This window comes from Peromyscus leucopus, chromosome 5 (assembly GCF_004664715.2).
Source record: "Peromyscus leucopus breed LL Stock chromosome 5, UCI_PerLeu_2.1, whole genome shotgun sequence".
Classification (NCBI taxonomy): Eukaryota; Metazoa; Chordata; class Mammalia; order Rodentia; family Cricetidae; genus Peromyscus; species Peromyscus leucopus.
In genome coordinates this window covers 8,249,647-8,390,047 of record NC_051067.1, presented here as the reverse complement: position 1 = coordinate 8,390,047, position 140,401 = coordinate 8,249,647, and the positions used below count along the sequence as shown (strand labels likewise).

General features: G+C 45.9%; 4 protein-coding genes across 6 annotated transcripts; all 4 read left to right on the top strand.

Annotated features, from left to right (window-relative positions):
* The first annotated feature begins 12,748 nt into the window (after positions 1–12,748).
* Positions 12,749–23,137, top strand: C5H5orf24 (chromosome 5 C5orf24 homolog). The gene is made up of 2 exons (XM_028863447.2): positions 12,749–12,978; positions 18,799–23,137. Exon 2 carries the CDS (start codon positions 18,802–18,804, stop codon positions 19,366–19,368), a length of 567 nt encoding a protein of 188 aa, XP_028719280.1. The 5' UTR covers positions 12,749–12,978; positions 18,799–18,801; the 3' UTR covers positions 19,369–23,137.
* A 15,139-nt stretch (positions 23,138–38,276) lies between these two features.
* On the top strand, positions 38,277–51,230 carry Txndc15 (thioredoxin domain containing 15). 3 transcript variants are annotated; one of them, XM_028863434.2, is made up of 5 exons: positions 38,277–38,667; positions 42,454–42,929; positions 46,391–46,554; positions 49,798–49,928; positions 50,686–51,230. In XM_028863434.2, the coding sequence occupies exons 1-5, from the start codon at positions 38,292–38,294 to the stop codon at positions 50,880–50,882; spliced, it is 1,344 nt and encodes a 447-aa protein (XP_028719267.1). In that variant the 5' UTR covers positions 38,277–38,291; the 3' UTR covers positions 50,883–51,230. The 3 variants fall into 3 exon arrangements, with proteins under 3 accessions (XP_028719267.1, XP_028719265.1, XP_028719271.1); XM_028863432.2 differs by having other exon boundaries at positions 42,448–42,929; XM_028863438.2 differs by lacking the exon at positions 38,277–38,667 and adding an exon at positions 38,769–39,057 and having other exon boundaries at positions 42,448–42,929.
* Positions 51,231–58,154: 6,924 nt separating this feature from the next.
* On the top strand, positions 58,155–107,894 carry Pcbd2 (pterin-4 alpha-carbinolamine dehydratase 2). Its single transcript, XM_028863419.2, has 4 exons — positions 58,155–58,273; positions 62,006–62,137; positions 106,341–106,421; positions 107,642–107,894. The coding sequence occupies exons 1-4, from the start codon at positions 58,187–58,189 to the stop codon at positions 107,735–107,737; spliced, it is 396 nt and encodes a 131-aa protein (XP_028719252.2). The 5' UTR covers positions 58,155–58,186; the 3' UTR covers positions 107,738–107,894.
* Positions 107,895–113,139: 5,245 nt separating this feature from the next.
* Positions 113,140–137,797, top strand: Catsper3 (cation channel sperm associated 3). The gene is made up of 8 exons (XM_028863849.2): positions 113,140–113,790; positions 119,853–120,006; positions 128,448–128,687; positions 134,050–134,232; positions 134,948–135,088; positions 135,612–135,731; positions 136,515–136,669; positions 137,616–137,797. Exons 1-8 carry the CDS (start codon positions 113,693–113,695, stop codon positions 137,716–137,718), a joined length of 1,194 nt encoding a protein of 397 aa, XP_028719682.1. The 5' UTR covers positions 113,140–113,692; the 3' UTR covers positions 137,719–137,797.
* Positions 137,798–140,401: the final 2,604 nt, after the last annotated feature.

The window sequence follows — 140,401 nt, the reverse complement described above, 5'->3', positions numbered from 1 at the left end:
GCCGCTGTTGCTGGTATAACAATGGCGCACACCGCTGCTACTGTTTCTGGGATTACCATTTCATAATTGCTTACTACAGCGAGCACAGTGGAGACCCTGGCAACAAAAGTAGCTACCACAGTTAGTTAATCTTTCATTCTATTGGGCATGATAAATTTAATTCAGTAGTTATATACATCTCGATTGGCTTTGAAAATTATAAATTTATAAACTCAAGTTCCAGTTGCTTTTGGGATACTATCTTACAAGGACTCCAACGTACAGTATGGCTCGATAAGGAAGGGAATGGCTCAGTTGCCTTTAGCCTACTGGCTATGGGTGAGATAGGACCTCTGTTGGTCTTTTCTGTATTGAGCACACAGATTGCAAGCCCAGTGCCACTTTGAGATCTTTGGCAGCAATTAACCATGCAGCTCACACATGATTGAGCTGGTATGATAATGATTATTCAGAGATGGGTAATGCCTGGGGGGCACTCACCAACCTAAGACAGAGCACCTGTGTGGCCTGGGCAGGCGTCTCCATGACAGGTAAGGTGACCTGCTGACGTCTCACGCAACCCAAGTCAGAAGCTCATTTTTTAATAAAAGGGGGACCTGCAGGTCCCTGGCCCCTGTTTTGGGTAACTGTTGCCTTGCTTGTGGGCCTTGACCTTGATATCTTCCCAATGCTAATTTCCTGCCAGGTTCCACCCTCCTGAATGCTTAAGGAAAGTTCCTTGTCTGTGTGTCCTGAATAATGGGTGTTAACAGCTTAGATGCAAGATTGTAAAACATCAGTAGCGAACTTCTGCCCTCCAGGGTTCTCCCATTGTGCTGTGAGCCTGTATGTAAGACCTCCTACCCCCTTCAAGAAATGACATTCGACATTTAAAATTAAATATATATATTGAATATAGATAAATACATATATATATATATAATTGAATGAATACTGCGAATGTAATCTATGAATACCACAAATGTGATTAATATCATGAGTGTAATTTAAAAAATTAATTAATTAATTAAAAAAAGAAAAAAATGTTTTAATAGTGCTGGGCAGTGGTGGTGAATGCCTTTAGGCCCAGCACTCAGGAGGCAGAGACAGGAGGATCTCTGTGAGTTTGAGGCTGGCCTGAGCTACAGAGTGAGTTCTGGGGAAAACTCCAAAGCTACATAGAGTAACCTGTCCGGGGGGGAAAAATGTTTTAATAGCATAAGGCTTTTCATGTCAGCGAGGCACATCTGCTCCTGGCAGCATCAGTTTACTTCAGAGAAGATTATGGGCATTAGAGAACTCTCATATGGAGTTTGCTTTCATTGTGACAAAGTTAGACACTGGGCAAGAAACTGCCCTTGCCTTGGCTGCTGACAGTATGCTGTCCAAATTGGACAAGCAGAAAACAAAGGAACTTTGCCAAGACATGCTTCACAGGAAAGTCTGTCAGACATTCTAGATTTTTAAGGCTGAAGATGGATCCCCCCAATGTTGCAGAGGAACCCTGGTTGGACTGTCCAGGCACTCAGATGTCTCTGTCATTTCTATTGTTGCATGAATCCTAAATGTTCTTATAATAAAAACCCAGAGCCAGATATCTGGGTAAATGCTGAAAGATCAGAGGAAACAAGCCACAGCCACTTCTCACCTTGCCAACTCCTCAGCCAATCCTGTCTCCACGAATCCTCAGACTGAATGCCTCTGAGTCCTCAGCCTAAAGGCCCTATTTCCTGTTTCCTCCCACTTTATATTCTTTTCTCAGCCCAGCCATATCACTTCCTGTCTCAACCTTCCTAGTGCTTGGATTAAAGGTGTGTCACTCCCAAGTGCTAGATTTAAAGGTGTGTGCCACCACTGCCTGACCTCTATGGCTAACTCTGTGGCTGTCTCTGTCCTCTGATCTTCAGGCAAGCTTTATTTCTTAGATTACAAATATATCACCACAGCTGGGCGGTGGTGGCGCATGCCTTTAATCCCAGCACTCGGGAGGCAGAGCCAGGCGGATCTTTGTGAGTTCGAGGCCAGCCTGGTCTACAGAGCGAGATCCAGGAAAGGCACAAAGCTACACAGAGAAACCCTGTCTTGAAAAACCAAAATATATATATATATATATCACCACATCTATAGTTTTGCAAGTTGTGGTGATATATTGTGTACCCTAATAAACTTGCCTGAGGATCAGAGCACAGAGCCAGCCACTAGATTAGATATAGAGGTCAGGCAGTGGTGACACACACCTTTAATACCAGCACTTGAGATCTCATGCCTTTGTTTAGGAAGCACACATGCCTTTAATCCCAGGAAGAAATATGGCAGAGCAGAGAAAGGTATATAAGGTGTGAGGAAACAGAACACACTCTCTTTAGTGGAAGGTTTCGTAGAGGTAAGAACTGGAGGTTGGCCGGGCAGTGGTGGCTCATACCTTTAATCCCAGTACTTGGGAAGCAGAGGCAGTCAGATCTCTGTGTGTTCAAGGCCAGCATGAGCTACAGTGTGAGTTCCAGAAAGGCACCAAAGCTACATAGAGAAACCCTGTCTCGAAAAAAAACCAAAACCAAAAAAAACAAAACAAAACAAAAAAACCCAAAACTAGAGGCTGACTGCACTTCTCTGATCTTTCAGCTTTCACCTTGATATCTGGCTCTGATTTTTTTTTTAATTAAAAGACCATCTATTAATCAAACAACAGGAAGTTGCTTACTCCCTGTTTACTCAGGTAGTAGTTTATCATTTTTGGGTCTCTGAGGGGGATTGAAGACTAGCTACAGAGTTTTCTTTGTTAGCTAATTCAGAAAAGAAACTTACAAAAGAGATGTAAATTTTATAAGGTTGAGAAACAAAAGCTTAAGTTATGTATCTAGGAAAATATTTTAAGGTCTAAAAGGATATTTTTAGACTGGTGATAGAAGTTATGATAAAAAGTGGTTTAGATACAATATATAAAATTTTTGACTCACCAAGATAGGATAGATTGTAGAGTATTTTCTACAAATTTGCCAAATACAAATGGACTAGACATTGTGACTATAATTCTTACCTGATATTTGTTCTTATTGTATATAGTTTTTCTGTGTTTGAGTTAAAACCTATAGTCAGACATTTCTTTCCTGCCCACCAGTTTCCAAATAACTCACTCAGAGGTTGAATATAAATTATAAATGCTCGGCCAATAGCTCAGGCTTGTTTCTTTTTCTTCTTTTTTTTTTCAGGCTTGTTTCTAACTCTTACACTTAAATTAACACACAATTCTTATCTACGCTTAGCCACGTGGCTTGGTATCTTTTCTCAGTACAACATTTTCATCTTGCTTCTCTGTGTTTGCAGGTGACTCTCTGACTCTACCCTTCCTCTTCCCAGAATTCTCCTACTCTGGTTCTCGAGCTCTATCTTTTCCAGCCAAGCTATTGACCATTCACCTTTTTTTTTTTTTTTTTTTTTTTTTTTTTGTTTTTCGAGACAGGGTTTCTCTGTGTAGCTTTGCGCCTTTCCTGGAACTCACTTGGTAGCCCAGGCTGGCCTTGAACTCACAGAGATCCGCCTGCCTCTGCCTCCCGAGTGCTGGGATTAAAGGCGTGCGCCACCACCGCCTGGCGACCATTCACCTTTTTATTAGGCAATGAGAATAATACATATTCATAGTGTACAAAAAGATTGTTCCCCAGCAAAAGCTTTTCCTTTTTATTTAGACAAAAAGGGGAAATTTTTTCAGGATATTTGATCACACTGTGACATTCCAAGACTGTGTTAATAAAATCAACCTTGTGTTAAGGGGTGGAGCCTGTGATCACTTGAGAGGAATTAGCCATAGAGAGTACAGAGGAGCCAGGAATATGGATAGTGGGATGCATGGGAAGTGGGAAGGGGTAGGGAGGGATTTGGAGATTGGTGGTCTTTTTTTGGTTTGTGATAAATGGAGAGATGCTCTCTTCTGGGTTACTGGCAAAAAGAAAGGTTAGCTGGTAGCTTCTTGGTGTTAGAATTCTGCTCTCACTCCAGCTGCATGACTACACATGCACAGTTCAGGAGTTAAGCAAAGAGTCATGCATCTTACGTCATCAGTGTGCTCTGGTGATCACATATGCACAGCATGGTCGCAAAATCTGCACATATGTGGCGTGGCTCTGTAAGCCCATCCGGGCCTTAAAGAGCTGTGACTCAGACCCCATCCCACCCCATCTCTGTTCTGCTCTCCCCCCACCATTTTTCTCTCTCTCCTCTGCATGTGCTCTTTCCCAGGCCTGTTTCTTCTCTCCCTCCTTCCTTCTAATAAGGCTCTCTGCTACCAGGTAGCGTGGCTGTGGCTTCACGAGGTAACCAGCACTGTTTATCATTCATTTCAACTGGCCCCTCTGAGATGGCAGGTTTTCACCCTGTAGCTGACTCCTGGGTCTTTATTGGTAAATAGAAGACTGAGACTGAGTTAAAAATTACATTTGGTGGCAGCATCAGGGTCAGTGCTGGTGGGAGCAGAGTGGCACTGACTGCAGGGCCCAGGGACCACAGATGGTATTTAAAACATCAGTACATTCAGGTGCAGCCACTGTGCCACAGATGAAACAACAGTTTAAGCTGGTTTGCAACCCCTGATCCTCTTGCTTCCCGAGTGCTAGGATTACAGAGGAGTGCTGGCACAGCCAGGTAAACAGGGTCCTTTATCTATTGTCTACCTCAGAGAATGTAAGCTTCCTGGGTTTAGAGACCAAGATTGTCCTGCATTATCAATATCTTATAGTCATAAATATTTAACTTTATAGCCTGAGTCATTTGCCCAAGGTTACACAAAGAGCAAGTGGCAAGCCTAGGACCTGAGTGTAGTTTATCCCTCTATAGTCATGCCTGTTGATTACAGCATGTTTAGTAAATGTAGTACATGCACAATGTTACAGCCTGTTTCACTTTGACTCACTAGTAAGATATGTCACTACAGAGATGGGAATACGGGTCTGTAGTAAAGCATTTCCTAGCACTTGTGACGTGCTGGGTTCAATTACCATCATCTTTGGGGGGCAAAAATGTTAATAGTACTTTTTATTGTCTGTGTTCTGCTGCTGAAGGGACTGGGAAGACAACAGACCAGCTTGGTGGGTCAGAGGTGATTGAGGCTATTTAAAGGAGCTATGCTACTGAGGTGTCCTCTCCTCTTACATGATCTCAGCCAAGGGAGGATCTTCTTGAGGATCTCCTGAAGGCCTGTGAGTCCTCCTTCCCTTTACAAAGGAATGTTAGCAGGCATAATCATAGATTGTCCCCTGTAGGAAATCAGAGCTGCTCTTGAGGAAGAAAAAAAAATGAGAGGGAAAAGGGGTGGATGAAAGCAAAGTATCAGCTGAGTGGTGCTGCTGCATGCCTTTGATCCCAGCACTAGGGAGGCAGAGGCTGGCAGACCTCTTTGAGTTCGAGGCCAGCCTCGTCTACAAAGTGAGTTTCAGGATATTGTAGTGGCACTTGCTGGTAGGATTTGCTGAAGAAGGGCAGAGTCAGGAGAGACGCCAGTGAGCCACCAAGGAAGCAGGAGGTATATAGAACATGAGATAACAATCCATGAGCCATGTGGCAAAGCATAGATAAGAAATATGGGTTAATTTAAGTGTAAGAGTTAGCTAGTAACAAGCCTGAGCTATTGGCCAAGAATTTATAAGTAATATTAAGCCTTTGAACCGGTTATTTGGGAACTGACACGTGGGAAAGAAAAGTTCAGCTACACTCAGGAGTCAGATGTTGGCAGACCTCTATGAGTTTGAGGCCAGCCTGGTTTAACAAAAACAAACAAACAAACAAACAAACAAAAACCTTAAAAAAGAAAAGGAAAGCAAAGTATTTCCCAGTGCTTGGGAGGCAGAGTCAGGCACATTTGTGAGTTGGAGGCCATCCTGGTCTACAGAGTGAGTTCCAGGACAGTCAGGCTACATAGAGAAACTCTGTCTGGAAAAACAACAACAGAAAAGCAAAGTATCTTGCCCTGTCACCCTGAAGTCTCACTGAAGTCTTTAGCTGAGAGCAGAGAATTCTAGTACACAACATTTTCTGTGAAGACTGCTTGTAGGGATGATTGCGTGGGATGTTCTCTATGCTGTGAATGTGTTGCTCTGATTGGTTAATAAAGTGCTGATTGGCCAGTAGCCAGGCAGGAAGTGTAGGCAGGACAAAGAGAGAGGAGAATGCTGGGAACAGGAAGGCTGAGTCAGGAGATGCTGCCAGCTGCAGCTGCTGTGAGAAGATGTAAAGTACCGGTGAGCCACAAGTCACGTGGCAACTTATAGATTAATAGAAATGGGTTAATTTAAGATATAAGAACTAGATAGCAAGAAGCCTGAGCCATTAGGCCATACAGTTTATAAATAATATAAGCATCTGTGTATTTATTTGGGTCTGAGCAGCTGTGTGACTGGCGGGTGAGAGATTTGGCCTGACTGTGGGCCAGGCAGGACCAGGAGATAACCCCCGCTACAGATGATGCTCCATTTATGTGGAGATTTTCCAGGTATAGGACTGGAGAGTTGGCTCAGTGGGTAAAGGCACTCATTGCCAAATCTGAAGACCTCAATAAGGTCCCCAAGACACACATTGTGAAAGGAGAGAACCTGGTCCCATACATTGTCTTCTAACCTTCACACAAACTCCATGACAAGGGCACCCCATCCCCCCCCAAATTAAGATGGAATAAAATTAGAATGGCATATATCCAGCTCAGAATCTCCTCATAAATTTTTTCATCCTGACTTGTACTGAAAGAATCTTGTCTTTACCTCAGTGGAGCTCTCTGAAAGAACATGCTATGGTGGCAGTGTGGGGCTACATCTCTGTCTCATTCTTGTGCTACTCTGATGTTCTGATCATGTCCAGCCTAGAGGAAACAGCTATCCAACACTGGCTGAATCTTTTTATCAGTGGTAGGGGATTTATCAGAGTAATAAGTCACTTATTTTGTTTTTTGTTTTATTTTGAGACAGAGTTTCTCTTTGTAGCCCTGGCTGTCCTGGAACTCACTTTGTAGACCATAGATATGCCTACCTCTGCCTCCCGAGGACAGGGATTAAAGGCATTCAACACCACTGCCTGGCCAAGAGTGTGATTTCTAATCCTTTTCTTCATCACTGTTTTTTTTTTTGGGGGGGGGTGGTATATGAATAAGTGTGAGTTGAGTGAGTCTTTCTCTGTCCCTCCTGCCAGCTTCCAAGTAAACAACATGGAAACTTACTATTAATTAATAAAGATCAGCAGATAGCTTAGGCTTGTTTCTAACTAGCTCTTATAACTTAACCCCTATTTTTTTTTTTTTTTTTTTTTTGGTTTTCAAGATAGGGTTTCTCTGTGTAGTTTTGGTGTCTGTCCTGGATCTTGCACTGTAGACCAGGCTGGCCTTGAACTCACAGAGATCCACCTGCCTCTGCCTCCCAAGTGCTGGGATTAAAGGCATGCACCACCACTCAGCCTAACCCCTATCTTTTAATCTAATGTTCTTTTACATGACTCAGTTAGCTTTATTCTGTAATGTCCATGCTGATTACTCTCCATCTGGCTGGCCATTTCCCCCTTCTTCTTCCCAGTGTCCTCTGTGCCTGGAAGTCCTGCCTAGCTGATAGCCATTTAGTTTTTTATTAAACCAATTATGGTGACATATATTTATACAGCATAATCAAATATCTCACAACAGTGGGTTACAATAAAGAGTAGCCATGATTGTGAATCTTTTTTTTTTTTAAGATTTATTTATTATGTATACAGTATTCTGGCTGCATGTATGCCTGCAGCCAGAAGAGGGCACCAGATCCCATTATGGCTGGGAACCACCATGTAGTTGCTGAAAATTGAACTCAGGACCTCTAGAAGAGCATCCAGTGCTCTTAACCTCTGAGCCATCTCTCCAGCCTGATTGTGAATCTTCATGTTCAACTTAATTGGGTTTAGAATCAACTAAGGGAGACACCTCTGGATGGGTCTTTGAGGGCATGTCCAAAAATGTTAACTTGGGAAGTGGGAAGTACTACTGTCTGCACAGTAGGTGGTGTTTTCCAGAGGCATTGGGAGCCTGGAAAGATGCAGTGTTGCCCGCTTGCCTTTGCTTCTTGCTCAGTGAGTGCATCTGTCTTGCTGCTGCTACCACCACCACATCACTTCTGTGCCAGCGTGGGATTGCTGAGGCATCCATCCTCATGGACCAAACAGCTGCCAGGTTCCTAGCCTTTCCAGGATGTAGACAGCCATTGTGCATCCCTGCCAGTATTGTATAAACCAATCTAGTAAATTACACACATGTGCATGCATATGTTGACACACATGTATCATTTATGTTCCTTTAGAAAACTCCATCCAAGACATCAGCTACAATCAGTATGGTCCTACCCTACTCCTTTCTGTAGCGTGATGTGATGAAACCAGAATGTTTTTTCACTATAGTAGACTTTCCTGAAATGGTCTCTTGAATCGATTAAGAATGGACAGGGTGATAGCTCAGTTGGTAGAGTGCTTGCCTTGGAAGCATGAAGACAGGAGTTCTATCCTCCCCAGAACCAGTCAGGGGACGTTTGAATAACAGCCCCCACAATCTCACATTTGAATGCTTACGGAGTGGCATTAGGAGGTGTGGCCTTATTGGAGGAAGTGTGTCACTGATGGGTTTTGGGGTTTCCAAGCCAGGCCCAGTGGCTGGCGCTGGCTCTCTCTCTCTCTCTCTCTCTCTCTCTCTCTCTCTCTCTCTCTCTCTCTCTCTCTCTCTCTCTTTCCGTGCTGCCTGTGAATCCGGATGTAGAACTGTTAGCTAACCTCTCCATCGCCATGTCTGCCTGTGTGCCGCCATGCTTCCTGCTATGAGGATAATGGACTAAACCTCTTAAACTGTAAGCAAGTCCCAATTCAATGCTTTCTTTTATATGAGTTGCCATGGTCATAGTGTCTCTTCACAGCAATGGAACACTAAGACATCATGTAAAAAATATGGTAAATATGGTGCACATTTGTAATCCCAGTGCTGAGAAGGCAGAGGTAATCCTTGGTTGTCGCTGGTCAGGCAGCCTGGTCTACTTAGCCAATAAGTGACCTGTCTCAAACAGTAAGGGAGACGGCAATGGAGAACAGCGGCCAGCACTGTCCTCTGCCCTCCACTTGCATGCTCAGAAAAGGAATTTTTAAAAAGATTATGTATTTATCATGTATACAATGTCTTGCCTGCAGTTATTCCTGCATGCCTGAAGAGGGCGCCAGATCTCATTACAGATGGTTGTGAGCACCATGTGGTGCTGGGAATTGAACTTGGAACAACAGCCAGTGCTCTTAACCTCTGAGTTGTCTCTCCAGCCCTCAAAAAGGAGTTCTTATGAAAGATCTAAAATTAAATTTGAGACCTTATTTCCTCTTAAAAATTCACCATTTTCATGTTTCTTACAGATTCTGGCACTTGCCCTAAACTCTTGGCTGTGAAGGTGGAATACCCCCTGCCAGTCTGTCCTGACACCCATTGGGAGTTCAGGGTTCCCCAAGACAAACCCTCAGTCCTATCAGTGGTGCCCTCCAGAGATCACTGAGAGCTGTTGCTTGCATGTGGCTTCTCACAGAGAACCGATAGTAAGCCAAGCACAGCTGGCCCCTGGGACGGAGCCCCTTGTGGGCCTGAGTCTGAGGAGAGATCTTCCAGCATTGCTGTCCTGCTAGACAGCCCCTTCTTTTTCAGCCTTTGTTCAGGTTTGTTTTTTCTGAGACAGGGTCTCTCTCTCTCTCTCTCTCTCTCTCTCTCTCTCTCTCTCTCTCTGTGGGTCACGACCCCTTGACAAGCTTCTGTCTCCAGAGAGATTTACATTATGATTCACAACAGTAGTAAAGTTGCAGTTATGAAGTAGCAATGAAGATAATTTTATGGCGAGGGTTCACCACAACATGAGGAACTATTAAAGAGTTGTAGCATTAGGAAGGTTGAGAACCACTGCTCTATGTAGTTCTGGCTGTCCTGGGGCTTGCTATGTAGACCAGGCTGGCTTTGAACTCATAGAGATCCTCTGTTCTCTACCTTTGCAGTGCTGGGATTACAGGAATGTTCTGCCATGCTGGGCTTTTGTTCAGAATTTTTACCAGACGTCATGTAGAAGGATCACTGTCCATGTGGCTAATCTGTCTCCAGTTCCTTTGGACGTGGTACTGATACCATGCAATTCAGCAGTCCTGTGCTGAACCACTGTGATAGACAGACATGACTCAAAGTCCCAGGCCAATAAATACACCATGAAGCATGGCACAGAAATCACCTCCAAGCTTCATTGTAGTATGAAATCTAGTAGAGTCACTGTATCAAGGTAAACATCAGAATAAAGTAGTTGTTTTCTGGAAGTACTTAGACCTTGAAGAAATCATTGTAGAAAACAGTGTGAAGTTTTCTGTGATTTATAGAGTCCTTTTTGTGAAGGAGCTTTACAGCACGACTTTAGTTACCAGATGGTCCTGGCACACCTGGAATGTCTTGCATTACTGAGTACTGCAAACAGGGCACAGTAAGGACTAAAACCGCAAGGGTGAGATGCTCCTTCAAGAAACATGTACATCAGGTCTGGGGTTCGGTGTGAGCAACTTGTTTTACTCTAAAAACTTCTGTGACAATCTATAAATACAATTCTGCATGGGTTTTTGGGGCTCAGTCCAACAGAAATTGTTCCTCTTTGCTGCCCCAGAGCCTGATTACATTCTGGAGTGACCCTGTTTCTTTGATGGTCCAACATCACTCAGAATACTGACACTTCATCAGGAGCCGAAGGTCCTTTTGCTCTATTCAAATGGAAACTCACTTAGAGTCAGCAACACCAAATGCAGCGCCAGGCCGCTCCTTTCAAGTGTGGCCTTCAAGTGCCAATGGCCTAGTTTCCAGCCTCTAAGTACAGCTCCTCAGTAACCAGAGCTAGCAATGTAGTGCCTTCCTCTTACCCGTGCCAGGGCTGACGGCTCCTCCAGTCTCACTTCTCAGCCCTCTAATCCCTGATCTCTGCCGTCTAGCCACCTCCTAGTTGTTTCTGGGCTGCCTGGGGCTGGTCGTTCCAACTCACCTGCTTTTCCTCCTTGGCCGCTCTGCTAGCAGTCAGACATCACCAGTAGGCACTGTGACTACAGGGACTAGTCTTCTCTGAGGCCTGCGTCGCAGCGGAGAAGCCTTGCCAGGAAGGAAGTTTCCCCAGCTGCCTTCAGAAACATGAAGGGAGTGCTGTTTATAAAGCCAAGTCACTGTGTGCACTGGCTGTCATGGGTTAGGGAAATCTTCCTGTCTGACCAGATTGAAGGCCGCTGTAGTAAGACCCAGTGTATCTGTGAGCGGGGTCATCTGGGGTGGCTGTAGGCTGTCTCATGCAAGGGACATCTTGAGCTGTGGCCAAAGCAAGGCCCATGGAGCAGCTGTGAGGACTGCTGCAGTGCTTTTCCTGCCACACAGGATTCTCCTCGGGCAGCTCTGGGATTTGTGGCTGTTACCACAAAAATACCAAAACTATGTTGTTGCTGACAGCTCAGGGATCTTTGAAGGGAGGGCTGTTTGAGTAACAGCTCCTCAAGTTCCTGAGAGGAAGATGGAATTGTGGCCTTTAAGACAGGCTTTTTGTCACTCTCCTGCTGGACATGTTTCCTTTCTTTTTTAGAAGTGTATGTGGGTTTGGAGCATGGGAAGACTGTTTATTTCATGTTGTGTATTTGTAGTAAGGACTCTACCGAATCCAAGAGAATATACAACCAAGTGACTCAGAAGGAAACTATAGTCGGACCCCTTTTTAGGCTGCCAGCTCACAAATAATGGAGACTTATTAATTATGAACGCTTGGCCTTGGCTTAGGCTTTTCTTTAACTAGCTCTTATTACTTAACCTGATTTTATTAGCCTGCATTCACGTGGCTCGGTTACCTGTCCTCCATGTATGTCCTACTCGCCACACCTAGATTCATCCCCACCCCAGTCCGCCTCTCCTCTCCTGCCTAGCTATTGGCCATTCAGCTCTTTATTAAACCAATCAAACGATCAGAAGGCACCTTAGGCAAATACGCATCTCACAGTGGACAAAAAGTTTATCTCACAACACAAACAGTTATGGTCAAAATGGAATTAGGCTAGGGGTTCGGCCTCTTTCAGCATGAAGGCTATAACACATTTCTAAAGATGTCAGGGATTAAAAAAAAAAAACCAAAAACAACCAACCTAAATACTACAGGGTGTCCCACAAAATCCTTTTATTACATGTCAGAAGGCTCTAACACCATTATCATCTGAATATTCCCATGCTGTTTCGAGGTCTGGAATCTCACCCTAACCACCCATGAGAAACTGAAGGGCAGACGATGTCTTTTATTTGTTGGTTGGTTTTTCAAAACAGGGATTTCTCTGTATAGCCCTGGCTGTCCTGGATCTCGCTCTGTAGCCCAGGCTGGCCTCGAACTCACCGAGATCCGCCTGCCTCTGCCTCCCGAGTGCTGGGATTAAAGGCGTGCACCACCGCCGCCGACAATGAGGCCAATGTTGACAATGGTCAAACCTCTTTCACCAACAGCGGTGAAAAGCGGCTTCTGGAACACAACCGCGGTTTTCAAACCCTGACTGCACCATTGAGAAGTCCTGTGTCCTGAGAAATTTAGTGAGTGGACGTTCTGACACGGGAGCGTTGGGCAGCGAGAAGCTCCTCGGCTGGCCGAACTCCCCTGCCGGGCGCCCAGATCAGCACAGGCGCGGCCACTCCGCGCAAGCGCGCTCTGGCCACTCGCCAATCGACCGGTCTCGCGATAGCTAAGCGTGCGTGCGTGCGTGCGTGCGTGCGTGCGCGCGCGCGCGGCGCTCACGTTCCGGGGCTGTGGCGGCCTCTTCTTCCAGCGTCCCGGGCCCGCTGTGAGGGCTCCTGGGAGTCGGGCGCTGGCGTGGGCCTCCCCGCCGCCGCCGGCCCTCTGCCGGGGACTGGACTGGGCCGGCCGGAGCGAGGGAACCGGCGGGAGCTTTCCTGCCTATGGTCGACCCCTGGGCACGCTGAGGGCCGGGCTCCGAGCGGCCGAGGTAGGGCGCGGGGCGGCGGCGGCGGGCGCGGGGCCCGGCGAACGAGGCGCGGGATGCGGCGGCGGGCGCGGGCACCTCCTTCCTCCCGAGCGTCAGCGGCCCCGCGGTACTTCCGCCCGGGCGCCCGCCGGCCTCGGGGGAGGCGGAAGTCACGGCGCGGGCCGCACAGCCAGGGCTGCAGGGAGGGCGCGGGGCTGCGAACTTGTCTGGCGCTGCGGTAATCGCGGCTTCCCGGCACGTCCCGGCCACACGGCGGTGAACGCCTCGGGACCAGTGAGGATGCTGGCTTGGGGAACTGCCGCGGGCCACAGTTGGGTCGTGCAGAAAAGACAAAGGGGACCGTTATTTATGTTGTGTCCTAGTATGCAAACTTGCCCTGGCGAGGCCTGGAGCGGAGCAGCACCCCCAGTTCTTGCCACGGCCTCCCACACACTTATTTAACATTATAAATTCATGTTATTATATATAGTAGAGAGCAAAATTGTAACAAAAAGCCGAGGATTTTGTGATACTTGATTTTTGGAGAACAGACTGAGCTTTTGAAGCTTTGCCGTATTTACAAAGCTTCATAGGTGCCTTGTGAAGTTACTAAAAATAGTCTTGTTGATCGTAATGTCTGCCGTATTCAAGATGCGATTGTTTCATTTGAGGAGAGCAGGATTAAAACTCCACAGGAAACCTCCAGGGAGAACAAATCTGAGCACACCTTCAGAACTACTAATTTGGTCACAGTCCAACTCTTCATTGGCTTCCTTAAACTTTCAGTGAATCATTTAAAAAGATGTTTGGTATGTGCAAGGCTCTGTGTTCCACCCCAGTTCCACAAACAAAACAAACCACACTGTAACCTTTGCTAGACAACACAGTTTGTTCTATAACTTCTAGCTTGCGTTCCACCCATATCTTAGAGAAATTCTTTCGACTTTCTTAGCTGTAGTGAACTTTGTATGGAAGGAGTTCAAGACGTTCAAGTTAGCTGGAAAAAAGCAGTTGAGCGTGTGTACCAGTCTTGAGAACTAGAGATTGGTTCCCCGCACCTAATCACTGCACAGCTGGAAACTTAACGGTGACTCCATCTGCTGCAGTTCCAAGGTTGCCCGCACCCACAGACATCATTTTAAAAAAAGTAGCTGACCAAGCATGTTGGTTAACACCTTTACACGGATCACTTGCCTGGTGAGGCAGGAGGATTGCGGTGAGTTTGTGGTCAGCCTAGACAAAGAATGAGACCAGTTCTCAAAAAACAACACAATCATTAGCAGGTAAGTTTTGGAGTTGAATGCTGAGGTGTTGCCGAATGCTGAAGTTTATCGTGCATGTAAATGCATGCACATATATAATCACAAAGGGGTTCGCAGTGCTGAAGTGGTTGTAAGCATATTTTCCCTTTGTCTGGCAGCCCCATGTGTGGGAGGACGAACTCCCACTTACTGCCATCATCTCTTGCTGTCTGTGAAGCTTGGGGCTGGCCTTGAATCTGGGGTTCTCTGACGTCAGCCTTCCCAGTGATAGGACTTAAAGGCACGTGTGTGCCTCTGCATGTTTGCACACGTGTCAAGAAGTCACTGCCACGTGTCTTCCTTGAGGGGTGCGCTCTTACTTTTGAGACAGGGTCTCCCACCTTGAGCCTGGAGCTCTCATGTTTGGCTAGATTGGCCGACCACTGGGTTGTAGGGATCTGCTGGCAGTCTCTACTACCTCCCCCATGGGGGTTACTTATACAGGGTGCTGTGCTTACCTTTTTTATGTATGCTGGGGATCCAAGCCCAGGCCCTTGTGTCTGTACAGCAGGAGGCACTTTACCAACAACCGAGCCAGTACTGAGGTTCTTTTTTTTTTTTTTTTTTTTTAAAGGAAGGGGCTTTTCTTATGTAGCCTTCACTGTCCTGGAGTTTGCCATGTAGATCAGGCTGACCTTGAACTCACAGAGTTTCAGTGAACTCTATCTCAGATTAAAGGCACGTGCCACCACAAGTGGCTCCAGGTTTTGTTTTGTTTTGTTTTTTTTTTGGTGAGAGCTTTCTAAATAATCATGACTGAAGAGGGCTGTTTTCTCACAGATGTGTGTGTTTCTAGCTTGCATACAGTTTCTAGTCCAAATTCATTGTCTATAAACAGCTCTTTAGATTCCTGCTTAATTCACACGCATATATATGTGAATATGTATATTTAGTGGTGCATCTCAGATACATTTATTAATGCCACATTATAAAGTGTACAGCAGTGTTCCATGTCCCATCTAATACAATTTGCTTACATTTACAGGCCAACAGGTTCATCTTGAGTGAAATCTGGAGTTGGTTAAAGAGGTTCATGAGCAGGACTGGAGTCTTTCCAAGCTTATTATAAGCACTACTGATTTTATAAACAATGAAGGTCATCATCCCTATTCCTACCCAAACTTCCTGATAAATCTGGGCATAGTAGGGTTTCATGAGGACCTAGACATTTAACGAGTATAAAACATGAAGAGAAAGTGTGATTGTTTCACAAAGCACAGTACTAGCTTTTCTTCCATTTTGATGATTAATTTATTTGCCTTTTATATTTGCAACAGAAATATTTTGTGGATATTTATAAAGTTAAGGGCTAAAGAGAGTCTGTTTGGTGTGATGAGGGATTGAACCCAGGGCTCCGCACATGCGCTATGTCCCTAGCCCCAAAGAGGTGACTGGTAGAGTGACTCCTATGGTAGGAGATGAGTTTGCCTATTAGGGCAACGTTTGGAGAAAATTTTGGTTGTCATAAATTTGGGGGGAAAGCTGTATTCCTAACATCTAGTGGGATGCTGCTAAACACTGTCAGTGTAGAGAAGACGGATCTCAGCATGGCTGTATGCTAGCTGTAACACAAACGGTTGACTCTCTATTCAGATTAACTAAATTCCTGTTTGGCTTTGCCATCTCTTAAAAAATGTCCCTGATAGGTGGCTGAAAGTCAATTCCCATTTCTTAAAAAAACAAAAGAAAAAAGGTGTGTGATTTTATCTATTTGTGCTGATGCAGAGGCCAGGGGGATTGAGTGTCCTCTGTCACTGTCTATTTTTTTGAGGCAGGGTGTCAATGGACCTGGGACTTGTGTTTCCTTAGCTAGGCTGGAAGCCAGCAAGTCCACTGGTCTTCTGTTTCTACTCGAGTCAGCAGGCTGGGGTTGCAGGCAGGACTGATCTGTAAGGAGGTGCTGACGTCCAAACTCCAGTCCTCAGTTGTGCAGAAGTGCTGTTAACTGCTGAGCCCTTCTCCAGCCCTGTTCCCATTTCTTTAACAGCATGCACTGAGGATTATGTGCAAAGGCCTGGCACATAGAAAATGCTCAAAAACTAACTTGAGGCCAACATTACACTAAAACTTAACTTGAAGGCCTCTATTTCTAATCTGAAATTAGAATTGTAGCTAATGAAGTAAGTATTAATAGCTCATAGCTTTGGGAAGTAAGTAAAAATTATCCCCTTTTAATATTCTGTTTTGTTTTGACTTGCAATTCAACTCTGTGTTGGCTGCCCTGACCATAAACAAGTGGCTTCTTGATGTATATTTTTACTCCACTGTGCAGACTTTAGACCACCTGGGCAACAACTCTACTTACTGATTCTTGGCAAGTCCTTAGTTCATAGCATGTGCCTCTCGGGCATGAGTCCTATTTCCTTGTGCTTTTAGGAACTAAGTTCCTTATTTGTCATTTCTGGGAGGGGTTGCAGTTTTAGGATGTGAAGGACGACACTTGAGGAGGGACCTTAGTCTGAATTGGAGCACATAGCTTTGTCTTCTTGTGTTACAGTGCTGCAGCCTAAAATCTAAATGCTCGGGTGAGATACAGCCTTATGTAGAAGAGGAGAAATCATAGCAAGAGCCTCAGACAGAACAGTGACTTTGGACTTTTCAGGGCCCTGTAAACAAGAAGGTGGCATTCCCTGTATGTGACCTCTTTGACATTCAGCTTTTGCCTTTGGAGTTGATGGTATTTGATTGTTGCCCATATTTTTGTAGTTCCAGTCTTCACTGTTTGTATTTGTGCTCATCTGTTTTAGCTAATAGAAACCTTTGTTTATCTTCTGCTTGGATACAGGCCATTGGAAGGGCCAAGACATTGTGTTCCTTGCTTGACACTATCTGGCTCTTGAAAAGTGTAACACACACTCAGCGTTCTACATAAATAATAAATTACCATAATGACTGAGTATCCATCTTGTGGAAACTGATCAGGTTAAGAGTATACATGTGAGAATGAGCTGTAAGAACCAGCAAAGGCATTCTAAGGTTAGGCATGGGAATTCATTTTAATAAGAGTTCTGGGTTATTTTTGTTTAATTTTTAACATTTGTGTGTGTGTGTGGATGCACGCGCGGGCGCGCGCGAAGGCATGCACACGAGTGTGTATGTGGGTTTCAGGACAATGTGGAAGTTGACTCCTACCTCTTGGGTCATTGGAATTGAAATTAGGATATCAAGCTTGGTGGCAGGTGTCTTTACCTGCTGAACATCTCTTTGGCTCTTGTGGTTTTTACTGTTGTCTTTCTAGGGTTAATAACTTAAAAGGGAAAAAAGCCTACAAAGTACTCATTTTTCTACTTCAGCTTTAATCAGACTACTATAGCTATTAAATTAGTGGTTGGAGTTTTTTTTTTTTTTTATTTAGATTTTTAAGAAATTTTATGTATCCCAGTGCTCGGGAGGCAGAGCCAGGCAGATCTCTGAGTTCAAGACCAGCCTGGTCTAGAGAGCGAGATCCAGGACAGGCACCAAAACTACACAGAGAAACCTTGTCTCGAAAAAACCAAAAGGGGAAAAAGAGAAAGAAAGAAAGAAAGAAAGAAAGAAAGAAAGAAAGAAAGAAAGAAAGAAATTTTATGTGGTGATGGTGCATGCCTTTAATCCCAGCACTGGGGAGGCAGAGGCAGGTGGATCTTTGAGTTTAAAACCAGCCTGGTCTACAGAGTGAGTTCCGGGACAGACAGGGCTGTTACACAGAGAAACCCTATTTGGGGGTGATTATGTATATGACTATTTTGCCTACATGTATGTATGTTTCTCATATGTATGCCTGGTGTCCAAGGAGGTCAGAAGAGGGTGTCAGTGCCCTGGAACTGGAATTGTAGATGGTGTAAGCCACCATATGGGTGCTGGGACCCGAACCTGGGCCCACTGCAAGATGAGCAAATCCTGTCTTAACTGCTCAGCCATAGTTCCAGCCTCTAATTGAGTGATTTCATATGACATCTGTTCCATCTCTAATTGAGGGAACCATGACTCTTGTGCTGTTTGTTTTGTGACTTTTTTTGGGGTGGAGGCATGGACACCATTCTCTGTTTACCCTGGATAGGGCACCAGCAAAGAATTCCAAGCAAGGCTAGCATAGTGAGCCAGTGAGCTTATTAGATTATGGACAGATGTATAGGTAACTCAAAGGCAGCTGTATGGCTGAACAGACTCCCTAGCATGGTCAGAGCTTGTAAAAGCCACATCCCTAGAACTCCCTGCCCACTGGAGAGATTTTCTCTCCCTAGCAGCTCCTTCCTGCTTTTATAAACTTGCAGGGAGATGGGGAGTGAATCTCCTAACTTTGTGGAGCTTTCTGAGCATTGTGCATTTCATTTACTTATTGAATCTTCTGGACCTTCGTCCTCTGGAAAAGAATGTTTCAGTTGGGTAGGGGTGGGGAGGCTGTCACGGAATACTACTCAGATGGGTTGGTTTATGAGTATTCTGGAGTATACCCTATTGCCCTAATTTTGGGTAGTCTGCATAGTTGTTGAAAGGATTTTCCCATTGAATGCTGTCATACAGATAGGTATTTATGCATATTTGTTTTTGTTTTTGGTAGAAAATGATGCATCCTGTTGCCGGCAGTAATCCAGTATTCTGTGGGCCTGGCAAGCCTTCCTGCCTCAGTGAAGATGCCATGAGAGCTGCTGACCAGTTCGATATATACTCCTCCCAACAAAGCAAATACGGCCACACAGTCGGCCACAAACCAATGGTTTGTCAAAGGCAAGACCCGTTAAACGAAACACACTTGCAGCCTACCAGTGGCAGAAACATAGAGATAAAAGATGAACTAAAGAAAAAGAAAAACCTCAATCGATCTGGTAAGCGCGGCCGGCCTTCGGGAACCACCAAGTCAGCAGGATACCGGACCAGCACAGGCAGACCCCTGGGAACTACCAAAGCAGCTGGATTTAAGACAAGTCCAGGCAGACCTTTGGGTACAACTAAAGCTGCAGGGTACAAGGTCAGCCCAGGGAGACCTCCAGGTAGCATTAAAGCTCTGTCCCGGCTTGCAGATCTTGGCTATGGCTGTGGTACTGCTGCCTTTCCTTACCCTATGATGCATAGCAGGGCGGTTCACGGGGTTCAGGAACCCGGCGGCGAAGTCAAGCCACCCAGTGAATGAGCCAGGCAGGACAGCACCTGTTAGGAGCAGACTGAGGCATCCCAAACAAAGCTGCTTGGTTTAATTTGACTTTACCACCTGGACTTCCCAGTTTTGTTCTTCTGTTTGATCTCCCTCATTCCCACTTCTTTTTCTTTCTTTTTTGCTCAGAAGTCACCACATGTTGACAGATACACTTTGAACAGGAGTAGTGCATGGTTTCTATATGTACAAGGCTCAGTCAGCACTCAGCTAAGTCATTTTTGCTTTCCCTTTGGGCCTTTCTTAGTGGACACTTCAGGCTGATCAGTTGCCTCAGTTGACTTTCCATTGCGAGCAAACCAGTGTGTAAGGTTTACCTGAGGCATTGTAACTGATGGGGCAGAACAGCAACTAGTCAACAGACCAAAGGGCGTGGCTGTGTGAGTTAGAACTTCATGGAACAAGACAGCTGTTTGGAGACTTTGAAATTTAAAACAGCTTCTTATTTATTGATTCACATGACATTAGTTGACCATTGTTCCTAATGCATTGTTTAGTAATTGCTTTGCAGAGATTATAGTTACAGGTTATATGTTTTTCAGTTGCTTAAGCTCACATATACCAGACACTGCAAACAATTCAGACTTACAGCAAAACCCTTAAATACTTCCTAAACCTGCACATTATATTAATATTCAAGAAAAAGAAACCTTAAGGTCTGCATGTAACTATAGTCCTCCTATTTTGTCTTTTATATATTTAGTGAATTTCAAAGTATTATATTTAAAACATTTATTTCTATTGCTCATTTATTTAGAATGGCTTTTTAGTTTTTTTGAGTAATTGTTATTATATTGCATTAGTACTTAACTGCATTTTCAGGTTTTTATCTACCAAAGGACACAAATTAAGTGGTAGACTGCAAACTGGTCTAAGAAAGCAGTTTTCTGGCTGTCAAGACCCAAATACCAAGAACTGTAAAAGGAGTGCTGGTTAGTTTATAATGGCATTGTGGCTCCAGGAAGACCACTTTTCTAAAAGAAATCTGTTCTCCCGAGTGAGGCTTGCTTTAAAAGCAGTACAGAAAACAGAAAAGTATTGGGCTCATAGGTATAGTTACAGAGGGAAATCTTCATTTCTGAAATATTTCTTGTTGATATACATTTTATTTATTCTGAGTTTATTCTAAATAAAGTTTTATGAACTTTAGAATTGAAAAGCTTCACTGGGCAGTGGTGGCGCACACCTTTAATCCCAGTACTCAGGAGGCAGAGGCAGGTGGATCTCTGAGTTTGAGAGGTGTACATAGTGATTTCCAAGATGGCTAAATAGAAACCCTCTCTTCACAAAACAGAACAAAAAAGAAAGAAAAGCTTTCAAAAATTATGTTTTTTACTTGCATTTTAAAATGCCTGTGATATTAAAATGTAGATTTACAGGACTCAAAAAAACGTTAAAAATAATCATTAATTTAAAAGGACACATACCTGATGGTTAGGCTTGCTCTCAGTCCATGCAAATTGACTGCACGTAAATGCCATGTTTTAGACCTTTATCAGGAGACAAGCAGCAAACCTCAGGTGCCCCAGGATAGCTGACACAGTAGCTGGGCGTCTGCTCCAACAGTAAGAGGTGTTGCATTGCATGCATGTGAGGACAGGGACCTCAACAGTACTAGCTTTGCACAAAGCATAGGGAACAGTGGACAGTGCTGGGTGATTACACAGCCAGCTGTATCATTCAGGCAGCTAAAGTGCTTCAAGAGTTTCTTCTTGCAGAAGCTTAGAATATAAAACCTTTAATAATTTACTCAGAACAGTATAACTTCTGACACACACAAATGCTTGCATCTTCATTCATATGTTCGTCTGGTCACTTGAGTATCTGTCACTTAACTATTTCTGAAGATATTCAGCAGTTGGCTGCTTAGAAATCCTTGCACGGCTAGTCCCTGAAGACAGTTGAGCTATTCTACTATAGAGTAATGCGCACCACTGTCTAGGATTTGGGTGCATGTTGTGTTTCATAGTAAGTCCACTTAACAGCCTTCCAGTTTGATTTCATTCCTGGTTTTGTACCCTTCCGTTTCTTCCTTGCCCTTCCCATACCCACCTCCTTTCTCCAGCTCTCCAGCACATCTACGCAGTGGTGCTGTGCTGTGTGTCAGAAGACAGAGTGGGTGGATTATTGTATAATGAGTTTTGTATACATGTTCATGAAATGGGGCATCAGTTTAAGGAGAGATGTTCATACCAGTGTTATTATCGGGAGCTCTGTCTATCCCAGGAAAGGGAGATGAGTGGCTACACTTGTGAGTGGCATCAGTTAGGAAACTGAATGTACTGTTCCTGTGAGCAGTTAGCTGGAACAGTAAATGCGTGCTCTGGTGAACATCTGGGTCTGCTTGCTTCTCTCCTTGTGGACAGTTCAGTAGGCCACACGGGAGAGACACAGAAGTGATGACATGAAGTCCTCACATAGAAGCTATTTTTATTTCTACCTGATCTAAAGACTGCATTCTGCATCTTTTGTAACATGGTCTTTTGTCACGACAGACACTGAAATAGCATGTTAATCAGTTGCCTAGATGTCAGTGTATTCAGTTGGGGAAAACTGCCCCCCCCCACTGTATAATTGTTCCTTGAAAGGTAAATTGCTAATTTTATACTGCGTGATTCTATTCTTCATAAAATAGGTTTCACTATTCTATATTAAAACTGTTTGTCAGAAAATGATCTATTCCAGTAAGTTGGTTTTACTTTTTTCTGAAAAGGATATTATAACATGCCTTATTTATTATTGTTATAACAAGTAAGGAGTCAATCAATACAGATGAAATTCTCATTTTCCACAGGTATCACCTTGCTTAACTAATCTTTAAAAGGGGTGATTTTTGATACTATCTTAGGAGTTTTGCACTGGATATAAAAAATATTGGCACAATATATTGAAAAATTAAATAGTAGTTGGTTTAATTTTTAATATTTGGGAACTTTTTTAAAAATCAGTGTTTAAATCAAACAATGGTTCTTTGTATTTTTAATTTACTTTTTAAAAAGAAACATCAGTCAACATGTATTTATTGATTCCAAACTGCTGTTTGTGTGAATTTACATATATATTTTCATGAAATAAGGATACTGAATTTCTTTGAGGTAAAATCTGGATCCATTTAATATGAGGTTAAGGGCGCTTCATCCAGTGTAAGAATGACCATAGTGAATTTAGACAGTGAAATTCTTTATACTTTAAAAAGCTTTGAAAGAACAGTTCAGGGGTATTGATAATAATTCTCTCCGTTCCTTAGCTATATGCTGTAAGCTTTTATGATCCGTTACAGTAAAATAATAATTCAGAACAGTCTTGGGCATAAAAAGTTTTGATGCTCTTTTGTTCTGTCTATTATAATGTCATTGGCTTCACTCAAACTCTAAGATGTATCTGAATCTTTGCTCTTCTCCGTTTTCCTTCCAAGTAGACAGATTTATGCTCTCACATACAGTGTATTTAAGTTTTTGAGAATTAATGCTCTAGCAAGTCAGTTGTGTGATTTAATCAGGCTACTCTGATTCTTTGATTCACAATTTCCTTTTTCCACAGACAATTATGAAGCAAATAATAACCGTTTAAATAAGCACGTTGTCCTCTGCTGTAAAAAGTCTGAATAGATACTGTGTATGTTTTAATGTCCATGAACTTGAGCTACTCATGTGCAATTATGTGTATGGGAATGGAGTAGTGTTCATGATTTGTATCTACATCATCATATGGATGTATATTTATTAATAAAGTCATCACTTTAAGACCATTTACTGCTTTATTTTTTTCCATTTATTTATTTTGTATATGGTGGTGTGGGATCATGTTTATGCCATAGCATGCATGGAAATTGGTTCCCTCCACTCTGGTCCAGAGAACAAGCTTAGGTGGTAAGGCTCTGTGGTACCTCACCCACTGAGCCTTCTCTCATTCATTGCTGTCTCTTAGCACAGTAGAGAAGCATACATGTTAAACCTGACCATGATTTGTTGGTATATATATATTTTTTGAATTTTGCATTCTAATCTGCCTCTCTTGACTTACTTTTTTTATATATAGTATACATTTGTATTTCATTGGTTTTCCATTATTTGGGCTGGAGAGAGACGACTTAGTGATTAAAAGTAATTACTGTCCATTAAAAATAAGTTTAAAAATATATGTATAAATGTAGTTGATATATTGTGCATGCCAATAAACTTACTGGGGGTCAGAGAACAGAACAGCCACTATATTAAACAGAGGTCAGGCAATGGTAACACATGCCTTTAATCCTAACATTCTGGAGGCAGAGATCCACTTGGATCTCTGAGTTCAAGGTCACACTGGAAACAGCCAGGCATGGTGACACACACCTTTAATCCCAGGAAGTGATGGCAGGAAGCAGAAAGGTATATAAGAACTGAGGACCAGGAACTAGAGGCTTTTAAGCTTTGAGGCTTTTAACAGCAGTTCAGCTGAGCTCCATTCAGCTGAGGACTCAGAAGCTTTCAGGCTAAGGATTTGTGGAAACAGAATCGGATGAGAAGCTGTCAAGGTGAGGTTAGCTGTGGCTTGTTCTGCTTCTCTGACCTTTTAGAATTCACTCTAATACCTGGCTTCTGGGTTTGTTTTTGTTTTTATAATAAGACTGTTTAGCAATTTGTCTACCTATATATTTGGTTTTTCTTTTTTTCTTTTGGTTTTTCAAGACAGGGTTTCTTTGTGTTACAGCTCTGGCTATTCACTCTGTAGACGAGGCTGGAACTCAGAGCTACCCATGCAGGAATTAAAGGCGAGCGCCATCACTGCCTGGCTATTGTTGCATTTGTATTTATTGTGCTTGTTCTCGTGTGTGTGTGTGTGTGTGTGTGTGTGTGTGTGTGTGTGTGTGTGTGAGAGAGAGAGAGAGAGAGAGAGAGAGAGAGAGCGAGCGAGCATGTGTAAGGTCAGAGAACACCTTGTGGAAATTGGTTCTGCTGTGGGATGGTTTTTCTGTGTGCTGTGTATATATGTTGCTACCATTGGTTAATAAAGGAGCTGCCTTTGCTTATGGGAAGACAGGTTATAGCCAGGCACGAAATCCAAGCAAAGATACAGGAAGAAGAAAGGCGGAGTCTGGAGCTGCTGGGAGCTACCAGAGGAGCAAGATATAATAGAACTCAGGTAAAGCTACGATACATGTGGTGATACATAGATTAATAGAAATGGACTGATTTAAGATGTTAGAGCTAGCTAGCAATAAGCTTGAGCCAGAGACCAAACAGTAATCAATATTAAGCCTCTGAATGATTATTTTATAAGCTGCTGCAGGGCAGGGCGGATCACAGAAAAGCTGCTGGTTACATAGTTCCACTGGGTGGGTTCTGGAGATCCCAATCAGGTGGCCAGGCCTGGCAGCATCTTCCTCCATGAGCTATCTCGCCAGTCTTGTTTTATACATGCTGATCCTGCAGTCTTGCAAAATTCATATATTGACTGTTGTACTTTTTGCTGGTGTGTTTTTAATCCTAAGAATTTTCCTTAATTGCTTTTATTAACATACATTAGTTATACATATTTAGACTGTATTTTGGTTATATACACCCATCATCCTTTTGTGGCCCCCTCCCATTCCCTTCCTCTTCTGAAGCAGCTCCCTTCTATATGTCTGATTTTGGTTATCCAAGAGTTTCAGTCGAGTTACTTGTGAGCATAGGCACCCTACCATTGGTTCACGGCTGTGGAAGACCAGCCCCCACACTTATTTACCCCAGGAACTCTTGAGGATTGAGGGATAAGAGACTTAGTTAGAAATAGAGAATAAAGAGACAGAGAAAACACAAAATAGACTCGAGTGGGCCTGGATCCTTATCCACCAGCCCAGAACTTTGTTCCAAGGTCTTTTTATAACAATGCCAAGGGGTGGAGCAAAAGACCTCCCTCTTGCGGGTTAGACCCTTAGAAACACCTGGTACCCAGGCTCGTGGCCCAGTCAACCTCTTATGCAGTCCTGTTGGGTACAGCCACTAGGAAACCTAGTGGGTTCCAACACACAGCTAAAGAAGATGTCTCTTCCTTCTCCAGCAACCATTGAATGCCTTAAGTTCTCAGGGAGGAGCAGGGCTTCATGAGCCCTTTCCCGTACATGTTAACAGGCTCAGTTTAGTACAGGGAGCTGCAGTTGCTTCAAGTTCAGTGGCAATGTCATGCGTGGTACTGTGTCCCACAACATTCCACCCCATCCTCTGGTCCTTACATTCTCTCTGCCCCCCCTTCCACCATGTTCTTTGACCCTTAGAGGGGGTGATAGATATGCCCTTGTCTTAGGGTTTCTGAGGAGGAAAATATTTATTTGGTTTACACTGTTCATCACAGGCAGTCAGGCTGGAACATGGAGACAGAAGCTGCTGCACGTTTCTGTTGCTGTGATGAATGTCCTGATGAAATCAAGTTCAGCGGAGATGGAGTCCACAGTGGTAGGGCAGCACAGCAGCAGGAGTGTGAGGCCAGCCTGGCAGTGGAGAGTGAGCAGGAAGGGGGTGGGGCCAGGCTCTCCAACTTCAAAGCCTGCCTCCCGTTTCATAACCTATGAATCTGTCATCAGCTAGGGACCAGGTGTTCACACACGAGCCTTGGAGGAGACTTTATATTCAAACCACAACAGCATCGAAGAGTCACTTCTTTTCCTATCTTAGACCAGTTATGAATCGCAGTGTGCTGCCTGCTGCAGAGCAGCCTCGTTGACCATATAAACGTTCCTTGATTTACAGTGAGGTAGCTTTGAAAGGGCAAAGCATTGTAAGTTGAAAGGTCACTTAACACACCTAATCTAACAAGTGTCCCAGAAACACAGCATGCCATGATAATGTTGGTTCTTTACCTCGATAATCAAATAGATGACTGAGTGTGGTGGTATTCTAATTGTACTGAAATGTGATTTTGATTGTATGTTAATAAATAAAGTTGCCCGGGGGTCAGAGCTATTAGAGCCATAGACAGAGTGTGGCGGTGGTGGCACACACCTTTAATCCCAGCACTTGATAGGAGAGCTAGGTAGATCTCTGTGTTCAGGGATACAGCCAGCATTGGAGACATACGCCGTTAAGACCTGGGGGGCTGTACATACAGGCAGTGACGAGGCAGTCATGTGTTTGGGTTTACAACCAATGAGAAGGCAGAACAGAAAGACTATGAAAAGACATACACACAGGAAGTAGCTCTCTTTCGGAGAGCTAGGACCACCGCAGGAGGAAGGGTAAGGTTTTAGCTCTGAGCTCTGACCTCTTGTCTTTCTCTTTTACGTTGGTTCTGTGTTTCTTATTTAATAAGACGGTTGGTTACATCTACAACTGAGGGTCCGTGAGATACTAAAGAGGTGAAGCATGGGCTCCACAACCCTGACGACTTGAGTTCTGTTCCCAGAAACCACATAATGGCTCATGGAGAAAACTGCCTCCACAAAGTTGTCCTTGAACCTCCACATACACACCATGTCATGTGTGTTTACACACACACACACACACACACACATACACACACACACACACAATGATACATTTTTAGATTTTAGTTTATGAATGTTTCCTGAGTATATGTATGTGCACCATGACTGTGCCTGTTGCCCTTGGAGACCAAAAGAGGGCGCCAGGTCCCCTGGAACTGGAATTATGAATGATTGCTAGACACCATGTGGGTGCTGAGAACCAAACCTGAGTCTTTTGCAAAAGCAACAAGTGCTTTTTCCTGCCTAGCCATTTCTCTAGCTCCTAATAATAAAGTTTTAAAAACTTGAATAAAATAGTGTGACTGGGAACTTTGCCTTGTGGTCACTGCCCCACACCACTAACGTGGAGGGTCACATTACATAACACCAGCCCGGGAAGATCAAAACTCAAAAATACAGCTAATTATATTGAATGTAAGTTAGGGATTGTCATATAAGATCATGTTATCTGTACATGCATGTCCTTCTCCCTGCCCGCCCCCCCACAGGGTTTCTCTGTGTAACCCTGGCTGTCCTGGAACCTGATCTGTAGACCAGGCTGGTCTCAAAACTCACAAACATCTGCCTGCCTGTCTCCTGAGTGTGGGATTAAAGACATGCACCACCACTGCCCAGCTGTACATATGGTTTTACCACACAGCTCTAATGTCTTTTGTGTGATTTTTTTTCCTATTGCACTTGTTAAAATGTCAAGTGTTGGATAAATAGCGAGGATAGACATTCACTGTCATGCTCCTGACAGAAGGAAACATTCAGTCTCACCATTCAGTGTTATGTTAGCTTTATGTTTTTGTGGTAGATGTCTTAACAGATTGAGGATCTGATCTTCTATCTTGCAAGTATTAGGATTACAGGCTTGTGCCATCATGCCGCTTCTAGCCCAAATACAAAGAAACATTCCCCCAATCAAGTCTTTGTTACCCTAAATACATTTATGTAATAGAGGTGGGGGAGAGGAGAGAGGAGATATTGGATTCTTTTTACCTCCTGGTTTTACTTATTTTTAAAAGAAGATTTATTTATTTTTACAGAGCAAGTTTTAGGACAGCCAAGGCTAGCTACACAGAGAAACACTATCTTGAAAAAAAAAAAGAAAGAAAGAAAAGATCTTTGAGATAGCAAGAAAATTTAGGTAATAAATAAAATGTTTAAAGGGAAACTTGACACTAATTTTTGTTTCTTTTTCCTGGAATGACCTCAGATTCACTATGTAGCAGAATGTGGGCTTGAACTCATGATCCTGCTGCTGCACCTCCCAAGTCCTGGGATTAATTACGGGATATGTTTTAGTGCTTGGCCAACAAGACCATATTTAAATTTTTTTCTTATATACAATAAGTTAAGGAAGGGTAGGTTAGATGGCTGGAGATGTAATTCGGTTGAGTGCTGACTTAGTATAGATGAAGCCCTGGGTTGGATCCCCAGGGCAGCATAAGACTAGGTGTACTGCACATGCCTGGAACGCCTGCAGTCCTGCACTTGGTTGGTATAGGCAGGAGGATCAGAAATTCAGGGTCATCCTCCACTATATATAGCCTGAGTATTAGGCCAGTCAGTGATGCATGAGTCTTGCCTGTTTTTGTTTTGTTTTGTTTTGAGACAGGGTTTTTCTGTGTAGCCCTAGCCATCCTGGACCTCTCTTAGTAGACAAGGCTGGTGTTGAATTCAGAAGTCCACCTGTTTCTGCCTCCCAAGTGCTGGGATTAAAGGCATGTGCCACCACGCCCAGCTAAGACTCTTGTCAAAAAAAAAAAAAAAAAAAAAAAAAAAAAAAAAAAAAAAAAAAAAAAGGAAGAAAGAAAGAAAGAAATTAGGTAAGAAAGAAATTAAGGGGGCTGGAGAGATGGCTCAGAGGTTAAGAGCACAGACTGCTCTTCCAAAGGTCCTGAGTTCAATCCCCAGCAACCACATGGTGGCTCACAACCATCTGTAATGAGATCTGGCGCCCTCTTCTGGCCCGCAGGGATATGTGCAGACAGAATACTGTATACATAATAAATAAATAAATCTTAAAAAAAAAAAAAAAAGAAAATTAGATAAGAAAAGAAAGCAGTACCCCTAAGGGCTCCAGTTTGAAGTGATGGATTTGTTTAAGAAGTAGTTCTAGTTCACATCTGATTCCAGGCTGTCCCTTTATAGATAGATATTAGAGTTGTGAAATCCACCAAGCCTCAAGCAGGTAAATGCAGGGAATAGTTCAGTAGTCTGGGACTCCACTTGGTTTAGACTCTGCATCCACCCCTCTTCCAGTACGGCACTTGGCAACCTGGGATCCTCTCCTGCATATACTACGCACACATACATCCCTCTCTTAGCAATGGATCTAGCAACCTGTTAACAAACTAGGACCCCTGCCTGCATTGAGCTGCATGCACATGCCACTCTGAACAGTGGAATAAATTTCCCATCCCCATAATGACTGTCACATTTGGACAGAGTCTATTGAGTTTTATTTAGCTTTATGTCCCAATAAGAAGGCAGAAAAGCCAATCCTTCCTACCTGAGCTTTGTATTTACAATAAAGCAAACAGTCTTGAAGCTGATTTTCAGAGAGAATTCCCTTTTGCCATCTTATGCCTGTGCATAATTGGGCATGCATATGATTAAAGCCAGATGCGTGTGGGAAGTAGAGAAATGGCTATAGAATAATCTGTCAGTCAACATAGAAAACTACCCAAACACCACGTTTAGGAACCAGCCGTTCCCTCCTTTAAGCTCCATAAAAAGAAGCCCCGGGAATAATCTTTCTAATCTGTACTGTTGCTTTGAATAAAGTGATTTTACTACTGCACAATCTGTACCTTTCATTCTTAAGTAAGATACCCTGGAAACCCTGTCCAGACCACCCCAGACCCCACCACTAGTAACAAGGCTGTTCCTTTTCAGATTACAGCCCTAGACCTCTTATTGGAAGGAGTACGTCAGTGGGCGCTGGGCTTTTAGAGTGTGTGCTATGTCTCATTTCCCAGTTTGATCACCCTGCTTCATGTTTGTGCTTGAAGATGTGACCTCTCAGCCTCCTACGCTGGCTGCCTGTTGCCATTATGGACTTTCCCTCTGAACCTATAAACCAAAAGGAACTCTTTCTTCCAAGCTTTTGACCACTGTGTTTTGTTACAAAAAGTAACCAGTACACACTCTTAAGAAGTGTTGTTTTGTTTTTCATTTGTTGATACAAACTTACTGTGTACACTACCTTGAATTTGAGTTTATCCTGCCTCTGGGCCGGGATTTGCAGGCATGAGGACCATCCTGCCATGGCCACTTTCTCTGCAAAGAAAACAGCTTGTCTGCTCTCACTCATTCTGGTAACGGGAGGGGTACTCACCTTACCTTCTCACATTTATCCTTCTCTAGATTTAATCTTCTTAGAGATTATCTTCTCCAGTAATCTTAAACCCCTCCTTATAGGCTCCTCATTAGTGTATAAGTTAAACCAATTTATTTATTTTGTGACAAGTTCTAACTTCACTGGTGTCAAATTCCCAGGCTTAAGTGATCTTTTAAAAAAAAAATTGGTTTTTGGTTTTTTGAGACAGGGTTTCTCTGTGTAACTGCCCTGACTGTCCTGGGACTCACTCTGTATACCAGGCTGGCCTTCAACTCAGAGATCCACCTGCCTCTGCCTTCCAAGTGCTGGGATTAAAGGTATGCGCCACCACCACCCAGTTTAAGTGGTCTTTTTAAAGCTGGGACTATAGGTATGTACCAGTGTTCAAATCTGAAATTAGCTCATTTGAATGTGGTGTTTATAAAAGCAATTATTTATAATTATTAACATATGTTAACTTTCTTCCACTGTGCCAGCTACCCCAGATGACGAGCTTCTAATGTAGAAAGGTTCCCTTTGGCTCACGGATTTGGAGGCTTCAGTCCATAATCAATTGGCTCCATTGCTTTTGGGCCTATGCTGAGGTAGCATCTCTTGCAGGGATTATTTGATAGAGCTAAATTGCTCACATGTGGCCAGGAAGAGAAAGGGGAAAAAGACAGGGCCCTGGAGTACCCCCTGAGGGCACACCTCCACTAAACTAAAGACCTCCCAGGAGACCTCTTTCATCATTCTTCCGTCTCAACAATGCCAGCTGGGGACCAAGCTCTTACCACAAAGGACTTTGGAGGACAATCCAGATGTGTGCATAGCACTGAAGTGAGATGGTGATTCACATGGCATGCTACAAAAGGTTTTGAGTTCAGGTTAGTATTCTAGCCTTAGCTTTGTTGAAATCCTCTCTGTGACCTAAACAGGAAGTTTTGTTTCCTAGTGTGTCACATTGGAGTAACATGTTGTGAGACAAAGTCTCATCAAGTAGCCATAGTGCTGGCCAAGTGCCGGCCAACCTGGAGCTCACTGTGTAGTCTCATAGTAACTAACTTGTGCAAATAAATTATTGAAGGAGTTCATTTTAATCTTCGTTGTAACTGTGAGGGCAACATCAAGGGACTCACTACTGCCTGTAACTCCAGTTCTAGGGGGTCTTAAGCCCTCCACGGTCAACTACATATATCTAGTCCACATAAATTCACAAAGGCACACATCAGTACACATAAACTAAAATCCAAAATGAGAACACTGAGTCAGTCTTATCAAAACAGAAAGTGATAAAGTTGGAAAAAAATTGCTGGACATATTCCCCCACATTTATGAAATGAATTCAGATCATCTTTAAGGATCTTCCATTGTAGCAGGAATCTTAGAAAGTCTTATTAATTAAATCAAACCCAAGGCCAGTTATTGGGGTCAATGCTGGTAGGTCAGAGAGACAGAACAAGCCACAGCTATCTCACCTCGCCGGATCCTCATCTGGTCTTGTCTCCTCAGACTGGAGGCCTCTGAGTCCTCATCCGGAATGGGTCTCAGCTGAATTACTGCTCAAAAGCCTGAAGCTTAACCAGGCCAAATGCTTAACCAGCCAAAAGCTTCTAGTTTCTGGTCCTCACGCTTTATATATCTTTCTGCTTTCTACCACCACTCCCTGGGATTAAAGGCTGGCTTTCTGGTATTAAAGGCATGTGTCACCATGCTTGGCTATTTACAATGTGCCCTTGAACTCACAGAGATCCAGAGGGATTTCTATCTCTGGAATGCTAGGATTAAAGGTGTGAGTGCCACCTTTTTCTAGCCTTTGTATCTAGTGGCTGTCTGTTCTCTGACCCCAGATAAATTTATTAGAGTACACAATATTTTGGGGAACACAATACCACCACATTCCATTGCAAAGTGAAATGATTATCAAACAGAAGGTGGTGACTTCACATCTCTGTGCTTGGTTCTGCTGTGCACTGCTAGGTAAGTGCTCCGCCACTGGAGCTGGAAACCCAGCCCAATACTATTTATTGTCAGTTTCTGTTTCTGGTGGGTGTGTTTCTCACATTGTCAGTCACAACACATGAGAAGCCACGGCCAGGAGGAGCAACAGTTCGAAGCCCACTGGTTACACAGAGAGAACTTGTCTGAAGAAAGCAAACGGGGCTGGAGAGGCGGTTCCACATTCAAGAGCATGTACTGCTGTTGTTGCATCCATCATAGGTTCAGTTCCTGACACCCACATCAAGTAGCTCACAACTGCCTATGACTTCAGTTCCAGAGGATTCAATACTATCTGGCCTCCCTCAGGCACCTATATGCATGTGGTGCTCTTAAATTAATGATAGCATATGTAAGTTCACATAAAAATAAACCTAAAACAAATTCTATGAATCAGGTATTTGGGAAGAACTTACCGAAATGCCTATTGCAAGGTCTCTCGGTGGGGCTGGGACAGGCTGGCAGTGCTGGGGAGCTGCTTTATTTATTATTATTATTATATTTTGTTTTTTCAACACAGGGTTTCTTTATATAGCCTGACTGGACTGGAACTCAGTCTGTAGATCAGGCTGGTCTGTAACTCAGAGATCCTCCTGCCTCTGCCACCAGAGTTCTTAGATTAAGGTTATATTTTTAAGATTAGTGAGTAGACAATTTATTAAGAAAGAGTGCAGTTCCAATCAAGTAAGTGCACCAGAAGTTGGAGAAAGGTTAGAAGTTCAATGACACCCCATGTCTTGAAGATTGAGTCTTTATAAGTTGTCTTAGGGTTTCTATTGCTGTGAAGAGACGCCATAACCACAGTGACTTTTACAAAGAAAAACATTTAGTTAAGGTAAAGGCTTACACAGTCCATTATCATCATGGCAGGGAGCATGATGGTGTGCAGGCAGACATAGTGCTGGCTACATCTTGATCAGAAGGCAACAGGAAGTAGACTGAGACACTGAGCAGAATCCTGAGCATAGGAAACCTCAAAGCCAGCCCTCACAGTGACACACTCACTCCAACAAGGCCACACCCACTCTAACAAGGCCACACCTTCTAATAGTGCCACTTCCTATGAGATTATGGGGGCCAGTTACATTCAAACTATCACCTAGGTCATCTGTGTAGTATACACTTTTCTACCCATACTTGAGGAGTGGTGGCCCAGCCTTGCTCACTGCCAATGGCTTCTTTTACTCCCTTCCCTGCGGCTGCTGTATTAGGGTTTCTCCGTGTGAGCTCCTCCAAAGTATGGCAAACTCAGGAGAGTCTGAATGCTCAGTTTGTGGCATGGGCTCCTGTGCATATCCTCCAGCAAAAGAGGATGAGGCTATGTAGCCTTAACTATTATGAGTCTTAAGGCCATGTAAGACTTCTGTGGAGGGATCATGGACCAGCAGCCCACACAGATTCAAAGAGGGGAGCTTGATTCTACCTGTGACCAGGTTGTAGCAAAACGACACCATCAAACAGCACTGGGATGCTGAATTGTGACTGGGAAATAATTTACTACAGTGCCCTAAAGCACAGTGCTTGTCTAGGTGTTGTCTGTATGTTAGGAGGGGTGGGAAGGAAGATCTTACAATTCCTTGGACTAAAAAAATCTAAGCAGGCTTTAAACAGAAAGCCTACCTTGAGAAGAAAGAAAGAAAATCCAAGTGGGTTTATCAAGGGCGAGCTAGGACTCTAATAGGTGCAGGTGTGTGGCTGTATGTAACACTTGTAATTAGTGTCAACATTTTATATGACTAATCCTAGGCCATGTGTATTGTTGACACAGATTTAACTCCAGCAAAACCCGGGACGGACCTGAAGGTTTTAATCATGTCACTGGAATTGGGCAGGTGCCCCACCTGTTGGTGACAGAGATAGTCTAATTAGGGTTTATCCTGCTGCCTTCCTGAATTGACATTAGAGGGTGTGTGTACATTATGTCTTAGGGTTTCTATTGTTGTGATAAACACCATGACCAAAAGCAAGTTGTGGAGGAAAGGGTTTATTTGGCTTATGCTTCCATATCATAGTCCATCACTGAAGGAAAGCAAGGCAGGACTCAAATGGGGCAGGAACCTGGAGGCAGGCGCTGATGCAGAGGCCATGGAGGAGTGCTGCTTACTGGCTTGATCCCCATGGCTTGCTCAGCCTGCTTTCTTATAGAACCCAGAATCAACAGCCCAGAGATGGCCCCACCCACAATGGGTTGACCCCCCCCATTGCTACTGTTATGAGTCACAATGTAAATATTTTGTATTTTCTGATGGTCTTAGGTGTCCCCTGTGAAAGGGTTGTTTGGCCCCCAAGGGAGTCATGTCCCATATGTTGAGAAACACTGTTTTAGAGGCTTGCCTATAACTCAATCTTATGGAAGCATTTTCTCAACCGAGGTTCCCTCCCCTGAGATGATTATAACCCGTGTCAAGTTGACACACACCAGCACAACATCATACCTGTTAAACATTTACAGCACCTGTAACACAGAACACACAGTAAAACTGGAGGGGGAAGGACACAGTAAACAGGAGGTCACAGTGACACTGGTGTGCACAGGCTGGAATGCACACCTGAGTGGAACCATCCCCATCTCCTGAATTCACATTCCCTCCAGTGCTCTGTCCTATTTGCTTGCCACACTCTTCAGATAAAATGGGGGAAGTGTGGGAGACAGTAAGGATGTATGAACTGATTGTAGATAAACTCCAGAACTCAAGTCTCTTGGTTCATCTGTTCTTTGTTGTAGATTCCCCTGAACACACTTGAGGACTTACCATGGTAAAAGCATGGCTATAAGACTCATCCCTGGGGTCAGATTAGTGGTGCATTTGTCTGATCTGACATTCTGTCTGATGGGCAAAAGGAGAGTTTAGTTGTACTAGAACTGCATGATCCAATTAGCAACAGCTCCTACTTTGCTGTGCTTCCTGTGCACCAGGCCCTGTGCTCATCAGTTTACAGAGCCACGGGATACTATGTATCTCACCCCCGTTTTATAGATGAAATAATTTTTTACAATGTTTTTTTGTTATTTTTTTAAAGATTTATCTATTCATATATTTTATATATACAGCAGAATAAGGAATCTGATCCCATTACAGATGGTTGTGAGCCACCATGTAGTTGCTGGGAATTGAGCTTAGGACCTCTGGAAGAGCAATCAATGCTCTTAACCGCTAAGCCATCTCTCCAGCCTGCTAGATGAAATAGTTTTAAAGAAAATGTTACTACAGATAGGGCTTGGTAGGAAAGAGCATGAGGACCCAGCTTGTGCCCCTAGCACCCACAGCAAAAGCTATGCATGCCATGAATGGCTATAACCCTGTATTGTGGCTGGAGACAGATGAATTCTGGAAAGCTCACTGGCCTGCCAGCCTAGCAAATATTATTTAAGGTGTATTACTTTTGCTTATGTTGCATTTGTTTAACTCTGTGAAGCTGTGTTACTGTGCCTCTCTAAACACCTGATGGTCTAATAAAGAACTGAACAGCCAATAGCAAGGCAGGAGAAAGGACAGGTGGGGCTGGGAGGCAGAGAGGATAAATAGGAGAAATCTGGGAGGAAAAAAAGAAAGGGAGAAAGTAGCCAGAGGAGGATGACTCCAGGGGCCAGCCACCCAGTTACACAGCAAGCTACGGAGTAAGAGTAAGATTTACAGAAGTAAGAGAATGGGAAAAGGTAGATGAGATAATTTAAAGTTAAGAAAAGCTGGCTAGAAACCAAGCCAAGCTAAGGCCAGGCATTCCTAAGTAATAAGAAGCCTCTGTGTGTGAATTTATTTGGGAGCTGGGTGGTGGGCCCCCCAAAGAGCAAAAACAAACAATAGTTCAGAGGTTAAGGGCACTTCCCACTCTTGCAGAGGATTGAGGTTCAATTCCCAGCACCCACATCAGGTAGCTCATGACTGCTTGTAACTCCAGTTCCATAACCTCTTATGGCCTCCCCAGACATCAAGCACACTTGTGGTATGCATATGCACATGCAGGCAAAACATTCATACAAGATAAAAATAAATCTTTTAAAAAAGAGGCTGGCCATGGTGGTGTATATCTCTAATCCCATTGGAGGCAGAGGCAGGCAGATGGATGAGTTCATAAACCAAACTGGCCTATGTAGTGAACTCCAGGGTTACATAGTGTTGTTGTTTTCACTCTTTTTGCTCTTTGGCTCTTTTGGGGAGTCTGCCACCCAGCCCCCAAATAAATACACACAGATGCTTATTATTACTTATAAATGCCCAACCTTAGCTTGGCTTGTTTCTTGCCAGCTTTTAACTTAAATCATCCTGTCTACCTTTTACCTCTGGGCTTTTACCTTTCTCTATTTCTGTATTTCTTTTCTTTCCTTCTTATTCTGTGTCTGGCTATGTGGCTGACCTCTTCTTTTCTTGCTCCTTGATCTCCCAGATTTCTCCTTCTATTTGTTTTCTCTTCTAGCCCCGCCTATCCTTTCTCCTGCCTTGCTACTGGCTGTTCAGCTCTTTATTTGACCAGTCAGGTGTTTTAGACAGGCACAGTAACACAGCTTCACAGAGTCAAACAAATGCAACATAAAAAGAATACAACACATCCCTGCATCATTAAAACAAATGTTCTGGCCGGGCAGTGGTGGCACATGCCTTTAATCCCAGCACTGGGGAGGCAGAGGCAGGCGGATCTCTGTGAGTTTGAGGCCAGCCTGGTCTCCAAAGTGAGTTCCAGGAAAGGCGCAAAGCTACACAGAGAAACCCCGTCTCAAAAAAACAAAACAAAACAAACAAACAAAAAAACAACAAAAACCCAAATGTTCCACAGCATAAACAAATGTAACATATCTTTTTTTCTTGTTTTTTTTTTTTTTTTTCCGATTTCTCTGTGTAGTTTTGGTGCCTGTCCTGGATCTCACTCTGTAGACCAGGCTGGCCTCAAACTCACAGTTTCGACTGGCTCTGCCTCCTGAGTGCTGAGATTAAAGGCGTGTGCCACCACCGCCCAGCTGTAACATATCTTAATGTTTTATAACAACATAGTGAGACCTTGTCTCAAAAAAAAAAAGTTATAAGCTGGGCAATGGTGACACGCACCTTTAATCCCAGCACTTGGAAGGCAGAGGCAAGCAGATCTCTGTGAGTTCGAGGTCAGCCTGGTCTACAGGGTGAGTTCCAGGACAGTGAGGGCTACACAGAGAAACCCTGTCTTGAAAAATCAAAATAATTATTTATTTACATTTCATGTTTATAGGTTTTTTGCCTGCATGTGTGTGTGTGTGTGTGTGTGTGTGTGTGTGTGTGTGTGTGTGTGTGTGTGTGTGATAGTGCCTGGTACTGATGGAGGCCAGAGGCAGTGTTGCATCTCTGGAGTTGGAGTTATAGATGGTTGTGAGCTGCCATGTGGGTGCTGGGAATCAAACCTTGGTCCTTTGTTCTTAACAGGTGAGCCATTGCTCCAGGTCTGGCTCCATGACTTAACACCTGAGACCTGTAGCTCTTAAGTCCTCAGGCCAGAGGCTTATTGCCTTGGTCTTTGAGTGACAGTAGCTGGCACCAAGCTAAGTATTACTGCTTCTTGACTCAGAGTGCCAAGGCCTGGGCTTGTAACCCCTGGCCTTCTGCAAGAGCAACATGTGCTCCTCACCACAAAGCCATCTTTCCCTCCTTCTCCCATCCCCTTCCCTCCCTTTCTCTCCCCTCCCCTCCCTCTCTCATTTTTTTGAGACAGGGTCTCACTTTAGACTAGGATGGTCTGGAATTCATGTAGGTTTGAAGGGCTTGGAATCCACAGTAATTCTCCTGCCTCACAGGTTTCCTAGTGCTGAGTCATGAACCACCACGCCTCTTGGCTCTGAAGGTGCTTCTAAAGAGGCCTTCCACTGCCCTTTAGTTCAAAGTACTCAGCATGCTAAAGTGTCATACTCTTAGTATTATCCTCCGAGCCCCAGCGTTAAAACCAACTAATCAATTAAACCTTACTTGCCAGATGTAGTAAACGATAGGCTGTTCAGTTACAAGAAGTGTATATTGTAGAAACTTAGCAGTTATATGAAATTCACACTTAACTTCATTTATCCTCTGTCTGGCAACACAAGCTAGTGTAGCATGGTGAAGTAATAGATCGGACAAACTGCCCTCCTCCACTGTGCACCTACAAGCTTCTGGGCTGGCAGGTGCAGTATGTGCTGCAAGCAGCCAGGAGATGACATGGGAGGGGACTATCGACATCTGCTGGAGCCCTGCTTTGACCTCGAATATACCCAAGCCTTTGGTAGGTGTTTCCCACAGCGGCTTCCAGTACAGGTCGTCCACATCTGGCCAGAAGCTAACCGCCCGACTCCAAGATGGCGTCTGCGGCGGCCGCCAGGAGTCAAGATGGCGACCCGCAGCCACGCCTGCGCTCTCAGGTCTCCTCCCCCAGCCTCGCTGGGGTGGGGGGCGCGACTCCCGTTGCCGTGCGCCGGTTGTCCTCCACCGCGGTGGCTGTCGCCGCGGCTCCATGTCACGCGCCATGCACCTCCTCTGCTGGTGGCAAGTACTGCTGTGGGTGCTGGGCCTTCCGGCCCGCGGCCTGGACGGTGAGTGCGGACCCGGCCGGCAGGGCGAAGGCGGCTGCGTGGGGCGACGCGCTGCTCCCCGGCCGGCGGTGCGGGGCGGCGCGGGGCGCTGCGGGGCGGCGGGGGAGGAGGCGAGCCTGCTCAGCCCCCCAGCCCGCCTGACCCGAGGGAGTGTTAGGCGCTTGCCGAGGCCCACCCTTTTGTGATGAGCACTTTATTAACAGCCTCTTCGTAACAAATACCTGACTTTCATTATGGCCTGAGAATCCCAGAGCTCTGCGTGATGCTCGACATCATCACGTCCTTCTTCCACCAGCGCCGGGAGACAGCTTCTGTTAATACTGTCGTCTCGCATGCTGGACATACCGTGGCTCAGAGGCGAGAAACAATTTGTCAATTCGTACTTAACTGGTAAATATCAGAGCCTGAAGTCTCTCTGACTTCAAAGTCCATGCTGGAGTCTATCTTGCTGGACCACTTTTTGAAGATGGCATATAGGGACCCACTTAAGTGAGGAAGGGAATCCATTCTGTGGACCTGGAGTGGAAAGCAGAGTTCTTGCATGCTCTTTTATCCACCCGTATTAAAGTCCATTTCTTAACAGAAAAAGGTTTTTCCTTCCCTGGGGAGGCAATGCTGAGCACAGAGAAAGATGATTCATAGTAACAGCAATTGTTATTGTTTGGTGTTTTTTTTTTTTTTTTTTGTTTTTCGAGACAGGGTTTCTCTGTGTAGCTTTGCGCCTTTCCTGGAGCTCACTTGGTAGCCCAGGCTGGCCTCGAACTCACAGAGATCCGCCTGGCTCTGCCTCCCGAGTGCTGGGATTAAAGGCGTGCGCCACCAACGCCCGGCTTGTTTTTTTTTTTGTTTTTGTTTTTTTTTGTTTGGTGTTTTTGAGACAGGATTTCTTGTAACTCTAGCCGGCTTTTTTTTTCTTTTCTTTTTTCTTTTGTGCATGTGTTTTGCCTACATAAGGGTGTCGGGACCCTGGAACTGGAGTTACAGACAGTTGTGAGCTAACATGTGGGTCCTCTGGAAGAACAGCCAGTGCTCTTAACCGCTGAGCCATCTCTCCAGCCCCCCGCCCCCCAAGTGTTGTGATCACCAAGCATTTTTTTTTTTGTTGTTGTTGCTGTTTTATTTTGAGACAGCCCAGACTGGCCCCAGACTGGTGAGCTTTCTGCTTGCCCAGTGCCGGGACTACAGACCTCATCGTTCCCACTTTCTGTATGTCTAACCTGAAACTGAGATTTAGAACCAGAAAACCGCATGTCAGTGTTACAGGGCCAAGGTGTAAGCCATGTCTACCAGATCTCACAGCCAGAATTTTGTATTTTTATTCCATTTAATCACTGACCTTAAAAGTGAGAGAGGTGTATAGGATAATAGGCTCTCTTGACTTTGGAAGGCACTGGGACAAGGGATAAATGGGTGAGTGTTGGTTCTCCTGGCTCACTTTCCTAGGCCTTATTACAGGACTGTTCCGTTCCTCACCAGAAAGCCGCAACACTGGACAACTGCTCTCTTTGGCCTGTGTATTTGTCCTAAGGCTCTACACTGTTTCTGCTGCAGCAGCCATGAGATATGGGAGTGGTACCTGGCTTTCCCTCTGCCACCCTGATCTTGGAGTTCTTTACTATTGCTTTAAAAGCTAGATGTGGCAGCACAGGCCTGTGATCCCAATACTGCATAGGTGGAGGCAGGATCAGGAGCTAGCCTCTGCTATACAAGACCCTTTGACAAAGGAAAAGAAACAAAACAATGTTACTTTTAGTTTCTTTACATTCAGTGCACACATTGATAGTCCCTCATTACATTCTCAGATTTTCCAGGGTTGGTAGTCATTGTGAGCTCATTGCAAAATATATATTCATACATTCATGCAGACCCTGAGGATAGTCCCAACTGAGTAGGGCATTGGTCATGTGGCTAGGATATAGGCAGAGGATAAAGGAACCATCCCAGCTGGTTCCTTCTCAGAGTGGCTGAAAATATGAAGCCTTTTTCCCCCAGCAGACACTACTGATCGATTGATTAGCACCTGGGGCTCCGGGTGCTGCCCAGGTGCCTAGGAATGGGAGTGAACACTTGCTCTTGAGATCCAGGATCCTATGCTAGTCTTTACTAGGCGGTCAGATAGCAGATTGTTATTTATTTATTTATTTATTTATTTTTTACTTGTTTGTTTGAGAGCTGCCTCACAAACTAGGATGCAGCCCATCCTAGTTTGAAGTCAGAGAAATCCCCCTGCCTCAGATTCCCTATTACTGATTGCAGGTGTGATTCACCACATCTGGCCCATTGTCAGAGTCTTCCCATGCATTGTGCTACTGGGTACTGGCCAGCAGGGAGGGTTAGACGAAGTAGAGAGCCTGCCTTTCTATCTGGAGGGCAAGGCAGACATCAAATGAATACAAATTATTAAGTGAATTATAAGGGTGGAAAATACATCATGGAAAGCCCCAGGACATTATTGGGTGCCATCTAGGGACTGCTTACCCTAGTCTAAAGTTTAGGATAGATGCCCTTGTAGAAGAGAAGTTTAGTGCCGCCATCTGAAGGATATTGGATCCACCTGTAGGTGAAGAGGCGCGGTAGAGGACTTTCTTAGCTGAGAAACCATCAGGAATGGTCCAAGGCCAGTCGGGGACAGTGAGAGTGACCAGAAACCGGGCAGTATAGAGTATAAATCACACAGGGCAGGGAAAATCACTGAAAATGTTTTCTATTGGAGAGAAGCAAGAAGAGGTTTGGCCAACTTCTAGTTCCACTTGGGCTGCAGTGAGGAGCAGCGTTATGCGCTGAGGAGATCTGGGAGATGGGTCAGCACAGCAGTTGTACAGTGGGAGGTGGCTGTAGCTGGGTCAGAGCAGGGTTAGCGGAGTCGGGGAAAGTGGATGGATTCTGCTTGTGTTTACCGGGGACTCGAACTCGGTTGTGGTACTTCTACATCTCTCTGAACTGTAAGTACCCCCAGCTACCATCCCTGGCTTTCATGTGCTAGGACCCAGTGCATCTTTTCTCATTGCTCCTCACAGCATCCTGTATATTCCCCGCACATTGGTGGCATCTTCTCATTTGTTACCAAAGCATGCTAAGGCTTGCCTTTAAGAAGTTCAAGTTTGCTGCCCCCTCAGCCCCAGCCTGTTTTGGCTTCTCCTCTGTAGGCTTTCTTTCTTGCATCAGAGAGCCTCCTGAGAAAGGCTGAATGGTGGCAAGGGGCAGACTCTGGGTGGTGCTTCCTGGAAGGATGGGCCCAGTGCCCTCCATCTTAATCTTATTTCCCAAGCAATTTACTTGAAACTAGTGATACAATTGTCATTTTATGCATGGCTCAAGCTGCAGTCATTCTGTCAGGTTAAAGAAGAAATTCCTCCTCCCCTCTTTTGACAGGGTATCACTGTGTAGCCCTGGCTGGCCTGGAACTCACAGAGATCTGCTTGCCTCTGCCTACCACATACTGGGTTGAGAGATGTGGGCCAGCATCCATTATTTTCTTAGTGTCTCTGTTATCTTTTCCTAACTGGTGGTCTTCACTGAAGGTTTTTTATTTGTTTGTTTATTTTTTAATTGTACGTCATGTGGCAAATTGCAGGTTTCTAGTATGTTCTGTGGTTATCTTCTTACTTGGCATCTATCAATGCAGCATCCCTGACTATGGTCTTGATAAGTGGAGAAAGTGAGTGTCTCTCTGATAGGAAAATGGAAACTTCTCCACCAGGGTATTTTGGAAGATAATTGTAAGTCTTTGGAGTTCATTTGCTTCCGAATCAGATATGACAGTATGCTGCCCTGCTTCAGTTGCAGAGGAGAGTGGCCGTGCGTGGCGGGAAGAGCAGCCTGGCCCAGCTCTCCAGGGCGGGGCCCTGTACCTGCACAAAGAGGAGGCTGTGCAGGGCCGTCGGGACCAGGCGAGGGTGGCAGAGCCTGCTGAGGCCTCGCCGGGTCCGGGTCCTCGAGGAGATCCCGTGGTGGTGCTGTCGGTGATTCCGGGTGCAGCTGAGGACCAACGGAGCGCTGAGGTCAGAGATGGCACCTGCAGTGCCCTGGGAGAGGAGGACCCACGCTGTGGCCAGGAGAGCCTCTTCGCACTGCACGGTGCGGGCGGCTTCTCGGAGCGGGAGGAGGAGTACTACCCTGAGCCTGGAGCGGCGGAGGCTGAGCCGGTAGCCACCGAGGATGCCAACAGCACCGACAGCCTCAAGTCCCCCAAAGTGAACTGTGAGGAGAGGAATGTGACTGGGCTAGAAAATTTCACCTTGAAGATTTTGAACATGTCCCAGGTAGGAAGCCTGCGTTAATAACGTCTGTCTGTCTGTCTTTCTGTCTGTCTCTGTGTCACTCCTTCGTCTCTCCAGACTCACCTTATGATTGAACACTCCAGTACTCATTAACTTTCAGATGGACATAGCCTAGCTGCTCTCCGCCTGGGCTTAGGTGGGTGCCACCAGAGGGTGCCGCCACCCTCGGCCTTGTCTCTGTCCACTGCGCATGCGGACGGTGTTGAATGACGCTGCAGTGGGAGTGACTAGCTCTCAGCGGTGTGCAGAGGAAAAAGAAGAATATTACCGCAGTCTGTTATTCGACACTGGGTTGATTGGTGGTGCAGACCTGTAACCCCAGTTCTGGGAGCGCTGAGTTCTGCGTGCAGCTAGCTGCTGCTCTTTTTGACAGGTCTCAGAAAAGACAGGTATTTTGACAAGTATCCCAGGATGGCCTTGGATTTGCTATAGCAAAGGATGACCTATGTATGACCTTAGACTTTGATTCTCCTGCCTCCACCTCTGGAGTGCTGGGGTCACAGGCCTGATCTATGACACTTAATTTTATGTGGTGCTGGGGATCGAACCCAGGGCTTTGTCCATGTAAACACTCTCTCAGTTGTGCTGTGTTCCAGCCTGCTGTCTTAAAAAGGACAGATTTTTTAAAATTAATTAATTAATTAAATATGCACTGGTATTCTGCCTGTATATACTCTGTGTGAGGGTGTTGGATCCCCTGGACTGGAGTTACAGACAGTTGTGAGCTGCAATGTTGGTGCTGGGAACCAAACCTGGGTCCTCTGGAAGAACAGTCCTCTTAACTGCTAGCCATCTCTCCAGTCCTGAAAAGATGTTTTACAGGTGACCAGAAGCTAGTCCTTCTTGTGATAATTTACCACTAAGTCTCAAAAGCATCCTACTGGACAGATAGGTGCTTGGGATCACAATCACATTTTTCTCTTTCTAGAGCTGAGACTAGCTGAGTGATAGACACTTGCCTAGCATGTATAAGGCCCTGGGTTCAATCCCCAATACCACCAAAAAATAAATGTTCTTCAAAAGTCTGAATGAGGGACTAGAGGGATGACTCAGCAGTGAAGAGAGAGCATTCTGCTCTTCCAGAGCATTCAAGTTCACCTGCCAGCACCCACATTGGATTGCTCACAGTCACGTGTAACTCCAGCTCCAGGGGATCCAATGCCCTCTTCTGGCCTCCTTGAGTGCCTGTGCTCAGGTGCGCATACCCACACTCAGATACACACACATGATTAAAAAATGATAAAAATAAATCTTTTTATAAGAAAAGAAAATCCGAATGACCAAAACTACAGTTGCGTATCTATGCTGGAACATGTGTTACAGTGACGAAGTTCTCTTCCTCTAAAGAATGTGAGTCTAAGCCGGGCGTTGGTGGCGCACGCCTTTAATCCCAGCACTCGGGAGGCAGAGCCAGGCGGATCTCTGTGAGTTCGAGGCCAGCCTGGGCTACCAAGTGAGCTCCAGGAAAGGCGCAAAGCTACACAGAGAAACCCTGTCTCAAAAAACCAAAAAAAAAAAAAAAAAAAAAAAAAGAATGTGAGTCCAGTGTTTGTTCTGCAGTGAGTGAGACCATTGTCCCAACCCAGCCACGTTTCCAGATACTTAGATAAATGATGATTCCCCAAGGGTATTCTGGAATGATGGCTGACAGTTTCTGTAGATGGTTAAGAAGCCAGAAGAGCAGGCTGCAATCAGCCTGCTTACATGAGAGAAACAAATGTTAGCTCTGGGAGCCATGGTGGCTCAGTGTCATAGAGGGCATAGTATATTTAATTCATGAAGCTTCTCTATGGGCTGGGGTCAGCCTGGCTCACATTCCCTCCAGAGTCTCTCCTAATCACTGTCCTCAGGCCATGCAGGACTGTTTTGCTCTGTCCCACATATGACCAAGCAGGCTGGGTTATAGCTTCAACAGCTGTGGTGGACACAGTGCTCCCTTGAATGGCACTGACCTTTGGCCGTACACAGCAAGCTTAGCTCTGCCAGGATGACGGCTGGGAACTGTCCGATGTGTTATCTTTCTCCTACTGAAACAACTACCTGAGGTAATCAACTTCAAGAGAGGAAGCTTCTCTTGGCTCACAGTTTTGGAGCCATCACTTGGCTCCATTGTTTTTGTGCCTGTGGTGAGGCAGCATACCATGGTGGGAGCACGTGTTGGAAAAATACCTCACCTCCTGGGGATGGGGAAGTAAAAAGAGAATGACGAGATCGAGGTGCGTGGTGGCGCACACCTTTAATCCCAGCACTGGGGAGGAAGAGGCAGGTGGATCTCTCAGAGTTTGAAGTCAGCCTGGTCTGTAGAGTGAGTTCCAAGTTAGCCAGAGCTACACAATGAGACCCTGTGACTGAAACAGAACAAAAGAGATCAAGGTCCAACAATCCCCTTCAAGGGCATGCTCCAGGGGCAAGAAAGATGGCTCAGAGGACCTGGGTTCAATTCCCCGCACCCACATGGCAGCTCACAACCATCCGTAACTCTGGTTCCAGAGGGTCTGATGCCCACTTCTGTTTACCACAAGCACCAGGCACACAGACAAGCAGCAGAGCCTCAGAACAGTATCAAAGGCATGCTCCAGTGACCTATGACCTCCCACTAGAGCTTACCTTCTGATGTTGGAGCTGTTTTCCAATACTCCACAGACTGAGGAGTAATCCTCCAACAAGAATGCCTGCGGCTTTTCCAGAGGACCCAAGTTCAGTTCCCAACACCCATGATGGACATCTCACACTGCCTATAATTCCAGCTCCAGGAGATCTGATGCGTTCTTCTGGCTTCCATGGGCATCTGTGTGCACATATACATATATTGCACACACTCACAAACACACGAATAAAAAGAAATCATTTTTTGTTTTGTTTTTGAAGAGAGGATTTCTCTGTGTAGCTCTGGCTGTCCTGGAACTCATTCTGTAGACCAGGCTGGCCTCAAACTCACAGAGATCCATCTGCCTCTGCCTTCCAAGTGCTGGGATTAAAGGTGTGCACCACTACCACGTAGCAAAATAAATCTTAAAAGATCCACACCATAGCGTTTGTGATGTACAATTCTGTGGCCTGGGCCTGGGCCATGTTCTGTATATGCTGTGAGTACTTAGTACTGAGTTGACTAGTTAAGAAAGCACTGCGATGACTGTACCTTGGCATTCATAGTGCTCTTCTGCTAATTCCTGTGTTCTCTGGTTCCAAGTCCTGACAGTGGTCAAGGGCGTCCTCTCCACCCAGCGAGGCGTCCTTCTTGGGTATCCTTTCATAAGCATATAGATGTACTTTGTTTTGCTTTGCTTTGTGTTTGAGACAGGGTCTCCATGTATCCCTGACTGCCCTGGAACTTGCTATGGAGACCACGCTTTCCTTTAACCTAACGAGTTCCTTCCTCCTTCCTTGTCTAGGCCGCACATGTACATTTAATGCTCACTTCTAACTGTTCTCTTTCTCTACAGGACCTTATGGATTTTCTAAACCCAAATGGTAGTGACTGTACACTGGTCCTCTTCTACACTCCGTGGTGCCGGTTTTCTGCCAGCCTGGCCCCCCATTTTAACTCTCTGCCTCGGGCATTCCCAACTCTTGGCTTTTTGGCACTGGATGCGTCTCAGCACAGCAGGTATCTTTGGTGGGCTTGTGGCTTGTCCTTTCAGCTGATGGCTGTAGTCACATGAGGCCCTTGTTGGTTAAGTTACAAGTAGGGAGCTGGGCAGTGGTGGCGCACGCCTTTAATCCCAGCACTCGGGACGCAGAGGCAGGCGGATCTCGGTGAGTTCGAGGCCAGCCTGGTCTACAGAGCGAGATCCAGGACAGTCAAGGATGCACAGAGAAACCCTGTCTGGAAACAAAACCCAAACAGCAACAACAAAAAGCTACAAGTAGGGAAGGGCAACAGGGCTTTGGGAAGGGTGGAAGAGAAAAGTGAGCGTGAGCGCTGCTGGTTCTCGGGTTCCTCTGAGCGCTGGCGGTGCCGGTTTCTACACGCCCTAATGAAATAGTCCTGTTATGGGGTGTGTGTGTGTGTGTGTGTGTGTGTGTGTAAGAGTGGCAGGTATGGCATTTGCTGGCAGGGACATTGCTGGAGGACCTTGTTTAGTCTTGACCAGACTAAATAGTAGCACAAGTGGTGTGACGGTCGGGTGTCTCTGTGACAGTGGCCTTTGGTGTCGTTTCCAGCACTCTGCTGTGCTGTGTCTAGTCTTTTTTGTTGTTTTGTTTTTTGTTTTTAAACTGTCCTCTTTTAAAAATGCTTTTATTTATTTATTTTTAATTACATATATGGCTGTGTACTACGTGCCCATGGAGGCCGGAAGAGGCTGCTGGATACGCAGGAACTGGAGTTATGTGAGCCACTATATGGGTGCAGAGAATCAAGCTCAGGTTCTCTGAAAGAGCAACCTGTGCTCTTGACCACAGAGCCATTTCTGTGACCCCCTTTTTTCTTTTTTAAAGATTTATTTATTTATTATGTATATGAAAGAGGGTGCCAGATCTCATTGCAGATGGTTGTGAGCCACCATGTGGGTGCTGGGAATTGAACTCAAGACTTCTGGAGGAGCAGTCGGTGCTCTTAACCTCTGAGCCATCTCTCCAGCACCCCCCCTTTTTATATTAAAAAAATTATTTGTCTTTGTGCATGTGCCCATGTATATGGGTACCTAAAGAAGCTAGGAAAGGGTTTCAGATCCCCAGAGAGAGAGAGTTACAGGAGGTGGTGAGCACTGGATGTGGTGAGCACTGGAGGTGGTGAGCACTGGAGGTGGTGAGCACTGGAGGTGGTGAGCACTGGAGGTGGTGAGCACTGGAGGTGGTGAGCACTGGACGTGGGTGCGGGGAACCAAACTCTGGTTCTCTTCAACAACAGTGTGCACACTTGATCACCGAGCCATCTCTCCAGCCCCTTTATTTTCTTCTCTTTTTCTTTTCCTGTTTTTTCTTTCTTTATACCTATTTACATTTACTTTTTTTCTTTTCTTTTTTGAGACAGAGGCTCACTCTGTACCCCAGACTGGCCCTGAATTCTCAGCAATCCTCCTGCCTCAGCCTCCCAAGTGCTGAGGTCACAGGTGTGAGCCACCACACTTATATTTACTCTTGCATGCATATTACAAATTATGCATCAATATATTATAATAATTATACACTTAATATATTAATAAGTAAATGTATCCCTTTACAGTTACATTATCGTTGTTTTTATTTCTTTACTGCTGTTCACAGGGCTTTTAATCGCTTTTCTCTTGGGCGCAGCAGTGGGAGGTTACAACTGTCGCTTGTTCGTCACTGTGCCTGGCTTCTCCTTTATTTTCTTACATTGACTGATTGATTGATTGATTTAGTATATATGTGTTTTTACTGTTTATGAAGAAATAAATTGTTCCTCAAATTAGCAATTATCACTTTTTTAAAGATCTATTTTGCTTTTTAATTTATAGTGTGTTAGGGTCCTCTAGAGGAACAGAACTGACAGGATGCATCTACATATATAAAACAGGGATTTATTAGAGTGACTTACAGGCTGTGGTCCAGCTAGTCCAACAATGGCTGTCTTCTAAGAATCTAATAGTTGTTCAATGCACAAGGCTGGATATCTTAGCTGGCCTTCAGTCTATGTTGGAATTCCAAAGAAGTAGGTTCTAATATCAGTGAAGGAATGGATGCCTCCACAGCAGGATGGATGAACTTGCCAGCTAGAGTGAGGGCAAGCAGGCAAAAAGCAAAAGCCTCTTTCTTCCATGTCCTTTTATGTAGGCTGCCACCAGAAGGTGATGCCCAGATTTAGGGTGGGTCTTCTTAACTCAAATTATACATATTTAGGGTGGATCTTCTTACTTCAAATAATCCAATCAGGGAAATCCCTCACAGATGTGCCCAGCTACTTGAGTTTTAGTTGATTCCAGATGTGGTCAAGTTGACAACCAAGATTAGCCGTCACATATGGTATGTGAGTGTGTCTGCATGTGTGTGGAGGCAGAAGAGAGTGTCAGCTCCCTGGGGCTGAAGTTGCAGGCAGTTGTGAGCTGCCCCACCCGGGTCCTCCCCACCCGGGTCCTCTAGGAGAGCAGTGTGTGCTCTTATCCACTGTCATCTCTTCAGCCTTAGCTTCTGTCTGCTCCAGGAAACTGTCGACAGGGCCTGGCCTAGGGCTAGCAATGGTGATCAGGCCCGAAAGCGTACACTAGACTCCGGGACTTAGGTCTGGCTGCTTCCCTGTGCTCCCTTCCCAGAGGCTGTTGGAGTCTGCCCGTTTATGGAAGACACTTATCTTCATTACGGGGCCCAGAATGTGTTTGATTCATATGCCAGTGTCTGAATGACAAACCTGACATTGCTCACCCAACAGTGATCGTTCAGTGACAGGAGAAGATGAGGCTTAGTGGGGTTCAATAATTTCCCCAAAGGTTATAGCTGGTTCTGTCGTCAGACCACTGCCAGAGGCTGGACTGCTCCGTGTGAGGGCGAAGCAATCCTGCAGACTGGTGTGCCGCTTGAGTCATGGATTCCTTTGCACCAGTTTGCCAAAGAATTGCTTACTGTATGCTGATCTTTTTTGAGGGAGGGATGGCCATTCTAAAGTTTGAATTTTTTTTTCTGTCAAAATTGACACTATGTTTTATCCATGAATTAGAATTTTCTGGTCTGAGTTGTTTTGACATCTGGATTTAAATAGTGGAATCATTGGGTCATGGCTAGAACCATGGGCTAATAGCAATTGCATTGGATGGCAGTGTAGGAGCGCCCTACCCCTGACCCATAAGGAAGTGGCGAGGAACAGGCCAAAAGTCAAAAGTTGGATACAGAGTAGTCATGTGAGAAAGCGTGTTTTTGGGCTTTCTAACTTAACTGCCTCCTTCTCTTGCAGCCTTTCTACCAGATTTGGCACTGTAGCTGTCCCCAACATTTTATTATTCCAAGGAGCTAAACCAATGGCAAGGTTTAATCATACAGACCGAACTCTGGAAACACTGAAGATCTTCATTTTCAATCAGACAGGTATGTAGAAAGAACACCCTGAGGAGGAAGTCTTTTTTTAAGACAGGGTTTCTCTGTGTTGCCCTGGCTGTCCTGGAACTCACTCTGTAGACCAGGCTGGCCTGGAACTCACAGAGATCTGCCTGCCTCTGCCTCCCGAATGCTGGGATTAAAGGCGTGTGCCACCACCGCCTGGCTTCAGTTTCCTTCTAAGAGAGCAGAGATCCTTGTTAGCTCAGAGGCGAGAGTACGGCAAGGTCACTGGGAATCTGGACCTGAGCCGGACCCCTGACTGGTGTGGGGAGAGAAAGGCGTTGTGTTTGGTGGTTGTAGATGAAGTCCAGGTGCCCAGCGTCTGTAGTGATCACTGACCCAGTGCGGGTAATTGTCGGAACAGTTCTTTCAATAACTCATTTAAAGGCATCTTGGATTTAACTTAAACCAACCTGTGGAAACATTTGCGAGTGGTCTGACTCGTTGAGCTTTAGTCTTAAGAGAACAAAAGGCACTGTAACAGGACATTGACTAGAAAAGCTCTGAGGAGTTGCAGAAATTCCGGAGCTTTAGCTTTGAACTGCTGGAGGGATTCCTGGTCCTTTGATGTCCTGGGAAGAAAGGCAAGGGACACATGACTCTGACTGCAGGTGAAACCCTTCCAAGATACGCTTGTGCGGTATTTATTTCAGGGTCCCTTGTCAGTTTGCATGTCACGCTTATACTTCAGACAAGCCTTGGATATGTTTTCTCTCTAATTTGAAACAATTGATTTGTCTTTCAGGTATAGAAGCCAAGAAAAACGTGGTGGTGACTCAGGCTGACCGAATGGGCCCTCTCCCCAGCACATTGGTAAAGACAGTGGATTGGCTGCTTGTATTTTCCTTATTCTTTTTAATTAGTTTTATTATGTATGCTACCATCCGGACCGAGAGCATTCGGTGGCTGATTCCAGGACAAGAGCAGGAGCATGTGGAGTAGAGACACAACTCAAGAGAGAGGAGGCATCCACTGGACTTACAGTCATGGGCATTTCCTCCCCTGAAGCGCTGACTTGCAGCGGAAGTCAGAGTCAAGAATCATGTTCTTGTTGAACTACTGAAAGTCTAAAAAGATGACATTTAAATGTGTTTTTACTGTGACAATTTGAAGATGAAAAAGTATTCACTAGAATTGACTGTTCCTGTTTTCAATACTTGAACACAATGAATTTCTCTTCTGGTTTCCCTAAGCAGGAAAGTGTTTTGGGAGAGGAGTAACTAGGGTGGCTGTGGGCCTAGAAGTAGCACCTGATGAAAAATAAAGAGTCACGTGCCCCTTGTTTTGTGAGCTCTGCGTTCTCTGAAAGAATTCAAGGAGGTTTCACTTGTTTCTAAATGGCAGATTTTAGGAAAAAAAACCCCAAACATTCTAATTTAAACATGTTAACTTTGTGCTGGAGCATAAGCCTTAGTCAGTTATATAACCAGTGTGCATTATTTGAGCCTTAAAATTCTGAATACTGAGCCGGGGGGTAGTTGTGCACGCCTTTGATCCCAGCACTTAGGAGTCAGAGGCAGGGGGATCTCTGATTTCAAGGCCAGCCTGGTCTACACAGTGAGTTCCATGGTGGCCAGGGCTACAGAGAAACTCGATTGAAAAACCTAAACAAACAAATAAATCTCTGAACACTGAGCTGGGTTGAGATCCAAAGGAAGTATAACACTTCTTGCCTGAAGGCTGAGTCTAGTCTAGTTTAGGATGCATTTAGAACAGAGACAGCGCAGCTTCTGAGATGGCTTAGCACATAGAGATGCTTGCCACCAAATGTGAGGAAGACCTGAGCTGAACACCTGTTCCACATGGTAGGAGGAGAGACCTGAGCTCCTCCTGTACACCATAGCATGCACCCCTCATACACTTACAAAAGATAAAAATTTTTATAGAGACAACACATTGTTATGATATTGCTCATGGGGGACCCCCAGCTGGCCAGACAAGGGAGTCCCACGCGTGAGGGAAAACCTGCTGGGCAGATGTAGTGGCGGCCGGCCAGTGGTGGGCAGTGGCACTTCATTCACAATCCAGGCGCTGCATCCGCGTGGAAATGAGTTTATTATAATAGAGAGATGAAGAGAAAGAGGGAAAGACAGAAAGAAGGGGGGAGTCAAGGGTACATACCTCGTGGGAATGGAGAGAGAGAGTGGAAGAGAGAGAAGGGAGGGATTTTTCCTTAAATCAGGCATTTACATCAGGACGCAGGGCTGCCCCAAGGGGCGGGTCAGAATATTAACACATATAATTTATACAAACCTTTTTATTATCATTATTATTGTTACTGTTATTGGTTCTTAGAGACAGGGTTTCTCTGTGTAGCCCTGGCTGTCCTGGAACTTGCTCTGTAGATCAGGCTGGCCTCAAACTCAGAGATCCACCTGCCTCTGTACTTTGTGTTTTCTGAGACAGTGTCTCATGCAGCCTTGGCTGGCCTGGAGCTTGCTATGTAGGCAAAGCTGGGCTGGAACTCATGGAGATCCTCCTGCCTCTGCCTCCGAAGTGCTAGAATTAAAGGCATGTGCACCATGCCTTAATAAATTACTTTTAAAGGCGTGTGCACCATGCCTTAATAAATTGCTTTTGTACCAATTGCTTCCAGTGTCAGACATTAGCTCAGTATGTATAAAACACTCCTCTTTCTATAGAAATAGAGCGTCATATCGAGAGCTTACAACTTTATGGTGTATGTAATGTCACGAACAGCCCTGCTGGGTGTCCACTGGAGAAGGACTATGACTCCGATACCATTATGTCTGTTTACAGATGAGCAAACTGAGGCTGAGAATGGTTACCTAACTTGTCCAGCTTATAAAGACAGTCAGTTGAGAGCCTTGGCCTATGATTACAAATCTGAGAGAGAAAAACAAACAAACTAAAAACCTTAGTGATCCCAGTAAGTCTACTTCCTCTCTCACAGTAACATCTGAACCATTACTATGTGAATACCAGCTACTGTTTAAAATTCTCTGCCATACTGACTCAGTTATATGGATAACTCTGAGATTACTGCTATCAAATGTCTTCATTTCAAATGTAACCTGAAGCTTGGAATAACTCACTATTGGCTGCATAGCTTTCGGACCTTTGTTGTAGGATTTTGTTCTTTGGAATCTTGAGATGTAGCTCAGGCTGGCCTTGGACTCTGGCTCCGCCTGCCTCTGGCTCTGACTATGAGATTCCAGGTGTGTGCCACCACACTTGGCTCCAAGCCTAGAGGAATGGTTCTGCCGTATTCTATGGCACAGCCCGGGTGACCTTCGAATGTGTTTACCTCTGGCCTTTCTCCAGTGTGCTGTAGTGATAATAGAATGCAGCATCGTTTCAGGTACTTTTTGTCGTGATAAAACAACCAAAAGTGAGATATGGAAGAAAGTTTATTTTAGTTTATGGTTCCAGATAGAGTGAGGAATGTTGGGAAAAGCACAGAATAGGGAGTTAAGAGATGGCTGTTTTAGCCGCAAACAGGAAGCAGAGAGAGTGAACTGGATGTGAGCAAGGCTGCAAACTCTCAAAACCTGTCTCCACTGGCACTTCCTCCAGCAAGGCTCTCCCAACTGGGGAGCAGGTGTTTAAATACCCTAGCCAGTGGGGGACGTCCCTCATTCAAACCACAAGCACCTTTAATCTTTGTTATTTTTTGAGACCTTCTGTGTAAGCTAAGCTGGCCTCAAACTCACCAGCTGCCTCAGCCCCGAGTGCTTCTCAGTGCTACAGGTATGTGCTACCACACACATCTGGCCTAACACCTTTATTTATTTTGCTTATCAGATGATTAGTATTTTACTGTTGCTAATAGTTTAAGTCCTTTTGATTTAGTGTGTATGTGTGCAGGCACATGTGTCACGACTGATATGAGGAGGTCGGAGGACAGCTTGTAGAAGTCAGTTCTCACCGTCCACAGCGTGGTTCCCAGGGACTGGGTTCCCAGGGACTGGATTCAGGTGGTCGAGCTTTGGTGGCAAGCGCTTCTTCCTGCTGAGCCATCCTCCCCATCCCAGTAGTTTTCTTTACCTTAGGCACAGAATAGGTTTGTAAGTAAATTTAACATACTTGTCTATTTATCTGAATATTATCATAGCATTCTCATTTCCTTTGGAGTAGCTTCTGGAGTGAGAATTATTCTTTCAAAAGTGAGATTTTAGGCCAGGCAGTGTTAGCATATGCCTTTAATCCCAGCATTTGGGAAGCAGAGGCAGGCTGATCTCTGTGAGTTCAAGGCCAGCCTGGTCTACAGTGCTAGTTACAAGATGGCCAGGGCTACACAGAGAAACCCTGTCTCAAAAACAAAAACAAAAAAACCCATCCAACCAACCAACCAAAAAACCCAAACAAACAAAAAGAAATATATGTATATATATTCCTTTTTTTTATATAAAGTCTTTTTTTTTGTTTTGTTTTGTTTTTGAGCCCAGTGCCTCTAGAAGAGCAGCCAGTGAATGTTCTTTCTTTTTTTTTGGGCAGTAGGGGGGTTTGAGACAGGGTTTTTCTGTGTAGTTTTGGTGCCTGTCCTGGAACTCTCTCTGTAGACCAGGCTAGCCTCGAACTCACAGAGATCCTCCTGGCTCTGCTGGGATTAAAGGCATGCGCCACCACCGGCCCAGCTCAATGAATGTTCTTAACTGCTATCTCTCCAGCCCCAGAGAGAGGTGTTGTAGTCAGTGTTCTATTGCCATGACCATGGCAATTCTTATAAACGAAAGCATTTAGTTGGGGTTGGCTTAAGTTCAAAGGTTTAGCCCATTATTGTCATGGCGGGAAGCATGTCAGCACACAAGCGGACATGGAGAAGAGGCGGCTCCATTTGAAGCCCCAAAGCACACCCTCAGTGACATACTTCTGTAGACTTTCCTTTGGGCTGCCAACACGCAGACTTCTTATTAATTGTACAGGCTTGGCCTGTAGCTTAGGCTTGTCTCAACTAGCTCTTATAACTAGATTAACCCATGTTTTTTCATATGTGTTCTGCCATGTGGGTCACCTCTCTTCATCTTACACTTCCTGTCTCCTCTCCCTGTCTGACTGGTGACTCTGCCTTTCTTCTTGAGTCCTCTGTCCCTGGAAGTCTCACCTAACCTTTTCCTGCCTAGTTATTGGCCGTTCAGCTTTAGCTCACCAATTACAGCAATACATTTTCATACAGTGTACAAATATCCCACAGTGACACACTTCCTCCACCAAGGCCACACCCATTCCGACAAGGCCCCACGTCCTAATAGTGCCCTCCCTGGTGACCAAGCATTCCAATCTGTGAGCCCATGGAGGCCATTGTTATTCAAGGCACCACAATAGGATTTTTTAAGAATGCTTTTTACTACCCGGTGAGGCTCTATTCTAAAGTCCAGGGAGTGAGAGAGGGTGATGAGGATTCCTAGCAGACCAATGGCTTTGCTTCTTACACTTGACTAAAACTACCTACATGGGTTCCCCTGGAGGGAATTCAGAACAAGGGTGCTGCCTGGAGAGGAGGACTAGACATTAGTCAGAAAACTGAGGGTGAGGGGTGGCATGAGGGAGCAGCTCAGCCTGATCTCATCGGCACAAGCCAAGCATGGTGTCCATCACAGAGAAGCACCTGGTAAATCTTTGCAAAGGGGCTTAAATCTCATTAATCTAGGTGCTTTTTAAAATAATGAAGTTTTTGAACTTTATGGGTGTCTTACTTGTGTGTATATGCATCATGTGTACGCCTGGTCTTCCGGAGGCTAGAAGAGGGTATCAGGTCTCCTGGAACTGGAGTTACAGACAGTTGTGAGCTGCCATATGAGTGCTGGGAATCGAACCCAGGTTGTCTGTAAGAGCAGCAAAGTGCTCCTAACCTCTGGCCATCTCTTCAGACCTGAGAGTCTTTTTTTTTAAAAACAATTGAAAGTGTGTGTGGTGTGTGTGTGTGTGTGTGTGTGTGTGTGTGTGTGTGTGGTGTGTATGTGTATGTGTGTGTGTGTGGTGTGTATGTGTGTGTGTGTGTGGTGTGTGTGTGTGGTGTGTGTGTGTGGTGTGTGTGTGTATGTGTGTGTGGTGTGAGTGTGTGTGTGTGTATGTGTGTGTGGTGTGTGTGTGTGGTGTGAGTGTGTGTAGTGTATGTGTGTGTGGTGTGTGTGTGTGTGTGTGCACGCAGCTCAGAGGACAACTTGTGAAGACAGCTGTCTTTCACCAGTGGGACCTGGGGACCAAACTTAGGTCAGCTTCATGGCACATCTGGGAACTTCTTGGGTGAACTCAACACTCACGAGCCTCTGGTGGATGATGATGTCACTCCCTAGGCCCTAACACCCTTCTCCTGCGGCTTTGGAAGGAGGTGTGCGTTGCCCTGGTGTCAGACGGCGGTTAAGGAGGGAAAGAATGCAGCACTTCTGCGCTAACACACCTTCCACATCCTTTTCAGTTCTCAGCTCTTCTTCCTCTTCCAGAGTACACAGGCTGGTGTCAAACGTCAAACCCTCCTGCCTGTGCTCCGGAATGCTGATTCCAGAGCACGTGATACCACAGGCCCTGGAGGGACCCTCACCTTAATATGCAACCTTCAAGAATATTTTCCACGATCATAAACACTCGGTGAAAATACTAGAAACAAGACTTTTAGTTTTGTTTCTCCTCCTCCTCCTGTTTTTGTTCCTTGTTCCTCCTTCCTCCCTCCCTTCCTCCTTCTCTTCTTCTTTTCAAGACAGGGTTTCTCTGTGTAGCTTTGGAGCCTGTCCTGGATCTCACTCTGTATAGCCCAGGCTGGCCTCGAACTCACAGAGATCCGCCTGCCTCTGCCTCCTGAGTGCTGGGATTAAAGGCGTGCACCACCACTGCCCAGAAATAAGACTTTTAATTCTATCCCTGGCATCTCATCTTTAGACATGAACCTAAAGAAACCCACACTGTCACCCAAGTTACTTCAAGTCAGTTCTGCTGGACCAGGGCCCTCAGAGTACTTTTAAGTCAGTGCCACCTGACCAGCGCCCTCAGACTAAAGAGTTTTTCTTTTCCAGATTGTTACATCTTGTCAATCAGGCAAAAACAGGGTCAAGACTGAAGTCTAAATTTTAGGCTATTTTGAGGCTTTATTTTTTTCTAAGTCCATTTGGGATATAAGACTGCTAACAATTGTGCAATCAGTCTTAAATGAACTCTTTAGTAATATATCTTTTTGCCAAATTCTCTGTAAAACTGATAAAAATAAGAAAATATGCATTTTTGAGAAGGGGTCTTACTATGTAGTAACTCTGGCTGGCCTACAACTCTGTAGCCCAGTGTGGCCTCTAATTTCCAGCGATCCATCTCTCTCCACCTCCAGAGTTCTGGGATTGAAGGTGTGTGCCACCATGCCTGGCAAACTGATAATGTGCTAATTTAGAAAAAATAATGGAGCCAGGTTTGGTGGCGCACATCCATAATCCCCAGCTCCTGGAAGGTGGAGGCAGGTGTTCAAGGCCAGCCTCTGCAACTTTGTACTTGGGCTATGTGGAACTGTTACAAGAAAGGAATACAATAAAGTTACTTAGTAAAAAGATCAAAAGGATGGCCAGGCGGTGGTGGCACATGTCTTTAATCTCAGCACTCAGGAGACAGAGGACGCAGATCTCTGAGTTCACGGCTAACCGGGTCTACAGCGTGAGTTCCAGGACAGTTGGGTCTATACAGAAACCCTATCTCAACTAAAACCAAAACCAAACCAAACAAAAAAGATTAAAGCTGAACTAAAAGCCGCAGCAACATTTTAATCAAAACTCATCACAGCCGGGCGGTGGTGGTGGTACACACCTTTAATCCTAGCACTCGGGACGCAGAGGCAGGCGGATCTCTGTGAGTTCGAGGCCAGCTTGGTCTACAGAGTGAGATCCAGGACAGACACCAAAGCTACACAGAGAAACCCTGTTTCGAAAAACCAAAAACAACAACAACAAAAAAAACCCCAAAAACAAAAACCCTCACCACAATGTTAAAACCCTGGCCCCACACCATTTTAAAGGGCAAATTTTATTGTCAATTACATCTGAAGAAAAAAAATGGCAAAAGAATAATAAAGATTAATACACACACATATGGCATATAAAAGAACAACACATGGGAGGCAATTTGTCTGCACCGGTCCTCGCCGGTCTCGGGTCTCTCAGGGATGGTGTCCTGTGCAAGCAGGACAGTCGATGCCGGAGCAAGCTCAGTTTCCAAAACCACCGAGCACCCGCGGGCGCGGCGGCCATCCCGCTCCGGGGGGCCTTCGGAGCCTGGGCCGCGTCAGGCAGCGCGCCGGGCAGCCCGGGGCCATGGCGGCGGCGGTGGCGGCGGGAGCGCGCGGCGCCCTCCGGGGGTTGGCGGCGCTGCGCGGCCGGGGTGCGAGCCGGGCGGCCATGGTGAGTGCGGCCGGGGCGGAGAGCGGGCCTTCGGCTGGGTGGGGGCGGCTGCGCGCGCAGACCCGCGGCTCCCACGCTCCCACTCGGCGGAGCGCCGTGCACACGCCCTCGCCCCTGCGCCGGGCAGGCAGAGGCCGGAGGACGCGTGGGAGTTCGAGGCCAGCCACGGCTACGTGGGGGCACCTGCTACAAAACACAACACCCCAAGCAACTTCCGTCGTAGTTTATGAGCTTGCGCACCGGAAACAATCTCGTGTAAAAAAAAATCTAAATGCGAAGATTAGTGATGGGCCGTGGTCATCCTGTGTGCTGCGGCAGTCCCGGGGAGGCTCCTAAAGTGGCCGCTCCGCTGGGTAGGCTTGGTCGTGAGCTTTAGGAAGAAAGTAGTAAACTGCCTTTCTCCCCACGTTTTTGAACGGTACATCTGTTTTTCTCACCACTTCTATAGAGGATATTTTAGTTTTCTTACTTCAGACATTAGTATTTTGACCGTGCGTTGTGGCCTGTCATTTCTGTGCCTTGCGAGGCTGAGGCAGGAGGATTACTGCGAAGCCAGCGAGGAGCGCGGCGAGACCTTCTGGGAGGGGGTTTGGAGGGATGGGTTAGAGGGAGAGCAAATCGAGGGGAAGTTTTAACAGGCAGCTCCACCTAGTGGAGAATGTAGCATGAAGCGCACCGTTTCTTTTACAAGCGCTTATTAGACCCCTTGGAAAATTACGAATAAGTCAGAGACACGATTTATATTCCTGTAAATTTTCTATGGTGAATTTCCTAAAACAAATTTTCTTATATTACACAGTAGAATTGTTGAAGTCAGAAGATTATTGCTGATAACATCCATTGTTTTTGACTAATGACTTAGAGAATTTTTTTTTTCTGGTGTAATCCAGGACCAGTTATTGCATTTGGTTAACATTTTTTTTTATTATTAATTTAGTTAAGATAATTTTCATACAGGTGTCTATGTGTGTGTTCAGGTACACAGTCTCCTGCGCCCTGCCCCTTGTTTTCTTCCAATAAAAGAAGGAAGGAAATTTCATTTTGTTTGTTTTTCATGAGCTAGGTCTCATGTAGCTGAGGCTGACCTTGAACTCTGGATACAGTTCTGTTGTGGAATATTACTTTAACTATGTAAAGATATGTTACATTTGTTTTTGTTGTGGAATAGTACTTTAACTATGTAAAGGCGTGTTACATTTGTTTATGTTGTGGAATGTTACTTTAACTATGTAAAGGTATGTTACATTTGTTTATGTTGTGGAATGTTACTTTAACTATGTAAAGGTGTGTTGCATTTGTTTATGCTGCATTTTTTTTTTTCCGAGACAAGGTTTCTCTGTAGTTTTGGTGTCTGTCCTGGATCTCGATTTGTAGACCAGGCTGGCCTCAAACTCACAGAGATCCGCCTGGCTCTGCCTCCCACGTGCTGGGATTAAAGGCGTGGGCCACTGCCCGGCTGCATTTGTTTAATTGTGTAAAGATGTGTTGCTTTGCCTGCCTAAGGCACCTGCCTGGTCTAATAAAAAGCTGAACAGCCAGTAGCTGGGCAGTGGAAGGACATGCGGGGCTGTTGGGCAGGGAGAATAAGTAGAAGAGAAAGAGAGGGGGAGAAGGAGAAAGAGAGGGAGACGCTGGGAGCCAGCCAGCAGCCAGCCATGGAGGAAGCAGGAAAGTAGGACATACCCTCAGCAGAACCATCTGTTTGGAGGTTTTTTATTGTTGTTTTATTTTATAAAGATTTATTTACCTTTTTGTTTTGTTTTTCGAGATAGGGTTTCTCTGTATAGCCCTAGCTGTCCTGGAACTCGCTTTGTAGACCAGGCTGGCCTTGAACGCACAAAGATCTGCCTGCCTCTGCCTCCCCAGTTCTGGCATTATTTATTTACTTTTATTTTATGTAAGTGTTTTGCCTTTATGTATGTATGTTTTGAGTTCCCTGAAGTGAGCTACAGTTGTGAACTGCCATGTTGGTGCTGGGAGTTGAACCCAGGTCCTCTGGAAGAGCAATCAGTGCTCTTAACCACTGAGCCATCTCTCCAGCCCCCTTCCCTCAATGCCTGCTATCAATTCTTAACATTAAGTGCTAGTTTTGAATTACTTGGTTTTTTTTTTTCCCCTTCTTTTTGAGATAGGGTTTCTCTGAGTAATCCTGGCTATCTTGGAACTTACTCTGTAGACTAGGCTGGTCTCAAACTCAGATCCACCTATCTCTGCCTCCTGCATGCTGGGAATCCTTATTTTGAATGACAAGACTTAAAATGTTTTTGCTTAAGATATATTGTCATTCCCCCTTTTGTAGTGGGAGAAAGTAGCTGCTTTTTCAGGGAGAAAAAGCTAGAAAATGATCTCATTAACATCCCTTCCCCTTCATAGGACAAGTTGCCAAAAGGTAAAAATGTGTGTACCTTTTTTTTTTTGACACAGTGTTTCTCTGTGCAGCCTTGGCTGTCCTGGAACTTGCTGTCTCTAGACCAGGCTGGCCTTAAACTCACAGAGATCGGCCTGCCTCTGCCTCCCAAGTGCTGGGATTAAAGGTGTATACCACTATTGTCTGGTGTTTGTACCTTCTTAACTGTATTCATGTCTGTGATAGCAAGTGTGAGGATTTCAGAAGCAGGAATGAGTTGCAGCTTCATGTTTAGAGTCCAGAGCCTGCAGCTTCACCCCTCCCCCTGCGCCTTCAACATTAGCTCAGTCTAGGTCTCACCAGAGCCTACAGTCACCCTGCAAGGAGGTGAGGTGGCCGTAGGTGCTTACGCTGGAGTGAGAAGCTGTGTTCGTAGTTTACAGTAATGTGTCTACAGTGTTTACTGTTTAGTTAGCAGAGGAAGGTACAGGATGAAGGACAGTTGCTACTGTCACTGGAGAGCAGGAATGAATGAGGTGGACAGCGCCGGCAGGTGCCGTGCATGTTCTGGATGCTCCAGCAAGACAAGAAGGGAGTTGGTTTCTCTGGTGCTCTTGTTATCAAGGCAAGGACTTTTTGGCTGTGGTAGAGGGGCTGTGGACCCCCAGAGGTGGTTATAGGAAATTCCATGGAAATGTACACTTGGTTCCACACTCTCTAGAGGGGTTTTCATCATATATGAAAGGGAATAGACACCCTCAGTAGTTCAACCCACTTAATGAGCTGCAGACAGGAGGTTCTGGAAGTCCATCCAAAGGACAGCAGACCAGGGTTAGAGCCCTGAGTTCCGGTCCTGGGCCTCCCAGCAGCTTCCCTAGAGAGTTGGCTTTGCCTCAGTGGCACATCCTGGAACTCTGTAGCATCTGAGGAGGCCAGTGGCAATAGTAGGGCTTAGTTGTAGCTGTTAGAAACCAGAGTTGCTGAACTGTGGCGTCTGAGGCAGCACTCGGGTGGAGACAGGACAGCAGCCATTTTCTTTTGAATAGCCCACACAGAGTTTGCCTATCTTTAAAAAAAATTTTTTTTTTTCAAGACAGAGTTTCTTTGTGTTCCTCTGGCTGTCCTGGAACTCACCCTGTAGCCCAGGCTGGCCTCAAACACACAGAGATCTACCTGTCTCAGCCTCCTGAGTGCTGGGATTAAAGACGTGCGCCACCACCGCCCAGCTGAGTTTGCCTGTCTTTTGAGAGTAAAGGATGAGAGATGGCTGGAATTTGTTACCCTGGAGACTTTCTTTTATATTGCTTCCTAAAGAGGCATAAGTTTGTGGAAAGAGTTTAGATAAATGCTGGCCCTTTCAGACAAGGAATATGTTTTCTTCCCAGTCTTCAGGTGCACAGTGGCTGACAGCCGAGGAGAGGAACCAACTCATTCCTGGCTTGAAAGCGGCAGGATGGTCGGAGTTAAGTGAGAGAGATGCCATCTACAAAGAGTTCATCTTCAAAAATTTTAATCAGGTAATTCCTGGGAATGACTGATGTGCCAGGTTCTGTTTTTGTCAACAGCCCTGTTAGGTTTCTGTGACTACTGCTTGTCTGGTCCTATGTGGACTAGGAGTCACACCCTCTCTTCCTTATGAGTTCAGTGACAGAGACCATCCCTGCTGACTCAGGCAGGCCTAGCTCTGGGGGAAGGGTTGACTCTGTGGTACTTAGAAATCAGCACTGTGTGGTAGTACACACCTGTAATCCTAGTGTTTGGGAAGTGAGACAGGATTGTGAATTCAGGGTTAGCCTGGATTACAGGTGAGTTCCAGCCTGACCTAAATCGCAAGACCTTGTCCAACGCGTGCACACACTATAGCTTTAATTTGGGGTTGGGTAAACTATTTAGTCTTTTTTTGTATTTTAAATAACACTAAATGAGGATGTGAGCATTTTCCTGTAGATAGAAGGGTGTGTGGAGAGGCCAGCTGAGAAACACAACCTGCTTGCTTTCTCTACTTTTTCAGGGCACTTAAAAAAAATCTCATAGTTGTATTTTTGCCTCTCCGCCCTCTCCTAAGCTGTATCTCTCCCCAGTTCCTGCCCCACTCCTAGCCTGGTATCCAGCCCTTGAACATTTTCTCCAAATCTGACCTCCCCCTGGAGACTCAGCCTTCCCAGGTAACCGTTCCTTCCATTCGGGCCCCACCCTGTTCAGAGAGTCATCTCCCATGACTTAGCCTTCAGGGTTACTCCACTGCGCTTGGGTCAGGTCAGTGCTTCTGACTAGCTCGTGTTTGCTCAGTTACTTTAGTAATCCTTTGGACGGATTTATTGTTTTTATTTATGTTAGGTGTTGGCATCTAGGAGTCAGGGAGCATGTTTGCTTAACTCCCATTGTACCCAGCATGGTTCTGAGTTCAAACAGGCATCGATTACAGTGTAGACATTGATTACAGTGTTTGCTGGTTTCCACAAGGGTGTGCAAGCACCGGATTCCCACCGAAGGAACCCTTGGCATGTTTTCCTGGTAAATGCCATTGGCTCTGCTTCGCTGCCTGCCCTGGTCTGTTTGTCATCTGGCTGTCAGCCATTTGCTGTAAGTCCCCAACTCCTGAGAAAACCTGGACCAAACCGACTCCCTGTTCCTGCTGCGTCGCGTGCTCCGCAGCCCTTGTCAGGGACTCAGCACTCCGTGGCTGGCGGCAGGGCATCTCGCGGGTGCAGTGAGCTGTGCGTAGCTCCAGGTAGCCTTTTCCAAGCTTATTAAAATTCTTACTGTGTACAGCTTGACTTCTTTAAGCCTGGGCTAATTTATTGGGCTTGAACATGTGGCTTAAAGTGCTAGAGCGGTGTTGCCTCAGGCTGTGTCCTGAGTTGGTCCTCCAGCACTGCTGCGGCCTGGGTGGGGGGCAGCTCTGCAAAAGGCACCCTGGAGCACCCGTGCCGCTGCTCACCATGACGTTTCCCTCCAGTTTTTAGGAAGGGGAACCAGCATCAACATGACATCCTGGTCTCACTTCTCAGCAGGCCCTGTGACTTCTACCTGGATAGTGGCCTGTGCTGGCACTGGTGTCATGACCAGCCATCACTGCCCACACACAACCAGAACACACCCGTAACTAACAAGTTGGGCGCCATTGCTCATTGCAGAGAGGGAGGACACATTGTGCCGATCAATCTCAGGAGGACAGCGTGGAAGACCTGGTGGTGAAATTCTGCTTGCACTAACTAGCAGATTTGGAATGTTCTGAGGAGCCAGCTTTGCCCTTGATGGGGTATTGTCAGAAAAGAGGGCAGGTCTGTGATTCAGCACTTTATGAATCTCGCCTTTAGGGCGATTAGACAGAGAAGGAGCCAGGGCTAAACAGAGAAAGAAGAGGAAGAAGCATTAGCCAGTAAGCAGTGGCGTTCAGTGTGCGGCACTGAGCCCGCACGCCTGTCTGTGTGCAGAGATCAGAGATCGTCATAGAGTTCACTGCTTTTCCTAATTCATGGTGGTTGTAGGACGGCCCTGTTGTTGATGCTGTGTTCAAGAGGGGAGTACCTGCTGGTGTGGTGCTGCATCTGTAGTCCTAGCACTAAGGACACTGAGGCAGGAAGACCACAGTGTGAGGTCAGCTTGGGCTATGACGAGGGTCTCTGACCCAAAGAATAAACCAGACCATGGGCTGGCGAGATGGCTCAGCAGGTAAAGGCACTTGCTGCTAACGCTGATGACCTGAGTTCAGTCCCCAGGAATCACATGGTGGAAGAAGAGAACACTCCCTAAAGTTGTTACCGCGCACACACACACACATACACACACACACACACACACACACACAATAAATACAATAACAACAACATCAAAACCGTAAAAAAAGAATACACCAAGGCAAGAAAGAGGAGAACCCCAGCTCCCAGGCACAGCAGCTGCCTGCCTTCTGCTTCAGCCCAAGAGCAAGCCAGCGATGCTGACGGCCTCACTCACCTTCATCATTTTTTTTCAACAGGGTTTCTCTGTGTAGTTTTGGTGCCTGTCCTGGAACTCACTCTGTAGCCCAGGCTGGCCTCAAACTTGCAGAGATCCTCCTGCCTCTGCCTCCCAAGTGCTGGGATTAAAGGCATGCACCACTGCCTGGCCAATCTTTGAGTTTTACAAGTAGCACTCCTTAATTCTCTGTGTACTTAAGCACTGTCTCTGTGGTTGGCATTACTCTAAGCTTGGGAATCTCCCAGTCCAGTGGAGAAAACAGATGCTAAGCAGAGGAGTAGGAGATGTGGTCTGAACTCATGGAGGGCTCTGGGAAAAACTAGACCGGATGTTGAATAAAGGGCAAAGACCAAGGCATTGCTTTTTTTTCTGCTGGGGTTTGAACCTAGGACCCTGAATGTGGAGGGCTTATGCTCTGCCACTGAACTACCCTACCAGCCCAGGAGGGGAGGCCATCTTTAAGATCACATAGTCTCTCTGGGGAGAGAACACAGGGAGATTGATTGACATGCAAGGGCTTAGTATGTGAGGATCCATGGAAAGAACATTCCAGGTGGAGAAGACAGATTTCCTCATGCAAAATAATCTCCAATGATGGGATGAGAACCAGAAGGTTAGTGTTCTAGAGTGGACAGAGAGAAGACAGAGCTCTGGGACCTTGTTGGCTTTGTTCTACAAAGGACAGATGACAGAGGATTGCAAGTACAGAGATTTGGCTTTCGTTCTAAAACAAACAAACAATAACAACAACAACAACACTTGCTCCAGTGCCTCTGCAAGGATCAGTGGAAAGAGGGAAAGTGGAAGCAGGCTAACTGCCTGGACTCGGGAGGAATGGTCCAAGCCAGAGGCAGAGAGTGGACGCAGCAGTGGAGCTGGAGAGAAGTGGGCAGGGCAATTTCCTGTAGGTTTGAAGATGGATATCAAGACTGTGTGAAGAGCTGGGACTGTAGCCAGTGGTCCAGTTGCCTGCCTGGCATGCACAAGGCCCTGGGGTCCATCCCAGCACCACACACATATAGGAAAGAGAGAGAGAGACTTGTAGATGGATTTGATGTGGGGTGAGGGTGAGAAGGTGGCTTACATCTTTCAAGATGTAAGATGGAGGAGGATGTGACTGGTGCCTCAGGCTGAGCTGCAAAGTCTGGGTATGGCGGAGCGGGGGAAGGGACTAAGAGCCTGTTGTGTTGTGTACACATCAGGGGTGAGACACTGTCGTTCAGTTGGAGAAACCAGTCATGAGGTCAGAACTCAGCCGAGATGACAGTTTGAGAATTACCAGAGGGTTAGTGGTGAAAGCAGGTCCAGGTTAGCAAGAGGGATAGGATCGGAGTGGCCATGCAGGCACAGGGCCACTTTGTTGTTGCATTAGGAAAGACATTCATCCTAAGAAGACACAGCTCTCTTCTGATTGTGTCTGTTCTTTTGGTGAGGCCTTTGACTGCTAGCAAGAGGCATTGGAGGTCTAGGGAGAGAACAAAAGGAAGAGTCACCGTGGAGTTTAAGGTAATGAACTAACTAAGGAGAGGTGGCTGATGCTGGGACATTTGTAGTGCCATTAAAGATTATGGTGTGTAGCCAGACACTTTTCTCTGTCCTACCCCAGTCTCACGGTCCTGAGGTCCTGCAGCTGCTTTTAAAATAATCACTTAGAGGCTTAATATTAATTACAAACTGTTTGGTCTATGGTTCAGGCTTATTGGTAGATAGCTCTTACATCTTAAATTAGCCCATTTCTATTAGTCTATATTTTGCCACATGGCTGTGTCATTATTGGCCTGCTGGCATCTTGTTCCTTGGGCAGCAGGATGGCATTTCCTTGACTCCGCCCTATTCTCCCTGTATGTCTGCTTGGATTTCCCACTGGCTCTATTCTGCCTTGCCATAGGCCAAAGCAGCTTTATTTATTGACCAATGGGAACAACACATATTCATAGTACAGAAAGACACCCCACAGCAATGGTGCATCTTTCAAAGTGAAGATTTTGTTTTATCCAGCTGTGTTCAGCTGCATGGACACAGGCTTGGAGTAGATACTGGGTTGGGCTGAAAAAAAAAAAAAGACAGCTGAATTTTGTGCAAACAAGTGCCATGGAGTAATAGAAGGGTAAGGGAAATAAAGGTGGGTATAAACTGTTGGCCCTTGCAGTCCAGGCTGCTGAGACTTGCAGTAGTGAAGAGGAGATGGATGCAAAGAGCTGGGAGCTGAGAGAATCTTTCTGGAGCATATGGTAGTTAACCTTGTCAGTTTTTAAAATTATATTCTATTTAGTGTGTGTGTGAAGGGGTGGGCATGCATATACTATGAGACGTGTGTGTCCCTCAAAGCTTTGTGGGCCTGTACTGTTTTTGCTGTTCTCAGGTATGTGTGTATGTGTTTGTTGCATGTATGAGGTGTGAGTGTATCCATGTACCGCACAGGCAAAGGCTAAATTAGGAAGTGATGTCTTTCTCTTTTTCTGTCTTGTCTGAGACAGGGTCTCTCACTGAACTGGAAGTCTGGCATTTGGACTAGGCTGGCTGGGGCCAGAGAGTTCTTGGGAGCCGCCTGTCATCCCATCTGTCTCAGTGCTGGAGTCACAGGCATCAGCAGGCACGCCCTGCCTCTCAGCTTCCATGAGACTCTGTCTCGGGAAGTGAGGGGGAGAGAGAGAGAGAGAGAGAGAGAGAGAGAGAGAGAGAGAGAGAGAGAGAGAGAGAGAGAGAGATAGAGATAGAGATATTGAGATTGGAATCCTTGCTTTAACTTTGTATGTGTGTTCATGGACGCACCCACATCACACACCACACACATACACCATACATACATGCTCACACACTCCCCTCAGGTTTTGATGCTTGCCTAGTACGTGCTCTTATCCACTGAGACATCTCCCTAGCCTCCTCCATTTTTCAACGTTTATATTTTAACAAACATTTTATTCGTTATTATTATTTTTTTAGGCAGGATCTCACCAGGTAGCTTAGGCTAGCCCCAGACTTTTAATCTTTCTGTCTTAGATGCCTGATGCCCAGGTTCTAGGATTTTGCAGGTGTGCAACACTTATGTCCAGCCATTTATTTTGTTCTTTAAATAGTCTTTTCATTTTTATTATGTAAAGTCTTTTTTTAAGAAGATTTATTTTTATTTTCTATGTATGAGTGTTTTGGCTGCATGTATGTCTGTGCACCACACGTGTGTGCGGTCACATGTGTGTGCAGTCACATGTCTGTGCACCACATGTGTGTGCGGTCTGGCCTGCAGAGGCCAGAGGAGGACGATGGATCTCCTGGAACTGGCGTTACAGATGATTGTGAGCCGCCATGTAGGTGCTGAGAATCGAACCCGGGTTCTCTGGAGGAAGAGCCAGTGCTCTTAACTGCTGACTGCCTGGCGCCCCAGGAGGTCTTTCACCAGGTGCAGCCTGTAATCCCAGTAAGCGGGGAGCTGGAAGCAGAAGGATCAAGACCAGCCTGGGCCACATGGGGCTGTCTCAAAACAATAAATAAAACAAAGCCTTTCAGGATTACACTTGCTTGAATGTTACAGTTTTTAAGTGGCTTGCTTATTAGTGTGTGTCAAGTGGTATCACAAGCTTTATTCTTTGCTTTATTTGTTGCTGTAGAAAAGGAGCTATACGCTCTTAGAGTGTCTTCAGTGATTTTGCCTTGGATGAAAACCTGTTCTAAGCTCAGGGCTCTTTCAGGCTTTGTTAGAGTAATAAGTAGCCAGCAGAATACATTTGATCTTATTTTCCCAAAGGGGTTTTATTCTAAAATGTGGTTAGTTCCATATAATATAAATTCATTTGATATTTTAAATGGGTATAAATACTTGCTAATCGTAAATGTGAAAATTCCTGGATTCTCTGGTACAGATTGGTGAAGTGGCCGTAGGTGTCCGTCATTGTAGCCTCTGCCCTTAGTGGTGGCCTGTCAGCTCTGCAGTGCCTGTGGGTGGGCAGTGTGATGGCGCTAGATAGCCACACTTGGAGGCTTTGGTCTCAAGATGCTCAGAGTGCTTGGACTCAGCCAGGGCAGGGCTGGCATTTGCAAAGGAGTTTTGCTTTCCTGCTCACATAGACACGAGGAGGGGGAGGCTGTAACGGACGTGACCTTACTGTCGGGCATTTGTCTCCTGCAGGGTCTGAAAGAAGAAAAATGTCACTTAGAAATGTAGGTGTGTGTTCCATGGTGAGAAACTGTGGTATGAATGAATGGGGTGAGCAGGAAGCTTCCAAAGGGAGGACATTTTAAGTTTCAGAAGTCAGTCCATGAGGTTCTAGAGCCCAGGAAGCAGCTTCCCCAGGGCCAGCAGGCAGAGTTGACCGGGAAGGACCCAGACTGGCCCTGGGAAGACTGGCCGTTCTCTTACTCTTGGGTGTCTGGGGCCAGCCACCCTGTAGGTTGGAACACACTCAGGGCTGGGCGTGGGTAAGCAGCGTGGCTAGGCACTGCACCTGTCTTGGTGCCTTTGGGCATGTGAGGGCTTCTAGGTGGAGGCCATGAGGGGTTTCCTTTTGGTAAAAGTGGGGCCCTGATGTGATTAAATCGCTAGCAACCCCTGGAGTCAGCTTAATGATCAAAGGAATTTAGGGGTAAACTCATAACCACGGGAGATTTATCATAGGGTCCAGGGAAAGCTGAGCTATGTCCCACGCTGAACAGCTTGGTCCAAGATCCAAACCGTGAGGTAGCCAGGAGAGAGCTGCTTACGTGCATCCCAGGTCTTAAGGGTCCCCCAGTAGCCACACCCCAGGGGCATGTACCTCAAGGTCATAGGCAGGTGTAACTGTTACTAGGGGCGGTGCTTCAGGGCATGGCTCAAACAGCTGTCCACTACAGGGCCCAAGCTCTGTGAGCAGCTGTATCCCCTGAGTGCCTGGAGGAAGTCCTATGTTTCATTGTCCCTGCTTTCTCAGTGGCCAGCCAGCCAGAGCATTGGTTTTCTGAGATTGAACTGCATGAACTGGCTTGTCCTAGCTTTCCCTTCCAAAGGGGATGCTTTCATGTGGACAGTTTTTTCAAGGCAAGAGGCGAGCTTCATTTGTTCTCTTGTTTATTCCTCTCACTTGCCTTTGTAACTGTGGCCTTTGGAAGATCGCTGGAGCTGGAGAGAGAGTGAGGGTATCCGGTGGGTGACCAGCTCGTGGTAGGCGTGTTCTCTGTGGTGGTGGTGTTGGGGGCCCCCAGCAGTGGTTTGGAGGTTTGTAAAATGTGTCTCTTTTGGGCCAAAGAGATGGCACAAGTGTAGCTGGAGATCCTGGGACTCACTTGTTTTTTTGAGACAGGGTGTCTCTGTGTAACAGTCCTGGCTGTGCTGGAACTTTCTTTGTAGACCAGGCTGGCCTTGAACTCACAGAGATCCACCTGCCTCTGCCTCCCGAGTGCTGGGATTAAAGGCGTGTGCCACCATGCCTGGTGTCAGTGGGAGTCTTAACAATCCTCTGCAGGATTTTAGTGGTGGCCTCGGCTGCTAGCATGTGGACAGATTAGTTGTTTGTTCTTTGCTATGAGTCAGCTATTATACTTAAGAGAGGATTCTGATGTTGACAGTAGCCACCCTCAACCCCGTCTCCCACTCCCAGCCCCCAAGATGATGTGCCCATATAGAAGGTGTCATTTTGTTTGCGAGCATATGCTAGTGCTTGTGTTTCTGTCACAGGATAAGCAGAACATCTGTGGTTGTCACAGACACTACTTTTGTTTAATGTGCCCAGTGATGGCTTTTGTGACCATAGTAGACTAGAAGCCAGAAAGTGTCCTTTGGGACTGGCTCAGTTGTTAAGAACACATATTGCTCTTATAGAGGACCTGATTTTAGTTCCCACGTAAGGAAGCTCACAACCACCGGTAACTCTAGCTCCAAGGGGTCTGATGCCCTCTTCTGGCCTCCACAGGCACTGCACTTACATGTGTGCATATGCACAAACAGACACCCACACTTCACTTTATCTAAAAGTGAAGAATAAAGGCATCATTAGTTTTCCTTGGAGAATAGAGATGGCTGTACTTTAGCCAACGTTACCTAAGACCCTGGAGGCCAAAAGAAGTGTCTGTGCCGCCTGTTGGCATTCACATTGCAGTTTCCTCTGCAGTTTCAGGGTGTCTGTCTGATGCTCTCAGGTAGTGGCTGAAATGCTAGTGTTGCTGTCCACCAAGAAAGGGAAGTTAGAGCCTCCAGGGTTGTCACTGGGCTCTCGATTCTGCTGCTTGTATCATAAACAGGTGTAGAGCTCATGTGTATTACCCAAAGCGTACAGGCTAGATGAAGGTAAATGTAAACCAGGTGTCAGTAAGGTAACTATGATGCCACTCAGGGTAAAAACACTGTGGTCACCATGCCTCCTTTTAATAAAAATGGACTTTTAACTGCATCAGTTTTTCTTAGTCATGCAGTAAATCTTATGTTTACAGAAATTAGCCTGAGCATTTTATAAAAGTCAAATAGCCAAGAAATATAATTTCCTCAACAGTGTTTGTCTTGCCCTCTTACAGATGGCGTAAAATCAGGTGTGTGGAAAATAAGAAAGCAATCTGAGCTGATGAGAAGGGCCTTCAGATTTATGCTTTGCAGATACTGCTGTGATTAATGCATTCACTGCTTTGTTATTGCTTTCACAGATAATGTCCGCGCTGCCTGGAATATGCTAGGGGTTTAAACTCTGCCAGGTTTAGACTCTTACCATCAGCAGATGTTCACCTATAAATACCGTAATTATTATCAAATAAAAATCACTGTGAAATTCATTGACATAAATTTCATTTCTGTGCATTGCTTTCCTTAGTGTGAATGAAATTAGTCTACCTACGTGTAGCATTTAGGGTTTGTGAAGTACCTGAGGTGAGGTGAACGGGATAGAGTGGGCACAAGTGGATGGCTTTATGTTTAACTGACAAGAAAATAATACTCAAGCGTTAGGGAATTATGGAGGCCTTTGTTTTCAGCCGGCGTTGCTGGAGCTGCTTGAGTGTATTGGGAATGAGTGGGGACCCATGGCTGCTCAGTAACTGCAGACGGTGATGGAAGGAGACCTGACGTGCTGCTGCCTGGGCAGTATTTGGGCCTGCTCTCCTCTACTGCAGTGGTCTTTGGGTTGACAGTGAGCTTTGACCCTGGGATTCTGGTCCGTGAGAACTGGGACAGAAACGTGGAGTCCTGTGTTTCAGAACGTGGAGGTAGGGTGCTGGTGAAGTAGCTGTGCTCTTTGTAGCCACAGTACAGAGCTGTGTCTGCATTCTGGTCGGTTGGGCTGTGGCTGATGGCTGACTTGGTCCCCTGGTGTGGACAGGTAGGGGAGATTCTTCTCTGCCTTTGGCCATTCTCGGTTCTCTTCCTTTTGCTATGCCCTTTCAGATTTGCTTGCTTTAAAAATTGTATGTGTATGAGTGTTTTGCCTGCACATGTTATCTATTTTCATACCATGCATGCCTGGTGCTTGCAGACCTCGGAAGAGGGCCACAGATCTCCTGGAACTGTCGTTACAGATGTGAGTGCCGGGAACTGAACGCGGTCCTCTGGCAAGAGCAGCCAGTGCACTGAGTGCCTACCTCTCCAGCCCGCGCTGTCCGGAGCACTGGTGTCCTGTCCTTACCTCACACGGCCTGTCTGATGTGGAGGAGAACAGGGCTGGCTAACTCAGTCGTGGAATCTTACAGGATGACACTGAGCCAAGTCGAGGTTGTGGGATGGCTTGTCACGTCGGGTCCTGTCACAGTAGGTGACAGACTCACATCTCTGGCACCAGCAGCAGGGTTTTCAGAGCCTCCTTCTTGTTGCTGTGGTCAGTTTCTAGCAAGGACAACCTGTTGGATGACTTTCCATAGCCGGTTTCGCTGTACCTTCCTGAGAAAGGGACACTCACCAGGTGACACAGACAGAGCCACACTTCAGCTGGGAGCAGCCCAGGCTTCACCATTGAACAATAAAAGGTCATTCGGTTGTATCATTAAATCAGCTCTATCAGCGCAGCAAACGCTGTGCTCGGGTCTGTTTGCGGTGGTACTCCTGGCCAGGAGGGCAGGACTGTGGTCTTCTAGCAGGCCGGTCGTCAAACTGTCTTCATGTGTCCTGTCTTCCACCATCCCACCGTCCTGCCATCCAGGCAGTGCCCAGTGCCTGGAATAGCACCCAGGGGCAGGTGGCACAGGAACATGGGCTGGCTGGCCCGGTGAGCGCCACAAGGCTCTGTGTGCTGATCGCGGAGGGACTGACATCCAGGATTCGGAAGGAAGGGCCGTAGCAGGGGTACATGGTTCATGGCTTGTGGGGGAGATGGCACATCCAAATTTTATGAAGTGGTGAATTTTGAGAAATTGTCCTGGTTAATGAGGTCTGACGTGGGGTTCTGGTAACCCCACGTCACAAGGAGATGTGCGTTAGGATGTGTCGGCAGAAGGGGGGTTGGAGTTGGTCCTTCAAGGTCTGGAATATGTGAGGGAAGACGGAAAGGTGAGGTGGCAGCTGACAGAGCAAGGCAGGGAGAGACCAGCTCAGTGAGCAGGGCTGCAGATGGCGGCGGGGCCTCGTGGGACATTTCCTGTTGCCTCCAGCCTAGGCATCTGAGAGCAGACTCCTGTCGCTTGCATCCAGCTTATATTTTTCCTCAGCAGCACGGCCTCTTTTCAAACCCCAGGTGGGAGCTGCAGATTGTCGCTAGGAACTGCCCAGTCCCCCTCAGGACCGTGCCGCTGGTGTTCAGGTGCCCCCGCCATTCCACGGAGTTCCAGTTTCCTGACTGCCTGGCCCCTGGAGGCTCCCCACGTGCTTACTTGGCCATGATTGACCGTGCTAGCCTCTCCTCAGAAAACCCCAGTGTCTTCCCGTTGCTTCTTCCCGGACGCATTTCATCTTCTCAGAGGTTTCCAAAGCTGCCACAGTCCTCCTCTGACCCCCATGAGAAGCTTCTTTATTTGAGATTAGTGTTGTCATCTGTGAGGTCCTTTGGTTGTCCTCTCTGTTCAAGGTCATATGGCCCTTAGAGGCCACCGGAAGTTAATGCCGTGCTGGAGCTGGGTCCAGATCCCTGTCATCCCAGCTCCATCCCTGTTACTTGTATCCAAGCTGCTCTTCCTCTGATCTCTGACCCACCCATCTGTCTACATCTGTCCATATCCTCCAACCTCTAGAGTGTTCTTACATACTCAACAGTAAACAATTACCAAGTCATTTATGTTAGACGTAGCAGACACTGGAGTGCAGTGATGAGCAGGCAGGTATTTTCCTGTCATTACTGAGCTTACAGTATAGTGGGAATGAGACAAAACCAGAAAGGATGACTATATAATCCAAAATTGAGGTGAAGGCGGTGAAGGAAGGAAAATCCTAATAGCTAATACAAAAGAGACTGAAGGACTCCACATGTGTTGCTTCCTGGAGTCTCCACAAAACCGTGAAGTAAATGTTGCCTCCCTTATGTCTCGGATGGGGAAGCAAAGCTTAGGCTGAGTGACTTGGCCGACGTCCTCCACCTGCCACAGGAAGAAGTGCTGAGAGAATGACAGGACCCAGTGCTGTGTGGGGAGAGCAGCGAGGGCCGGGTGAGGACGTGAACTGCGGTGGATTGTCTGAAGAGGACACCCAGATGTTGGCAAGCACAGAAGGAGAGTCAGCAGTGAGAACATTGAGGAAGCTGCTGGATTTATCCAGAGGCGAGGTCACTGCTGGGCTGGACACAGCACGGGGCAGTGGACGGGGCGGTGATGGGAAAAGCAGGGAAGTGCAGAGCCTGGATATATTTAGGAATGACATGAGCAGAATAGTCTGCACACTTGTACAGGGAAGGCAAATATGGGTCTGGGGTGTGACTCAGCCGCCATGCTTGCCGAGGCTCTGAGCTGCAATCCCAGCACTAACCAAAGGGCAGAGGTGCAGCGAGGCCCAGGGGTGGAAGCCTGGCACCCCAGCATTGGGGAGGTGAAGGCAGGGCTGGAGTTCAAGGTCACATTAGCTACACTGAGAGTGTGAGGTCAGCCTGAGTTACACAAGAGCTTATGCCCCAAAACCAGGTAAATAAATAAATGGAGGGGGGGAGCAAAATGAGGAGAACACCCAAGGTTCTCTGACTAGGGAGGAAAGGAAGAGGGGCAGAGGGTGTTGGGGATGTCTAGAGTTTGCACCTGGAGGAACCAGGTAGCTGCAGATCTGTTTTCTGAGCTGGGGAAAGAACTGGGTACAGCTGGGCACAGTGAGCACGTTTTCTGGTTTAGACACTGTTAGGTATGAACTGCTGTAAGACACCCAAGTGCCAGCTCTGAACGTGGCTTTATGTCTGAGATCAGAACTCAGATGAGGTCTGGGTCGTAGATAACAGGAAAGTCATAAGCACGTGTGGGAAAAAGCCAAGGGAAAGGCGGAACTACCCAGGCAGAAGCTGTGGTGTGAGAGGAGAGCTTGGGACTCCGTCCTCTTACTGGCTGGATAGAAGAGGAGCCTGCGGGAGATCCAGAGACTTTGAATCACAGAATTCAGAAGGCAGTGATCCCAAAGAGGGCGGAGCTGACCAGATGTGGTGGTGCACATCTATAGTCCTAGCAGCTGGGGGAGTTAAGGCAAAAGGATTGCTGAGAATTAAAATTTTTTCTTTTTTTCATTTATTGACTTGTGTCTGTGTGGGCTTGTGTATGGCACAGCACATGTGTGGAGGTCAGAGGGTAACCTGCTGGAGTTGGTTCTGCTCTTCCACTGTGTGGTGTCTGAATTCAGGTTCGGCCAAATTGCTGCAGATTTGAGGTCATATTCTGAGTTCAAGGCAGAGCATTTGACAAAGCCCGAGATCTGAATTTGATCCCTGGAACCTGTGTGTATTACTCTTCTGTCGCTGTGATGAAACTCCATGACCAAAAGTGATTTACGGAAGGAGGAGTTTATTTTGGCTTTGGTTCCGGAGGGAGAGTCCATCATGGCGGGGGAGGCAGGACAGCCGGAGCAGGAAGCTGAGAGTTCACGTCTTGAACCACAGGTCTGAAGCAGAGAGTGAACTGAACCTATGTGAGGCTCATGAAGCCTGCTCCAGTGGCATGCTTCCTCCAGCAAGCCTGCACCACCCACACCTCCCCAAGCAGCACCACCCACTGAGGACCACGTGTTCCATATTCTTGGAGGACATGTCTCATTTGAACCACCGTAGCATATGAACATGGAAATAGAGTCATCTCCACGAAGTTGTCCTCTGACCTCTACTCAGGCACTGTGGCACGTGCTTACCCACTAACCCTCACAAAATAATAAGTCAAAAACAAAATGAAAAAGAAGGGAGGGGTCGGTTCTCTTGAGACACGTAAAGTGGCTACCAAAGGATGCCGCTGGGTTGAGCAGCGGGGGGTTCCTGATGAGCATGGTGAGGATGGGTGGGGTGAAGACAGCCTTGAGCCTGCACGGAACACACATGCTTATGTAGATCCTCATGGCTCAGACACTCCTAGTCTGTTGTCCCTTCTCCTTGCGGGGTTCAGTCCTCGAGGTATCATGCTTGTTTGTGTCATTCTTTAGCATAATTTTGGTGTTACACATATGCATCTTAGTGCTTTGTATTGACTCTGTGAAGTCAGAGCTAAAATGCAGAGGACCAGGACCTAGGCATGAAGTGCTCCGTCAGGGTGACAGTGGCCCCGGGCAGGACGGTGGGAGTAAGTACAGCGTAGGCCATGCGGGGAGGTCACTGCAACTGCTCCCCTGAGTCTCTGGATACCCCAAGTTCAGAGAGGTCAGTGCCCTTAATCCCTGGTGAGCCTAACCTTTTTCTTCTTGTTCTCTCTTAAAACTCTTTCTCACTTGGGACTTTCTCTTTCCCTTGTCCACCCACTCCTAGTGACTTGATTTCTGAGAGTGATAGACTTACCTGGCTGCTAAGTGACTCTCTGTGATGGGGTGAGAGGTGACCAGTGTGCCGTGGGGAACTCCCCAAACACTGATGCCTGCTGCATGTGCAGTTTTGAGGCAGCCTCTTACAGCATCCCTTCTCAGGTGCCTTCAGCTGAGAGACTTAGCCTGTCACTCAGCGTGTTGGCTCCACAGCCTCAGCCACCCATAACTACAGCCCCAGTTTATTGTGACTATTATTGTCCCGTGGGTTCATGGTAGGTTCTTCCAAGACCCTACAAAGCATCATGCTGCCACAGGCCTGCTTATCTGCTCTCCATTGGGCATTCATTTCTGTTGCCACACAGCTCTCTGACTCTTAAGATTTGTTCTTTCCTTTTTCAGTGACCACTTGTTCAGCACTCTTGGTATATATTTTTTCCATCTGTCCGTACGTCTGTCCATCCATCCATCTGTCCGTCCGTCATAACTTGACTACTGTGGCACTAGAGAGATGGTTCAGCATTAAGAGCATTTACTGCTTTTGCAGAAGACCTGGGTTTGGTTCCAGCTCCCACATGGGGGTTCACAGCTGCCTGTAACTCTAGTTCCAGGGGATTGGATGTCTTCTTCTGGCCGCCTTAGACTTCTGCACACATGTGATACACACACACACACACACACACACACACACACACACACACACACACACACAAAATAAATTAATACTTTGGCTGGTGTTCTGTCGAGAAGATAATACATGGGATAGCTGGGACCAGTGATACATTCCTGTAATCCCAGCTACTTAGGAAGCTTCAGCAGGAGGATCACAAGTTTGAGGCTAGCCTGAGCAACTTAGCAAAATCTCATCTCAGAATAAGAATTTGAAAGTGCTATGGATGTCACTTAGTGGCTCTGGGTTTATTCCATTAAAAAAAAAAAAAAGAATATGTGTGTTTCTGTTTAGGAATTGTTTTTATGTTTTTGTTTGATTTTTGAGTCAGGAGTTTCACTGTATTGCCCAGGCTGGTCGTAAACCCCTGGGCTCAAACTGTCTGCCCATCTCAGCTTCCCTAGCGCTTGGGGCTACAGATGTGCACGACTGTACCTTAACCCAAATAGCCAGATCTGTTATTTGTGAGGCTAGTTTAAAGAGTCACAGGTGTGTGTGTGTGTGTGTGTGTACACGTGTGTGTACATGTGCCGGTGGAAGCCAGAGGTCAGCCTCAGATGTCATTCCTTAGGAAGTCATCCACATTGTTTTTCAAGACAGGGTCTCTCACTGGCCTGGAATTTCCCAATTGGGCTGGGCTGGCCAGCATGTTCCAAGTATCTGCCTATTTCCACTTCCCCAGTCCTGAGATTACACACTCATACCACCACACCTAGCTTTTTAAAATGTGGGTTCTGGGTACCAAGCTTGGTCTTCATGCCTGTAAGGCAGCACTTATCTGCTGATATGGCCCTCATCTGAGAGCCAGAGTGTCTGAGGCCCACTTAGCGTTAGTTAGTAGCTCAATGAGAGGTGACTTATAGCAGCCCAATAGTCTTGAAGGCTGGTTGTTAGAATCCCCACCTTGCAAGTTGTGGGAAAGTTAGAGGACTTAAGGATTGGCTCATTTCTAGAGGAAGTGGAGTACAGGCTCCTAACTCCAAGTGCAGACACTCTAGCTGAAGACACAGCTTTTAACCTGTATTTTGAGGAACTATAATGTAAGTTAGAAGTAGGTGACAGTGTTGTTTAGGAATGTCTTATCTTAGAACAGACAACTTTGCCTTTAAAAATCCAGTATTTCTGGTGTTGGTTGCATATTTTGAAGGAAAATGTAGCCAGTTTTCCTATCAGTCAGGTAGGAATTTGACCTGAAGTTTGGTACCTGATTCCCCATGTCATGACCAGAAAGCATTAACTTACAATGCTTGGTATCAGTTATCAGTCCTAAATCTTAGACACATTTGAGCTCAGCTTTTGTCTGCAGAGAAAGAGCAGCAAGAAGCTGCTTTATTGAAGAAATGGAAGGCTATGGAGAAAACAAGCATGTTGTGAATTAAGAAACTCTAACTTTCTCCGTGGGGAGGCGAGAGGGACTAGGGTCTTCTATTGCATCCTCTCCTGGGCACTCACCGTGTAGCCTAGGATGACCTTGAACTCCTGATCCTCCTGCCGAACAGGCTTGCACCACCGCCTGGCTAACACACTGGCTGCCTAAGCCGCTGGCCACATGGCTGTGGATACAGAGGTATAGAGGAGAAGCAAGCCATCGTTGTGTTTTGAATGTCTTCAAGTGTACTCTACCGTGTACGTTTGCAACTTTGTATCTCTTCCACCTTTCTATTTGTTTAGAATTGTGAGCTTTAAACAGAACTGTTTAGCCTTCATGGGTTATTCATGTCCCACAGAGAACAGCTAGGACTCTTATAGGAATAAAGCCATCATTTCACCGTTGGATGGTATGTTTAGCTGGTCCATAAATGTTTTTTCCTCGATTGCATAATGCATCTTATAATTTGGAAAACAAAGAGTCAAATAAAAATAGCCCTTCTGCCCACTTTAAAAATATGAGTGTGCATGTGCTTTTGGGGCCATGTTGTAGAAACTTTTTAGTTGTTTCGTTCACTTTGTGTATAGTGAGCATTTTTTATATTTTCCCATGATTTTTGTCTTGTTTTGTTTGAGACAGGGTCACTGTATGGCTCAGAAAAGCTGGCTTTGAACTCAGTCTTCAGCCTCTCAAGTGATGGGGTTACAGGACTGAGTCAGCACCCCAGCATTACTTCATAATTTTTCAACTTTTTATATGTAAAAATGTTTTGGCTACATGTGTGTATGTGCACCATATGTCTGCCTGGTGCCCATAGAGGCCACTGGAGGGTGTTACTGTATCCTCTGGAACTAGGATTATAGATGTGAGCGGCCATCTGAGTGCTGGGAACTGAACCCCGGTCTTCTGAAAGGGCAGCAGGGCTCCTAACCACTGAGCCATCTCTCCAGGATCCACTTGGGGATTTTTAATGGTGGGATATATAGTATTTCATGACATTGAAAGGTCACAGTTAGCTTAGCCAGGACTGTCATATAGGAACCATCCTCCTTTTCCAGATGACCCACGGTCATGTGGTGTCAGTTCACCAGAGACCGCAGGAAGTCAGAGCATATCCTTCTTGCTAGTGGTGCTTAGGATCTGTGCCCATTGCATTGAGATGAATCATTTGTTAAAAAAGTAAATCAAGCCAATTGGTGGCACATGCCTGTAATCAGGAGGCTGAGGCAGGATTGTGCGTTCAAGGCCAGTGTGGGCTACATAGCAAGACCTGCCTTTAAAAAAAAAAAAAGTAAATAGAAATCTTTACCTAGATAGGATTGATCTGTGAAAGCTAAACAAAACAAAACAAAAAAAACCCCCAAAACCAAAAAACCAAAAAAACCCCGCACATCCTTCAAGTTACTTGAGAAGCCCAGAAGGGACATGTTTTATTGAAGGGCTTTGTAGCTACTGTTCGCTCAGTTTAGCGCAAGGGTCCATGGAAAATTTTCACAGAAAGCTTTCTCTTCCTGAGATTTTTTTTCCCCAGATAAAGAGTGCTTGTTTAATTTGGGAAGAGTTATTTCGTGGGAAATTAAATATTTGTAAATCCTCTGTCACATTTCCACACTTGTCAGCTCTCTGGCAAATGACGACTTTGGAGTGGCTGTGTGAGGATTTCTTAAAAGCAGACAGTCCTGCATTTTCTACTTAGCTGTGTTTTTAGTTTTGAGTCACATTAAGTGGAGGGACCTAAGTCTTTCCCGTTCTGTTAGACCCTGGGTTATGTTATGCATTCGTAACCTTGGAATGGTGATTCCTTGTAGAGATTTTTAAGGAATAATTTCGTTAGGTAAGACGGTTTCCTTGGGCGTGACGATGACGTCAGCGACTTTACAAAGTGCATCAGAACCGCTGTCTGGGAACGGGCAGCGGCTGCAGTGAAGAAGGGCCCTGTAGACATGATAATTGTGATATCTTGCTTTGGTGTATGCTCAGTGGTGTCTAATCATGTTGTGTGCTTGGGAATCAGGAAAGAAGTTTCAAGTCTCAGTACATCATTTTTCCTGACACTGATCAAAGGTTGGAAAACTAGAATTATATGCAGTCCTCAGAGTTGTCTTACATTCTGAATCTTTTGGCCATTTTGTTGAAATATATCTGTACCTCCTAAGTATTGAAAGCCTAATATCCTTTAACCTAAACTACAGAGGTAAAATGGATTTTATGTGAAATATTTAGCTGCGGACCACATCTTCAGCTTTTTATATGCCACAGTGGTCTTGTTTCCCCCTCCATTGTCTGATAGTGAGGTCATTTTCAGTCCTCTGAGAAATCCTATTCCCAGCCAGATGCGGCTCATATATTAAAAGTAGCACCTGTGGCTAATATCAGCACGGCTTACCATAAATTTACATGGTAACTCGGATTATATCTGTCAGGACTGTTAAAAAGCATCTAGATTTAATTTGATTTCCAGTATTGTAGAAGCTATGCAATGTTTTGCTTCATAACTATATTTTAAAAGTTAAAAATCAGTCCATTGTTAAGTTTTATGGCACCCCCAGTGCCCATTAAGTTGATTTGCTCAATGGAGGTTAGGGTAGAGCAACCTGGCTACATTAAGATCGGAAACCAACCCATTTGTGACAAATTTCGTCCTTTCGTGTGACTCTTCTCCATGTCTCCGCACTGATTGGATTCAGGTGTAGCTCATGTCTGCCGTGTTTAACCTCAGAAGAGTGGGCAGCGTGATTGGCTTGTTGGAAATTATGAAGCATTTTGTGCTGGCTTATTTAAATGTAACAGGATGACTCCACTGCATCTGCCTACACCAGTGGTGTGGTTTCAAAGACATCTCGGAAAGCTGGGGTGCCTGCCCTCACCCCGTTCCTTCCTAAGCCGCTCTATTTCCCATTATCCTTGAGTCCTTGTCCACGTGCCCTAGTTTACACACCTGCAGTTATAAAATTATCTGGAGTGCTATTGTATCAGTCTGTCTTCTTTCCAGCATGTCTGAATACAATAATGATTCACCATAAATCAAAATAATTTACAAGTTACAAAAAATCTGTTTCTGCAAATTAGAATTGAATGATGAATTTCTTTACTTCTCATTTCCAGTGATTCCTTAACATGAAACGGGTAATGTGTTTGTGTCTTTAAAAATTAGTTCATGGTACAAACTGAATTAAACATTGAAGTCAACCTTTTGAGCACCTTATAGTTTAAAATACATGAGTAAAACATAAACCTATTAAGACATAAGCAGAAGTCTGATTCTTGATTAGGAGTTGCAGTTGCCTTGGCAATGATCTTGCTTTTCTGAATGAGACAGCATGAATGTTAGTTTGGCACTGGTGTTAGGGCAGTGTGTCACCCCTTAATACAGCCATAACCCTGAGTGCACACACTTGCTTTGATTGCAACGAGCATGGAGGTACTTCTTGCCTGGTCGATCTTTTTAAAAGTGTTTATTGTTTATTAATCCATGTTTATTTCGTTTAAAAAATTTATTTATATGTATGGGTGTTTTGTCTGCATGTATGTCTGTGCACAGTGTGTGTGCAGTGCCTGAGGAGGCCAGCAGAGGGCAGTGGATCTCCAGGGATTGGAATTATAGCTGCCGTGTGGGTGTTGGGAATCAAACGTGGGTCTTAACCACTGAGCCATCTCTCCAGCCCGTAATTTATTTATTTTTGAGATAGGGTTTTTTCTATGTATTAGCAGTTTATGAAGGAATGGAGTGAGGGCAGACACCCCAGTTTTTTGAGATGTCTTTGGTACCACACCACTGGTATAGGCAGATGCAGTGGAGCTGCTCTACATCCCTGGCTGGCCTGGGACCTCCTGTTTCTGTCTCCCCCATGCTGAGATTGCAGGTGGCACCGCCACCACGGCCTGGCTGTTGGTCCATTCTAAATCCCACCTTGCTTCTTCCCTCTAGGTGACAGCATCTCCCTATAGATGCCTAGCTGGCTGCAAACTCACTATGTATCAGAGGTTGGTCTAGAACTCACAACCATCCTGCCTCAGCCTTCTAAATGCTGGGGTTATAAACATATGCAACCACACCCAGCTCAGTTGATAAGCTTTCTAGAGGGAAGGTGTTTTTTCCTCTAAGATTTATTTTATTATTTAAAAAATATTTATGTGTATGTGTCTATGTGAATATATGCCACTTGTGTGCAGGTGGCCTTGGAGGCCAGAAATGGGCATCATGGAATCCCCTGGAACTGGAGTTATGGGTGGGTGAGCTGCTCTATCTGGGTACTGGGACCTGAATTCAGGTCCTCTGAGAGAGCAATAAGTGCACCCCAGATTTTAAGGTGTTTTTTTTTTTTTTTTTTTTTTTTTTTTTGTTGTTGTTGTTGTTGTTGGTTTGTTTTTTGTGCTGGCCACTGACCTCAGGACCTTACCTATGATACACAGGTGCTCTACCGTTGAGCTACATTCCTAATCCCTAGAAGGATGTTCTTTTAGAATTTTCGAGCCTTAGTTTCACCGAAGAAGTGAAACAGCATTAAAAATGACTGTGCTGAGGGTTGGCAAGATGTCTTTGTGGGTAAAGGTGCCAGACCTGAGGACCTGAGCTCAGGCTCTGGGACCCACGTGGTGGAAGGAGAGAAACACCTCTCACCACTTGTCCTGTGATCGCCACAGTCATGTCCTGGGTGTACACACACACACACACACACACACACACACACACACACACACACACGCACAAACACACACACACTCAGAGGAATGCACACACACACATGCACGCACAAACACACACACACATTCAGAGGAATGCACACACACACACACTCAGAGGAATGCACACACACACACACACACACACACACACACACACACGCACGCACAAACACACACACTCAGAGGAATGCACACACACACTCAGGAATGCACACACACACGAAATAGTACACACTAAGTAAATGTAATAATAATTAAATTACTATGCTGAATTATTACAGAAGAAATGATTAGTAAGGTAAAATGATAATTTAGTGTATTATCAGGTAGAAATAGCCACTTAGCAGAAAATATCATTGATGGCCAATTGGAACCCTGGAGGAGATTTTAGGGAATTACGGCGTCTCTTTTTGTCTCCAGGATAAGGTGACTTCCTTGGGTGGTGCAGGCATTGTTTCTGTGTGGGCATTGATGGAGAGAGTGGGTGAACGTGAGACGGGCTGCGTTTGTCCTTTTGGCCCACTTCCTCTCAGCCTCCTTTTTCTTGGTGCACTCTTCATGGCTGGCCTGTCTACCCACTCTCATCACATGTGAAATCCTTGAGGGGCAGCCTCTGGGTCCCAGGGCTGGGAGCCTGGGGAGACGCTTGAGAGGCCAGAGCACTGGGTGGCAACTGTGGGCATCACAGACTTGCAGGAGCAGAGGGGTGTGGGGTAGATTCTGGCATTTCAAATCCATTCAAGTTTTCACAGCTCGTCCTGGAAGTGGGGACATAAGAACCCGCGGCTTGTCTCGCTGACCAGTTCTCATTTCTCCTTGGTTGTTTGTCTGTTGCAGTGAGTCTGTCTCTAAGATGTCATTTGATGCTCTGCACAGGGCAGAGACCACAGTTACCGAGGACCTACCCCCCAGCTGTGCAGCCCACAGGCTAGCCTACCAAGTGCCAGGAACTGATCTGCCCAGTGGCCTAAGATACACCTTTAGAAAAGGCTGGTTTTGAGAACAGAAATAAAACTTTCCAAGAACTGATTATTTTTTAAAGTGGACCTATATTTCTACACAACCCAGAAATTAGTTAAATTTTAAAATAATCATTGCAATGCCCAGTGCCAGCCTTTACCACACATTAATTCTGCATTATCTTAAGTAGTTTAGATGTTGGGAACTGACTATAATTTAAAGCCAAATAGACCAGCTTGCAGTGCTAGGCAGGCACAAAACCCTTTTGCATGCACTGACTTATAAGGTAATATTTAGCTTGGTTCTTTCATAAATAGCATTCCATTTTGGAAATGAAAACTGTGGTATTAGCTGTATTTTTATTTAGAATTTTGTTTTAAGACATGCAAAATTCTGTCATGTAATTGGCTTTTCAGATTATTGTATATGAGCAAAGTATATATGTTCTCTAGTGAAACCCTTACTTAGAAAACTTGGGCTGTTGTACTTGGCTGGACAAATGTATGTGCGCGCGCGCGCGCGCGCGCGCACACACACACACACACACACACACACACACACAGACACATATACATGTATATAGATCCATGTTACCTAAGAATTGTTTCATTCATTCTAGTCACAGAAATTTATTTGTTAATACAAGCAGTGTTTGGTAATCATTATAGATGAGCTTTACTTGAGGGATGTTACTTTGTTCTACTGAGACCGTGTTACAAATGGAATACTGTAGTATTCTAGAACTATAACCAGTGATTTCTACGGTAATGTGAGCAAGAGGACAAGAAGGAAGTTCCGATCCATTGCCTACTTACCAGTTAACTATTACCTGCCAAAAAGCAAATGAGACCCGCACAGCGGACATCCGCTAATCCAGTGGGTAGCCGTGCCGGGCTCTAATGCACACTGGTTTACATGCTAACGGTTTTGAAGTTCCAGGCCACGCTGACTTTCCACGTGTGCCCTGCTCACAAGAGGAATGTCCACTCCTTGCTTCCTGTCAGAATGGATTATTGTGACACAGCCCAGAGTTCACGTTGACTGCAATTAAGTTTTTGATCAGAATTATTTCGTTCACAAACAATCACATTGGTTAAAATGTTACATCTGCCCCGAGAGCCGCTGGCAGCCTCATAGTTGCCAGTGGATGTGAGTGTAATTCACTTGTTTTTCATGAAACGGCAAGGCATCTTATATATATGTCATTTAATCTTTGTTCTTCTGCTGGTTTCTGCCTTTCATTTCGTTGGGTTTGGAAGGAAGCTATGTCCTGACAGTGGTACGAAGCAGTTGGAAGATTTGGGGAGTATGAATGGACTTATTTTTGGTGTAGAACAAAATTATCCAGCTGGGACCCAGGACTCAACTATTGTTTCTAAAAATTATCAGCGGTGATTCTGTTTCTACATGAGGAAATGTTTTAGCTTGGTGGAGGTGGGGGTTGAGGCTTTGGTTCTTGGCCTGCAGTCCTGTCCTCTCTGTGCCTTTGTGGGAGTGTGTTTCCAGGTCTCTCTGTGGCTGTGGACTGTGTGTTCCCAGGTCTCTCTGTGGCTGTGGACTGTGTGTTTCCAGGTCTCTCTGTGGCTGTGGACTGTGTGTTTCCAGGTCTCTCTGTGGCTGTGGACTGTGTGTTTCCAGGTCTCACCATGGCTGTGGGGTTTGATGCCAGAAGTGAGAGCAGAATCAGTTTGCTCAGGTACCCCTCCTGGCTCTTTGATTTCAAAAAGTCCTCTTCTTATTACAAAATGGCAGCAGAGACACACAAGGAGCTTTCTCTGCCAACTCACTGTTTCTTGTCTGTGTGGTGATGTGGACGCAATGGACCTGTTCATATATCCCAGCTGATCGCTCATCACCCTCTGGGCTAGTCTCTCAGCAGTTGTGTGTCCTGCGTGGGGTCCTTTGAATGCTGAGTGTGGCTCAGAGTGTGACTTAGCTTTGGACTTGGTATTGTGAGAACGGAGCCTGGGAAGCTGGTGCTGAGGAGGAGGAGGAGAAGGGACAGAAGAGAGTTGGAAAATGATGAAGTTTGGAATGCTTGAATGTTGTCTGAGAGCTTGAGGAATGTTCATTACTTTAAATGTATATGTGTACCTTTAGAATAGCATTAACGGAATTTATTGCCAGGTTTTAAAATACTGCATTAAAACCTCAACCATTTCCCATTTGTTCTGACATCGCTGGGCTCATTTATTACTAACTCATAAAATCACAAGTGGCAAAAGAAAGGCATTGCACCCAAAAAACTATTTCACTTTAATTTTTTAAGCTTTTTAATAAAGTGAGGCCTCGTTGCACATCTGAGCTGCAAAGGCTTTGCCTGGATGAAGTAGTGGAACCACCCGCCGCATTACCCCAGCCCTCGTCCCCTTGTCGACAGATTTCTGAGCAGATTTTCCCTAAATCCATTAGTATAATGAAAAAATACCGCATTTTTGTTTTTTTGACCACATTTATTGTTTAAAGAAATGCTGAACAGCATTAATTTTTTAGAGAAAACTCTAACGTGAGACCTTAGTTATCAACAAGCATGCCTAACTTGTTTTCGTGTTTTATTTACTGTTGTGTGTACAAAGGCGTGTGTGTGCAGTTGTGTGCTAGCCAGAGGACAGTTTGTGGGAGTCCGTTCCTCTTTTCTACCTCGAGTCCCGGAAACCAAACTCAGGTTACCTGCTGAGTCATCTCTCCATCCCCCCCATACCTCTTTTAACTTGTCATTACTTAGCACTATCAGGCTGGATCAGAAACTTTATTAAAATCTTATACTGATGCAGCTTTTCCCCTTAATTTCAAGTTTTTGTTGATTTTGAAGTTTATTCTGAGCTCATGAGACTTTGTTTAGATTTATCACTGGCTGTGCCTATGTTAGTGTGTCTGAGCATCTGCTGGATCATAGGAGGGCACTTGGGAGATTTTTTTTTTTTTAAGGGAAACCTGAGGCAGTGAGGAGAAAGAATGGTACAGAATAACCCAGTCTGCAAAACAAAAGAAAAACCCAAAAGGCGAAAAATGCGGCAACTCTCCTGTGTAAACAGTCTCCAGGCCTGAAAGGCCCGCTAAGTGCAGCCACACAAGGCTCAGCCCCCAGCCTCACATGAAATCCGAAGAACTGCAGAAATACTCTTTTTGGAGCGACTGAACAGAGGACTGTGGCTGGGATCTGCCTCACAGGCCTTGAAAGCTGAGGGAAGTTGGACACTTGACTACCTTAAAGTTTTACTAGTGCTTGTAAAAACACTTCTGAGGTCCCAATAAGTCCTGTGTGCCAGACAGAGGACTCTTGAGATTCTCTCCCAGCTACCCCGGAAGCAAACCCTTATTTCCCGAATAGGGTGTGCTGAGTTACGGAGGCCCCCCTCCCTGTGCTGTGAGAACTCATCGGGGACACAGCACTTACGTCTTTCTGTGGGTCACATGCCACCTGTCACTGGTCCATCCTTTCCTCCTTTCTCCTCTCTCCTCCCCTTTGACAGGGTCTCATGTATCCTAGTAGCTAAGAATGACCTTGAATTTATGATCTGCCTCCCCTTCTCCAGGGCTGGAATTACAGGCTTGAGCTGCCGTGCCCAGCTTTACATTGTCTTGGAGATTGAGCTCAGGGCCAATGTGAGCTAGACAAGTGCTCTACCCACTGAGCCACTGTATCCTGGCATTTCTCTCAGAACCACCCCAGCTCATTTCTGACTCATGCCCACTCCCACAATCAGAGCAGAGTGTATCCTGTGCTTTATTCTAATCTTAGCTTTGCAACTGGTTTTGGCCCCTGAGGTTTCAAGGAGGGTACATCTCAGCACCAAGCATGGGTGTTTGTGGTAGGGTCAGGCCAACTATGGGGTAGAAGAGGCTTTGGTCTCATTATGAAGACTTAGGATACGGGTCGTCAGAGTAGCACTGTGCTTTCTGAGCACAAGGACAGAAGACATAAAAGTACTTTTGCATCCTGGCTCCTTGACGCTCACATTTCACAACATCCTCTGTGAGCTGTTTTGTTTGTTTTAAGACAGGGTTTCTCTGTGTAGCCTTGGCTGTTCTGGATCTCAGAGATCCGCCTGCCTCTGCCTCTCAAGTGCTGGGATTAAAGGTGTGCGCCGCCGCCGCCTGGTGAGCTGCTTTCTTGTAGGCTAGTGCAGGAGCAGAGTGAGGTGGCTGTGTGGCATGTCCAGTCATCCATATATTTGGAAGTACTGTGAGCACAAGAACTTGGTCTTTGAGAAGTCTGCTCCAAGAAGTGGGGGCGCTCTGTCCAGAGTTGTGCTTCCTGCGCCCTGAGGGTGTGGCCAGAGTGCTTCCTCTAGTTCAAATTGGTAGGCTACTGGCTCAGAGAGAAACTGAGAGGTACTTGTCATTTTAGCACAAGTGACTATTAATACCTGAAATGATTAGTAGCTCTTAGTACTTCCATAAAGAGGTCATTCTCATCTGTTTCCACTGGGGGAGTTGGAAAAAATAGACTTACAGTACCTTACCTATTCCATAAAATCCCATTGATCGGTTATGCTTTGAAGTTTGCCCTGAAACACCATACCATGTACTGGTGGAGAGTTTAGTCTTTGTGTTCAGAAATCCTGGCTGTAAGGCTGGAGAGATGACTCTGTGGTTAAGAGCACTGGCTGCTCTTGCAGAGGACCTGGGTTCAATTCCCAACAACCACATTGTGACTTGAGTCCCAGGGAATTTGATGCCCTCTTCTGGCCTCTGCAGGCACTGCATGTACATGGTATACAGACAGACGTGCAGGCAAAACACCCATGTACATAAAAAATTACAAGGAAAAGCAAATTAAAAAATATGTATTTGTTATGCATGCTTTTCCTCTACCTCAGTGAACCATATGCACAGAACAGTTTCTAAAACAGTTTCCCACCAGGTGTGAGGTTATGCAGCAGCTAATGTAAGGAAAGAAAACCATGTTGCTTCATGGACTATGAGGAAGGTGTTTCCTTATGGAGTGGTTTGTTCAGGCTACACAGGTAAATGGAAGCTGTAACAGTTTGGCAAAGGCACAGGCAGAGATCTATAATAGCATCTTTCCTTGTTCTAACCTTCTATAATGCTTTTGTTTATTATTATTATTATTATTATTATTATTATTATTATTATTATTATTTTGGTTTTCTTGAGTCAGGTTCTCAGTATATAGCTCTGGCTATCCTGGAACTCACTATGTAGGCCAGGCTGGCCTTGAACTCATGAATTTACAGAATCCACCTGCCTCTGCCTCCCAAGATTAAAGGTGTGTGCCACTACTCTTAGCTTGTCATTAAATTTTTTAAATGTATGCTAAAGTTTACTTTTAGGTATAAGGAAAAATTGGGAAGTGCGCTCTGACATTGTTAGGGACTTGTATCTAGGGGCACGCACACACACACACACACACACACACACACACACACACACACACACAGTCAAACTCAGGGCATCGTGCTTGCTAGCCAGGTACTTTACCGTTGATCCATACCCCAGCCCTAGAGCAGCATGCTTCCTTTTTTCTTTCCAAGAACTGAACAGTAGAATCAGCTACTATTGGTTACATACGGTCAGAATGGTGGTCCTAGGGTGACTAGTTAGAATCCAGCCATCAGGAAGTAGGTCTGTCCAGAAGAGGAAGGGGCCTCTTGATCAGAAAAGAGTCTACTTGGGTATTGGATGTATATGATGAAAATTAAGTAGTTTGTGGCTAATACTGACTACTCAGAACACAGTCAGACACTGGCTGATACTTTAGTTTTCATACTGTAGCAATGGGTGGCCGTGATGCCATGTGATCCACATGGAAACAGCCAGCAGAGTCATGCAGCGTGCAGTTTGGGTTTGGGGACCAGGTCTGGGTTGCACGTTTGATGCCCTTCCCATCCAGACCACTCTGCTTCTGTGTGTTAGCTGTATGTAAAACATGTTCTTAGCTCCACAAAGTAGACATTTAACTAAATGAACCACAATGTAACAAATAATGTGTATTCTGTGATGAGCATTTAATTTCTTTCCAGGACTTATCATTGCTGTCAGTCTCCTGTGTCTCCTTGTGCAAAGGCATGGGTTTCTGTAGGGAACCCTAGACATGTTGGAGTAGCCTTCTGGTACATAGATTAATAAAAATGGAAGTTTGGGACTGTGGGGAGGTCAGAGATTGATGTTGGTCATACTGCAGCCCAGGAATAGGCTGTTCGTCATCAGAGACGTCACCTGTATGGGAGACCACAGTAACCCATGGTGACCTGAGTCCTCGTCATGTTAGAACATTAGCTGGTTTCGAACTGGTACTGAACATAGGAGCAGCTACACATGCAGTGAAAATATTGTGGAAGCAAATAACAAGTAGTATCTTAGTTAAGATTAGGAGCACATTGTGGGGGGGGGAGGCGGAATCCCACTCCATGTGCATGCACACACACAATGCCTGCGTGCATGCATGTGTGTCTGAGTGTGTGAGTGTGTGAGTGCTTGTGCATGTGGAGGCCAGAGGTCAGTGTCCATCAGCTCCTCTCCACTTTGTTTTTAGACAGGTCTTGCACTGGCCTGGAGCTTGCCTTTGGGTGGACTGGCTGGTAAGCAAGCACTAGGGATCCTCCTGCCTCTCCCTCCCTCCCTCCCCAGATCACAGGCATGCTACACCATGCTGAGGATTGAACTTGGGTCCTCACACTTATGTGGCAAGTACTTTTTATTTATTTATTTATTTATTTATTTATTTATTTATTTATTTATTTATTTATTTTACATATCAACCAGTTTTCCTTCCCTCCTCTCTTCCGGTTCCCTCCCCCCACCTCCTGTATGCCTCTGCCCCCCATCCATTCCTCCTCTGTTCAGAAAGGGGCAGGCCTCCTGTGGGAGTCAACAAAGCATGTCAATCCAAGCTCCTCCCTCTGCATCAAGGCTGGGCAAGGACTGAACCCTCTCCTCAGCCTAGAAAGCCTACATGTGGAAAGTCATAGCCTTTTGTTGTTAGGAGACAGCGTTTTGCTATGTAGCAGAAGTGTCTCAGAACTGTGTAGCCCAGGTTGATTTTGAGCTCAAGATTCCCCGCCCTGCCCTTCCCCTGACTCAGCTCCTTCTCCTCCCCTTCCTTCTTTTTGGTTAAAAAATGTGAGCTGGCGTGTAGGTGCTAGGAACTGAACCCAGCTCCTCCAAAAAAGCAATAATTTCTTTTAACCACTGAGCCTCCCCCTTCCCTCCCCTCTCCTCCCCTCCCCTTTTCTCCTTTCTCCTCTTTCTTCCCTCATCCCATTTTTTTCAAGACAGGGTTTCTCTGTATGGCCCTGGTTGTCTTGGAACTCACTCTGTAGACCAGGCTGGCCTCAAATTCAGAGGTTTGCCTGCCTCTGCCTCCCGAGTGCTTGGATTAAAGGTGTGTGCCACCACCGCCCAGCTGAACCACAGCTTCCTGAGCATCAGAATTATAGGTGTGCACCACCATGTACACTGTTGATAAGCATTAACTTGAAATGCCGTCAGTACTGCAGATTTGAAAATGCTACCTTAAACTTTTACAAGTGTCCATGATGTCAAGTCCAGGCCCAAGTCACTGGGCACTTGTTACTTTATGAAAAAGCGCTCCAAAATTGTGTTCTCTCTCTAACTTTCTACAGCAGAAGGTTCTAGGTTGTAAAGAAATGTCACCACTTGTAACCTCCATTCCTGTACTGAGACCTGTGGGAGTCCAAACCGTGGTGTTCAGGAGACGGATGAACTCTGCTTTGACTGGCTGAACTGGGTGGGGTGTGCTAGTATGGACCACATTGGAGCTGGGCGTGGGAGGCAGGCAGGGCACCACCATCCTGTCTCACCCCCCCCTTGTCTCAGCACTCTCTCTGTGCTCCGTGGGGGAGTCCTGTTTCACACTAGTCTTTTTGGGCGGAGATTATTATGTATATTTGCCTGGGTAAGCACATTGATAAACTTGTAATAAAGTGCATCAGACCATTTCCTTGGCAGGCCCGACCAGAACAGCCTGTGAAGCAGAGCTGTTTCCGATGGAGCATGAAAAGCTTTGAACGTTCTCGGTAACAGCAGAAAGCAGTGTTTGAAATCACCCTTAAACAGCTGTTTGCTTTCCCCTTCTCCAACCACCTTTGTAAAAATTTGCTCAGACAGGCATTTCGTTTTGATTTAAAATGCTCAGTGACTTGTTATCTGCCCAGTGCGTGTGCACCCTGTGCTTTGCTTTCACTCTTGAAACTCTAAACCCTTTCCTCAAGTTCTCCCAGAAGCCTCCCTGCGCCTAGTGAGGCCTCGTGTGTGCAGAGGGTGAAGGGATGCAGACCTCAGGGAAACCTGCAGATTTGAAGTGCGAGACTGCATTTGTGGACCAGAAGGGAACATGGCCAGGCCATACCGAATTGTTTGTCTTTTTCTTCTACCAGGATTCTTCGCCACAGAAGACACGGTTACCTTGGGCATCTGGTTAATCAAATCATGTGTCCCCTGTAAGCATGACAAGAGGCATGATTGAAGCATTTGTAAAAATTTGACTCATAGTAAGCCTCATAATTTTTTAAACGGAATTACTTTTTCACTGACATTAAAAACCAAAGCCAACCGAAAGGCTGTGGTTCATAACACCACACCTGGTCCAGATTGTGCTGGATGAATCCATATTTGCTTCACTGTAAATGATTTTGAGGGTGGAATTCTTGGATTGCTTTCTGTCTTGTAAGCTCTTGACATTGTACGGTACCAGTGTGCTCACAAACCCCGGACATGGGAAAGGCCAGCTCAGCCTCCCACTGGAAGGCAGGTTGGCTGCATTTATTCTGCGTGTTCTAGAATGAGGAAACGATATGACAATAAACAGAAATGCCTTTGCTGAAGAGAGAAGGAGAGCTGGTGTTTATCTGGTCAGGTGGTTTAGATTAACTGTGATGCGGCTCTGTATTATGTTACTTTAAATCATTGTGTCCCAACAGGACATAAATTATGAAGATTGTTACAGTATGTTTCATCCTATGTAAGATCAACAAATTGGAATAATTTTTTTATAGGAAAATCACAGTGTTTTCAGCCAGGACTATTGAAGCCTTTAATTTGACTCCGGTATTTCTCAAATATTATTGCCTAATATTTAAAGTATGATTTGCATAAGATATGAAATAATAAACTTTTCAGAACAAAAGGGGGGATTCCCCTGTAGCACTTGCATCAGACGGCAGGGTGCCCCCTCTCCTCTTCTGCTTGCTCCTTCCCTGCCTGTGGCTTCCCCTGCCCAGACACATGACAGACCGAAGGAGAGCCAACCTCCTTGTTCGTACAGTCAGGAAAACACTTTCCCCAGATATATTGCGACTAGAAAATAAAACCCAAGCTGGAGAAAGCCCTACTGACCCAGCAGCTGAAGTTCAAGTAATCTGTGTCTGACGAGCGAAGAAAACGAACTGAAAGTTTATCCTCCTGCGTGCCTCCCCCATCCTTTGCTCTCCTCTGAGTTACGGGGCGTCTATGAACTTTTGATATGGGTTGCTCTTCAGTGTGCCTGGCTAAGTTTATTTGGTCACAAAGAACAAATTTTTTAGCTTAAAAAATGAGTTTGTGCATGATCAAGCCCTATGTACAGTACCCCATGGTGGCATGTCATCTGTGCACGGCAGTCCTGCCTTTATGAGACCTGCCCCATCCCACAGTGAAATTAAGAGATGGGACAGCCTCGCTTTACAGTGGTCAGTAGAGGTGTGGCGTTTACTCGGTACGCTAGAAGGAGACATACCCAGAATTCAAAGTTTTCAGGATACAATGGCACTACCCACCCGAGCACCGAGTCTTGATACCAAAACCTAAGTGAGCGCTAAGCTTGCTTACTCTCTCTGTGGCCGCGAGCCCTGAGGTTTTCCTTGAGCTGTTTAGTAATGCTGTTTGGAACACAAAAACTAGTCCCCTCTTTCAGTCTGCAAGGGTGAGACTTTAGCTCTCCTTAAGCTTCATCATAACAGGTGGTGACAAATCCTGAGTATACTGTGGTTTACTTCAGCTCAGCATCTGAAGACAAGTGTACGGAGCATCCCAGGTGCAGCACTGTGGCGTGCTCTTCCACACACACACATGCACACATGCACATGCATGCACTCATTTCCACACACACATGCACGCATGCACATGCACGCATGCACACACACTTGACACAACCTCTTTACTGGTTGCTGCCTGCTTGGCACAGTGTCCTGGAACTTGGTGCTGGTAGCTGTTTTTCTTCCAGTTCTGTGCTGTCGCTGGAGTCCTCTGTGGAGTTAGCAGGATGTCCACTATTTGGGTGATATATTTTCTTACAGAAAACAAAGGCAAGTGTGATAGAAAGTACTTAAAAAACCCCAAAGGGAAATGGACTCCTGGTTTAACACAAAGTAAAAGAAAGCATGTCCGTGGACGAGTGGTTGCTTTGTAGATCTGTTTGTGCCATCGGATGGTTGGTGATGTCGTGTGCAGACCTGCAGCATGCCTATACTGTACCGACAGATTTGCATTATTTTCCTTTCAGATATTTGTGACCCTCCTCCCTGGAGATGATAATGGGGATGGGTGTTTTGTCTGCCCGAGACCCTGTTCTCACCCTCCACCCTCAGCCGTAGGATCTTTAGTTTAATACGTGCTCATCCCTGTCCCTGGGAAAGGGTGCAGAGGTCCCTGGGGCTTCACCTAAGAGGTAAACCTGGACTGCGTCGTCGCCGTCGTGGTGGTGGTAGCGGTTGTGGGAGCAAGTGCCTTGAAAGCGCTTGGTTGATGGTGGAGAAGAAAAGCCGGCCTGGAGATGTGGCTCAGTTGGTGCAGTACTTGCCTTGCCTGAATGAGGCCCTAGATTTGCTCGCCAGTTTGAATAAACTGGGCATGGTGTGCACACTTGTAATCCTAAGACTAGGGGGATGGAGAGAGTAGGGGGCCAGACGATCAAGGTTATCCTCAGCTACAGGAGCTCAAGGCCAGCTTGGGATACATGAGGCCTTTCCCCCCATCCGCCCCCCAGGAAAAAGCAGCCAGGCATGGAACCTTGGCATTTGGGAGGCTGAGGCAGCCGGAAGGGTCTGTGAATCAGGAAGAAACTGCTGTTTTGCATATTATTCAGGTTTTTTTTTTTTTTTTTTTTTTTTTTTTTTTTTTTTTTTTTTAATGTATTTGGCCTGATATTCTGAGTTCACATGGTTTGCATGCATGACATTGAAAACAGACACCCTTTCTGTATAAAGTTGAACTTTATGAAATGATGAAAATATCAAGGAGCTTCAAGTTCAGTTCTTGGAGAGATTGCTCAAAGAAAACAGAGTTCTGTGGTAATTTCTCTAACACTTCTCACTTCGTGAGGTCCTGAAAACTTAGGAATCAGCTGATGTCGGAGGACCAGGTAAGGACGCCTCTGCTGTTCGGTCCCGAGGCTGTTGCGTGGTGATGGTGAGCAGTAGGTACCAGGCAATGGCGTGGCATTAACCCCCTCCAGGAAGTGCTTCTCTGGCGGCTTTCTCTTGGGCTGGTTTTGAAGCCAGTGTTTTGTCTGCATCCATGGAAGAGAACAGTCAGGAAACTGGTGGCACGTGCTGATCTGAAGAACGCAGAAGTGAGGATTGTGAGAAATCCAAGTGGATCATCAGACCCGGCGGGCAGTCTGCTCAAGAGGAGCCGTTGGAGATGTGGGGAATGCAGTTGGGACAGGTGTGTGGAGGAAGTCAGAAAGGGGTGGTATCTTTTTTGGGGGAAGAGCAACGTGGCTAGTATGCCCTTTTTGGGTATAAATCAGTGTCTGAGATCTGTCTGAGGACCTCTGACTATGAGCAGAATAGGAGCGGAGGGCCCTTAGGTAGACCACATGTGGAGGGCCTTACGTAGAGCAAACTGCTGCCTTGAGAACCAAGAGCTTCTGTGGGCAGATTCCTGTCAGGGGGAGGCTTCACTGGTGTGGGAACCCAGGCATGCACTACGTGAGAGGTCCTGCTTCTGCAGCCTTGTGTTTTCTGTTAATGATGTGTTTTGAAGGTGGTGCCCTGCTTAGCTAAAGAGCAGCTTTCTTTTTCCAATCGGCTGTCTACCAGAAATGGTGATGTTGGAATGAAAATTTTTTTCTTTATTATTATTATTACCATCATCATTAGTGTGTGTGTCTGTAGAAGTGAGCATGCTATCTCCCAGGTGGCATGTTTATATCATCACTAACTAAGAGGACAGTAATTCAGCCTGGGGCAAGGAAGAGGGGCTGGCTCTACCTGAGAGCATGAGAACATTGGCATGAGAAAACCAGTTCAGTTTCAGAACTGGGTTTTCTTGTCCTGAGTTACTGGAAATGTAAGCTCTGTAGCAGATTAGGTAGAGGGCAGGTAGACTGCTGTCCCAGGACTGATGGGGCTGTGTCTGCCCCCAGAAAGATGGAAGCCTGAGGAATGGTCCTCAGGCCTCACACACATACACACACACACACACACACACACACACACACACACACACACACACCATACACACTTCCCTACACATACACCATATACACACACCCCATACACACACCCCATACACACACACACACACCATACTTACATACCCCATACACACACCCATACACACATACACCATACACACACACACACCATACACACACACACACCATACACACACACACACACACACACACACACCCATGCTTGTCAGAAGACTAGTCCCTTGGGTGAGCTGCTCACAGACGCCGAGGAAGTCTTCCCGTGGCAACAGCAACTTAAAGAAACAGTTCTCAAGATGCTGCAGGTTTTCTCACATTGCAAAGATAAATTTGTTGGTTTCCAGGCTGGTCTTGGTGTGGGAAAGAATTTTTCCTTTTCAGCCACAGGTGCTACAGTGTTAAAGCATTGCTGTCCATAACCAGAGGCAATGATTGCTTAGCAGAGTGCCGGGCACAGGGGAGGGTGGTACACAGAGTGCTTCAGCTTACAGGAGGGAGCCCTGCTAAGGAGCTCTGCTGATGTCATGTAACCGCGACTACTGCAGTCTGGAGTGGAACCCAGGTCTCTGATCGCAAACTCTGTAGTTGACTCCTGGGCTCACGTGCAGAGAGAAAAAGCATGAGTGAAATACCTCTTTGGCTGGGCCTGTCCCTCACAATTCTGGTCAAGAATATTGTGTTGACCCTCAAATTAAGATCTCATGTTTCCTTTGCAGCGACGGGAATAGTGAGCAGTGTTTCCAGTGTGAAAGTTATGGGGAGATGTGTAATCATATGTGGGGGCAGAGAATGTCCTCCTCTGTGCACCAAGCAATGTTTATGTGATTGATGTCACCAACGCCGAGGGAAGGTCCTGTCCCGTGACATGTGCATGCTTGGCAATGATCTTGCCTTGTATTTTGTTTAATAATTTTCATTATTTTTAATTAAAGTTGAAGAAGTGCAGACTCTAGCTGAAATTAAGGTAGGCTGTGTTGCCGGAATCTGGTAATTACTTTAATTGATCACAAGATAGTTTCCTTGATCACCAATTAGAGGAAATTGCCGATCAAGTTTCAAGACGTGAAGAAATGCCCAAACTGATTTATGTAATAGTGTTTTCATTTCTAATCAGACATAAATATCGTTTCCTTCCACAGCAATTGTGTTTTTTAAAAGAAGGGTTATAGGCCCACAAACATGAAGGTGCTTCGTAAACAATAGAGAGTTCTAATTCATTGAATTAGTGAGGGAAGTATTTAACGGCTTAATGGAGATTGTACTGGTGAAATTACTTGAGAGTACCTGGTGCTCATTTTCTTAGTGGGAGATAGGTTCTTTTTTAGTATGTAATTAAAATAGTCTATAATCAAAATATGAAGGCAGCTGATTTGAAGGACATATATCAAAGGGAGCTGTACTGAGGACTCAGAGGCTCATATTGTCAATGTGCCCAGAGTTAAGCCTGCGAGCTTCAGTAAGCCATACATGTTGTTAGGACCGAGGCTGTGCTTTAAGTCTGGGGTGCTGTTACGCGTTTCACAGATTGATACGGGATTCCTGTTTTGGTTTTGTGCATCTGATAGTGTTCATGGTTCCACGGAGTGAACTGAAACAAAAGTAACTTTGAGAAAAATTCAAGTTTCCAAAGAGGACTTGATTTGGGGTTCATGGAAAAAACCTTTGCTTGCCGATGATTTGGAGATTTCCAAATGACAAACTTCATCGGCCCAATTTGCTCTGATTGTAATGCTCACATTCCTTGAAATGGCAGAGTGACTTAAGGAGTCATACTTCATCATGCGCTCATGGCTTGTTCACAAAATGTTTGTAATTTGCAATACAGGAAAGACTGAAACTATTATCAGCCATTATATGTTATTTGTTGACCATATGTTTGTTTGAAATGGCCGTGGCTCAACAGAACACGGCTCATAGACAAACTATGCTGTAAATTGGCACTAAAACCCACCTCAACAGGTAGGCATATGTTAAGACGTTGACGTGAGCCCAAGTATTTTAATATGAACCACATTACTATACATCGCAGGGTCCTGGCTCCCTTTACAGTGATAACTTAATTTGCACAACTCCTCCATTTTTGTTCCCAAACTAATTTTTAAAACTAGATCAGATATATTCATTGTGCAAATTCAAAAGGTACTAAGAATGCGTGAGTTCTAACTGTTTCTGGCCCTGGTCACCTGACTCCCAGCCAGTGCCTCCTGCCCGCTCACATTGCTCCCATGTCTCCTGCAGATTGTGCTAAGAGCTGAGTGCTCGGAGGAGGCTGCGCATGGCCTGTCCTATCACGCTGCTCACAGACGCGTGTGCTTTTCTCATTTCCTAATAGATCTTGGCAGTACCTCCATGTCAGAGGGTAGTTTTCTCATCCTTCTTGATGACTGCATCATATTCCTGTGTGTAAGTGTATCCTAGTCCACACTCTCTCTCCTCCAGTCTCCTTGTTGGTGCTGCAACAAGGTAGGAGGGTATTCAAAGTGACCGTTATTGTAACTGGTGCCTGAGTGTCTGCAGTGACGTGTGCTGAGAAGTAGAACTGTTTATTCTAAAGTCATGGGCTTGCATGTATATTCGAGTGTGTGCATGTGTGTACACATGTATATATTCATGCATGTGTACATGAGTGTCTGTGTGAGAGCATGGGCACATGTGTGCTAAGTGCATGTGAAGAGGTCAGAGGGTGACTTTTAAGGAGTTGGTTCTGGTTTTCACTGTGGTTCCAGGCCTTGAACTCGGGTAGTTAGCTTGTGTGGCATCTTGTTATTACCTGGTCCCTCCCCCCTTTTAAAGATAGGGTCTCACTATGTAGCCCTGGCTGACTTGGAACTCAAACTCCCAGAGATCCCCCTGCCTCTGCTCCCTGGGATTAAAGGCATGCACCACCAAGCCTGGCTTGTGGTTTGAGTGTTTTTTTGTTTTTGTTTTTAATCATTTTATTTTTAATTTTGTGTATATCTGTACATCTGTGTGTAGGTGTCCCCGAAGCTGGAGTTACAGGTGGTTATGAGATGCCTGACTCTCCTGGAAGAACAGCGAGGCCTCTTAGCTGCCGAGCCTTCTCTCCATCCCCTTGTTTTGCTTTTCCTTAGCATGTGGCACAGGCTGGCCTCAAGCTGGGGAGCCTCCTGGTTCAGCCTCCTCAGTGTTTGATTATTGGTGTGTGCTACCACACCTAGCAAAGACATTTATATTTGTATATTTTTTTGTGAATTTCATATGTGAGTATTTCATCTATATTACCCCACTCCCTCCTCTCCCTTTATGTTTTAAAAATCTTATAATCTATCTATCAACTATCTATCTATCTGTCTGTCTGTCTATGTATCATCTATCCATCTATCATCTATGTAATCTATCTATCTATCTATCTATCTATCCATCATCTGTCTGTCTATCACCTATCTACCTATCTACCTACCTATCTATCTATCTATCTATCTATCTATCTATCTATCTATCTATCTATCTACCTACCTACCTACCTACCTACCTATCTATCTATCTATCTATCTATCTATCTATCTATCTATCTATCATCACCTGTCTGTCTATCTATCTACCTATCTATCTAATGTGTATGGGTGTTTTGTCTGCAGGTGTGTCTGTGCACCAAGTGTGTGCCTGGTGCCTGAGGAGGTACCAGAAGAAGACATTGGGTCCCTAGGGATTGGAGTTACATTGATTGTGAGCCACTGTAGGGTGCTAGGAATTAAGCATGGGTCCTCTGAAGAGCAGCCAGTGCTCTTAATCTCCAGGCAGTCTTTCTCCCGCCCCATCTAACCACAAACTTCTTTAAAAAGGGGGGTTATTTATTGTAGAAAGAAATCAGAACTAACCGTCAATTCCCCCTAACTCGCACAACATTTTAAAGATTTATTCATGGCCAGGTGGTGGTGCACGCCTTTAATCCCAGCACTCAGAAGCAGAGGCAGGTGGATCTCTGAGTTTGAGGCCAGCCTGGTCTACAGAGCAAATTCCAGGACAGCCAGGACTACACAGAGAAACCGTGTCTCAACAAAACAAAATCAACCAACCAAACAAAAAAGAGGGCTTATTTATGGTAAGATAACCCACCAACTCAAACATACATGTTTTATTTGCCTTCTATTTTCTGCACTTTCTGCCTTGTTAATTTTGAGGCTGTGTTTGTGTAGTACAAATAACTCATAGTTAGTCGTCATTGCTGATGAGCTTATTTTGATTTTAATTGCTTGGATTTAGGCTGTGCACATTTATTGATTGTTTGGTTTTGTAAACATTACAAAAGCAGTGTCTACTTACCTTAAATTATATATGAGTAATGCTGTTTAGATGTGGTATTTTGGTGTGTTTTCAAGTTTTATTTTAGTTGTCTTTTCCTGAGTTGGGAATGTTTGTTTTATTTTCAATTTTGAAGGTACTATTATTACACATACAAGTTTACATGGCAAATGTAGCCCCTTTCTCCTTAGCGCATTCCCACTGCAGGATATCAGAACTCCTCATCTACTTTCTCCCCCCTCTTGCCCTGTTCAGTTCTACTTGATACTGTTTCCTGGCTCCACTGCTCCGATCTTCTGCCTTTAAAGATCTCTAACACTTGTCTTCCAGCTTTCAACCTGCCTGTGTTTCTCTTCCTGTTCTAGCTGATAACATTTGGTTCCTTAATTGCTTAGTTGTGCTAAATGGAGTCCTAGAACTTAGTGAATTTATTCTCATCACCAGCACCTTTGACATAGTCTTCCACTCGACTCTCAGTTATAACTCTTTCTTTAAGTTTCCTCAGAAGGATGAATGAAAGTTGTTCTCTGAGTTGTTGCATTTCTTTTCATCTAAACAAATTTAAATGTGTGTAAATTCGTGTGTGCATGTGTTGTAGGCATGACAGAGCATGAATGTGAAGTTCAGAGGACAACTTGATGGAACCCGCTCTTTCTCCTCTGTTTTTATGTGGCTTCTGGGGATGGGACTCAGATTGCCAAGCTTGCATACAAGGACCTTTAACCACTGAACCATCTCCTGACCTGAGTTATTGTATTTCTGAAATGTCAGTCCACTGCTTTTATTTGTTTGTTTGTTTGTTTGTTTTGAGACTGGGTCTCACTATGCTATCCCTAGCTGTTCTGGAACTCACAGAAATCCTCCTGCCTCTGTCTTCTGAGCACTGGGATTAAAGGTGTGTGCCACCACATCAAGCTATTGCTTTTATTTTTTGAAAAATAGTTTAACTGGGTATAAAATTCTTACCCTGGTGGCACATGACTTCAATCCCAGCACTCAGGAGGCAGAGGCAGGCAGATATCTGAGTTCGAGGACAGCCTGGTCTACATAGCGAGTTCCAGAACAGCCAGGGCTACACACAGAGAAACCCTGTCTGGCAAAACAAAAAGAACCCAACAAAACAATTTCTCCCCCCCCCCATGGTTGTTTTCAGTTCCATTTCCTAAAGTCTTTGTAAGTTTTGTCTGACTTCCAGTGCTGAATAGCGATATGTGGAGATTTGAAGTCAACAGATTTCTTCTCATCTTTATACGTGGAATTTCTGACTAAATGATAAAAGGATTTTTAAGACTCTAAGTTTATTAATTTTGCTAAGATGCGGAGACATGGTTGCATTCCTTTTTTTTGTTTGTTTGTTTTTTTAATACAGGGTTTCTTTGTGTAGCTCTGGCTGTCATGGAACTAGCTCTGTAGACCAGGCTGGCCTTAAACTCACAGAAATCTGCCTGCCTCTGCCTCCCCAGTTCTGGGTTTAAAGGGGTGTGCTACCACTGCCCAGCTGACATTGTTGCATTATTTATTATTATATTATTATTATATCATTTATTATTGTGTGTGCATGTGAACATGTGTGTGGAGAACAGAGAATAACTTTGTAGGATGGAGTTTCCCTTTACACCTCTACAAGGATTCTGGGGATGGAACTCCTAGGCTTGGGAGGCAAGAGCTATCTCCCCAGCCTCTCTCTGTTTCTTTTACAATTTTTTCCCTTTCAGTTCTGGAGATCAAACCCAGGCCTTCACACCAAGGACAGGTGTGTTCTATCCTGAGCTGCCCTGGCCCCTGGCCCTGTTTACAACTTTTTTTTTACTGTAGCAATTAAATTTATGTTAGTCTCATATATTTCTTTTCTATCCTTGAAGCTCATGTTGGTTTCTTTTTAACTTATTTATTTTATATTTATGGGTGCTTTTGCCTTCATGCATGTCTGTGCACCATGTGCATGGCTGGTACCCAAGGAGGTCAGAGGAGGACGTTGATCCCCTGGAACTGGCACTGCCATGTGGGTGCTGGGACTTGAACCCAGGTCCTCTGCAAGAGCAGCAGTGCTCTTAACTACTGAGCCACCTCTCCAGCTTGTTGATTTTATTTCACTGCTCATTTCCTTAGTCGCACTGGGTTGCTAGTGAGTCTGTTCTGCCACGAGCTTTTCTAGCATTGTTGGGTGAGATGATTCTAGAAGGTCTATACTCTTAGTAACTCTGGTCATTAGGTCCCGGTTAGAAGCTTGGTAAGCCATAGCTAGGGCTGTAAAAAGGCGTCTTTGAAAGAAGGGCCATGTTCCGTGCTCTCCGCAGATATGGTCCTCTGGGCATGCTCCTTCATTGCATTCCACCCTTGCAGCTCCCCCTTTCTCTGTTATCCACTCATCAAAACTCCTGTAGCAGCAGATCTGATAACTTGGACATGTATTGCTATGGACATTTTCATTGTGTAAGCTCTGAACTAGGTAGGTAATAGATTTCGGTCTGCAAAGTGGAAGGATGCTGTAGGATATTTTGTTTGTGTTCTGACAAATAAAACTTGCCCAGAGATCAGAGAAGCAGAACAGCAGTCACTAGAGACTTCTTATCTCTACAAATCCTCAGACCAAATGGGGGTGAGATCCTGTCTCCACCTCCCTAGTGCCGGGATTAAAGTTATACACCACCATGCATGGCTCTGTTTCTCTTTTAGACTGGTTTAATCTTGAGTAGCCCAGGATGGCCTTGAATTCCTGATCTTCCTGCTTCCTCCTCTCAAGTGTTGGGATTAAAGGTATGTGCCACCACTGCCTGTCTTCTGTGGTTAACTAGTGGCTAGAACTGCCCTCTGATCTCTAGGGAAGCTTTATTTGTCAGAACACAAACAAAATATTACACAACAGAAGGAGGCAGATGGGATCGTTTCTTTGCGGGAAATGTGGTGATAGACTGTGTACCCTAATAAAATCTGTCTGAAGATCAGAGGACAGAGCCAGCCACTGGATTAAACATAGAGGCCACGCAGTGGTGCACACACCTTTAATCCTAGCACCCAGGAGGCAGAGATCCGTCTGGATCTCTGTGAGTTCAAAACCACCCGGACTACATGAGATTGATTCAGTCTAGGAGAGAACAGAGCCAGGCAGTGGTGGTACACACCTTTAGTCCCAACACTTGGGAGTCACACACCTTTAATCCCAGCACTTGGGAGTCACACACCTTTAATCCCAGCACTTGGGAGTCACACACCTTTAATCCCAGCACTTGGGAGTCACACACCTTTAATCCCAGCACTTGAGATCTCATATCTCTGTTTGGGAAGCACACGCACCTTTAATCCCAGCACAAAGAAGGAAGTGATATGGCTGGGTGGAGAAAGGTATATAAGGCTGAGGAGACAGGAACTACAGGCTTTTTGTCTGAGAACCTTTCAGCTAAGGACTCAGAGGCTTTCAAACAGAGGATTCTTGGAGTTGGCGAGGTGAGGCATAGCTGTGCTTGTTTCTTTGTCTCTCTGATCTTCAGGAAAATTTTATTAGGGTACACAGTATATCACCACACACCAGGCTGTAGTGATCGCTTCAAACTGAAGTCACACAGATGACCGCGGCTAATCTTGGTGCGTCACAAAACAAAGAGAATAGACATGAATGTGTGAGAGAAAGATTTGTGGTGGGTGGGGCGGGAGGAGACAGAGGTGGGCAGGTAGGGGGTGAGTGTGAAGGGTGGGGCGGGAGGAGACAGAGGGGGGCAGGTGGGGTGAGTGTGGAGGGTGGGGTGGGAGGAGACAGGTGGGCAGGTGTGGAGGGTGGGCGAGAGGAGACAGAGGTGGGCAGGTGGGGTGAGTGTGGAGGGTGCGGCGGGAGGAGACAGAGGTGGGCAGGTGGGGGGTGAGTGTGGAGGGTGGGCAAGAGGAGACAGAGGTGGGCAGGTGGGGTGAGTGTGGAGGGTGGGGCGGGAGGAGACAGAGGTGGGCAGGTGGGGTGAGTGTGGAGGGTGGGCAAGAGGAGACAGAGGGGGGCAGGTGCTCTGCTTCTCAGAGAACCAGAGTTCAGTTCCCCATGTAGGCAGTGTACAACCACCTGTGATTCCAGCTTCAAGGTGTACATATGCACTCAAAAGCACATACATGTACACATTATTTAAAAACTAAATCTTAAAAACTAACAGAGAGGAGAGAGAGAGCGAGAGCGAGAGCGAGAGCGAGAGCGAGAGCGAGAGCGAGAGCGAGAGAGAGAGAGAGAGAGAGAGAGAGAGAGAGAGAGAGAGAGAGCGCGAGCGAGCGAGCTGAGCCTGGAGACCGTTTATGGAAGCACATACCTGTACTTCTAGCACTTAACAGTAAATTTGAGGTCAGCCTGGGCTACATGAGATCCTGTCTCAAAACCCAGGGGTGAGTTGGGGAGAGAAAGAGAAGGAAAAAGAGAATGGGGCCTCGGGTCAAATGACAGTTGAGTGGTGGTCAGAATTTGAGTCCAGAGTCCCAGGTTCAGAAGGCCAGGAGGCCCTGAGCCACCACATCTGTCCCTGAGGGCAGCCAGTCTTCTACTTCAGCTAATGCTGAATAAAGTCAGTCACTTTGACAGTAGAAATCCCACCCAGCATTGTTAACTCCGTGCTTGGATAATTAAACCAGACTTCCCTATGCTACTTGTACCTCCGTGGGACCTAGGGAGTCAGATTTGGAATGAGTAGGGGCAGGAGAGTACGCTTGTTTTGCTCTGGATAATTCTGTACATAGCTAACTGGACTTTTCCCTCCCCTTCCTTTTAAAATGTATTACCCAGACTGACAGTTCACAGGACCAGTCTGGTGTGTCCAGTGCAGGTAACCAGTGTGGTCGTGACTGCACTGGCTGGTGGCAGTGTCCACAGCCCTTCATCCTGTTTTCAGCTTCTGGATACTTTATGGTCCCCTCTAGAGTGGCCCTTTCAGGGATTAGTGTAAAGTAGGATTGTTATTTGCAATCGCCTTCATAAAAATATGAAAGGACGCAAAAAAGAAAAATGTTTTCCTCAGAATGGTGGCCTTCTGCGTGGTGTCTCTGCTTTCCCTGTGGTGTGAGTCCCAGCTGTCCACGTTGTTGGGTGGGGTCCTCGGTTTGTTTCCAGGCTTATCTTCTGTGGAAGCATACTGTCACCTCAGCTTGGTGGGGCTGTAGTCAGAGGCTCCCCAGCAGGCACATGGGGCTTTTCTTTCAGGCTGCTTGGCGGTGAAGGTAGACCTCACTGGCTGTCCCCTGAAGTGTGGGCTGGGACAGCTGTGAGCCTTTCTCCACAGTCTTGCAGCTGATGGCCAGAGCTGCCCATTCACTAAAAACAGAAGGAATGGTTAGGAGCAAATTGGCTCCCTTGATTTGGGGCAGGTAGACCCAGGGCACTGGGTTGAAGGGAAATTATTCCTGTGCAGTCCGGAGTCCTAGGACAATTAAGCAGTCCAGACAGGTCACTAGGTGACACTCATTTCCTGGTTTGTTTATTTGAGCCAGATTGTTTCTCCACCTAGCAGTCTGCTGCCCTGGTGCCCTGGCCTACAGAGAGCAGCCCTTCCCGTATGACTTCCGAGGCTTCCCCAGCGTCCCAGCGAGCCTGTCTGGTTGGGTGGCTCGGGGTCTCCCAGCTACAGAGTGCAGGGCGGGGCTGCTAATCTGTATTTGGTGTTTTGCAGGCCTTTGGCTTTATGTCCAGGGTTGCCCTACAAGCAGAGAAGATGAATCATCACCCAGAATGGTTCAACGTGTACAACAAGGTAGCTGGGCCTCTTTCTCTTGGGATCTCCTTCATTTGGGGATTGAAGGAGCCTCTTTATGAATGAGGTGGTGCTAAGGAAGTGTTCTCTTAGTCTCTCTCAGAAACCCAGAGTGTCGTTGTTAGCACAGTTCAGGGCTTTCCTGAGAGCAGAATTATAGTTCTTTGCCCTTAGGCTTGTCTTCCAACATTTATTCCAGAGGTTTAGATTTCCTGAGTTAACCTTGGGTATCAGCCACGAAGATAAAATGTTACTATGTTTTTGTGAGGGGTATTTGTTTGGAGGGATCTATTATTTAAGTCGGGGTCTTCTCTGTACCCCTATTTGGCCTGGAACTCACTATGAACACCATGCTGGTGAGAGATCTTCCTACCTCTGCCTCCCATTTTGTGGGATTACAGGCATGTGTTGCCATGGCCACCTCAATTACCTGAGACCTCACAGTTTTAATTTGAAAACAATTTATTAAAAGGAATGGTAGCAAATCAGATAGCATGGCCTTATGTCTCTTGCTGAAATAAATCTCAGAAACTGTCTCTTTGTGGTAAATGTTTATTAAAGAGTTGATCTCTAGATCATAGACCAAAAAGTTTTAAGGGGTGCAGTGAGAACAGCCACACCCTCGAGTGTCTCACCACTTGGGATATCTGTCTAGATTTCTTCAAGGGTTTGTAAATCCTCTCTGAGAAAAAGAACTTCACTGCTGTGATTTAAAAAGAAGCAATTCCTAATTGTCCAGTTCCAGGATGAACGCTCCTTCCCAGACACTTCCCTTGCTTTTTAATCTTGTTGAGTGATGCCCCCACCCATGTTTCCTCATTTGGTAGCCTGCTGCCTTTCTACCTCACTCAGGTACTGCCTGATAGGTCGGCTTGCCCTTCCTTAGTGGCCTGAACAGGGCTGGTGTAATTCAAGTTCTGGGAGTTAAAGTGGAGCTTTCATCTCTGTTCTTTCTTCCCAGGAAACAAGCTTCCCATGCTGGCAGCTGACCCCCCTTGTCCTCTGGGAGCCTTCCCTCCGGGTGGCTGTTACATGTGCAGGCCGCACCCCAAGCTCTCTGGGTTTGGGAAATGCAATCTTTTTTCCTAATGTAGCATTTTCTAAATCATCTACCTGCAATTCTCAAATATGAATGTTGAGAAATAGATTGATTTCCAAACCACCTAGGGTCTCTCCCACAGGTCTCTCTCAGATCTGAAAAGCTGCTTTTCCTTTCGCAGGTCCAGATAACTCTCACCTCACATGACTGTGGAGGCTTGAGCAAACGGGACGTGAAGCTGGCCCAGTTCATTGAAAATGCTGCTGCTTCTCTGTGATCTCTTTGAAAACGCACGTAAAGATCTGACACCTGGCTTGTCTGCAGTGTTTTTGAAGGCCATTTATGTGAATAAATTAAGTCATAAATTAGTTTGTTTTTACATATATACATTTTTGTATAGTTGGTGCTTAAATACAGAATGATTTGAACCTGAAGCCTGAGATATTTTTCATTACATCTAGTCAGACATATAATAAACACCTGAGTTAGTATTTGAAAATTGAAAGTGTGTGTGTGTGTGTGTGTGTGCATATAGCTGCTTATGGAGGCCAGAGGTGCAGGATCCCCTGGAGAGTGAGTCAGGCAGTTGTCAGCTGTCTGAGGTGGGTGCTGGAACTGTACTTAGGCCTCTGAAGAGCAGTGTGAGCTCTTGACTCTCGAGCCGTCTCTCCACCCTGGCCTGGCTTGTTACAGGAATTAAATTTCCAAAGAAATAGAACTTTTACATTTTTTTCTAAACAAGGTCTCACTGTATAGCCAGGCTGGATTTGGATTTTCTATATAGTCCAGACTGGCCTGGGGGAAAAAAAACCTGGAATTTTGTTTTCAGATTTATTTATTCTATGTATATGATTTTTTTTGTTTGTTTTGTTTTTTTGAGACAGGGTTTCTTTGTATCCTTGGCTGCTATGGAACTTACTCTGTAGACTAGGCTGGACTTGAACTCAGAGATCCTCCTGCCTTTGCCTCCCTAGTGCTGGGATTAAAGGCGTGCGCCACCACTGTCCTGGCTTTGTATGTTTTATTTGCACATGTGTCTGTGCACAGTATTCATGCCTGGTACCTGTGGAGGTCAGAAGAGGGTGTCCAATCCCTTGTAACTGGACTTACGGATGTTTGTGAGCTGTTATGCTGGGAATTGAATCTGGGTCTTCTGCAAGAAGAGAAAGTGCTCTTAACCTCTGAGCCATCTCTCCAGCCCCCAGATGGCATTCTTAAAGGCCATATTGGGGAGAGCAGGACTTTGTAACAGTGCCGGAGAACAGTAGGAAGGGATTCCCCACTGTGAAGATGTGTTCTTAGAGTAATTCTCACAAAGCTAGAGCTGTTTTGGGTTTAGCTGCTTTACTACTTGAATAGTTAATTTTATTACAAAAGTTACAAAAATTGGATGACTTATCTTAGTTATGTTTACTTTCTGGACTAGGGGTTGAAGGAGAGGACAAGTGTCTTGTCCATGGCTCCAGTAAGATGTGGCAATTCAAGGACTTCCTGTCATTGCGATCCCCCCCACCCCCCCACCCCCGTCCATTATTGGGCTTTAATGAATTGAGAAAGAACTAAGAGCCATATCTTTTCACAGTTTGTGTGTTGTCACCGGTGAACTGAGTGCCTGACTTAGTCTCTACTGAAGATCATCTCTGTAAGGACCTCACCCCACAGGCCTGAAGAGCAATCCTGTTCGGAACAGAAACCCTTACTGCCCCACCCAGGCCACTGCTACAACATGAGGAATCTGTGTGGTCACATGATAAGGTCCAAGCTCCCCCAAACCAATTCCTGGCCGGTTCAGTTAGCCGTGCCTTAGTTCCTTTCTCACTGTGAACAAATGTCCTAAAGAAAGCGGCTTAAAGGAGGAGGAGGAAGGTTTAACCTCTGAGGCTCTCCATTATCGGCTACAGTCCATCAAGGCGGGAAAAGGTGGCCGCAGGTATGTGAACTGGTCACTTTGCATCCGTAGTCAGGAGCCTATGGGATGGTGCTTAGGTGGGCCCCCTCTTCTCAGTTAGCCCCCACAAACACACCCAGAGGTGTGTCTCCTGGTCAACCTGACACAGCATACTACTGCCCCATTTTATTTTAAATTAATTTTAGCGTGATATACAATGTAGCAATTAGTGTTTGCTAGTTTTTGTTTGTATTTTCAAGACAGGATATCCTGTATCTCCGGCTCACCTCCTTATCTCTTTAAAAAATTTATTTTTAATTTGTGTGTATGTGCCTGCATGAGTTTATGTGTGCCATGTGTACCCAAAGAGGCAGGAGGGTATTGGATCCTCTTAACTGGAGTTATAGGTGGCTGTGAGCCACCCAACATGGATTCTGGGAATCAAACCTAGGTTTTCTTCAAGAATAGTAAGTACTCTTAAAGCCTGAGCCAAAAAAAAAAAAAACAAAAAAAACAAAACAAACAAAAAAAAAAGCCTGAGCCATCTCTCTAGTCTCCAAAGGAATGGTTTTCTCATGGCATCTTCATACATATTATACTTGGTAGGAACATGGAATTTAGGGTAACCTAAGTCTGTGTTCCTGGGTCGTGGTCATGCAAAATGGCTCCATAATAAATGACCTCAGATTTCCTTTAGAAGGTGAGATCAATGTCTGCTTGTTTTTGCATTGACAAAGGTTATAGTTAAGAAGTAAAAAGAAGCCCGCAGCGGTGGCGCACGCCTTTAATCCCAGCACTCGGGAGGCAGAGCCAGGCGGATCTCTGTGAGTTTGAGGTCAGTCTGGTCTACAGAGTGAGTTCCAGGACAGGCACCAAAACTACACAGAGAAACCCTGTCTTGAAAAACCGAAAAAAAAAAAAAAAAAAAAAAAAAAAAAAAAAAAAGACGAGAGAAAGAAGATGGAGGACTAAGAGGAGGAGCCTGTGAGACTCATGACTGGAGGGTATGGTAAAGAAGGTCTAATAGCACACTGTGGGGGGGAGACAGGGGGGGAAGACATGAGGGGAGACACGGGGGCAGGGGAGTCACGGGGGGGGGAGACATGGGAGGGACACGGGGGACATGGGAAACGGGGGGGGGACATGGGAGGGGGACACGGACGCATACATGGACCACGACACATAAGCATGGTCTTAAAACCTACAGAGGCACACAAAGACCATTGTGAGACATATATGCAAACCAGAAATTAAATATTAGGAGCCAAGAGAAAAAACACTAACGGGTGAAGTTTTCAGATCCTTTTGGCTCTAGCTCAGTGGTTCTCAACCTTCCTAATGTAGAGTTCCTCACGTTGTGGTGACCCCCAACCATAAAATTATTTTTGTTGCTACTTCATAACTGTATTTTGCTACTATTATGAATCATAATGTAAATATCTGATATGCAGAACAGTCTTAGGCAACTCCTATACAAGGGTTGCTCTGGGATGTCTTTCTGTATGCTGTGAATATATGTTGTTCCCATTGGTTAATAAATAAGCTGCTTTGGCCTATGGCAAGGCAGCTTAGAGGCAGGCAGGAAATCCAAGGATAAAGACAGGAAAGAGAAAAGCGGAGTCCAGGGAGACGCCAACACCACCAGGAGAAGCAAAATGTGAAAATACTGGTAAGCCACAGCCACATGGCAACTTATAGATTAATAGAAATGGGTCAAGTTATAAGAGCTAGCTAGCAAGAAGCCTGACCTGTAGGCCAGGCAGTTTGTAAATAATGTAAGCCTCTGTGTGTTTACTTAGGGTCAAGCAGCTGTGGGAGGCAGGTGGGAGAGGTTCATCCCGACTGCCGGGCTGAGCAGGACGGGAAAAAACTTATGGCTACAAAGGGTCATTGGACCCCAAAGGGGTCGTAACCCACAGGTTGAGATCACTGCTCTAGATGATTCCACATGGTGCTGTGTGGGTAAGGAGAGAGTGGAAGCCATGGTTTCAACAAAGCTTTAGTGTTCCTGGGTTTGTGGTGTATGGTGCAGGGAGGTTATAAGTCCTTGGACCCTGCACTCCATCTTGGCTTTCCCGGTTCTTCAGATCTGGTGTATGTAAGAACATCACTTCACTTGCAGTTACCAAATACTTTTTAAAGCTTTTCTTTTTTTCCTTTGCTGTTTTAATCCACAGGTAATTGGAGCTAGGCATGGTACACACCTGTAGTCCCAGCACACCGTGCTGAGGAGGAGGGGCTGTATGTAGGATAGGAGTTCAAGGTCATTCTCTGCTACATATGAAGTTTTGGAACAGCATGGGCTATATCAGACTGTGTCAGAAAACCAATTTAAAAAATGTATATGAGACACAGTGTGATGTTCTAGTGCATGTATATACTGTGCATTGACCAACTCGGGGTCAATCGCAAACATTTATCATCGTGGGATCGGATTTGAAGTCCTCTCCTTTATTTTTATTGTATGACACAATATTGATTATAACCACCAGGACTTATTTCTTCTACTGTGCAGGGTAGAGATGCTATTATTTCTCAATTCAGTGTTTTAGTTGCTTATGTGAGTATTTTTCCCACCAGCAATGGACACGGACACGTGTGTTAGAATACTAAGGACTAGCCGGGGTAGAGTGCTTGCCCAGCACACAAGGTTGTAGGTTCCACCCCAGCACTGCAGACAATAGAAAAGAAAGAATATTAGGGACAGTAGAGATGGTGGGGTGGTGACCCCATTTCCTTGTAGCTCAAGAACTTGTGTTTTCAGGAAATGGACTAACCCAGTGACTAAACATTTAACATTACACACACTCCAGATCTCTGTCTTGCCTTGTGAGAATCAAGCCAAAGCAGGGCAAGGACGAAGATATTACAACAGAACTAAATCCCTGTAGCTCTCATACGTAAAACACCTCTAGGTCTTGGGTGTAGTTGGAAGCCCCACAGACCCGTGTTTCTCCATCCCACCTGGCCCGGCAGCCCCAAAGCCACTTACAAAATAATCACTCAGAAGCTTAGTGTTAATTGCAAATTCTATGGCCTGTGACCCAGGCTTCTCGCTGGCTAGCTCTTCCAACTTAACCCATTCCTGCTGCTCCATATGTGGCCATGTGGCCATGGCGTTACGGGTCTGTTGGCATCTTGTTGCTCCCTGGATGGCAGTTTGGCATCTCTCCTTACTCTCCTCTTACTCTCTCCCTTGGATGTTCTTGCCTGGCTCCATCCTGCCCTGCCATAGGCCAATGCAGCTTTATTTATCAACCAATCAGAGTAACACATATTCACAGCATACAGAAAGACATCCCACAACACTTGGGCTCATTTTTCACACTCTGAGTTTCCACATTGTTCATGACTATCCTCTGAGCCAAGCAACCAGCATCTTTGGGAGTTCAGCTGTTGCTGGCATGCAAGATCATCCCAGCTGGACTTGTTGACTGTTGACATCTCCCATAGGAGGAGGGATGGGAGGCTCACAGGAGCCTCACCTGAGCGTCCAGCCACTCCATACCACATGTTGCATGCAGTTCTGCCATGATTGCTTATGGCCTCAGGGCAGGGCTAGAGTATATGGGCTGGTGAGGGTTGGGGGAGGGTGCCTTCATTTATGCATCTCTGGGAAAGCAATGATTCCTGCTGGGTAAAGACTTCCCAGTGTGGCCTTAGGTGGGGAACTCCCTGTATGTAACCCCTTATCTATGCTCTGTAAGTAAGCCCAATAAACTGATTCCCTGGGAAAGAAATTGGACACAATACTCTCTGGATTTGTCCTTGGGACCTTAGACATTGTTCACATTTTCCTCAGGAAAGGAGTTTTGGTTACCACATCCCAAACTTCCAAATAGCAAGACTTGTGATGCTTTCTCTGACTTCCCTGGGTTTTTGTGTCCACGGCCTCACCCATCACCATCTTCCTTTGCTTCTCTACATGTCATTGGTCCTGGCTCTGGGTAGTTCTGTCCCTCAGAAACTCAGAAAACTTAAATTTTCCTCCTACATGACCCTCAACTTGTCTTACCATCTTATGAAAGGCCTTTGTCTGCCAGAGTGGGTACATCATAAGGGAAAGTCTTTACGTCTCTAATGTCCTGCTCTGCCTCCATTGCTAGGCACTCATCTGAGGCATTCCCCACCCCACGAAGAGGGACTTGCAAGCAGATGAGCCCACAGTCAAGACTCCCTCTCACGATAGTAACTGCTAGAATACCTAAGATGACCTCATAAAGCAGAGAATCCTTTCCAGCATCCCTCTCCTGCCTCTTAGAATCCAGGTGCCCAAGGAAATCCTTAGGCAGAGGTTTTGGGTTATATGATAAAAGCAAGGGATAAAAACAGAAAATTTGGGAGATGTCTCACCAGTTTTACCACAGCCCCGTAAGAGTTGTGTCTAGCTCACTGTTGGGTACTGCGTCAGAGGCATTGTATGCAAGAATCAAGAAAATTAAGTAAGTATCCTTTACCTCTACGGTCAGAAAATGTGTGAAGGGAAGCATGGGGACGGGGCACCTGAACTCTCCTAGCTGCTTCTACAGGTACTTGTCTGCATCCCAAGAGAGGAAAGCATCTCAGACACGCTGGTTTCTCTGGAGGGTGAGGTTGGCACATTTGCTGGTCACTTGGAGTCTGAATTTGATTCTGCTGTTTATTAAAGTATTAGATGATTTGAAGGCCCCTTTCCCCTTTATTTTGCTACAGGACTTATTTCAAATCATATAATAAAAATTACATATTTTGTTATAGGTTATAAGGTATATAGTCTGTAGCAGGCTTTCTCGGACTGCCAGCCTCCAAATCACGACACGGAGACTTGTTATTAGTTATGAATGCTCGGCCTTAGATTATGTTTGTCCCGTCAGCTCTTATAACTTAGTCTAACGCGTTTCTCTTTATCTACGTTTTGCCTCCAGGCTTTTTACCTTTCTCTCATCCTGTATGTCCTACTCTGTGTCTGTCTGTCTGGTGGCTGGCCGGCCCCAGTCTCTCTCTTTGTCCCTCATTCTTTCCTCCTTTTCACCTGGAGCCTAGATTCCTCCTCCTCATTCTCTGCCCGCCAGCCCTGCTATCCCTCTCCTGCCTAAGCTATTGGCCATTCAGCTTTTTATTAGACCAATCAGGTGCCTTAGGCCAGCAAGGCAACACATCTTTACATCATTAAACAAATGCAGCATAAACAAATGTAACACATCTTTACATTGTTAAAGTATTCCATAACATTTCCCCCTTTTTGTCTAAATAAAAGGGAGGTTTTAACTTTAACATAGTAAGACTATATACAATAAGAATAATTATCAGGTAAGAATTACATTTACAATATCCAGTCCATTTGTATTTGGCAAATTCAGAGAAAACACTCCATTATTTATCCTATCTTGATGAGTCCAAAGTTTTGTACCTAATTTACCTTCTATCATAACTAAAGAATACTCTAACTAGCTAGTTTTCAACTACATCAAAGACCCCATAAGGATATTATATTGCCTGAGTAAACAGGAAGTACAGTATAAGCCACTTCCAAAACTATAGAAATGACAGAGACATCTGGCTGCCTGGACAGTCACCCAAATTTCCTCTGCAACATTGGGGCATTGCTGTGGATATCACTCTATATAAATAAAACACTGATGGCCAGTGACCAGGCAGGAAGTATAGGCGGGGCAAAGAGAGAGGAGAATTGGGGAAACAGGAAGAAGGAGGAGAGACACTGCAGCCACCGCCAGGAGAAGCAGCATGTAAAGACGCTGGTAAGCCACCAGCCATGTGGCAAGGTATAGATTTATAGAAATGGGTTAATTTAAGATATAAGAACAGTTAGCAAGAAGCCTGCCACGGCCATACAGTTTATAAGTGATATAAGCGTCTGAGTGATTATTTTATCTGTGGATTGTGGGTCTGCAGGGCTTGGTGGAGCCTGGAGAGAAGCCCTCCAGCAACAGGGCATCCATCATCACCTTACAGGCCTAGAATGTCTGGCAGACTTTTCTATGAAGCAGGGATTTTGAAGGACTGTCCTGCCTTGTTTTTGCAAAGTTTGGCAGTCTTTTTCCTTTGTGTTCTGCTGGTCCAGTTTGGATGGTATACTGTCAGCAGTTGAGGCAAGGACAATTTCTTGTCCAAATGCTAGCTTTGTCACATTGAAAGCAAACTCTATATGAAGGTTTCTTGATGGCTGTCATGCCTTTTTGAAGTAGATTGGTTCTGCCAGGAGCAGACATGCCTCAATGTCATGAAAAGCCCCATCTTATTAAACATCTTAAATACCATATTCTGTAGGTCTTTGAAGTGTTTGATGATCACCTATGTATCTAAAATGTATGTGTTTAAACTTGAAAACATACCTACTATGACTACAAGATTGACTATTGTAGATGACTAACTACTAATCTGCATTTCCTAATTATACATTACATTTTTAAATGAGCTGCATAAGCACAATACCCCAAATAAGAGTAGAGTAGAAACATACATATAGTATAACAAAAATAACTTTAAATTTGTATAAATATACCCAATTCATATTCCCCAAATGTAAAATATTTGAGGTTAATAGTTGTCTTTTTTTTCCTTTGAGACAGGGTTTCTCTGTGTAGTTTTGGTGCCTGTCCTGGATCTTGCTCTGTAGACCAGGCTGGCCTTGAACTCACAGAGATCCACCTCTGGCTCTGCCTCCTGAGTGCTGGGATCAAAGGCATGTACCACTGCCACCTGGCAATAGTTGTCTTTTTATCCCATATTCCTATATCCCCCTCCCCTAAACAATGACAAGCATCCATAACCCACCGAATGAACAACAAACCACCCACCTCACATCTTGGGAATGTGGGCATTGTGTTCTTTAGACTGTTTCCTGTTGTCTAGGGTGAGGCATCTTTAGGGGATCCTGAGAAAATTGAGATAATGGTGAAGTTCTGGAAAAACTAGTGGTAACATTTGTTGTCCAGTCTCAAACTGTTGCCATGCAGAGGGATCAGTATATATGTCACCTGTCTTGTAGTTTTTCTTGGTTTATTTCTGTATGTCTGTAGCCAAGATTTTCAGGAGGTCTCCCCCAAATCAAACCTGATCTCCATTAATCTTGAAAGAGTCCACAGCCTTTCATTTCCTGTGGAAACAAAAGCATAACCTCTTTCCCAGTGCAATACATTTTCTGAATTCCATTTTAAAGTTAAGGCACCCCTAAAGTATCTAGGCTGGTTTAATTCAGCAGTCCCATGTACAATCCCATGTCTCTCAGCAGTGTCTGTTCACTCATCAGCAATCAAAAGATTCAAAGTCAACACTGTACAGCATTCAGACTGCCTGCGTGTTTTCCATTTTTATGTGGCTTTCCCCTTATATTACTTTACTTTCTCTTTAACGACTTTATTATTTTTATACTTTATTTTTTTTCCTATGACTGTCTATACCATTTTCTTTCTTAAGCCTATGTGTATTTTTAAACACACTGTAACCTGGTTTTTTTTTTCTCCCCAATCTGGACCTGTCTTTCTTGCATGTCTCTAGCTTTTTCTGACCATGTGAGCCAAACCTTAAACTGCTAAGTGGCTTTGGACTGGCAGCTGGCTCTGCCCCACTCAGGTCCATGAGAGCCAAGTTTTATGACCCTTGAGCCTGGCTGAGAGCTGTGTCTAACTGGGAGCTGCGCTCAACCATCTCACTCTAGGTAGCTCATGACTGCACTGTGGCCGGTGTTTTTACTTGAAGTGCCAGCTACTCAAGTGCTCGCTGTATGGCAGAGCTTCTTAAAGGAGCCATGTCCATTTATTTTATTTTATTCCCAGTGTTCTCAGGTCTCGTGTGGAAATTTGGACCCCATGTGGGAATGTCGAATGCAGCAGACTTTTTTTTAGGCCACCAGACAACTTCCAAAACATGACATGGAGACTTATTAATTATGAATGCTCTGCCTTGTCTTATGCCTGTCCCACTGGCTCTCATAACTTAAATTGACCTGTTTCTCCACTTCTACATTTTGCCTCAGGGCTTTTTACCTTTCTTTCACTGTGTATGTCCTACTCCACGTTGCCTGGCTGATTGGCTCTGGGCATCTCCCTCTTTTTCTCCTTTGTTCTCTTTCTCTTCCTCCTACTTATTCTCTCTCCCTCTCTCCTCTCTCTTTCACCTAGATTCCTCCTCCTACTTATTCTCTCTGCCCAGCCCAGCCTACCCCTCTCCTGCCTAACTATTGGCTGTTCAGCTTTTTATTAGACCAATCAGGTGCCTTAGGCAGGCAAGGTTAACCAGCAACACGTTTTTACATAATTAAATGCAGCATAAACAAATGTAACAATAAACATAACATAAACAAATGTGTCTGTGTGTGTTATGTGAGTGTCAGTATATGTGTATGTGCGCCATCTGCATGTGTGGTGCCCACAGAGGCCAGAGGAGCTTCAGCTCTGCAGGTGCTTTGGGTCTTAAGATAAAGGCCTCACTATGTTGTAGGTTCAAGCTATCTTCCTGCCTCAGCCCCTGAGTAGGCTTGGGGTCACATGTGCAGACTGTCACAGTTGAATTCTCTCTCTCTCTCTCTCTCTCTCTCTCTCTCTCTCTCTGTATATATATTTACCTGTAAGAAAATGTATTTATTTGTTACAGATAGTAGGAAAAATATACTACTCTTTAAGAAAACCTTTCAAGCATCAATAAATGTAAATAAATAGAAAAAAGAATGCCTGTGGCCTCACTGCTTGTTACCGGCTTACAGCGGACACTGTCAGTGTGTTACCATCTTACTGCGGACACTGTCAGTGTGTTACCATCTTACTGCGGACACTGTCAGTGTGTTACCATCTTACTGTGGACACTGTCAGTGTGTTACCATCTTACAGTGGACACTGTCAGTGTGTTACCATCTTACAGCGGACACTGTCAGTGTGTTACCATCTTACTGTGGACACTGTCAGTGTGTTACCATCTTACAGTGGACACTGTCAGTGTGTTACCATCTTACTGTGGACACTGTCAGTGTGTTACCATCTCACAGCGGACACTGTCAGTGTGTTACCGTCTCACAGCGGACACTGTCAGTGTGTTACCGTCTCACAGCGGACACTGTCAGTGTGTTACCGTCTTACAGCGGACACTGTCAGTGTGTTACCGTCTTACAGCGGACACTGTCAGTGTGTTACCGTCTTACAGCGGACACTGTCAGTATGTTACCGTCTTACTGCGGACACTGTCAGTGTGTTACCGTCTTACAGCGGACACTGTCAGTGTGTTACCGTCTTACAGCGGACACTGTCAGTATGTTACCGTCTTACTGCGGACACTGTCAGTGTGTTACCGTCTTACAGCGGACACTGTCAGTGTGTTACCGTCTTACAGCGGACACTGTCAGTATGTTACCGTCTCACAGTGGACACTGTCAGTGTGTTACCATTGCTCTTGGTGAATCTCCCACTTATTTGTATGTGGACGAAATCTTTTTGAGATGAGTATGTTTCCATCTTGTTTTGTTTTCCTGCTTTGTTCTCCACAAAATCATAATCATTTTTCTAAGCCATGAGAAGATGCATAGATACACTTTAGGATCAGTATTTCATGGTATGATACTCCATAGTTTACTTAATCAATCTTTTAAAATTAAAAAAAATTATGTGTGTGTTTATATGTGTAGGGCATGTTCATGCCCTGACATCTTTGTGGAGGTTGGAAGACAACTTTTGGTATCTACCATGTGGGTCCTGGGGGTTGAGCTCAAGTCGCTGGGCTTGGCAGTAAGTGCCTTTGTCTCCTGAACCATCTCACTAGCCTGTAACCAGTCCTTTCTGTTAGGTTTTACAATTGTTTCCAAGTACTCATCACTATAAATAATCCTGGGATAAACGTGATAAACTAAGTCACTGTGTACATTTCCGGTGTATTCTTTTAGGGTAGGGTCTGGGGGAGAGGATGTGAACAGTTCTTTCATTGTTGTTTTGTTTTGTTTTTTAAATCAAATGTAGGTTTCCCTGTTCCTTAAGAAGAATGTCCCAGCACAGTCCATTTTTTCAGGCATGAAATATTATCACATGAAAGTTTTGACTTATTTTATACGCAAAAACCCACAAAGGTATTACTTTGTATCTTCCTGATACCATTTGTACTGTCGTGATTGGATGTGTGCCCCTTTTCTCTTAGGGTGTTTGACGTTTTATCATAGACTTGCGTGTGTGTGTGTGTGTGTGTGTGTGTGTGTGTGTGTGTGTGTACACGCTAATCCATTACCAATTTTTCCTGAGATATGTTCCCCTGTTTCCCTGCTGTTTACTGACAGTAGTCACATGGGGACGATTTGTTAAATAAGTAAGTGGAGATGGTGTTCCCTCGGTCTGAGAAGTGGTGACTGCTCTTTCTCAGGAGTCCAGGGAGAGGGTGGAACAGGCTGTTCTGACCACCACCCATGTCTCAGGGGCCACTCATCTAGCTCTTTCCAGGCCCCTGTACAGTTCTCTTCACAGTGTGGGGGAGCAACCCCTGGGGGGCAGTTGTTCTGTGGTAACCGCGCCTCTCATTCGCCCTTTGACAGGAGGAAGGATGTTGAATGCCAGGCGTTCTTTAGGAAGGTTGTAAAGAGCCCCATTTTCCAGGTCATCATGATCAGCACCATCACCTCCAACGCGGCCTTCATGGTCTTGGGGACCGATTACAGCATAATGTACAGACTCTTCAGACTCTTTGAGGTGAGCTCACAGATGCTTTAGTTCTACTTTGCCTGCTTTATTTCTGAAAATGTTAAACTATTTCCCAGGCATCTGGCTGCAAGGAGTTTTCTACAGAAACAATTCAGAAGACCTTTGACTTCTGCAGTGGCATCAGACAGTGGCCGAAGCAGCAGTGGTGATGTGATCTCCTAGAATTCTCTCTCATTTGTAAACAGAGAAACTAGATCTCACATCCAAGACTCACGAGCAGCATTTCCAATGAAGCCAGTGTCGGCCCCTGTGGGGAGGAAGCAGAGGAGCAGGAGGGAAGGGTGTGCTGGGCTGAGGTGAGGCTCGCTGCCGAAGCAAGTGTGTTGCCCATGCCAGTAGTGAGTTCAGAAAGTTCAGTCTCTCCAAAGGGGCTGGAACAATCCAGAACCAAGGGGCTTGAAGAACTGACCAGGTAGGGCTCCCTCCAAAGGACTGTGCACTTAGGAGAATGGGAGTAAGATTTAGCAAGCTGGAGACATACAGATTAAAAAAAAAAAAAGACAGGGTTCAGATAAAACAGAAGGAAATAGAATTGAAACAGCCCCCCAAATGAAGCGGCTGCGTTTGAGGACCAGAGCTCAGTGGAGTTAGAAGCATATGTTCTTAAAGGTTAGGAAATGAATTTAGGATAAAGTACGATAGTAAAGGACTGAGGTAAAATAGCCCACATTAGCATAAGAAAGCAGAACAAGGAATCTGATCACAGAGGTAATGAAACCCCATGGTAAAGATAAGTCTACAAAATCAGATACACACGAGAACATCCCCCAGAGCAACACAGCGTTGAGGAAAACATTGTACGTGCAGAGGAAACAGAAATACAGTGACAAAACTCAGGAAACAATGAGAAATCCAACAAAACTGTTTCAAAACCAAAGGCTAGAGTAGAGCAAACAGTTCGATACAACAGATGATAGCTTGAATTAATTTGAGAAATTAAAAAAACTCATTAAAAATGGAAGTGATGGAAAATGCTGAGTACTTGTGTTGAGAAAAAGATCCTGGATAAGGATATCCAGGATCAGAATGCTAAAAATCGAAACCCAAGAAAAATCACCCCAAAATCTGTATGTTGAAAGAGTGCACATTGCACACCCAAGAATATGAACTCAACCCAGCAAACACTAGGACACTGGGGTGAAATGTTTGGGCTTCCAGGATTCTGGGAAGTCCAGCTAATGAAGAAGCAAATCGCCATCACACTTCTCTGTGGCCATATTCTCTGTCCAAAGATAGTGGTGTGACATGCTCAACTTCCCTCAGGAAAGAAAATGTGAACCAGGAAGGCCAGGTGGACAGAAGGGACTCAGGCTTTATAAAAGGCACAAACTCACTGATGTTCAGACTCATGGCGTGTGCTTTAATCCCAATTATGTAATTACCCATAAGTGCCTGCCCTTCCTCAGGGATTCACGTAGGAAAAAGTCTCAGCCAGCTCAAAGGGCTGAAGAAGCATCACTTTGGTGCTTTTGGTGATGAACATGGCAGGTATAGTTGTTTGTGGAATTAATGCTGATTGTCATTTCACAGGAAAAAGCATAGCACATAATGAATTTATTCTTTGATCCTAAGCCTCTATAGTGTGACTGAGAGATGGACAATGGGACAAGCCATTACAAAAAGTTTTAAAACTTTGTTTTTTGAGACAGGGGTTCTCTGTGTAGCCGTGGCTGTCCTGGAACTCACTCTGTAGACCAGGCTGACCTCTAACTCACAGGAGTCCTCTTGCCTCTGCCTCCCCAGTGCTGGGATTAAAGGCATGAACCACCACTGCCTGGCAAAACTGTTTTTTTTTTTTTAATTTTAAAATTGTCTTTATTTTTTTGAGAATTTCATACATATATACAATAAAATATGATCATATACATCTTCTTCTTCCCCTCCATTTTCCTCCATATCCCTCCCAACATGCCTCTACCAAAATTTAATATCTTTAACATTTTTTTGACGACCCACTTGTCCAGTTAGTGTGTAATTACCCATAAGTGCCTGCGGCATGTGCTGGCCCTCTGAGAGCTAGCCATCAGGGAGGGCATTTCCTGGTTGGTTTGAGATGATTTCTTTATATCCTGTGCCTTCTCTGTGGTCATCTCTCTACTGAAAGAAAGTGTCTGTTGTTTTAGCAACAGGGTCTTACCATGTGGACCCATGTTTAATAATTGCCTTAATCGTGATATACACAGTAGTGTTATTTTGAGACACTGTGAAATTTGTGATAAAGCACATGGGTAATTGTGGAATTTTTCTCTTCTATTTATTTATTTTTTGTAGGTCAGAGGGTGTGCTCACACATAGCAGGCAAGCACTTGACCATCAACTTACATCTTCCACCCAGGAGAGCTTACATTTTATTTTCTTCCATCTTTCATGTTGTTTGTGGTATTTATCTGTCTGTTCATAGCATGCTCTTATGTGTAGCCCAGGCAGACTTGAGCTTGTGTTCCTTTTGCTTCAGCATCCTGTATGCTGGGACCATCCTGTGCTACTGAAAATGAGGATGCTTTGCTTCAGCATCCTGCATGCTGGGACCATCCTGTGCTACTGAAAATGAGGATGCTTTGCTTCAGCATCCTGCGTGCTGGGACCATCCCATGCTACTGAAAATGAGGATGCTTTGCTTCAGCATCCTGCATGCTGGGACCATCCTGTGCTACTGATAATGAGGATGCTGGTGGAGAAGGGAGATAGAGATATGTAGACACCATTGAAATCAAAGTCTGTGGTTCTGTGTTTGCTTTGGAAATGTCAGAATAAACAGCAGGGGTGTTTTATCTTCTCCACCAGTGACTAGAGCATCGACCAGCTCAGCTGTTGCACATTTTCAGTGCCTGTGACGTGACACTGAAACTGGCGTGGGGAGAAGGAGCTGATCCAGGAATATGCTGGATCTCGTCATCTTCCCTGTAAGGAAGTGGCCAGAGTTAATTGTGCTCATGGCAAAAGAAAGCAGGAGATAATTTGGGGACCTTCTGCTGGCCGAAGATGAGGCAATGTGAGGTGCAGGGGTAATAAGTCTATGGTTAGAAAATCCTCAAAGACTGAGGTGAGGTCAAGGAGGTAAGGGACTAAGTCTTCCTCCTGAACCGGAAGTTACAGGAAAGAGTCAGGCTTTCCTGGTATTTCTGACATGATCTCTAACCTTAAGGAGTCATCTGCTGTGTGACTACTCACACTACAGTTCCTAACACTTTGTTTTGAGACAAGGTCATGCTCTGTAGCCTAGGTCTGCTCCAAACTCATGGTCCTTCTGCCTCAGCCTCCCAAGTGTTGGCATTTCAGATGTACACCATTCATGATATTTCTATAAAGTGTTTCAGTTGATACATTAGAAAGAAATGACAGCATATCACCCACTTCAACTCTGGAGAAGCAATAAATCTGGGCATTGAGCATCTACAAGAAACCGGCAGACCCCATGTGCCTGCTAGAAAAGAAAGCACCTGCAGCCTTGCCTGGGAAAAACCCGAGTATGTTCCTGCTTTTGGAATCAGCTACCTACTGTCAAGAAACAGGGAGGAGAGGAAGGACATACCACAAAATGCAGACTGGAATGTTCTTCAGCCACACTACTTGGATTTAAAAAAAATTGTTATTTATTTATGTGTATCTTTCTCTGTGTGTATGTGTATATGTATGCTGATACCCATGGAGGCCAGAAGGGGGTGTCAGATCCCCTGGATCTGGAGTGACAGGCACCTGATGTGGGTGCTGGGAAATGAACTTGGGTCCTCTGCAAGAGCTCTTAACCTCTGATCCATCTCACAGCACTAGGAGTCCTTACCAGATAACCTTCAAGAATTAAAAAAAAAAAGTAATGAGGGATTTAAAAAATTTAATGGTAAATACCAAAATATCCTGGGAATATAGACATAGATTTCTATTATAAGGAACCAATTCTTAATAAATATAGGAAAATTGAAATAATTGCCTGTATTTTATCTGATCACAATGGAAAATGAAACTACAAAGCAACAGGAAGAGAAACTCAGAGATCAAAGAGCCCGCTATTGAACTATCAAATGCGTCCTTGAAGACATCAAGGAGAAGATAAGAGCATTCCTAGAGTCTAATGAAAATGAAAACAACACACCAAACCTATGGAATAAATGAAAAAGTCCTGAGAGGGAAAATTATAGCATAAATGCCTATGTTACAGAATTGGAGGGGCTCGGGAGAGAGCTCACCAGGGAAAGGTACTTGATCCATGAGCCTGGAACCTGAGTTCAGTCCCTGGGATGCACAGAACAGTGGAAGGGGAGAGCCACTCCAGAAAGATCCCCCTTGACCCCCCAACTTCTGTGGCTGTGAACCCACACACATGCAAAACCTTTTAAAATAGGAGAAATTTGGTTCCAAACAGGATACTCATTGTCACATGTCAGGGTACTGGAAAAATAAGAAACCGAACCTAAAATTAGCACATCGAAGAAATAATTACGATCAGAATGGAAATTAGTGAGATAAAAACGAATAAAACAAGATAAAGTATCAAAGAGTTCCTTCTTTGAAAAGATAAATAAGATTGGAAAACCTGTAGGGTCAAACCAAATAAAGAGGGGCCCCAAACAGTAAAACAGAGAGGAAAAGGGAGCCATTCCAATAAATGCTAATGAAATACAGAAAATTATTAGGAAATACCTTAGAAACTTGCATTCCACTAAATTGGAGAATCTAAAAGAAATAAATGAATTTCTAGTTGCTACCAAATTAAATGAAAATTAAACAATTTATTTTTTGACAGCGAAAATTATCTTTCATTGAACTTCATACGCTAGTAAACACAGATAACCAATTACTGTGGTAAACATTACAAACTGAGGCTGAAGAACACGGTGCTCAGACCCTCTGACTTGACTCATAAGGGAAGTGCTGCACACGTATATTTATCATTCAAAGAAATTAGTGCAAATGCTTTCCTTTCTAGTTTTAGACTAAATTGCAGATCTGCTAGTGGCCCCATCACAAGCCATATTTATACATGCATGCCTGCAGACCGTCTAGTTAGATGTGTCAATTCTTTGAGAAACTGAGAAAAAAATAACTTTTCTTTATTTAAATTAAAAAAAATGTTTTTCACATGAAGGAACAGACATGCAAGTAGTTTAAAAAAATTTAAAGATATTTTAAAAATTAAAATATAATCACACCATTTCCCTTAGATAAATAATTTTAGTGTATGTACAACAAACAATGAGATTGAAGCAATAATAAAAATCTCCCAGCTAAAAATGTCCAGGTCCAAAGGATTTCCTGATGAATCCTATCAGTCCTTTGGAGAAGGGTCAGCCTGTCAAACCTTCACACACCAGGGGAGCAGAGGGTATGAATGACTTTTTAGGAAGCCAGGGTCACCCAGATACACATACAAGAGAGAGACAAAGAGCAGTCTCCCAGATGAACATAGATGCAAAACAGTTCTCTCTGAGATCTGCAACCCAAACCTAAGAACACGGCCAGAAGTTCACCCACCGTGGTCTAGCGGGCTTCATGACCCTGGTGGTGAAGTGTGGTTCAGCATGGACTCATGGACAGAAGTCATGTGACCCTCTCAACAGAAGCAAAAAAGGCTTCTGATAAATCCCCAATCCCTCCGTCATGAAAGGCCCAGAAAGACAAGAATAGAAGGACCCGTGTTGGCGTATCCAAGACTTCCTGTGAAAACCCTACAGCCGACTGTACTAACTGGGAAAGATGGAAAGGATTCCCACTAAAATCACGTTCTCTGCTCTTACCCGATGTGCTGTTGGACATCTCAGCTGGAGCAGTAAGATAAGAGAAGCAGAAAGGTTCAAACAGGGAAGGCAGAGTTGGGGTCTCTGATTGCAGATGATGATTCTATGCGTAAGAGATCCCAGAACTACCAGCATCTGATAAACACTTCCAGCAAAATGGCAACATACAAAATTAACCCATGAAAATCAGAAGCTTTCCTACCAACCGATAACAAATATCTTGAGGAAGAAATCAGGAGAGCAGCCCCATTCATAGTTACATCAAAGCCAAGCCATGCTGCTCCACTCCCACCAAAACATTGGAGGTCAGTGTAGGAAGGCTCCTGCCGCTACACCCCATGACCTAAGTTCAGTCTTCCATGGTGGAAGAGAAAACGGGCTTCTACAAGTTGTTCTCTGACAACCACATGCTCACTGTGCACACACGCACACACACACACACACACACACACACACACACACACACACACACACACCCATGCATGCATGTACACATACACACCCCCCCCAGAACACATCATACAGATACTCTAATAATAAGCTAACGAAGGACTGGCACTGTACCTCAGGAGTAGAGGTCATCCCTAGTGTGCACAAGCCCCGGGTTTGATCCCCGACATCTAGAAAGGAGAGGAAGAGGAGGGGGAGAGGAGGAAGTGGGCAAAGAGAAGAAAGAAAGTAATGAGCTACAATGGTGGAGGAAGAGCACCAGGATAAATGAAACCAAAAACAGGAGAAGGAACCAGTAAAACTAAAAGCAGAAATTAATGAAATAGAAAACAGATTCAATCGTAGGCACCAGGAAAGCAACCACAAAGCTCAGAGCGGGACTCTTAAAGTAGTTAAAGTAACTTCCTTCATGTGACAATAAAAAGAGAAGGGATGTAGAAACAAGGCAGATACTTTAAAAATCTGAGAACTTGGCAGGCAGGATGGCTCAGTGGGTACAGGCGCCTGCTGCCGAGCCTGACGACTGGAATTGATGCACAAGACCCACATGGCGGAAGGAGAGAACTGACTTTTGCAAGTTGTCCTCTGACCTCCATGCACACAACACTGTGCCACCTGCCAGGGTCCTTGTACACACATGTGCACAGGCTAAATCAATGAGATAAAAGAAATTGTAAAGCCCAACTCTAAAAAGAAAGTCTGATAATTTAATGCCAGTACATTTGAAAACCCAGCTGGAACAGTTTTCTAGAAAAGAATTTACAAAACTGACTAACCTTACCAACTAGAAAGCATTATGTTGAAATCCTATGTCCCCACCCCTGAAACCAGGCTAATCTGGACTGAAGGTTTTGCCCACACTTGGGAGGGTTGTCTAATTCTAGACATATACAATTCTTCTGCTTACTTACTACACACATGGGCATCCCGGCCTTGCCCACAGACCAGTCACCTCATGGAGCTAGTTCAGCCTTCGTGCCCAACGGTATACAAGGGCAGTGTGAGGGAGGGAACCACCCAGGGACATGAACTCTGTCACAAACTCTGAGTGCCAGGAAACAATACAAACACCTGAAAAGAGAATAACGTTTGCCACGCTGCACTTTCCCCAAAATGCACTCCTCTACCTCACCCCAAGCTCATGCAAAGACCTGCACTTACCCAGTTGCTGTGTTTGAAACCTGGGCTTCTTGGATGTCTCTCCCCTGTTCGTCCCTGTGTCAATGGTGAACCCGCCCTCTGTGCAGAACTCTTCTCACACCTCTTACCTGGGTGACTGTCACCTCTCTGCCAAGCTGCTCTTGCCAGCTCCCTCAAAGTCTCTTCCACTGTACAGGGCTGAGAGCCTCTCTCTCCCCAGCTCAGAGTTCCTCAGCACTGGGAATCTGTCTTAATTATTCATTTTCCACTACCTAAAACAGGACTCGCTTGACACATGGTTGTTCAGTCTTGTCAGTTATGAGTGAATGAATATTAGATGATTGTCAAGATGACAAATTTTTTTTTTGGGGGGGGGTTTCGAGACAGGGTTTCTCTGTGTAGTTTTGGTGCCTGTCCTGGAACTCGCTCTGTAGACCAGGCTGGCCTTGAACTCACAGAGATCCACCTGCCTCTGCCTCCCGAGTGCTGGGATTAAAGGTGTGTGCCACCACTGCCCGGCGACAAATGAATTTTGATGAAGAAAAAACACAGATGTTTCTAAAAGGACCCCCTGGCAGTCATAGATCTGTTGGAGTTGTAGGCAAGGGAGAAGCATTTGGAGGAGATTGGTTCAAACAGTATAAAAGTGGGAAAAAGCAGAATGTCCTTCAAAACCAGGGGACTTTAGTTGAGTGATCTTTGTGCATGTTTGATGAAGGTAATGGATTAAATATAACTATATGTTTGTACATTTTACCTTAAAAGTGTATGTATCAGGCTGGCCAGGAAACTCTTGTGCCTTTCTCTTGGGGACTATTCACGTCAGGTGGTCTGTATGTTGAATATTGACCAGGACCTGTCTATACAGCCATTTACAGCCAGCTGCTCAGCTGCAAGGCAGTCATGCCTGCATCGAGGGGAAACCTAGCCCTAGGCTTAGCGCCACAGGCAGGGAAGACTCAGAAGGGGAAGGGTTCCAGGCTCACTAAGAGAGCTAGGAGCTCTGTCTGGGTTTTTCCACACCTGATTGGGTGGTCTCAGCAGGGAGAGGGCAGGACTATGGGGCTCTGCATTGGTTTTGATCTCTAACCCTTGTGACCCCTGCAGGTCTCAGAGATTATCTTTGTCTCCATCTATACCTGTGAGTTCCTCATGAAGGTCTATGTGGAGCCCATTAAATATTGGAGGGATGGCTATAACCTACTGGATGTGGTCATTATCTTTATTATCTTGATACCCTATGCCCTCCGAAAGATCAAGGGAAGACATTACAAATTCCTCCATATTGCTGATGGTATACAGTCTCTGCGAATCCTCAAGCTTATCTCCTACAGCAGAGGCATCAGGGTGAGTGCCGTGAGTGTATGCGTGCATGCGTGTGTGTGGGGGTGGTGGGGTGGGTTGGGGGAGCAGTGGCGGCGGGTGTTGGTGTGAGATAAGGACTAGTCGAGGGTGGCAGTGGTGCATGCCTTTAATTTCAGCACTTTGGAGGCAGAGGCAGGCAGATCTCTGTGTGTTTGAGGCCAGCCTGGTCTACAGAGTGAGTTCTAGGACAGCTAGGGCTATACAGAGAAACCCTGTCTTGAAAAACAAACAAACAAACAAACAAACAATCCAAAAGCTCACTCAGAGAGGAGACAGAGAGAGAACAGCAAATGCAATCCTGAGAAAACCAAGCAACGGCCCAGCCAGGAAAATCCACACTGAGGAGGCGGCCTGGAGGAATCAAGCAGCAGCAAAGACACGGAGCCAATGCCATCAGATGAGAAACAAGAGGCTGTTAGCAACGCCAGAGAGGCTAGTCACTCAAGAGAGGGAGGAAAACAGTCCACAGGGAGACAAGGAAGTGGGAACAGGAAGTACAGACATGGTTACCCCAAGCCTGGCCTGGAACTGGAGAGGAGTGGCTGTGGGTGTATGCCAGGGGGAGAGCTCACATTCAGGGCTCAGACACACCCGGACTAGACGAATGGACAGTAGGACCCAGACGAGCCTCTTCCTGGAGAGAAGATCCCTGGGGAAACATGGGCTCAGGACGCATGCCTTCAGGATGGGCTGAATGTGAGAGAGGTCAGCCTTGAGGCCTGTTCTAAAATGTTCTGAAGAATGTTCCATGACCTTGGCAACTCAGGAAAATGTGGGAATGGTGCTTCCATAGTGGCCATACCAAAACGAGGAGACCTTCCCCATCACAGAAGAATGGCAGCCAGTGGTCAAGGCCACCAAAGCACTGGTGAGTCCTGGCACACAGCTCACAGCCGTCCGCACCATATGAAAGGCAGCCATGGCGTGGACAGGAAGGATGGCTCAGACTGACATGGACAGCCAGACACAGCTTTCAGAGTTCGGCCCTGACGTTTCATTAAAGGTTGTTTTTTTCCTGTGCATATATGATTGTACACTATGTTCGTGCCTGGTGCCTGTGGAGATCGGGAGAGGGCCTTCGATTTCCTAGAACTGGAGTTACAGAAGGTTGTGAGACACTATGTCAGCTCTGGGACCTGAACCTGGGTCTCCTGTAAGAGGAACCTGTGCTCAGCTGCTGTATCATTTCTCTAGACTTGAGCCTTGACATTTACGTGCAAGTAACCTTGTGCCTCAACTTACTCATCTGTAGAATGAAGCTAATCATGCTTTCTTACTGGTTTCAAGACCAAGATGATATTGGTAAAGATTGACCCTCCATACGGTCAGATGAATTAGCAGGAGATAACGCTTCAGTCATTATTTCTTTTGTTTTGTTTTGAGACAGGGTTTCTCTGTGTAGTCCTGGCTGTCCTGGAACTCACTCTGTTGACCAGGCTGGCCTTGAACTCAGGGATCTGCCTGCCTCTGATTCCCGACTGCTGGTATTAAAGGTGTGCGCCATCCAGATAATCAACTGAAGTGTAAAGGAGTCAATAACAGATGAGCAATCTCAGAAATCAAAGTTAGTGTCAGTGCCTCCCACTTCATGGCTGTGCGCCTGTTCCTTGGTTTTTCACAGAGTCCTGCCAGACAAGCACCCCCCTATCAAGGGCCCCACTGTTGACCAGGCTGGCCTCGAACTCTGCTCACAGCATTTCAGCCTGGAGCCACCACCTCCCTGCTCCTGCCTCCTGGGGCCTCATCATTTTCCCAGTATCCAAGGGGCTATGGAGGATGCTTCCTCAGTGCCCTGGGCCTGGCCACCTCTTCTGCTTGGAGGTACCCATAATGCCCCAGGGCTAAGAGGACAGCAATGATTGATTCAGAGCCCTAGGAGCTAAACTGGTACTAAGAATTGATTCTCTTAGCAACTGGGAATTCAAAAGCAGATGCCGCTTCTGGGCTAGACCACAGAATCCAAAGACCAGGGCTTCCAGAGACAGAGGCCCTGCCCTCCAGACTGAGTTTCTGTCTTAATCTAAACCGCACACTGCTGGAGCCTGGTAGGCTTGTGCTTGCAGAGTGTGGCCTTGAGCAGCTGGTAGGGTCCTTGCAGAGAGTGTGACCTTTCCTCTGGCTGTCATTTTCAAGGCTGCTCAGTTGTGACCTTAGGTGCCACTGGTCCATGGGCTGGCCTGGAGGCAAGAACCTGGAACAGCCACTTCCTGAGCCCTGTGCAGGTTCTACTACTGAGCACACCGGCCTCCTGCCTCTGTGTCTTACAGTGTGCCATGGCCACAGTGCCCAGGGGTTCCCACTCCCTCAGGCCTTGTGTGTTAGCTTTCTGTAACTGTCACCGACATTCCTTGAGAGAACAACTTAGAAAGTTATTTATGTGTGCCACATCCACGCAAGGCTCCAGGCGTGGATCTGACTCAGGCAGTGAGGAAATGAAGAAAACACAAACCACACAGACAGACACACAGACAGACATGCAGAAGTCAGTGTACTGTGAGCTCAGACAGGGAAAACTCAGCTGCCCACCCGAGCTCAGCGTGTCGGTAGTGGGGAGGTGAAGAGAGTGCAGGGTGATTGCACGCGGCTGAACAAGGATGTGGAGTGATTGCACGCGGCTGAACAAGGATGTGGAGTTATTGCATTCAGACAAACAAGGAAGCAGGCCACACAGCTGGTCGAGGGTGCAGGTCTAGCTAATCCCGATAGGCACGGTCTCCATGGGCGAGCAGCTTTCAGTCTGGAAACATCCCAGGAATGGGCAGAAAGCTATGCTGGACATTTTCTGCACACACTCTCAACGTCCACACTTGGATCACAGGAAGGCTTTGCCTTGCCTCTGAGCCTCATGCCAAGGGGGAGGCTTTACCATTCCTCCTCTGCTCTGATGCTCTGGGATCCTTGACTGGCTGTGCCCAGTCAGCAGCACACATTTCCCTGGTGCTTCACTCAGGGCTTCCTCTGCTCTCTGTAGTTTGGTTCATGATTTTATTGCGCATTCTTCTGTTGACTGGCATGTTACCGAGATAATCACCTCATTTGTCCAGCATATGAGAGAGGGTACTGACCTCAGTTGTCCAGTGTGTGGTGGAGGGTACTTAACTCAGTTGTCAGTGTGCAGTGGAGGGTACTGACCTCAGTTGTCAGTGTGTGGTGGAGGGTACTGACCTCATTGTCTGTGTGTGGTGGAGATGCTTACCTCATGGCCGACAGGAAGCAGAGAGAGGAGTACAGGAAGCGGCCAGGGCAGCACCCCAAGTGTGAGCAGCCAGTGCTCTAGTGCCCTCAGCTATGCCCCGCTTCCTGCTTTCTCCCTCCACCCCAAATCCCATCAGACTGTGACTCTATCGAGTGAGCGATCCATTGAGTTTGCCAGAGGCCTCAGGATCCAGCCACTTCCCAAAAGCCAGTCAGCTGATTATGGAGCCCAAGTGCAGGAGCCTCTGGGAGGCAGTTCCTAACAGCTTGAGGAAGTTCCGTCTCTGCCTAGAAGGGAGACGGGCAATCATCAAAACCTCAGTTCTTTCAAATGGATCTGAAAACACTGCTCTTATTCCTCGGGGGAATCAGGACAGTGTATTTCTCTGAGATGACCTTTCTGTGTCCTAGAATATCCCCATCGTCCAGCCCCTGCTCTTCTGTGTTCAGCTCTAAGCTGCTTTCCCTAGTGCTGAACCAGCCTTAAGGGCCACGGTGCTCAGGGCCACTGGTGGCCCGTGGTGGCCTGGGGAAAGGGTTTAGTGCTTACTCCTGTGGTGGTACTGTGTTCCCCCAAATATTGTGTACCTTAATAAACTTATCTGGGGTCAGAGAACAGAGAAGCCACTAGATACTTAAGATAGGCAGTGGTAGCACACGCCTTTAATCCTAGCATTCCAGAGGCAGAAATCCATGTGTTCAAGGATACAGACAGGCATGGTGACTCATGCCTTTAATCCCAGAAAGCAAGCCTTTAATCCTAGGGAGTGATGGTAGAAAGCAGAAAGGTATATAAGGCGTGAGGACCAGGAACTAGAAGCATTTGGCTGGTTAAGCATTTGGTTGGTTAAGTATTTGGCTGGTTAAGCTTCAGGCTTTCGAGCAACACAGTTCAGCTGAGATTCATTCTGGATGAGGACTCAGAGGCTTCCAGTCTAAGGAAACAAGACAAGCTGAGGAACTGGCAAGGTGAGGTAGCTGTGGCTTGTTCTGTCTCTCTGATCTACCAGCATTCACCCCAATAACTGGCCTCAGGTTTGATCTTATTAATAAGAACTTTTTAAGATTCAAGCTACATACTCCTCACTCTGCCATTGTGTTGTGACCGTGACAAACTGGTCCTCTAAGCCTCTGAACCTTCACCCTGACACTAGCCACCTATTTGAAATTGTCTGTGTCTTAGTCACTGTCCTGTTGCTATAAAGAGACACCAGGACCAAGGCGACACTTATAAAAGAAAGCCTGTAATTGGGGGCTCACTTACAGTTTCAGAGGGTAAGTCCATTATCATCATGACAGACAGCATGGCGGCAGGCAGGCATGGTGCTGGAGAAGCAGTTGAGCGCTATATCCTGATCTTCAGGCAGAGAGAGAGACTGGGCCTTTTGAAAGCTCAAAGCCCACCCCCAGTGACACACTTCCTCCAACAAGGCCACACCTCCTGATCCTTCTAATCCTTTCAGATAGTGCCACCCCCTGGTGACTAAGCATTTAAATCTATGAGGCTATAGGGGCCTTTCTTACTCAGGCCACAGCAGTTTGTAGAAACACCCTTAGTAGGTCAATGATTATAAAGCACATACTCAGTGCAAGTCTCAGGGCGTGATAACTGGACAACAAATGCATGGAGCACTCCAGGGACCGACATGGGAAGGGAGAACAAGGAAATGACCCATTTTACAGGAGAAGGATGAAGATCCTTAGATGGGAGCTGCCCGTGAGGTGAGGGAGGTCTATAAAGAACGGGGAGCCGTTTTCCTCTTGGCCCTCTCTGTCCTCAGGTACATGATGATGCCCCTATTCTTCCTGGGCCTGGGAGACAGCACATTTGGGGCTGGCTCTCAGTGGAGAAGCACAGAAGTAATATCCAGGGATGACCACAGATTCAGGCTGGATTCAAGTAGAGAGGTCGCTGGGGATGGAGAGGTGACCCAGACCTGAGACAGTGTGCAGCCCACCCATGAAACAGGGTGCAGCCGCTGTGGGACTGGGGCAGCCCTCTGGGCACGAGTCTGAGCATTCACTCAGCTGATACTTGTTCCCGTGTGTCAGGCGTGATCCTCAGGACCGCTGGCAGCTGGTAGGCTGGCCCTCTAGGTTCTGGCTTAGCCAGGGGCACTGGCCTAGCTGCAGTATCCCTGCCTCTCAGACCCTCATCACTGCTGTGGGGCAGACAGTCTACACGGTGGCCTCTGTGCTGACCCTCCTCTTCGTGCTCATGTACATCTTCGCTATCCTGGGATTCTGCCTGTTTGGAATACCAGAGAAGGGCGACCTGAATAACTGGGGGAACCTGGCTGCGGCTTTCTTCACCCTCTTCAGTCTAGCTACGGTACCGTGTCTGGGCACTGTGGGGAGGGAGGAACCTGGAGAGGGACTGTCTAGGAAGGGTGAGCGTGTGGACATGCTGGGCCTCTTGTGGGACCTTCCCCATGTTCAGGTGCTTATTAGTGGGCACAGAAAACTGGGACTGGCATGCTGGGACTGGTCAGAGCCCAGCGCGCTCCATTTTTGTCTCTAACCTCATGACTTTATAAATCATGCCATGTGTTGCACAGGGTAATAAAACTTGCTAGAATTCTCTAATGATACTTAATTTGGATTAACCTTAAGTTATAAATGAAGCCCACAGCATACAGCTTTAAAAAAATAAGCTGTCACAAATTCACCCAGAATAAGCAAAGCCCAAGTCTCAAAGTCTAGACTTTTGAATTATGTAAAGGGTGGCATTTTTTTTTTTTTTACAAAAAAAAAACACTTTATTTTGCTTTTATTTTTTCCAAAGATGGGCCTGGAATAGGCTGTGCATTTTAGGAGAAAATGGGAGGTCTTGAGAGGAGAGACTCCCTTAGGCATGTTGGCTCCCAACTGGTGGTACCCTGCATTTCTGTGTATAGAGGACGCGGTGGGTGGGGAGGTGCTGAAGGACTGATGTGGAGACAGAGTTGGCAGCACCTCAGTGGGTCTGGTGCTCCTCTGGCATAGGTGACATGGAAATGTACTCTGTCAGGTCTCGGTGCTCAGTATACCCTGCCTTGCCTGACCAGGTTGATGGCTGGACAGACCTGCAGGAACAGCTGGACCAGCGGAAGTTTACTGTGAGCCGGGCATTCACCATCCTCTTCATCTTGCTTGCTTCCTTCATCTTCCTCAACATGTTTGTGGGTGTAATGATCATGCACACAGAGGTGAGGCTGTGCCTGCAGTGCGAACGTTTGTGTGTGTGCGTGTGTGTGCCTGTGTGTGTGTGTGCCTGTGTGTGCCTGTGTGTGCATGTGTGTGTGTGTGTGTGTGCCTGTGTGTGCGTGTGTGTGCGCGTGTGTGTGTGTGTGTGTGTGTGTGTGTGTGTGTGTGTGTGCCTGTGTGTGCACGCACATGTGCTGCTCAGGTTAGGTATGGCAGGTAGAGATATGGGCCAGGTTTCCTGGACAAGCTGGGTTTGTGTCTGTCTTATGAAGTGTTGTGGAGGTAGCCAGATGGCCCCTCTCGTGTGTGCCTGATTCTTTTCCTTATGTTCATCACATAAGCCAGGAGAGCTTAGGAAACCGTTGCAGCTGTGGGTGACAACTTGAGTTGGGGGCTGGCCTGTGTCGGGTGGGCCTTTCTGCCAAGGTCTGAGCTCCAGGGCGAGCCAGGCAAGGAGAAAGGCTGGCAATGGAAAGGGTACGGAAGAGAGAGCATGATCTTAGCTCGTCTATTCTGCCTTGCTAGGACTCCATCAAAAAGTTTCAGCGGGAGCTGATGGTAGAGAGGCATGTGACGCTTATGGAGGAGAAGCAGATGATTCTGAGGCGCCAGCAAGAGGAGGTCAACAAGCTGGTGAGCATGCAGGTAGGTGAGTCCACTGGAGAGATGACAGACCGACAGACAGACAGTGGAATGGCCAGGAGGAAGAGCTTTGGACTCAAGCAGAGGTCAGGTGGGGTCAGGCACATGTGGTTTTTGGTAAGGCAGGCCTCTTCCCCTGCAGCCACGAGAGCCATGCTTTCTTCCTATGTTGTGTGTTTCCCTGAACTATTTGGACTGTTGAGTATTGTAGTTAGTTCTAACGCCCCCCCTTTGGTGGATGATTCTCCACTGTGGGGTCCTTCCTGCTGGAACTCCTTACTTAAGCCTGCCCATCTGGTACCAGGCAGCTCGACCCCAGGCCGCTGGATGGCTGAGGATGGGATGCTCTGTCAGGGTGTCACTCAACCTCTAAACCCACACCCCTAAAATCAGGACAAGAATAAGCACAAGGGGCTGGAAGTCTGCTAAGCATGGTACCACTTACAGCCTGCACTCTCTGTCTTGTGTTCTTGGTCTAACCTGGGGGCCCTGCTGGGTCCCTCATTGTCAGAGTGTCTCTTTTCTGAGGGGGAGATGCCTGCCAGTCTAGCTATGCCCAAGATTTGTTCAGGGTTGGAGGAGGTCACATAGAATCACCATTAGACGCTCTCTCGTTCCTTTAGACCTTGGCCTCGCACCAGGGATGGTGAGCCATGAGACGGTTCCATTCTTACGGGGTCTTGGCTCAGTGGTCAGGTTGAACTTGTGACTTAGGATCCACAGGGTTCCCAGGTCTCTGTAGCGTCACTGCTGTCATCATTGGTCACTCATTGCGTCCCTCTCTAGGAAAGCGGTGGCAAGAGCTTCACTGAGATGGTGGAGGAATTCAAGAAGACCCTGCGGCACACAGACCCCATGGTCCTGGATGAATTTGGCACTAGCCTGCCCTTCATCGATGTCTACTTGTCCACTCTGGATAACCAGGACACTACTATCAACAAGTGAGTTACTGGCCCCCATGGCTTCTTTAGGGCCAGGGCATGTTGTAGACTCCAGGAGATTGAAGGGTTGGTGACCAAGGTGTAGGGTGGATGGGTACACGAAGGCCCTTCCTGGGAGTGTAGAATCCCATAGATGCCTGGATGCTGGGCTGTTGTGTGCGTGGGTCTGTGGTGGAAGGGACTCTGTTCTGCTGGCCCTCCCAACTCTCTTTCATCTGTATCCAGATGTTAGCTTTCTTCATCCCTTCAGGCCCCTGCTCACTAACACTTTCCAGGGAGCAGGGAATGTGGTGTGTGTGTGTGTGTGTGTGTGTGTGTGTGTGTGTGTGTGTGTGTGGTGTGTGGTGTGTGTGTGTGTGTGTGTGTGGTAAGTCAAGTGCAGAGGACCCCAGCGTGGCTCTGCTACCATTTCTCCATTATCTTTGAACAAGTGTCTGCCCTTTTCCTACCTGTCACATAAGGAGCCCCTGGGCCAGGTCTGATTCTCAGTGCAAGCTAGCTGGGGTTTTGGCTGGCAGCTGAGGAGCTGTGGACATTAGTGAGCAGGTGTGGACTTCTGAGCAAGAGCAGACATCAGAAGCCTGACTTCTCTATGAAACCCCTCTGGAAGCCTCAGAGACTAGGGTGACTGGAAAGGAGGGAACCAGGGATCTCCCTCATTGGGTCCCAGAACAGGACAGGTACTGTTTAGGTACCACCGTGCCATTCTTACTTGCCAAGTCCAGGGGTTTGTTGTGGACATGACACATGAAATGAGTTAACTTAGGTCAGGGGTCCCCAGCAGAGTGATAGATCAGGGTTCCAACCTACCTGAGTCTGTTTTCTCCTGACCCCACACATACCTGGTGGGTATGGCGACTTCACAGGTGCCAGTGTGTGGTCTATGGTGACAGGGTGGCCTGGAGCTTGCTCTGTGCTCAGATCTCCCTCCTGGTCTGCTCTCTAGGCTTCAGGAGCTGTACTATGAGATTGCGAACGTGCTGTGCCTGATGCTTGAAGACTTGCCGCCCCGGGAAAAGTCGTCCCATAGCTCGGAATTCATGATTTAGAGGTAGTTGGGCATGTGTGACCTCAAAGGCTGTGGCAGTTCCATTAAACACAGGCCTTCAGAGGTGGCTTCTCAAACTTGTTACAGTGTTGATGTTGGTAAGACCTACCTTTGGAGGATAGACCTGCATAAGTGCCTGGAAAGTTGATCTCCCAGGACCTAGGGAGCTGGAAGGGAAGGGGAGTTCAAGGCTTGCCCTGGCTAATGATTACATCCTGCAGCCTCCATAGACCCAACAGCAAGGGCCCACTGAGCTCCCGGGGAAGCTGCCTGAAGACCACAGACCAACAAGAGCATCAGCAGCTCTGTCAGTCACGGCTGTGCTCATGACCCCTGAAGGCTGACCTGTGCAGGGGCCCCAGGCTGACAGAGACCGGCTGCTGTAGAGGCTCTTCTTTAGGAGTCCATATTAATTCCCCTGAGGTTCATGCCAGGGCATGTGGTGTGACCAGAAAGATTTCATCATGGAGTTCTGCCCAGGGGAGCCGCCTGCTGGTCATTTTAGGGCATCTCCTGGAGTCTGGAGCTACGTACAGCCTTCAGACTTCCCTCCTGTGGTTGGTTAAGACTCTTTCTTTAGATGGTGGCATTTTCTGTGTCACTACTGGCCAAATGTCTCTTGGAGGTGAGAAAATGCTAACACCACTGTGCACAGTCACAAGAGAGGGCGATCTGAAGATCTGCAGGGGCAAGCCGGGGCAGCAGGACCTCTTGCTCTAGACTGGCCAGTCAATCCTGGTCCTACTTTCTCCTCATTGCTGTGGTCTTTGCCTGAGGTCTGTCACCTGGCCTGTGTCATCTTAAGCAGAGATGGAAGGAGGTTCTGAGAAAAGCTGTGGAGGAAGACTGGTGCCCACTGCTGGGTAACCAAGGCCCCAGCCATGAGCTGAGGCCAAGACAGCAAGAAACAGAGGAGGTAGAGGGTCTAGAAGGTGGTTCTCAATCTGTGGGTCATGACCCCTTTTCAGGGGGTGGAATGACCCTTTCACAGCGGTCGCCTAAGATTGTCTTGCATATCAGATTTGTAACAGTAGCAAAGTTACGGTTATGAAGTAGCAACAAAAATAATCTTATGGTTGGGGGTCCCCACATGAGGAACTGTTTTAAGGGTCACTGTGTGTTAGGAAGGTTGAGAATCACTGTTGTAGACAAAGGGTTCCATGCTTGGCCAATGGGCTCTGGCTTGAGTTGTGGTCCCCTGAGGCCAGGGGACAAGGACAGGGGAAGGAACCTTTCCTCATTCATGGTTTCATTTGTAGCCAGAGCAGTGCTCAGTGAGCTGTGCCGGGAGGTGGGTGGGTGGGGCGGGGGTGGGGGGTGGGGGATGCCAGGTAGTGGTTCCAGTTCAGGCCTAGGGTAAAGCAGGCAACTGTTAATTGCTGACCCGATATGTCCCCCTAGTCCAAGGAACATGTAAATCATCCACCTACTCAGGAACCTTGGGAATTTCCCAGGCATTTTGAAGTGAAGATGGGGAGCCTTGCCCCAGGAAGGCCACCAGCTTGGAGACTGGGGCGAATGTCTGCTCCTTTGAAGGCCCAGGTTCATCCTCTCACAGTGGGATGAAACTGACAGGTTGTAAGGACCGAATTGAACACGTGTAAGAGAGTAAGAAATGTTGCCAGCCCAGGATTTGGTGCTTCCTGGTGCTCCGGCCCCTCTGCCCTGGGCTTGGTGGACGGGAGGAAGCTGAGCAGAGCAGAGGGTAGGAGCCTATGCAGGGCCCTGCGTGGGTACATCTCCAGATAGAACTGGTTCCAAGTGTGAAAACAGAAGGTCAAGTCTAGAGATCCAGGTCCCAGGTCCAGAAGGGCGCCCAGGTGCACAGGGCACCGGACGTGGGGTGCACTAGCAAGCCACCTTTAGGGACAAGAAGGCTTTGGAGAGCAGAGACCTGGGAGCGGCCACGTGGTCAGAGTTGGCTCAGCCCAACTGGCAGAGTAAGCCAATGGCTGTTTGGCTCTCCCAGTCTGCAGAGCAAACACTGGCAGCTTGCAAGTCCCACTTGGGTTCTTACCAACTCAAACAGGCTTGGCCAAGACTCGGGTGGATTTTTGGGACAGAAATTCTGCTTGCCCAGGCCTGGCTGTGGAAAGCGAGACTCTCTTCCCTCCCTAACCCCAGGGATCTAGCAGGGCTGTCCTGAGACTTCTGTTCATGCCAGGCGCTCCCCCTGGCTCTTGCAGGAAAGATGAGGAATCTAAGGTGGAGGTGGTTTTTTCTGTTTCTGTTGTTTGTTTGTTTGTTTGGTTGTTTTTAATCCCCCCACCACTGCCGAGCCTTCCAGCAGTCCAGTGGTGTGGAGATCATCTCTCTTGACTCCATCAGCCTTCTGAAACGTAGTGGCTACACACCGGGAACAGCGCGTCTTGGTGTCTTCGAACAAACAACACAGGATGTCTCTCAACCAAACTAGCCTTCGACAGGCAGGGTTCTCTCCCTCAGTGGCATCAGATCTTCGCCTGTTTCTCTCTCTGGCCCCCTACGTGGGCCTGCTCCACTGTTCTGCAAGCTTTTGAGAAGGTTACTGAAATCCTACTCAGTCGCCACAGAAAGCAGATGTAGGCAGAAAAGAGGAGGGTTCCAGTGTGGCTGACACGCCCTCTTTAGACCCCTCCTCTCTGGAGAGAGTCTGTACCTGGTCAGCATGCCGCTCTTTCCTGGCTGCTCTGTCAGGTTTCGTC

Coding starts and splice junctions, on each gene's coding strand:
- C5H5orf24 (XM_028863447.2), top strand. CDS start 18,802: ATGATGCATCCTGTTGCCGGCAGTAATCCAGTATTCTGTGGGCCTGGC.
- Catsper3 (XM_028863849.2), top strand. CDS start 113,693: ATGTCTCACCAGTTTTACCACAGCCCCGTAAGAGTTGTGTCTAGCTCA. Junction 120,007..128,447: donor GACTCTTCAGACTCTTTGAG/GTGAGCTCACAG, acceptor TGACCCCTGCAG/GTCTCAGAGATTATCTTTGT. Junction 134,233..134,947: donor CCCTCTTCAGTCTAGCTACG/GTACCGTGTCTG, acceptor TTGCCTGACCAG/GTTGATGGCTGGACAGACCT.
- Txndc15 (XM_028863432.2), top strand. CDS start 38,292: ATGACATGGGAGGGGACTATCGACATCTGCTGGAGCCCTGCTTTGACC. Junction 42,930..46,390: donor AGATTTTGAACATGTCCCAG/GTAGGAAGCCTG, acceptor CTTTCTCTACAG/GACCTTATGGATTTTCTAAA. Junction 46,555..49,797: donor GATGCGTCTCAGCACAGCAG/GTATCTTTGGTG, acceptor CTTCTCTTGCAG/CCTTTCTACCAGATTTGGCA.
- Pcbd2 (XM_028863419.2), top strand. CDS start 58,187: ATGGCGGCGGCGGTGGCGGCGGGAGCGCGCGGCGCCCTCCGGGGGTTG. Junction 62,138..106,340: donor TCTTCAAAAATTTTAATCAG/GTAATTCCTGGG, acceptor GGTGTTTTGCAG/GCCTTTGGCTTTATGTCCAG. Junction 106,422..107,641: donor GGTTCAACGTGTACAACAAG/GTAGCTGGGCCT, acceptor TTCCTTTCGCAG/GTCCAGATAACTCTCACCTC.